General features: G+C 41.1%; 1 protein-coding gene across 1 annotated transcript; it reads right to left on the reverse strand.

Moving 5' to 3' along the window:
* Nucleotides 1-6978: 6978 nt before the first annotated feature.
* Dcdc1 (doublecortin domain containing 1) lies at nt 6979-116608 on the reverse strand. Its single transcript, XM_057781223.1, has 20 exons — nt 116517-116608; nt 70473-70556; nt 63848-64026; nt 61365-61457; nt 57990-58089; nt 54893-55028; nt 53056-53221; nt 48448-48606; nt 47320-47520; nt 41878-41971; nt 39505-39672; nt 36972-37154; nt 31014-31217; nt 29661-29844; nt 26652-26783; nt 25836-25937; nt 19553-19689; nt 18158-18334; nt 9803-9953; nt 6979-7620 (listed from the first exon to the last, which is right to left on the reverse strand). The coding sequence occupies exons 3-20, from the start codon at nt 63976-63978 to the stop codon at nt 7493-7495; spliced, it is 2646 nt and encodes an 881-aa protein (XP_057637206.1). The 5' UTR covers nt 63979-64026; nt 70473-70556; nt 116517-116608; the 3' UTR covers nt 6979-7492.
* Between the last annotated feature and the right edge of the window lie 27571 nt (nt 116609-144179).

Genomic DNA, 144179 nt, shown 5'->3' on the forward strand with positions numbered 1-144179 from the left:
CAGCATTAATAAAAGTTGCAAGTGGAAATCAGCCTCTGTTGTAGCCTCGGTTCCTGAGTCAGACTGAGGACCCGGGATGTGGCTCCCCTCTGAGGCTGTCAGGCACTGCCATTGTGGTTTGCATAAACTTCTCAAACACATAGATTTAGTTACATGCACAGATGTGGATCATACAAACTTTTCATGTGAACCATGCCGTACCTACCAACACTTCTCCGTGGCTGTCCTGCAGCATGAGTAGGGGTTATCCTCAGTGGAAGGCTAGCCTAGAATGCACGAGATCACATGTCAAACAAAACCAAATGAAAGCTATCAGAAGCAACAGAATATTGGGATGGCCGTGGGACACAGTCATGGGCTCTTCTTGAAGAGGCCTCCAAGAAGCTTGAATTCTAGGGCTGCTGTGTATCTTCACTGCCCTGATCACCCTGGCAAACCTCCATCACCAAAAAGAGGTGGAGTATTTTGGGGACTTGTACCCTGAACATCTGCAACAGCTTCCCTATTAGCTGCCCTTATTCGCCACTGGATCTCCCAATTTTATGTTGGTTGTGTAGCGCAGTGACAAAACCTTGTATATACTGTGTGCATTGACCAAGACAGAGGTATTAAACTGTATCTCACACATTCTTTCTACTTCTAAAAACGTGGCCACTAGAAAATTCTGAGTGGCTCGTGGTTCCTTTCTAGTCCTACTAGACAGCCTTACCTTCCATCTTCCTTCACACTTCCATGGCTTGGTAAGTGTTCCCTCAAGGACCACGTGCTAAGGGTCTGGTGCTCAGAGTGGGCATTATTATGTGTCCTTTGAGAGGTGAACACTATGAGAAGGAAATGAGGTCACTGGGGGCCTGGCAGGGGATACTAGAACCTTCACTCTCTTCTGTTTTTGCTTCCTGTGTGCCATGAGGTGAGAAGCTTCGCTTTTCCATGTGTTCGCTCTGTGATGCCCTACTGTGCCATGCGACCAAGGACAACAGGTCCAAATGACCTTAGATTGACACCTCCAAAACTGTGAGCCCAAAATGAATCTTCTATCATCTAACTGACATGGTCTGTAATAATGCAATGCTAACACAGGTCTTCTGAGCATGTCGAGCTCTTTTCTGATATTATCTCTGTTTAGGAGTGCCATTTCCTTACCAAAGGCTTTCTGTCATACATTAAGTAGCTCACCCCTCACCTTATCCCTAATTATTCTCTAACTCATTTTGACACAGGACAATAAACACTCAGTTTATTTATTACACATAATTACTTTATGGGACGTGCAGAACTTCTGAGTGTCTCCTACCCACACACACCATGTGCTCCATGGGGATGGAAATCCCATGTCATATTCACCTTTGCATGCACAATACTTTAACAGCAAGCACACATACACACATACACACACATACATACACACACACACCAATACAAATAGGCATAAACAAATACACAAAGACATAGACACACATGCATGACTAAATACACGACTCATGAATGAAATCTTTAAAATGCTGATTTTCTTTGTGCTTTCTATGCAAAGAATGTGACTTCTAAATAACTGGCTTGGACTTTCACATTAACTGGGCCAGGCAAACACTAGAGAGGATTTACCTTCCCTGCCCAGGTAGCTGCTACCCTGAGGGAGGGCTCTCAACTAGGGAAAGCAGAAATCCTGTTTTCATTTCAGGTCTCTCTTTATCTCTCTTCTTATAAAACTGTATTAGAAAACTGGTTCTTTTTACCAACTTCAAAATTATCCTGGTACTTGTGTCTGTCCCATGACTCTGACATTATTTCTGCGACCTTTGAAATAGCCCTGTTATTGGCACCAAGCCTGCTTAATTAATATGAGAAGCTGTCGTGCCTGTGATTCCGTTTTTCCTCCCAATATCTAGGTCTAGTTCCAGCCTCTTAGGTGGTTGGTTCCGACCCGAACCATTTAAATATGGGCATACTGGCTAAACACTCTCAATTCCAGCACTTTTGAGGCTGAGACAAAAGGACTGCTGTGAAGTCATGGGGTGTCTGAGCTCCACAATGAGCTCTACACTAGCCTGAATTAAGTGAGAGACCCAAGTTAAAAAAAAAAAAAGTGAAAGACTATCTCCCTCATTGTTTTTTTTTATTATTTAATTATTAAAGATTTCTGCCTCTTCCCCGCCACCGCCTCCCATTTCCTTCCCCCTCCCCCAATCAAGTCCCCCTCCCTCATCACCCCGAAGAGCAGTCAGGGTTCCCTGCCCTGTGGAAAGTCCAAGGACTTCCCACCTTCTTCCAGGTCTAGTAAGGTGAGCATCCAAACTGCCTAGGCTCATTGTTTAAGGAAATGGTAATGAGCACACACAAGGGCAGTCAGTTAGGTCCAGTCCTGCACACACAGCGTAGGGTCTGGCAGGGACTGGAGAGTGGTCTTCAGATTGGGACTTCCAGCTTGGGCCACCAGCTGACAGTAAACGGCACACTCCTCAGCAAGCCCTGAACTCCTGAGAAAGCTCCTTCAACTGTGGCGACTGCCCATACTTCCTCCCGGGTGCTGGATAAAATGCCACATGCAGGGGCTGGGATCATGACATCTACCAAGGGGCCTGGGACTCTGCATTTCCACCAGGCTTTCCAGGTGCTTCCGTGTGCACTAAATATGGGGACTATTAGGGAAGCATCCCTTGTTCAGTCACGGGTTCTGGGGAGGATTTTTATCTCTTTATTTGTGTATCTGCTCATGTGTGTATGCATGCTTGTTTGTACATGCACATGCAGGAGGCCAGAGGACAACTCTGGGTGTGGTCACTCAGGGGTTGTCTACCTTATTTCCAGGCAGATTCTCTTCTGGCCTGGAACTCACCAATTAGGTAAGGTCAGCCAGTCAACAAACCCCGTCTCCCCTTCTCCAGTACTGGGATTACAACTGTACACTACCAAACCCAGGTTTAAACATGTTCTTTGTTTTAATTAACATAATCACATCCATTTCTCCTATTCATTTTCCTCATATGTCCTTTTCTCTTATGTCCCTACCCTGCTCCAATTTCATAGACTCTTTTTCTTTGATTTCATATAATGATTACATATATACATACACACAGGTGTGTATTGTACAAATACATAATATAACCTGATGAGTCCCTTTACTGTTGGTTGTACATATATAACTTAAAGGGTGACCATTGGTCCCTTGCTCTCTGCATTTTAACCAGTTGTGGTTCTCTGTAATGATCTGTCTATTGCAAAGAGAAATTTCATTTATCTGGGCACATAAGTATTTAGCAAAGTGGTGGTTGTGGGATCTCTTCTGAGACCCATGACTTCACTAGCCCTGGGTAGTTGCCTGGGTTTCTGGTGCCAGGCACGACTTCCCTCCTGTTGAGCATGCCATAAGTCCAATTAGACTGCCAAGACAGGGCCAACGCTATTGCACCTTTGGGGATATCTTTCCAGGCTGGTCATTGCTGCGGCTTACACCCAGCCTTTTTACATAGGTTCTGGGCATCAAATTTTTAGATCCTCATGCTTTGAGGGCAAAAGCGCTTTTCCAATTAAGTCACCTTCTTGGCTAGATTTACATTTTTTAAAATAAAAAATCAGACTTGAAGTTTCGTAGAGGACAAAAGACCAAAGACAAGGAGGAGTAGAGAAGGGGAGAGGAAAGAGCAATAGAAAGGAAACAGATGGGATTCAAGTTTCACACTCTGGGAGGCACTAACCCAAGAGCTCCAGGACATTCCTATCTTCAAGCTGGTCCCTTGAGTAATGCAGCTATCAGAGGCGGTCCTGAAGGTGGTCCAGCCGGCCAGGTGTCTTGGCTGCACAGCTGTGCTTTGGCATCAAAGTCAGCATTCAATTTGTCACCTCTGCTATACAATTAACTAAGGAGCACCTCGTCGTGACAGCTTGACCAGACCTGCCTATCCCGAAGCTGTCAGTACCTGTCTTAGTTAGATTCCTATTGCTGTGAAGAGACACCATGATCACATCAACTCTTAGAAGGAAAACGTTTAACTGAGGGAGCTCGCTTACTGTTTCAGAGGCTCAGTCCATTGTCATCATGGCAGGGAGCCTGGTACCAGGCAAGCAGACGTGGAGCTGGAGGAATAGCTGCGAGTCCTACATCTTGCAACAGGAAGTCGACTGAGATGCCGTGTGGTATCCTGAGCATAGGAAACCTCACAGCCTGCCTCCACAGTGACACACTTCCTCCAACAAAGTCATACCCATGCCAATAAAGCTGTACCTTCTAACAGTGCCTATGAGATTATGAAGGGCAATTACATTCAAATTACCACAATATCCTTCGGAAACCCTTGAGATTTCAGTGTTTAATGAACCACGAGCAATAGTATATTCAATTCAGAATCACCATCTACTTACCTTATGAGCGTAACTTTGGCCTCCGCTCTTTTGCTCTCCTCCCACTCAGTTGCATGGGGACACCAGCACTTCCTCTTTCCTCCTATATTTCTATTTGTATATGTAGTACAGGGTGACAGCCTGTAATACTTTTGCATTACAGGCTGGGAGAATGAAAAGATTCTGTGGCTCGAGAGTGGGAACCCTCTGGATATCTGCTGCTACTTGGAAGGTCCACTGGCTTTTAGCAGCATCAGTTTGGAGTAGGCTGTGTCGAACCTAATTTGCAGTTCCTTATGACTTTGCAGCCCCACACCAAGCCATGCAGGCGGAATTCTGGTTTATCGTGTTGAGAATAAAACTGCTGCTCTCTGGTTCAGGTTACCTAGCTTTGGGAGGAAAGAAAACCTGCTCAGAGCCAGGAGGAAACTGGAGTCCCTGGTCTAATAGACACAACTGAGTATCACTGTCCAAGGGCCCAGATTCTGTTTAGTTGAGAAGATTTGCATCTGATTTTGTTAGATCTAGAATGACACAGACTTGGATGCCCTGATCGTATCCTCCCAAATGATGCCACCCCCTGAACAGCTCATTGGGAAATCACAAATCTCTCGGTGACATTCAGCACATTAGAGCTGTCCCTAGGTTAGCACCCAGAGGCCATAGTTTCTAAAAGAATTTGTGGCAAAAGAGGACAAATTTACCTTCATTTTTTTCGGTTTTGCTTTCTCTTTATTTTGTTGATTTGTAAAATCATATTTAGTAATTATGAGCAATCAAGAAAAAATAGAAATTCGTAGTAACTACATTGAAATACCTTGGTGATTTGAAGCATTGCAGAGTCCTGTCTCACAAAGCACACAGACGCACTCAGGTAGAAGGTTCAGTTACAGTCATGTAACCTCACACGTGTACTATGTATTATCAGCATTGTTAGAATTCTAGTTCTGAAAGTGATTGCCAGTGCAGGTGTCTGTGCTTGACTCCTGGCTCACCTGGAGAGCCAACAGGGACTATGTTTCCGGGGAAGGCTATGGCCTGGAGGGTTCTGCTTTAGTATCTGGTAATAAGTGGCTCTCAGTTGATTAAAAACAAATACTGAAATCTGACATAGGTATGAAATTGATTCAAATTTGATAAACATGTCTCCAGAGGAACTGACTGCATTTATTAGAAGCGCGGGACAAGTCACCGAGTTAAAATAGCTTTTTCCTGTAGTCCTCGCTGAGGGGTAATAACTGCTCCCCAGTTAGACTCAAGCCAGTAAAGAGAGGCAATCAGAAGGGAAAACTCCAGAGTGGTTTAGCTTTATGGAAGTCAGCACTGACTCGGAATGCTGCAGATATTCTAGGCAAGCTGCATCTGCAGTGTGAGTGTGACTGCCTCGCTAGGAAGATGTGATGTGTTGATGGCTGTTAGGTTACATCTAAAATCCCATTTGCTGGCAATAGAGAAGTTCACTTAAGGCTTTTGCCCGATGTCTCCTGGTGCTTGATAGGACGTTGTGTGATATTATCAATTTTCGCTTCAGGCCCGTTCCCACGCAACAGCGAAGACTTCACAAGAATTTGCACATTTGATCTAGGGCGAATGATACCGTTTTTTACAGCGAGGCAACTTTTCCCTGGCAGTAAATGATAGGCGCTTCTGCACCTAAAGAAATGCATGTGTTTTCATAGCATTTTGAAAAAAAAAAAAAAAAAAACATGTTTATTTCCTTCATGGGGGTTGTGATCAAGTCATTTCTCCGCAAGGAAAGACCCAGTTGGTGGGAGTCTTGATGGGCCACCGCCAGGCCATGGGCAAGTACCTTTCTTGTTTTCTTTCAGGACTGTTAGCAAAACAGAAGGAAGCAAAGCAAAGTAAAAGCATCATGTGGTGTTGCCTCCTCCACGGCACACGCTGCCCTGGGCCATCTTTGCTTCTGTCACATCACACGAGAAATGTCTGCCACAGGGCGAACTGCTGCTCACCTGACACCTGAGATTCGGCCGGCATGGTGTCCCAGACAGCAGGGATTCATTCATGCAGCCTGGCTGATCTGCAGACTGGGACTAAATACCAGGCAGGCCTTTTGCAGGAGTTGCCAAGAGCCCCCTTCAGTAGAAATGACACATTGCCTTTCTGTACCATGTTAAAGTGGGTGACTGAGCGGGGAGCCTGGCTGTGCTGTTGTGTGTGTACACACCTAGCTGTTCTGGCAGAACTGTGGCTGGTACGGAGGAAGACAGGGAGGAGGGGCGGTTCCCTGACATCCCACCAGCAACAGAGCCAAGCTCAGGCCTGGCACTGACTCCCATTTTATTTTTTAAATGGTCTTTCCTCTTCCCAGCAACAAATTAATAGGTAAATTCCTCTTGTCCTGTGGAAATGGCATTAAGACTTCAGAGACACAAATATTCACACCCCTCTTCCTTACATGACCTTTCTTTGAAATACTATGTTTAGATCCTTCCTGCATTTATATTGAGAACATGGTCTATGACTTCTTACTACCAATCAGTCACTATAACCACCCACCTTCATTCTCATGAGTGACACCTAACTGCCCTGAGAGAGGCCTGCGGAACTGCAGAAAATCTGGGGAAAAAGAGACAGAGTTCTGTGGTTTTGGTAGCCACCAGCCATTCCAGTTTTATTGGGTATGTGAGGGATTCGAACAGAAGCCCCCAAATCAGAGTAATGGAGCCAGAAAATGCCACTTGAATTTAGGGTTCAGTGGTTGAGAGTCATTTTATTATCAATGTCCTAGCTAGATACATACATGTATGCACATAGACGTATGTTCCTTGATCCTTCTAAGTTACTTTTCAGCAACTTTTATTTTCTCAAAGAAAGTTCACCTAAGACAGTCATCCTCCTTGCATAATTTGTGTTGTTTTGTCGCTGTTCCAGGAGCAGACTCGAGGCATCCAATGCTACTTCACATACAATGAAGGAGACTGAGGGAGCTGGAGGCATAGCGCAGGACGCTCGACACACCACTCAAGTGTATGTCCAGCAGCTAGGTTTAAATCTCAGCAGATGGTGGGAATAAAAGGGACACTGTGTACAGGTTAAAAGGGACAAAAACGGTCATGTCATAACTAGCCCTTGAGAATCTACACATAGCTATATCCATAAAATAACAGCACAAGTTATGAAACTCTGCTTGAAGTTAGTTGTGTGGCTGCAGGAGAGATACCAGCTTCATGGAGGGTGACACCACAATATCTGTGGCTTCGCGGCCCTGCTGCCTGCGGATTCTGGCATAATTCGCTTTGATTTCCACCAGCTGCTGCTTTTCTGTTAAAAGAAAAGCACATGGATATTCAGAGACAGGTCAACGTGTTTATAGAGTTCAAGTATAGAATTAACGTGCAGGGTGATGAGGGCATCCAGGCTCCCTTGGCAATCCTTGTGTTCTCATTACACACTTCCTGCGCTCACACCGTCAGGTACATGCTGCTGTTCTTTGGATGTCTGTGCAATTGTGGGGGGGGCACTAGAGTGTGGTGATACCTTGTTTGTGCTCTAACAAATAAAGCTTGCCAGGAGATTTGAGTGTGGAGCTAGCCACTAGTTAACCATAGAGGCCAGGCAGTGGTGGCACACACCTTTAATCCCAGCACTTGGATCTCATGTGTTTGTTCCCAGTAATTGGGAGGCACATGCCTTTATTCCCAGCACTAGGAAAGATGGGAGACAGGAAGAGATACTGATGGGCACAGAGAGAAATATAAGGAGGGAGGAGCCAGGAGTTCATCCCCTTCCATGTTGAGGCGTTGACGGGTAAGAAGTGGCTATGGCATGCTCCTTTGTCTCTCTGATCTTTAAGCATTTTCCCAAATTTCTGATTCAAGATTTTTGTTACTAAAACAAATTAGAATTTACAGTACATTAGAGAAGACTTCTTTCCAAACAATACAATGTCTGAATAGGAAGCTCACATTGGAGTGTGGTACAAAGACCAAGTCCACTGAAAAGCTGGAAATCCAGGCATTGTGAACAGCGTTTGGCCTTTACTGCAAAGGACGCAAAGTATTCTTAAGTGTTGAGGATGTGAGAAAAAGACGCCATTGAGAAAGCTTCTGTTTTGTTTTGCCAATGTAATTCATTTTAAAAAATCAATATAGTACATCTGCTTGTTAATTTTTGCATTATTGTGTATGAAATAAATAATTATCATGTTTTGAGACTCTCAGAATGTCTTATTTCTCACACATCCTTTAGCTAGTAGGTCACAGAAAAAAAAAGTCACATGTGGAATGATTAATTAGCTAAATATGTCATAGTGAATAAAATACATTCAAAAGCACTTTTTTTATTTTTCAAGTATTTGGAAAATGTAGATTCCTATTAGATGATACTTTTATTTTACTTCATGGAAACAACAAAATGGCTTTCAAAAAAAATCAGGTTTAAAGGAATACTTAAATTTGCTTCTGTGACCAATCATACTGCCCAGAATAAACATGACTCACTTCTGTGACCAATCATATTGCTTAGACAGTCATGACTTCCTGGAAAGAATTCAGGCAACTGGGGGAAGCCACAAACCCTTCACCAGGAAGGCGACATGGAGCATCTATTTCCACAGGCCAGGAGCCAGGTTTGACGTCACAGAAATGTGTGCTTATAAAACTGAAGATCTGAAAATGAAGGTTTGTCTGCACAGACTTGTAGACATGCTTAGCAAAGAGAAAAATGGTAGGGAGACTACCATTTAAATTTCTAATTTTCTCCCTCCCCCTCCTACTCCCGGGAAGGCAGTCTGGATTTTCCTGTGTGTGTGTGTGTGTGTGTGCACGCGCGCGCGCGGGGGTTGGACACTCTTTGTGATAACTCTCCTGAAGCAGACATAGCTTCATTCATCAGTCAGACCCAGTAAGCACTACGAAGCCAGGAGGGCCATGCTGAGAGCAGAAAAGACTGAGCTGTGAGGAAGAAAGACTGAGCCAACGCCTGCTGTCGCTGCACCCATTTCCTCACTGTCACCGTTTGAAAGGTGCTCACTGTCATGGTTGATATTGAGGGTGACTTCCTGGCTGCAGCTGCAAAGTGACCTGCAATGACCTTTGCTTCAGGGCATTCTCTGCCATGATGGGCAGTACCCCCAGGCATTTGGTGACAGCAATAAGGAAAGTAACTGGTGTGTTTACATTCACAACTAAACTGGAGGCTCTCAGGACAGGAAGTCTTGTGTATAGTTCTGACAGGGTGTACACTTTGAGAATACAGAAAGCTGTCAACTTTTACAAACGACAGCAAACTTTGCCATTTCTTAGAGTAAACCACGTGACGATGGTTTTTCAAGCACACACAGATGTGAACGTCACCTTCATCACGTGGAATAGCACGGCATGAAGACTGTAATTACTAAAATTCATCCAACAGTGTTCAGAGTTCAGCAGGCAAGGGCTCTGCAAAGAAGGCTAAATGCTCTTACTCTTCAAGACCTTGATAAAAGAGGAGGTGTCACCCATACCTTTTGAGGTCATAAAGCCACGTCCTGCAGATGCGCAGACAGTCATATCCTTCTCTATGCTGTCCCATGACTGAATGAGCTCCCCGTTTGAGGTGTACAGGGTTTTGGCAGGGTGGGACATTTTCAGGCGAGCAGTGCACTCATCCAGCAACTGAAACACAAAGGGACAACCATATTTGAATGACAAATATCGCAAAATAGTTATTACAACGCTTTGTTTTGAGACAAGGTTTCATGTAACACAGGCTCTTAGCCTCCAACTCACTATGTGGTTGAAGATGACCTTGAACTTCTGATCCTCCTTCTTCTACCTCTTGAGAACTGGGATTACAGGTGTGCACCACCAGGCTGGGTTTCTGTGTTACCAGTCTCAGGGCTTCATAAATATTGGGCAAACACTCTACCAAAGGAACTATATCTCAATCCTCTAAAGCAGTGGTGCTCAACCTTCCTAATGCTGTGACCCTTTAATACAGTTCCACAATGTTATGGTGAGCCCCAATCATAAAATTATCTCACTGCTATTTTATTGATGGACCAAAAATCTGATTCCATGCACATAAAACTGCCACAAATCTGACTGTGAAAAGGTGTCAGTCACAAAAGTTGTCAATTTTCATGAAGTTGATTAATAGTCTTGTACAGCTGCAGTCAAAATGTCCATATGATGATTTTATAGGGGGGAAAAGGACTTCCATGATTTGTTTACAAGATTCAATAAATAATAATACTGCACTAAAATATGATAGCAAAATGAAATAGTGAGTAACTGTCACTTTCAGGTAGCAAACTATGTTATAAATTGACAATAGTTTTAAAAGCGTTAAGTGCTGCAGCCCACTAAACAGCCCAGTGATCTCTAGAAGAGTGTGGTGCCTTCTAAACCGGCATTGCAGTTCCACGGGGACCAAGGCTAGCCAGTAAACAAAGCTGAGAGAGTCATTTTAAGCCAACAAAGATGAAAATATTTTCAATTAAATTTTCAGCAGAAAAAAAATCCACATAGTTGTTAAAAGAAAAACAAACATAAAAATTTAAAATAAAAATCACTGAATCTTGTTATAACCTTGATATAGTGAAAAATTATCTAAAAATCTTAAAAGCAACAAATAAACATATCATTGATTACTTCTTGTATGTTTTCAAAATAAAAAAAAAAACATAGACAAGTGGAAAGTCGGATGCACGCCACCATGGGTCTGATAGTCACGTGAAACGACAGAAAAAAGCATCTCTTATCAACATGCAAAATGCATTCGATAGCAAACTTCAAAATTTCATAAGAGACCTGGAGAACTCATGATGTTATATTGTTCTTCAGAACAGAATGCTCAGAATTAAAACACAAAACCTGTCAATATTCTCTGTGTAAGTCACTGAGACAAATAAGCTAATATCAGCCTCCACCATCTCTCTTCAGTCATATGTGCATGTGTGTGTGTGTGTGTGTGTGTGTGTAAATGCACATAGGTGCCCATGTGTGGAAACCAGACGCCAACCTTGAACACAATCTGTCACTTCACACCTTTTCTTTAATATAACTTTTTTATTGATTCTTTGGGAATTTCACACTGTATACCCCAATCCCACTCATTTCCCAGTTCTTCCATGTTTACCCTCTGCCCTTGTAGCCTCTCCCCCAAAAAGAAAATTTTAAAAAAAAAGAAAGAAAAAGAAAAACATTTCACTTCTCTATCCCTCCTGCCTTTCCATCATGCATTCGTCATAGTGGCCTTGGGAGCTGTGATGTGTCACAGAGTAGACCCTGTGGTCCGAACAGATTTACTTGCAAATGTTCATTGTAATGAGTTGTTGGTCTGGTTCTAGACCACCAGCTTCTGGTACATCATCAATACTGGACCCTCACCAAAACTTTCCCCAGATAATCTGCTGTTGCCCTAAGTCTTGGAGATCCTGTGGCTATGCCTCACACACTCCAGCAGGTCATAGATGGAGTAGGAGCTGGAGTGTGCCAACTCAAAACCTTGGATGTGGGCCAAGATGGTAGCTGAGTTAGTCAGTATGGGCCTCCACAGGACTGCCCCACTCAGGCGAGGGGCAGGTCCAGCTCTCTCATGCCCACACCATCGGGGCGAGCTCTCCTTGTGGTGGGAGGTGAGACTAGTTCTTCCTTGTGGCAGCCAGCGGGGGTTGGGGGGCAGTTCTCCCAGGGCCATTGAAGGTCAGACCAGCTCTCCTGTGCCCACACCACTGGGGCCAGTTCTGAGGGTTGGGAGCTCTCACACCAAGGGAGCTGGCGAGAGGAAAGACCAGTTCCCCCATGCCCAGGTCACCATGGCCAGCTCTCCCATAGTGTCCAGTGATAATATGGGCCACTGACATCAACACAGACTCCAGCTGCGGTAGGACCACAGACCCAGATATGGCCCTCGACCACAGCTCAGTCCAGACATTCCATGGCACTGGTATTGCCCTGTGGCAGCATGGCCTTCGGACACTAATTGTCATAAATCCCATTTCAACCGTCTTTGAAGATGAAACCTCAAAGAGACACATGAGGTTAAACATGGGTATGAAGGAGGGGCTTAACCTAATAGGGATGGTTTCTTTATAAGAAACAAAGCCCCTTTTTCCATCACACAAAGAAAAGGTTTTGCGAGAACAGAGCTAGAAGGGGGCCCTCAGCAAGCAGTGGGAAGGCATGTTGGCAGAAGCAGGAGGTTGCTAGTCATGCTAGAACCACAGTCAGAAAAGCTGAAAAGGAAGTCAAGCTATCTATAAAGTCTCATCCCCAGAGACCTACTTCCTTCAGGAGATGGGGCCTCCTGAAGGTTCTACAACCTTCTCAGACAGTGCCACCTTCTAAGACCAGGTGTCTGAAGGTTCTACAACCTTCTCAAACAATGCCATCTTCTAAGACCAGGTATCTGAAGGTTCTACAACCTTCTCAGACAATGCCATCTTCTAAGACCAGGTGTCTGAAGGTTCTACAACCTTCTCAGACAGTGCCACCTGCTAGGGACAAGATGTCTGAAAGTTCTACAACCTTCTTAGACAATGCCACCTACTGTCCAAACACCTAAGCCTGAGAGGGGAAAAACCACAACACATCCCAAGAAGACAGTCATCCATCTCCTACTCCTTGATGTAAGTGTCGTCTGCTTGCCACAACACATCAATGCCAACACTCATGCCTGTGCTTGGCACTTCTCCTCATCCACACTTCCTCTTCCTCAGCTGCTGATGCATAACTCCTTTCTCAGATCTGTCAGAGGTGACAAGGGACTCCTTTGCATTATTGTTCCTTATCTGAGGGATAAAGTTTCCTTTTCTTGATGGCTGAACTGAACTTCCACTAACCCGACCTTCATCTCTTTTGTTAGCCCTTCTCCAAGAAGGTGACCAGTTCCCTTATCACAGAAGAACAATCTGACTTTATCATAAAAAACCCAGAACATACAAACACACAAGAAAGAAAAATAAAAGTAACCCATGATCCAGCCCAATCAAAAATGAATACTGAGAGCAGTTAAGTCCTTCCTCGCTGCTTTCAATTTACAGTGTATGTGCATATAGAATCTAATTCCATGTGCCTTACATTATGTTTATTTTACTTAGTGTATCTCAGCCATATTTGTTGTTTTTATTCTCTCTTAAAGTTGATTTTAATTGAGTTATGATATTCCTTCCTACGTGCTATAATTCACTTAACCAATTTCCGATTGATAAACTTAGAATTGTTTCTAGTTTATCTCTATTGAAAACACTTCTGTGATTAATATCTCTAGCAAACAAACTTTGCATAGGTTCATGAAATGATCTTGGGGCAGGTTAAGGTTCAAGTGTGAAATACCACCCCTACAGTCTCATGGGCTTTAATACCATTCCGCAACTGGTGGCTGTAGTTGGTGGAATCTTTAAGAAGCAAGGCCTTGCTGGCTGAAGTAGGGCTCTAGGGGTAGGCCTTTGAAAGTTCTCTGCTTCCTTATCTGCTGAAATGTGAGAAACAACACGTACATGCTTCTGTCACCATGGTCTCCATGATGGACCTCTGCTCTGACGGACTTAACCATGTGCTTAAATCAAGTCTTTCTCTCATAAGTGCGCCTGCCCATTATTTTGTCACGGTGACAAAGAAGCTAATGTAGATGCATTCAGAAGTGCATTTACTTATGAGATGTATAACCAAGTGCGTCTTCTCTAAAACATTCAGTTTCCATCAACATGAGAGTGCCTATTTCTCTGTACCCAGTTAAAGCCTGAATATAGTTTCATTCTCTGTATCAACTTGAGGAGACAGCCTAGAAGGAGACAGATGAGAGGCTACTTCTGTGAGAGCTGGTGAAAGAGAGATTAAGAAGAGTAAAACAAAAAACAAGACTTTATCTAAAGAAAGGAACACATGCAAGTTGATTCTGAAATTCACAAAAGAAGTAGAGGGTCCTGGAAAGAGCGAAGACAGTATAGTATATACAATGGTGTACTCAGTATAGTCTGTACTCAGAGGAGCAAGCTGAACACAGCCGCCATGGCACAGCCTTAGTCCAGAAGAGGACTCAGAAGCTGTCTCCAAAAGGTAACCTGGATGAAACAGTCAGTCCTACACCCAGAGCAAGCCCACAGTCTTCATGGGCTTTAGTCTAGCTGCAGGATGTGTTCCACCGTGGGGAAAAAATCCAATTTGATCACGTCATGTGACTCAGAGGTCAGTGGCCTGGGGCTATTTTGAAACAGGATGTTTGGTTAAAACCAGGCTACCCTGTGGACCTGAGAGTAGGGCACATCCTCAGGATAGGGAGCCTTGATTTGGTCGGACACAGAACCTGTGTGGAAGGAGGCTCAGCGAGGCAGTGGTAGAGTACAGGCCATCAGTGAGCTGAAAGATGAAGGTAGCAGGGGGCTGGCTATGGCTGGGAAGTACACAGAGAAAAATAGGCCCACCGAAAGTGACCCGAGACAGATCTGATCCGAAAATCACCCTGGGGTTTAATAGCTCTGAGCCAGCAGGTAGGTCAAATTCTGGAGCCAACTCTCTGTCATCCTCTGATGTTGCAGGGGTATATACCCACAGGGCCAACATCCCTCCTGTAGGCTGACTGGTAGTCAGGAGACCCTGAAAGTACAAAGGCAGGCCCTCTGTCTGCACCCACCCCAGTACTGAGGTACTAGATTCTTCCATCAAAAAGTGGGCTAATGAATTCAATAGGCCATTATCAAAAGAAGAAATATAAATAAACAGCAAATACCATATAATGTATTTTATATCTTTAGTCATCGGGGAAAGAAGAATAACTACCACCAAGAAAAAAAAAAAAAAAACAGCAAGCATTGGAGAAGATGGGGGTGGGTGGATAGGAGCCTTTATATATGACTGGTAGGAATATAAACTGGTGAAACCACTATGAAGATCAATATGGAGGGTCCTCACAAAACTGAAATTTGAACAAAATGGCCCAGCTATTCCATTGACAGATATACAGCCAAAGGAAACTGAGTCAGCATACCACAGAGGTGCTTACGCCTCCACATTCACGAAAGCCAGCGAATGGAACCAGCCCAGGTGTCCACTCATCACCAGAGGAACGGATAAAGAAACTGTAGCACATGCACACAAAGAGATATTATGCAAACATAAAGAATAATGAAATTACGACATTTGCAGATTAACGGATGCAACCAGGAAATCATATTAAACAAGTTTATGTCAGACCCTGGAAGGCAAATATTGCATGTTTCCTCAGACATGGAACCTAATTTTTAAATTATATACGAGGATGCGTATATGTATGTGTCTAGGTTTGTAGATCATGGAACTAGAAGGGGCTCAGGAGAGGGAAGTAATGGAATTTAAGGGATACAGAAGATAGAGAGAGCAAAGAGTACACGTGAAAGGAAAACGAATCAGGACTACTGGGCTGGACAGGGACCAGGGAAGTGGAGTGGAGATGCCCTGATTAGAGAGAGAGGATAGCAGAGGGGGAAACTGAGAACAAAGTACAACACGTATGTATGAAGACTCCCTGAAGGCTGGCAGGTGGTGGTGAAGGCCTTTAATCCCAGCACTCGGACACAGAGACATGAATCTGTGCGTTCAAGGCCAGCCTGGTCTACAGAGGGAGTTCCAAAATAGCCAGGGATACACAGAGAAACCCTGTCTCAAAAAAAGACAAAAACTAACCAACTGAACTAACAACCAACCAACCAAACAAACAAACAAAAAAAATAAAACCATCACCACCCTCAAAAAAAAGAAAAAGAAAAAGAAAAAAAAAACCCTGAAGAAATCAACTCAATACTGTTTATGCTAACTTAAAAATTAATTTAAAGATAGTAACAAAGACCAGTATATAATTTATATTAAAGAAACCTGTCAAATATAGTCAATATTGCCAAGAATGTCATTAAAGCACATAAACTCATTTTGACATAATGGATTGCTTTGTTCTAGAATATAATAATCTACATTAAACAAGTTGCCTCTGAGTGTAATGAGTCTTTGTCATCCTGACATCATAATTTAATGAGATCCTGTGGCACACGCTCTCTACTACTGATGTTAACCTGTCAATTACACAGTGTTTTCAGAGTTTATAAATATCTGCTCACAGACGTAAATTAAAATGATACTTCCCAGCTTCCAGCACTGTAGCTTCCATATAGAAAGTTCATGAAAGTTATACGATCATGGAACCGTAGGTAGGGAGTGCCTTCCATTCCCGACAGTGTAAGCCACGTGAATCAGAAAGCCAGCTCCTGACTAGATAGACCCATGCGCCATCTCTGAAAATCCCTTGTGAGTTTCGCCACACTGTCTAATAGGCGACTTTGCTATTCTCCACGCTCCTTTCTCTGCTTATTGGCTGTCACTGCCTAGTCTTTCACTACTTGGTTGCCTTTAGTTGCCAAGGCTAAGCGCTCTCTCAGAAGCAGCATCAACATTTGACTCTGGTTTCTTTCTTTTTTACTTTTTTTAATTAAAAAGATTTTTTTTTTCATTTTATATACCAACTCCAGTTCCCCCTCCCCTCCCTCTACCATCTTCCCCTATGTCCCTCCGATCCCACCCCCATCCACACCTCGGAGCTTGAACTGGCCTTGACTACCCTAATTGTCCTCATAGAGTTTACTACACTCAGTAAGGGATGAAGCAGATGCAGACCTCCTCGGCCCAGCACTGGGATGACTGCTTCTGAAGAGAACAGTGAGAAGGGTGCCATTTCAGCCACTCTTCAGAGTCTCTCTAGGAAGTTGGCTTTCGCTTTTTTGAAAATAACCATTTTTCTTGTCCAAGTATACAAAGAATTTTCCCTTTGTTGCTCATCATGAATGTTGTACATTTTCACCTCATTTTTCAAGTTCAGCAAGTTAGCCATCAGCTTCTGAGATGTGGCTGCACTCAGGATTCTTTCCATGAAGAGAGGCTTTGAGCCTGGAGCATCCCTGGAGGCCAGCTCAGCTGAGATGCCTCTGCTATTCCAGAAACTTCATCCACTCAGTGAAGTGCCTAGACATTTCTATTGCATCTTTCTATTGCACCCGACCCCTGCCCCCAGCGTCCTTTCTGTCTCTCATCCCAGGAAAGTCTATGCAAACACTTCACAGAGGAAAACAGGCAAAGAAAGCAGTGTTAGCATTACAGCAGGAAAGACTTTAGGAATGCCTACTATTTAAACCTACTTGCCCCTTGTTTCTTTTCCACTTAAAGACTAAGACCAGAACGCCAAATTTTAGATTTATATTCTTCAAATTGGAAACAATTCAGGGACAGCTGCTTGTCTCCTCAAGCCAGTGTTTATCTCTGGGAAGTAGGAATTCTGTCGGGCCAGGATAGCGGGTCGTGAGGCTATGACAGGCTTTCTGTAAGAACCACGGCCGCTTTTCCATAAAGAACATCTCTGGGGAATAAGTCAGAACAGGGAGTAGAAATGACTCTTTTGTGAGCTAGATTTAAGACGAATGAGAAAAACCATTTTAAGTAAAATAAACTGGGTCCCACGTAGCCCCTGCTGGCCTCAAGTTCACCACTGTAGCTAAAGACGACCTTTAGCTCCTTGCCTCCTGCCTCCACCTCTCAAGTACTGGGATTAGAAGCTTGCGCCACCAAGCTTTCACTCTTAAGTGATTTTAAAGGGCAGTCTTTGTCTGGAGTGTGTGCAATTGGCCATGTGTCCTATTCGAATCCACACACACACACACACACACACACACACGTCAGACAACATTAGACGTGTGCACACAGGTGAGCTCGTTCAGCGACCTGACCAGCCTTGCGAGGGCAGTTTTATTACCATTGGACAAATGAGAAAAGTTCATTAACTTCCCTTATCTGCCAACCTAGAGAAGTCAAAGTCAGGGTCTGATTCCAGGCCTGTTAGACATCCACATTAGACCTACCTCTGAAATAGTGTTGGCCCAGGCATAAGCACCATCGTCAGGTCTGCCTCCATTCTGGTAAGCCCACACTCGTTTCACGCGCGGAACCTGGTACAGGCTGTGCTGCTGGGTTACTTTACGTTGACTTGCAGTCAGGGAGCACCTGGGCTGTAGTTCTTGGCCTTCAGAAAGTTGCGCCTGTTAAGGAAAGCCCAGAGAATATTGCATATGGACAACAATTTGGTGTGCAAAGGGAATCTGGTGGAAGCCAGCAATGCCACGTAATCACAATGTCAACCAATGTATACTTATTCTAGTAAGTGTGGCATGCCCAGACCTCTCCTGCCATAGACTTGGGTGAATTCCCCTTGGTTCCACGAAGCTACTGGGGTAATAACAGAGACAAACTCACTTAGACGAAGCATTTAACTCATTTGCAATGCTGAGAAATGAAGGGTGATATGTTTCTGGACATGCGTGTGGTGTTTCTCCTACAGGAGACGTCTCTGCGATTAACGAGTGAGGTTTTGATGCAGAACCACAGCTCCATTTTCTCTAGCTCAGCGATGCTTAGGGGACTGTGTGTAGCAAGTCCTAGCTCACTGGTTTCTGAAATGCAGCTGCCACCTTCCTGCTTTGCCAAGCCCTCGCCTGGCAGCCCCTCATCCTACCTCAAGCATATCCTAGCCCAATGCTTGTTTGTTCATTCCCTGACTACGGACTGATCCTTCTGAGCTTGGCAAGGAGTCAAGTCTCTAGCAATGTCAGCTTCTTCACTCCAGGCACCTTGATTTAGACATACACTTAAAATTTGCACTGAACACACGTCACGAGTTAGATAAGCCGGGCTAAAATAGTGGCAATGAGTTGGATGAAGAATTTCATGAAGCATGCAGCTTACCCCAGTCTCTATCCCCCATCCTGCCTCAACAGCTGACCTTTCTCTTTTCAAATGTTTTATGTCTGGCAATCTTGACTGATTAACCAATTGGCCGAAACCACTTTTTCCATCTTCTTACTTCTAAATATCTCCATTGTGATCAGCATTGTGCTGCTTGCTCTTTCTACATATTGCGTAGTACCCTCTGGAATGATGAGCGATGAAGCCATAAGGTTCAACTTGACTACACTTAGTGTAATTACCTTTGTACATATCCACTGGGCCTTTCTCTCGTCTTTGCTAAGGTCATAATTTCTGGTCTCCATTCAAATAAAACAGACGTTCATGTGAGCTGGCTGTCTCCGGGATAGCTACTTTCCAAATGCCAACTCATTGCCTGGCATATGGTTATGGTGGTCATAACTGCCTAGCTGCTGAGAGCATATTAATAGCGTGATTTAAAAATCCAACATGATACTTACAAATGCTGCTAACAGGGGCAGAGTCCTTAATGTCTGGGACCCCAAGGAGCATACCTCGGTCTCTCGGATACGTTCCATGAGCTTCATCTCCTCTTGAGTCTGCTTTGTCCAGCCTCCCTCCATCACTACCGGCTGCAGAGGGCTTTGGGTGGGCACCATGGTGGCTGGTTGACGGGCTGCCACTCGCCGCCCTGGAAAGAGGAACCAAAAGATGTCGCTTCTGAAAGGAGGTTTCCAAGTTTTAGGGGAATTGGACTGACTTTCCAGGCATAAATTGTTCCACCCAAGGGCAGTAAATAAGCTATAAAATATTAAAAATATCATAGAAGCCGAGATGACTAAGGTGATACTATTTAGCAATATTCAAGTGTAGGCTTTAAATGGCCGTGGCTGTGCAGATGGAAAAGGAAGATAGCGTGCTGACTTCCACCTGGCCCCCACACAGCATCTGCGAGCTGGTTCGGCAGTAATTTAGTCAAATAGAATTCACGACCTCACTCGGTGCCCATCAATCCTTCCAGTCTCAGAGCATATGTTTTGTTCTTTCCACTAATAACAAGCCTTCCCCCACAATTAGCCTCACAGCCTGGGGATTAAGTATTTCTACAATAATATTAACAGAAGAGATGGGAGCCCCGTTTTTTTTTTCTATCTAATAACACCCCCTGAGCACAATTTGCTTCTGATGCCTCTGCGGAGTCCTTTCCACTGTTGAAAAGCTGGAGGAAGAGAATGTATTTGTTGGAATACTGTGTTCTGAAGAACTGCAGGCATACATTATTAAGTGTGGTGACCAGGGTGTATGCATTCCTTCATGATCACTTTGAATCCTTATATAGGATTTTCAGTCATGCTTATATGATATTGCTTTCTCTCTCTGGGTTGAAGGTGAGTACGGCTCTGAGTCCCCTATTGCTTTCTAAACTTCTGAAATAAAAAGTCATGTTTCATGTTGTGCATTTTGCACTTCTTTCAGTGAGCTCTTGCTTCAAGTTCAGTAGGGAAGGAAAATGGTAAGAAAATGGTTATAGCTACAAGCTAAATGTGGGAACAGTATATAGATAACAGAAACCCAAGCTTCCATGAAGGCTGAGGCAGAAGGATGGCGAGTTTGAGGCCTGTCTGAGCAAAAGCCAGGCTAGCTAGAGCAATTCTAGCATGCCTCAAAATTAAAAAAAAAAAAAAAATTAAATCTAAATTAAAAAGGATTGAAGGCACAGTCCAATGCTGTCATGCTTACTTCACACACTCAAGACTTGGGATTCGATTTCCAACACTTTGTAAACAAACTGAGAAAGGGGACATTGGCAGGAGCTGCTGACTCAAGGTTCTACAAGGGTCTCTAAGGAGGCCAGTCCACTGAGTAAACTAGGGAGCCCGGAAAATGAATGAAAGTCTCAACTTTGCTGCCAAGACCCTGTCAATTTGAAGATTCTCAGATGATGGCTACAAACAAAACTCTAAAAATAATTCAGGACTTTCGGAGGATAAAGACCATGTGTCTCTACAGCTAAAACTGATGAGACAATCTAGCAATAAAAATAAGTGATGGCAATGACTTCTCCAGGAAGCAAGGACACAACATGCCTCATCGCGTTTCATGTGCTGTCTGTGAATGCGGAAAAGCATAATTGGAGCGGTCTGTAAGTCACAGGGACGGCATCGCTAGGTAACGAGCTTTGGACCACAGCAATCTTAACACAAATCCTTAAAAATAGTTTTAGCCAGGCGGTGGTGGCGCACGCCTTTAATCCCAGCACTCGGGGAGGCAGAGGCAGGCGGATCTCTGTGAGTTCGAGGCCAGCTTGGTCTACAAGAGCTAGTTCCAGGAGAGGAACCAAATGCTACGGAGAAACCCTGTCTCGAAAATCCAAAAAAAAAGTCAGTTTTCATCCAATTTTATTCACAGAGTGCAGATAATATTAATTTATGAAACATACATTTTAATGGATTATACCCTAACAAATATCATATTTAGAATGCACCGTGGACATTCAAATTTTGTTCAGATACACAGAGTTCAGCAATTGCTTCTCATTTACACAGCTGAAGGGCAGTAGCTGAAAAATGGAACCCGAGAACTAGATTACATGGCATTCAGTTCTGTCACCTTGCTTCTAGAGGTCCTAAGCAAACAAATACATTAGCACCATAATGCTCATGAAAATACACAAAAGGCTTCAGCCAGTGGAAAGTTTTTCATAATCTATTGTAATTTACATATGTAAAGATAGCATAAACTGAAGCCAAGCAAAGGGGTTCTGTATAAATTATTTCATTTCCTTGTTATGGTTTCTATATATTCTACTTTATTTTCTATGAGACTGGGGATAGCCATGATCGGGCTGTTGGGGACATGAGACTGGGGGATAGCGATGATCGGGCTGTTGGGGACATGAGACTGGGGGATAGCCATGATCGGGCTGTTGGGGACATGAGACTGGGGGATAGCGATGATCGGGCTGTTGGGGACATGAGACTGGGGGATAGCGATGATCGGGCTGTTGGGGACATGCCTCTTTCCTGCTCCTACCGTTCCATCTGAAGGAGGTGGAGCTCTCCTGACAGCAGATGTCTTGTCCCACTGGAAGCTGGGGAAACAAGCAGAGGATTCTTGTTCCGCTCTCGGTTTTCTCTTAGGAGCTAGAGAGTGTGAGTGCTTTGTTGCTGTTTCACATGGCCCTGCTCATCAATTCTCTGCACTCCACCCCTTATTAGGACCCCCATCCTTTTCAATATCTGTGTCTGGGAAGGGATTTTAGCTATCAGATAGATCCACCTGGTTCCTATGCAGCAAAGGCGATACTTGCTCTGATTTGTAATACTGAGATTAATTAATTTAAAAAACCAAGTTAAGAAATATATTTTCTTCTCAGAAACGCAGGTATCAATATTTATTTTCGATTATGTGTTAATCATGCAATAACTGTTTAACAAAAGCTACATGATCACGAAATTGTTACAAAATAATTACTATTATTAATAGTACTGATCATACTTACAAATGAAAACCAATCAGCTTAATGTTTTTTGTACACAGTATTTGCTGCAATGACCAACAAACGTTCATACCTCCTGATGTATCAACCCTCAAGATGTATAAAATTAAGCAGTGGTTGATGTCTACAACACCAGAATTTAGGAGTCTGAGGCCAAGAGATCACGATTTAGAGACTATTCTCCTCCCTCCCCCCTTCTCTCCTTCTTTCCCTCCCTCCTCACTCCGAGTTTTTATGAATTGCGCTTTAGCTAAGACTTGATTACCATCTATTCTGATAATCCTTGTAGCTAGTCTAGGCTTTTCATGAGAGCAATCCATATAATTATGTGTAACAGCAGAATACATGCCAGTTTTTAGGGGGAGACAAGAATTAGCACTGAATCTGAAAAGAAAGTACATCTGTGGATAACTCCATCATGGACTTCCACTAACAAACAAAACATCAACTGTTTAGGTGTTGGTGCTGTGGCTGATACCAAATTACATTTAAATGTCTTTTTGCAAATTATAGTTAAAGTTGAAGGCATAATGTAAAACCAGAATTCAGCAAAGGCAATTTTTTCAGATGCTATTTTCAGTAATGTTGCTTTCTACAAATTTAAGGCAGTAAAGAAATGGAGCTTGGAAGATTCCCTGCAGTGAATGAATTGAAATTCCATTCATTCTTTTTTCTTTCAATCATTCTAAAACTAGTCAGGAACACACTAGAAGAATGGAACTTTTCTCATCTGAGGAGAATAGTCCTGGGAACAAAGAATTACCATAATATCTTGAGGGCCATGGGGGTGGAGTTCAAGATGTGATAAACTGCTTTACCCCAGGATTAGAATGCATTGTGGGGGGACCCCTGGATAAGAAGTAAAAATAACAACAAGGGAGAATCCAAGAGAGTCAGAGGGGGAAAACTTGAAGTAGAGGGAATTAAATTTTCTCAAGAGCCCCAAATTTTGAAAGCATATGATAACTCTAGAAAACTCATGGGTGGAGTGAGCAAGGAAACAGGAGACCTTATAGACAGTGGGATCATGGAGGCCCACATGAAGACGGTCCAGACTTGTTTTTAAGGGTGCTAGGAAGCCTCAGTAGCCTGTATATCTGGGCTGCCTTAACACCTTTGTGTTTTCACACGATCGTTTCAACTCTAGAGTCTCGCCCTTGCTCATGGTGCCTGAGTACTGAGTTGGTGGTCTGACTGCTGAGCCACTGTAATCTTGCTTCTCTTTGAGGTTGGTATGTATAGCCGTAGGCTGCAACATCTTTTTTTTTTTTTTTTTTTTTTTTTATCTTACTGAAATTGATGGCTGCCGGAGTGGTCCCTCTCATCAATCCCTGTCTTTATTATAATCCCATCTGCATGCTAAAAGACAACCTTCTTGTGCCAGTACAGTTGATAGTTGCTATGGTAACAACCTGAAGGAATCATAGGAGGGAAAGGAAATGATGCCTGAGTTCCAGGAAAATCTCTGCTCGTTCCCAGGGAAGACAGGAACATTTCCCACTAGTGGCTTTTCTCCTTCCTCACATCTCCCATCCATTTATCTTACTCTATCAGTCATTTCCCAACTTTAAGACTTTATTTGAGGTTTATCTCCCATTTCTCAGGTCCTTGGTTAAGAAGGAAAGCCTTCTTCAATTATAAGTTGGTATTCAGTATTATTCTTAGTTTCCAACTGTAAGTGTGGGGAAAAAAACCATTTTTTGGGGTCTTTTCACATGAGTGAAGCTGGGAGCCATCTCATCTGATGGATGCTGCTAAGACTTGAAGCCGGAAGACCAGTTAGTTAGAAACTGTTCTACTAACCCAGTCATAGACGTTCTGCTTGAATTTGGATAAAGGCAGAGGAGACACCTCCTGTTAGCTTCTTTGTAGCTATGATACAACACTGACCAGAAGCAACCTGGGGAGTTTATCTGGCTTGCAGTTTATAGTCTTCTAGAGAGAAAACAAGGCAGGAACTCAAGGCAGAAGGCTGAAGCATTAACCATGAAGAAATGCTGCTTGCTGGCTCGCTCCCTGTGGTCTGCTCAGCTTACTTTATTATAAAATTCAGGAACACCTAGCCAGGGGTGGTATAGCCCCAGTGCGCCAGGCCCTCAGACACCAGTCACTAATCAAGAAAGTGCCCCACAGACATCCTTATAGTCCCAGCTGATGGAGCCAGTTCCTCAGTTAGGTTCCTTCTTCCTGGGTGACTACTTTTTGTCAAATCAACAGAAACTAACCAGCACATAGACTTAAGGGGGTTGGAATTCATTAGTGCTCAATGCAACTCAGGGGACAAGATTTTCTAGAGACTCACTTGGGGAAGGAGAGAGGGGAGTGATAACAAGGACAATTTGCAGGTTCCTGGTAGAGAATGCCTGGATGAAGAGGGGCAGAAATTCTGGTAGAGGAGACTAAAGAGGCATTGGCATTTGGGTGACATACCAGCTTGAGTCTGGACTTGTCCCCAAATACTCAGGTCACAATGTCTAGTAGTTGGATAGCAGACACTTGGAGTAGTTACAAAAAGTTTTCTCATAGCCGGAATCCTTCCTCAGGTAAGGAGTGGATATTGGCTATCCCAAAGCCAGAGCTGCCTTTTATGTTGAGAACTATATGCGCTATGGTTGAAGCAAGACTCAAGGGCTGAAGACACAAGCCAATGTTTATAATCAGGAGCTGAAATTCTGTGATTATGAAGATTGAAATGCATTCCTTCCTAGACTCCAGTCCACAGGATACTGATTTTCTCTGAACAATCACCTGCATCTCAAATGCTCGAAACAGTATGAAGTCAGGAACCTGAGATTCTGTGGGGAGAACGAGGGGCGAGGACACACACTGGCCGCTGTTAGCCTTGACTATGAAAAGCATATCTCATGCTGTATTAAGAGAGTCCGTGGCTCCCTGAACATGACCTTGAGGATTTCACAACTGCTCTGCTCTAATTGTTAAAATGAAAAATGTCCCATAAATAAACTTTATCTCCAGTAATAAAATACCAAGGAATAACAGCAAGATTCTGCTTAAATATGTAGGTCTTGTTTTATTTATTCCTAAAGTTTCTATAGTGTCAGTTAAGGGAGCATTTCAAATGCAAGGACAGACAACCCTTACTTTTCTCAGTGCAAATGCAAGTCATGGGGTGTTCCTTTTAATATAAAATTTACAGATATAAAACCAGTACCAAATGGCTAAGCTATTAGATTTTACACGTTGTCCTAATTTACACAGCATAGTGTCTCTGTAGTATGTATTGGCTAACTATTTGGTATCATGCAGTAGAAAATAATTATTGGTAACCGATGTTCCATTTGGAATTAAACACAATGACTAACTTCATCCACACTGACCTTTCAACTGCCGCATCTTGTGCCTCATGGTGTCTAAATCAGCCAAAATTTGGTCCTTCTTTAGCCAGTTTTGTTTCTTTAATTTTTCTGAGTTCTGCGGAGCTACAGTAAAGAAATAATGTTTTGCATAGTGCTCGTTTGTCAAGAGTAACTTATCATAGGTACCAATAACTTACACAGAACTTTCTGCTTTGAGAGACAGATTGAATTAGAAAGATGTAATTAAAAGAGGTAAAAGCTGTTAAAAGAAGCTTCGTTTGAAAGATGAGAAAGCTTAGGGCATTTCTGTATGGAACAGAGGCGGGCCAGGAGGGCGATCAAAACTGCTTTATTGTATAGATTTACCATATGCAATAGCCATATTTCATTTTCTGCTTCCACCAACTGTTTGGTGGTGATGAAAGCCTGGCTTGGGACCATTCATTTTTTTTAAACATCCACCTACTGCCTAAAGGGTACTATTCCTAAAAATGAAAATGTGCAGACAGGTCGTCCTCAGTGTGAATTAAACTCATTTGTTATTTTCTAATGGATATCATTATTCTCCGCCTTATAGACCAAGCATCTCTTTATCAACTAAATTAGACACTTCTCTGTGCAGAATAAGCCATTCCAGTAAGAGAAAAACAAGCAATTTGTGTAAATATGTGCATATAGCTGTCTTTTCACAAGTATTAATTGACTGATTGGCTCTCTGCATAAATACAATATCCTTATGGTGACATTAGACACACTTTATTCATTTTTTCATGACATAAAACTTATTTCCCCTTTTTACATGCTGTCTAAAAGGAAGCAAAAACAGAAAAACCTTACCATTTAGAGACAGAAATGGCTCACCACAAGACACCCAAATTGCAATAGGACTTTTGAGGATCTGAGCAAGCAAAGATTTATCTATGCCTTCCAAACAATCCAATCTGTTTCCCATTTTCATTTTTGAGTTTTCTGGGAAAGAAGCAACATGTTTACTCTTGTCAGTTAATAATGAATGGATATCCTTTATGAATTCATTTGCTCAAAGTATTTTCTTCTTCATTGATGACTTTCATAATTATTATGAAAACTGGAGCCAATATACACATTTAGTCAGAAACGTCACAGACAATCAAAGAATTGAACATCCTTCCAGATAGTTTAAAATGGAATAAATTTTTAAAAAGTAACTGAAACACGTGAAGTTTAGTGACATTGCTGGGTTGCAGCAGAGCTGAGTGATTTTAGCAGATATGTTCCTGTCCTGTAAGCACCGTGCTGAAACACTTCAGCTATTTCTTTAAATTTCTTCTGTGGAAATTAATGGCATAATGCCGAAACTCAACTCCAAACAGAAGCAGACCACAAATGGCACTGCCTTGCCCCAGGATGGGTTTTAGAATATGGGAGAAGAAAGGATGCCTTAAATAGATAACTTCTGGTTGTCCTGAGGAGTGGTATCCTCCTGACAGTCCTGAGCAGTCGCACTACTCTGGTCGTCAAGAAGACTTTTAAAAGGAATTTGAAAGAACTGCGTTTGAGATGATTACCCTTTTAACACTAAGTAGAGGGAGAGCCATGTGCTTTGAAAATCATCCTGGTACAAGTTGTTCAAATCATTGTTTCTTAAAACTCATGGGAAAATCAACATAATATACACAATTACAGTAAATAAAAGTCATGACTGTTTGATAGATACCAGCCAAGCACTGGTATAATATATGCTTATATTCACAAAGACCAAATATAAATTATATGAAAAAATATTAAATATTTATTCAATTTGTGTTTTGAATGTGTCCATTCATAAATTAAAGTAGAGAAAATTAATGGTCAACATGATGTTCTTAGAGAGTTGGATTCTTTCATTGACTTATTTATTCATTTACATGGCATGTGCATATGTTAAGGCATGATTGCCTTTGTAGGTACATGTGTCTGCTTGAGGCTGGTTTGGGAATATCATCCTCTATCATTATACATCTTAATTTTGAAACAGGCTCTCTCACGGACCTTGGTGATTGCTCTTTCAGTGAGGTTGGCTGTATAAGGCCCCAGAATTTACCTGCCCACACCGCCCAAGCCTAGGGTTATGGTTGTGTACTACCATGAGTACTGGGGACCTGAACCCAGGTCTTTATGCCTGCACAGCAAGCATTTGACCCACTGAGCCATTTCCCCCACCTCATTCATTAGAAAAGAATATTCCCAGAACTGCACAAAGTAACACAGTCTAGTCTGTAGGTTATTTACTTCGGCAACCGGGTTCGAGATGACCCGAATTGAGTGAACAAGTACAGGGTTTGAGATGACCCGAATTGAGTGAGCGAGTACATTGGGGATGGAGGTTCACTGAGTTCTTATTCTGACTCAGGTGGTCTTGCCCCATTGGTGGGAGCTAGACCCCACAGCCTGGTTAATTCACTGCTGGTGAAGAAAGGAAGGGTGTGGTCAAGGCACAGAAATGTCTGATATCCAGCAGGGGGCAAACAGGAATATACTATGTTTTCACAAGATGGGGAAATTTATAGACTTTTGGTAGGCCAGTCATCTTTGGTAGAACAAAATGTTTCTCACAATGTAGTGTTTTATTTTAATAGAACAAAAAGGAAAAAAACAAAAATCACAAGCAGATACATTCTGTTGTGAACAAAAGCTCCTGAATAGAGAGACAGACTGACTAATTAGAATGTCAGTACTGTGCAGGGATTGGAGAACTGCAGGTCAAGAGGGTAATTACCTTATCTTAGGCTGGTTCCAGCCCTCCAGAACAGCCATTCCTCACCCACCCATGTCTGAACTAACATTGTGTGTACAGTAGGTAAAAACATTTAAAAGCCTATTAACAGACCAATATTACTAGCTTGCACCAATCCAAAAGCTAAAAATGTCACAAGAAAGCATCTTGGACTTATAGAAAAAGCTTACCACATCTCTGATATACCCATCAATATATTTTAAACTTGCCTTGATTTATGACTTTTTTTGTCCTGTGAAACCATAAAACGGCTTCCATGTTGAAACATAGAATTGGAGGGAACAAAAAACTATGTTTTCTAGCTTTGGTTACTCAAAAGAACTCCAGAATAAACTATCTCTTATTCCCTTTAAGATAAGATTTTCTTCTTTTAATCAGCATTTAATTCCTTTGCTTCTCATGAAAAGTCTGTAAGAAAAGTGATTATTGGTAAATGTAGGTACAGATGTAGAGACGGGGTCAAGACCTTGACCAATGTCATTCAGCTGTATCTGGCAAACCTGGGATTGGAAACCTGCTATTCTGACTCCCAAACTAAAGTTTATAAGCTCTAAACCATGACTCTCCAGACCCGAGTAGAAAATCTCACATTGAGAAGCACACTGTTGTATCACATCTGGCAAGAAAGGAACATCCACCAGAGCTTCTAGTGCTTCATAGAGCAGGGGGAGCAGCAAGGTCAGGGAGGGAAAAGAGGGCAGGAAAAGTAGAAGACAGAGACCTTCCCATCAACAGTGGGAAGAGAGAAGCGCTGGTCTAGCAACAATTTCTTCACTACTCCCAGGTGATTTGGGGTCTGAGTTTTAGAACAAAACAACGTTAGTGCTTTACAAAGTAGTTAAATTACCTACTGTTGTTAATTTTATGGATTAATTTATTGGTTCAGTTCTAAAACAAGAATATGTATTATTTATTTACTTACTTATTAAGAAAGGTAAGGACACTATGAGATCCTCACTTTCTCTGAACCACTTACAAAAATCGCTGGTATAATTTTGAAATCCTTGCTGTGATGATTGGATGAATCATATTTAACTTTTCGATAATGGAGCATAAACATCACCAACTCATGCCCATTGAAGCTCACCAACCTTCTGTATTTTTAACAGCTGTCTCCATGATTCTCTCTTGTGCATCAGGGTATCTCTGGGTGAGGGTATCACCTATGGCAAACAGAACCAAGCCGCGCAAAGTGAGTATGTTGGTTCCATCTCTGGTGTAGATTTTGGTGGCTGCTCTAGTGAGTCCAAGTCGTTCCGTACACTCTGCAAGAAGCTGAAAAGCATGAGTTGTAAGTAATGGATAGGAGGCACCTGAGAGCTGGCTGGGCAGTTACAAGCACCTACTGTTTTTGAGAACCCAGGTTCTCCTCCCAGTACCCGCATGATGGCTTCCACCTACAGATAACTGCAATTCCAAGGCATCCAGTGACCTTGTGTAACCTCTGAGGGTCCCAGACATGCATGAAGTGCACTTGCATGCAGGCAGAATACAGAAAAATAAAAACAATTTTTTACAAACACTCATAGGAAATAATGATGACATTGAAATTATAACAAGCTGTCAGCCACTGTAGAGAACTGTAAAGCCCTTATTTTCAGAAAACAGATGCTGAATAACTGGGATGTTGATTTCTGATTACAGGCAATGTTTACATCTGTTTTCTCTAAGTTAATATGAGCTGCACCTGGCTTTGAACATTCCTTGCTCTAAAGCTGAAGCCCAGCAGCTTATATACGGTGATACATTTTTCCAGGAGACATTCTTGCTTAAAGCATGTAACATCTTCCTTTTTGTTATACTTAAAGTGTGTAGCATCTCCTTCCTTTTTGTTACACTATAAGATATAAAGTTGCAATACTACAAATGGGTGAACAGTTTTAAATAAACAAATAATTATTTTCTAACCAAAACTCTCACATATTATCCCCGCCATTTTGCAGATGGGAAAACAAATCTAAAAGCTGGCCTTGTAGGCCAACAAGATGGCTCAGACTTAGCGTGCCTGCCTCAGACCAGAAGGCCTGAGTCCAATCTCTGGGATCCATGTACTGGGAGGAGGGTATCATCTCAGATGGAAAGAGAAAGAGAGAGAGAGGAGGCCAGTCTTGTAGCCATGGGTAAATCTTGGGATTAACTTTTGTACTTTGCTTTGTTCATTGAGCAATAGTTTCATTTTGGTTCCATTTTCCCACTTCCTTTGCATCTTTGTTCTGGGTCCCTTGAAAACCAAGGTGCTAGTTTCACATTGCTTCTAACTTTATATTCAGAGAAAAACCATCAGAAAGAATGCCTCTGGAAAATGGAAATCTTCAACTCCTCAGCTCAAACTGGTGGATGTAGACAGGGTTACTTGCTGCTCAGCTTTGAGGTACTTCTTGTCCAGAATTGCCACCACCATTACCTTTAAGGACACATACAGCATTTTATTAATAGCTACTTACCTCATGGAATGTTCCAGCCATAATCAACTTCCCATTCCGATATGCATCCCCATTTTTGTATGCGATTATTTTCACTGCCTTTTGGTAGGAAGGTACCACACCACTGTGGGATGTAGTGCATGTGCGTGCCTTCATCCATAAAGATGACAGACGCTCTTCGTAATACCTTAGAGTGTCTTCAGCTTCATAAGAAGATAAATCAGCCTGGTTTGTTAAAAAAAAATAATCATTTACACATATTGAATTGTTTCTGTTTTGTTATCTTGGCATATCTCTACTCCCCCTTTAAAGTCTGCATATGTGTGTATGTGGTGGACCTACGTTTTATAGTGTCTTCTTTATGTACTCTAGATACCTGGTGTGGAGGAGGAAGAGAGCTGGGCCAAAATTCCTCAGTTCTTTTTCTAGCCCTCTCACTGACTTTTGAGAAGTTGGTCTGTCTTTCTGACTTGCTTTTGTTTTCTTTAAATGTTGCTGTATGTTTGTTTGGGTTGCAGATGAAAGGAGACCAGGACCAAAGAGAACCTGGGATGGAAGTAAGGGGATATGAACACTACAGATACTTTCTTAATGAACAACTCTAGAAGGAGGCCATCCATTGGTGGAAGATGAAGGAGGAAGGTAGAACATTTGTTAGAAAGCTTTCCCCAGTGTCCTGACTAGGAGCCTGCCCAGATGCACAGGCCCTGGCTGAACTACTGTAGTGCAGAGTAGTCCTTCCCAGTTACGTCTAAAAAACCAAATACCCTCAGGCTTCCAGATGACTGCTTCCTTTCCCCTTCCTTACTTAACTTAGTAACCCTAAGTTACTACTTAGGGTGAGTTCACTGCAACCTGTCACTGTCCACTTTTAGTATAAATCAGGTTTGGGAGACAGAGAAGTGAGGTCTAGAGACAGGCAGGTGACCTCTGAGGGGCACACCAGGTTGGCAGGCTGCCACATTTTAGGATTACCTCCGTTTTATTCTGCTGTTTAAATCCACCCTTCCCCCACCCCACCCCCAGTTTTTTACATGTGATGTAGGAGTCCCCTCTGTGTGCTGTGATTACCATTAATGAATAAAGAAACTGCTTTGGACCTACAGCAAGGCAGAACTTAGGTAGGCAGGTTTGGTAGCAGCATTTTCTTGGGTGGGCTCTATTTTCTAGAAGCAAGCAAAAGCATGGCTTTTTAAAGAGAAGTCTTACTGATTCAGTGGTAGCAGCCACTTGCACTTTCAAAACAGCAGCTTCCTGGCTGTGGGCAGTGCTGCTAGCATGAACTCTGACACTTTTGGAAAACCAAACATTTGAATTGGAGTTGTGAGCAATATGCTACAGCTTGCTTGGTGACAACATGGACCAGCTGTATGCCTAGAGATGTGGCATTGTGCATGGCTCTCAGAGGCAGCAAGCAGCTCTGCCATGCTGGGCTGGGTTGGGCAAGCAGGTAGTAATGTATATACCCTTGTAATGGTGCAGCTTAAGTTTTAAAAAGCACTTAGCATTTTAAGGTCTGATCACCAAAATATATAAAGAACTCAAGAAACTAAACTTTAAAATGCTAATGAACCCAATAAAAAAATAGGGCACTGATCTGAACAGAGAATTCTCAACAGAAGAAATTCAAATGGCCAAAAGACACTTAAGGTCATGCTCTACCTCCTTAGCGATAAGGGAAATGCAAATTAAAACAACTTTGAGATACCATCTTACACCTGTCAGAATGGCTAAAATCAAAAACACCAATGATAGCCTTTGCTGGCGAGGTTGTGGAGAAAGAGGCACACTCATTCATTGCTGGTGGGAATGCAAACTTGTGCAACCACTCTGGAAATCAGTGTGGCGATTTCTCAGGAAATTTGGGATCAACCTACCCCAAGATCCAGTAATACCACTATTGGGAATATACCCAAGAGATGCCCCATCAAATGATAAAAGTATCTGTTCAACTATGTTCATAGCAGCATTGTTTGTAATAGCCAAAACCTGGAAACAACCTAGATGCCCTTCAATGGAGGAATGGATGAAGAAAGTGTGGAATATATACATATTAGAGTACTACTCAGCAGTAAAAAACAATGACTTCTCGAATTTTGCGTGCAAATGGATGGAAATAGAAAACACTATCCTGAGTGAGGTATCCCAGACCCAAAAAGAGGAACAGGGGATGTACTCACTCATAATCGGTTTCTAGCCATAAATAAAAGACATTAAGCATATAATTTGTGATCCTATAGAAGTTAAATAAGAAAGTGAACCCAAAGAAAATCATATAGTCATCCGCATGGAGAGGGGGAAGTAGACAAGATTGCAGGGCAAAAACTGGGAACTTGCGGGTGAGGTGGCATGGGGCAAAGGGGAAATGGGATGAGAAACATGAGAAGGGGAGGATGGGAGGAGCTCGGGGGATTGGGATGGTTGGGATATAGGAAGGATTGATACGGGAGCAGCGAAGTATATACCCTATCTAAGGGAGCCATCTTAGGGTTGGCAAGAGACTTGACTCTTGAGGGGTTCGCAGGTGTCCAGGAATATGTCCCCAGCTGGTACCTTGGGCAACTAAGGAGAGGGAACCTGAAATGACCCTATCCTATACTGATGAATATCTTGCATATCTCCTTAGAACCTTCATCTGGCGATGGATCGAGGTAGAGACAGAGTCTCAATTTGGAGCAACGGTCTGAGCTCTTAAGGTCCAAATGAGGAGCAGAAGGAGGGAGAACATGAGCAAGGAAATCAGGACCACGAGGGGTGCACCCACCCACTGTGACAGTGGAACTGATTTATTGGGAGCCCACCAAGGCCAGCTGGTCTGGGACTGAATAAGCATGGGTTGAAACTGGACTCTCTGAGCATGGCGGACAATGAAGGCAGATGAGAAGCCAAGGACAATGGCACTAGGTTTCGATCCTAATACATGAACCGGCTTTGTGGGAGCTTAGCCTGTTTAGATGCTCACCTTCCTGGAAGTAGACAGAAGACCTTCGTCTTCCCGCAGGGCAGAGAATTTGGACTGCTCTTCAGTATCAAGAGGGAGGGGGAATGGTGTGGGGGGAGGAGAAGAGGAGTGGGGATAGGGGGAGGGAAGTGGGGGGAGGGGGCAATATTTGGGAGGAGGGGAGGGAAATGGGAAACGGGGAGCAGGTGGAAATTTTAATTAAAAAAGAATAAAAAAAAAAGAAGTTAAAAAAAAAAAAAAAAAGAAGCATTCCTTAAGCATGGGGCTTTGGGAGAGGGTTGAAGGGGAGAGGTAGGAAGGGAAGCTGAGAAAAACGTAGAGCTCAATAAAAATAAAAATAAACATGAAAGAAAGGTAACTCCATGTAACAGACCATAGATTAATAGAAATAGTTTTAATTTAAGCTGTAAGAGCTAAATCAGTAATAACCCTGAGCTATTGACAAGCAGCTAAAATTAAAAAAAGCACTCCTTAACAATAAAGATACACAGATACACAATTACAGATACACAGTAGGACAGATTCAGACATAAAAAACCTCTAAATGGGTGACAATGTTAGATAAATGTGCATAGACTTGGAGGAAAGAAGACAAAGAGTATAGATATTTGGAAAAGAAGTAAATGGTTTTTAACAAAAGTATAAAGTCTTTAAAGAGATAGAGTATAGACAGTCATAGATTAAAGTAGTAAAGATAATAAAATAAATATTAAAAAGTAATAGAGTAAAAACAAGCCATATAAAGATGAAATTCACAGAGAGTCTGGATTATGTATATTATTGTGTTATCTTTGAATTTTTTGACTATGAATAAGTACAGAGAGACATTCCATTAAATGGGCTGCTAAGCTAAACCAGCATGTATATTATAAAGGTATCATGACTTCCAAATTTGGATCTAAATATATGTTGCTTTGGAAAAGAGGTTCTTCTGTTGTTTCCACAGAGGATGAGAACCTATGGAGACTGGTGTGGTTTGATGAAACAAAACCCCACAAAGGTCACTGTGAACACTCCCAAAAATTACTACACCCAACAATCAGTAGGAAGCAGTATGGAGAAAACTACACCCATATTCCTAAATCTTGTCTATAAATGTTTCTTTATATTTAAAAGGTGATATGCTATAGAGATTTGCATTGGTATTGATCTTGGATTACTGATACAAATTTAAGGTTTATTTTGTTATACTATATATATATATATAATTTCTGCTCTTGATTAAGGTATTGTGATTATGCATCTCATTTAAAAATGTAATGTATAATTAAGAAATACAGGTAAATAGAGAATCATTTATAGTAGTCAAGCTTGTAGTCATGCAAGTTAGATTTTCTAGATGTACAGAGAAGTATTTCAGATGGATAGGAATTCTTCAAATCTTTCAAAGACTGCAGAATATGGCATTTAAAGTTTTTTAAGAATTTAGAACTTTTCATAACAGTGAGACACATGTGCTCCTGGAAGCACCAAATTACTTCAAGAGAAAGATTGGCATCGAAGAGCCTTCTTATGGAGTTGGTTAGCCATTTGGGCAAGAAACTGTGCTTGCCTGAACTGCTTAACTGGACATGCAGGACCCACAGACAAATGACTGCTGAACTTGCCTAAAGGTGAGATGATCGTTCGGGGTTCCTGCTTCATGAAAGAGTCTGCTAGACATTCTGCAGGACACAGAAAAAAAAGGTGACTGACAAACTGCCAATATAGGCAGAACTGTCTTTGAAATTTCCTGCTTCATGGAAAAATCTGCTGGATACTGTGGGCCTGTAGGCTGAAGATGGATGCCCTGATAATACAGAAGAACTTTTTTGGGTGACTGTCTAGGTAGCGAGATGTCTCTATCAATTCTAGAGTTTCGGAAGTTGCTTACAATGCACTTCCTGTTCACTTTGGTAATATTATATCCTTCTGGAGTCTTTGATGGAGTTGAAGAATTTATAGTTATAGTTACAGTTTTTCCTTAGCTATGATAAAAAATAAAGTAGCTATAAATATTGTAACTGTAATTCTTGTTTGATACCTGCTTTTCATATGTAATTTACTATGTTAAAGTTAAAACCTTCCTTTTTATTTAAACAGAAAAGGGGAGGTGATGTGGGAGTCACCCCTGTGTGCTGTGATTACCATTAATGAATAAAGAAACTGCTTTGGACCTATAGCAAGTCAGAACTTAGGTAGGTAGGGGAAGCTAGGCTGAATGGTGGGAGAAAAAAGGGCAGAGTCAGAGAGAAGCCATGGAGCCACTGCCAGAGTCAGAAGCTGAGAACTTAGCTGGTAAGCCACAGTCACGTGGTGATACACAGATTAATAAAAATGGGTTAAATTAATATGTAAGAGTTAGCCAATAAGAAGTTAGAGATAATGGGCCAAATAGTGATTTAATTAATTCAGTTTCTGTGTGATTATTTCAGGTCCAAGCTAGCCAGGCGGCTGGAAACCAATAAGCAACCTCCAACAACACTGTTCAAGTTGAAGGGAGGATTTTCTTTTTTAAAATGGTGTCATTTTAAATTAAGGTCACAGAATGTCTCAGAGTTAGTCCCCTACCGTCACCCCTAGGGCTTCTAAATGGTATTAGGTATGGATGCATGAATTCTGCCACCTAGCCTGAACTGCTACTAACAACAATGTGTCAAATCCTCCCTGAAATGCACCATGCTCATAAAGGAGCTTCTCCTATCAACATAGAGCAAATGCTGCTGTGCCAAGCAGACTCAAAGTCACTTCCCGACCTAAAGGCTACACAAAGAGAAGGGAAAGGTGTCAGCAGCCAACAGCAGCAGAAGTGCCCGATTCACTCCAAAGGCTGAACAGAACTATTGGAAGACGATGCAATTTAAATTGCAATTAGGATAAAGGAATCAATGTTGGCAGGATGGGAAGGTGCCTCTGAGGAAGATGAAGTGGACGCGTGGAAGTGAACTTGGATGTGAGGTCAATCTAAATGCACCCAAGTTTCCAAATCATCGTTGCATGGGCAGTAGCAGAGCTCAGCTGGATAAGTGGGGAAGTACCTTGGCAACGCTGATGACCTTGAATGGCTTTCGTGGCAAGGACTTCTGCTCGGAGCCAGAAACACAGAAGAATGGAGAGCCTGGAAGCAGCTGTTTCAACCCCTTCTCTGCCCGCATGGACTGTCCACAAGCCAGGCAGAGCATCATTTTTTTCTTTCCATTGGGTGAGAGGTAACAGTATCCCTAAAACACCAGAAAAGATGCTTCCATGTGGGGCTCCTAAACCATGAGGGCATTTTTGCAGAACTCTTCACAGCACAAGGAAAACACATTTGTCGTCATCAAATGCTAAATTTAAAACCACAACCCAAATGCATTATTATGCTTCTCAATAATTAAGTTTTTACATATATTTATTTATTTGGTGTGTATGCTGCGGGCAGGGCACATATGGGTGGAGGTCAGAGGACACCTTGCAGGAATTGGTTCTCTTTTTCTATCATGTGGGTTGCATGAACTGAATTTGGGTCTTCAGGTTTGCCAGCAAATGCTTTATCTGCTGAGCTAGCTCACCAGCCCCAGTAATTAAAAATTTAAAAGTATTCCTTAACTTTACAATGACTATGCAATACCGAGAACCCTAACTTCTATACAAAATCAAGATTTCTTTGAAGAATGACCAGTACCTCTTCAAAGGCAGAAAAACTACAATATAGCATCTTGTATATAAGGGACATCTTGTTGTGCACAGAAATTAATAGATCCTAAAGTTAAGGAATAAAATCAAAAAAATACAAGAGCAAAAATAAGTGTCCCAACTGACTCAAAGAAGGGCAATTTGAGACTAGAAAGAACAATTTGAAAAGTTTGACTGGATTTGAGTATGTAAGCTCACAGGAGCTCATAACAAGGCTATTAATACAAGTAAAGAATGAAGCGGGGGTGGGACCTCATTTGACATCATGCAAAAATAATTGTGGTTGGTAGGCACTGACTTGAAAACTAACCATGTGGCTGTTAGTGTAGCAAATTATTTCTAAAGGTGGTTACAGTAAAACCATTCCAATGCTGTTTACATGTCCTTTCAACTGGTGACATTACCGTTCCTCTGGTCAGGAGGTACAGTGCTTTTCTCCTTCTCTCCTCTGTGTTTGTGAGCAAGCTATGTCCTTGACACTGGCCCAATGACAGCCGATGTAAGAGGCAAGCAGGTGCATGAAAGCAGCTTGCACTGTAGCGCCTGGCTCTGTAGCTACAGTTGGAGCCCTGAGGTCACACAGAACTCACTGGTTCAAGCTTCATGAGAAGTGGAATGGTTGGAGAGTCAACTTTTGTGGGAGACTCCATCTTGGACTATCCAGTCCTCATACACTAAAAATCCACAAGATGATGAGAGCCACTTTTGCAGCCCTTGTCAAGACCAGCAGAGCTGCCCGGCAGAGCTCAACCCAAATTGCCACCTCACAAGGGCTATACATTTTTTTCAGTTGATTAAGTAGATGTGCAAGAAAGAATCACACATTTCTTCTGCCTTTTCTTTCAAACTGTATTTTTGACTACTGGAATATTATAATGAGGTAATATTCTTATTAAATCTTTAGCTAATTGATGTAGAGATAAAATCGACTGATTTGAAGCAAAATGATGACATTAGACGAATAGACATTGAGAAATTTTCAGGTATTGGGTTGAGGAGAAATTCCTTCAAACCACTAAAGCATCATTAAAAACAGAAGTTAGGCATAGGCTTCAGAGACCTGAGTATCTGAAGCACACATGGCAATCTGTGAAGACTCTGTAGAAAATGGTAAACAAAGGTTTAACAACAACTTTAGTGTGAATCCTATTTACAGAGATCGTGGAGAAAGAGAACCAAGTCAAACGGCACCCCAAGTCAGAGCATGCTGCCTGCCTATGGACCACACTGTGAACATGATCCCCACCTGAGGGCCTTTTCTCAGCCTTGACTCAAACTGCCAACAATAAAAATGAATTTTTAGGACAACCTAGAAAATTTGGTAAAAAAATAGTTTATTATACTGCCCAAATGTCACTGTTTATTTTATTAATTATGACAATGACATGATGATTTATATCAAAAATGATCAAAATTATTAAACTGCATGCTTAATATAGAGGTAAAATAATATCATATCTGGGATTAGCAAAAGTGTCCAAATCTTAATGAATGTGTTGCATCAATCAAGATTCTCTGTACTAGTGTCTACTTTAGAATATGTATAAAACTTTCCACAGTAAAACAAGTAATTCTAGATAGAGAGTGTAATTTATTCTACTTTTCATAATTTCCTTCCATTCTTTCCTATTAAAAATCTTAGAGTCTAAATGATCTCATCAAAAACCAGCATTCATGCCAGACATGGTTGTGCACATCTGTAATCCCACCCTTGGAGGCTGAGAGAGGAGGGCTGCCAGTCAGAAGCCAGCGTGGCCTCTGTAGCAAGACCTTGTCTGAAGCAAGCAAATTAGTGTTCAGCCTTATATGAACTTAAACTTTCCATGGAGGAAAAACCTCCTGCTTTATTAATTGACCCTATTTTTCTTCCATCTTTGGGAAGAAGGAACTACTTACAGGTTGATCAATGTTTTCTTTAGTGACAGATGATGTACAAAGGCCGGAAGAATTGGCTGCTGTGATTTTCCGATCCAGGGCAGTGCTGTGAAAGGCTATAAATGTTCTAGTATTTGCCACGTAGTGCCACTTTTGATTGGCAGCCCCATTGCTGTATGGCTTGTATTTCTAAAAAATGAAAGAGTGACAAAATATGGACTCAGAGAGACAGGCAAGTTTATAAGATGGTGGAGCAGGAGTTCTTTACTGGATAAATTTAGAAATACAATTACTCATAACTTATTGTAAATGATAGTTACTGTCAGTATTTAGGAATTACACACAAAGCTACATAACATTAAACATACTTGATTCTCAAAACCAAAAAACAAACAAATTAAAATTTTGTAATTCCACTATTTTTGACTCCTAACACTATTTTGTGTTTTTTTTCTGACATTTTAAAAGAACATTAATCATTTCTTCTTAGAAAAATTATGCTTAGGAAATTAGGGAAATTCCTAAATAGTTGAACCTGCAGGACATTTTTTCAAACATCCTCTCTAATAAATAAATTGGCAGAATAAATGACCATGTGTGCATGTGTCATATCTGTGTGTGTGATGGGTGTGTGTCTGTGTGTCTCTTTGTGTGTGTGCATGTGTGTAAATCATGAAAATATTTTAGGAAAAGTTTCTAGAATGATTATTGATTAGATCATTTAAAAGATTATGATATTGACCAAAACAGCATTTTTTAGAAACATTATTTGACTTTCTGCTTTCCCAACTGTATTTGAATTTACCTATTGTTTTTATGTTCTTGCCCAACATGCATGCACAATATCTCCCTAAACACCAACTCACTAAATGAAAACACAATTTGTCGACCTCTCAACATGTGTTTGATTGATATTAAAGGAAGTGAATTTTTTAAAACCCAGCTTTAAAAATTCAGCTAACTATGCAATAGAAACAGGATATGTGTTTTAATTCTATTGTTTACATTATTATAGGAAGTAATTTTGTTATTTAATTATAGCATTCTATGGAGTTATCTCAAGTGTAATTAAATAGACATAAGCCGGCAAGTTAGCAACAGGAAAGCATATCATGATGCCTCAAGGAACTTTATAATTTATAATAACTACTGTGCCTGGTAAGATATAAACAACATTGAAGTTCTGAGCACTAATTTAGTGGGTCAGACAACAGAGGTCCCTCCACGATCTGGAAAACCAAAGGCTAAATTCTCAAGCAACGGGAAAGGATCTAGTGGCATTAACCTGAAGGGACTCATTTCCACTTACAGATACATGAATGTTTTCTCAAGAGCTTATTATTTAATACATAAAAATGGAAGCGCTGGTAATAGGAAGATACCTTGGAAGTTTTTCCAAATTGCCTTATGATTAAGTTTATTCTTTATAAAATAAGACACATCGGGGGTGACATTTGTATCTCCAACTGTTATGAAGATGAGTAGGGAACGGAATGTGCAGGCACGTGAGGCTTCACCTAGCTGTGGCCCGTGTTGAAGAGGCACCCGGTAGGAAACACGAAAGGCTATGTGTGCTGCGTCTTCAGCACAAATGTCTAGTTCTTATTTACCAAAAGGACAGAAAACTTAATTAAGCGAATTTCAGAATCTATCCAGATTGCTGTGTCCTGATTTGGGATTCCAAACTGCTAAACAAGTTTCCTCATTAAAAGCACAGAATAAAGCAAATGTTATGTGGAGATGATTATGCTGTTTGGTGGAAACCAGGGTGCAGTTTCCAGAAGGCAGATGCAGAGCTGGGACACTCCTAAGCTGTTCCTTGGCCTATCAGGGAGCATCACACGTCCATTTGTGAGTGTTTGGTTCTAAAGAGGGGCAACAGAAAAGAGCTTCAGGGTCTCTGCCCCAAACTCAAATGAAGCCTGCATTAGACGTACTGCAAGTGAGTTTCTTAGCAGAATTACCACTGTGGGCTCATGACCTCCCAAAAGAAGGACAAGGTCTCTTCCTCCAATATCTACCCAGTGGGGCCTTGTCTGTGCTCTTCATCAATAAATTTAGGTGCACCAAAGAGCCATCACCCCCTGAGGTTGCAGGCTTCTGGAAATCTGTAAGGACAGTTTCTCCTGCTTGCCAGAGTGTGATTGTAATCACTGTCCCCACTTTTGACTACCAGCAAGCCTATATTCACCACTGACCAGAATGAAACAAACTGAGGTATCTCAATATACTCAATTTGAAGTCTAGGCAGGGTATTGCAAAAAGTATTTTAACAGTGACATTCAAAACAACGTTCTATGACAGCTATCCCTTTGCTCTGTAACAAAGGGGCATGGAGTCTCACTGCAGCTTCCTGAAAGGGCATAGCTTCTTGTTGGCCTGTGTGTATCTTACCTGAATGATAACTGGATAGCCGTGGGCTTCATTTTGAGCCTTGGCCATAGACACTGCCAGCACAAGGTCGGGGTTACTCACGAGGTGAAAGGTCCTTAAGAAGACAGAATTAGTCCCACTAAGTAACAGACTGTGGTTAATATAATTTAATATTTAATATAATGGAATTTCTATACATTTCTGCTATGTGGAAACCCAGATTTCTTTCGGTCTCACCAGCTTATCAGAACAAATAAGTTATGATAGTCCAATATAGATATTATCCATATAATAATTTATGTAGAATGTATAAACAATAGTTTGTGTTTATCATGGTTTAATAATTCCTCATAATCTATGTACCCTATGTAAATTATGGTACGCCTTCTGTCTCTAGATTCTACCCACCCTGATATATCTTTATCACCAAGCTTGCTGTTACTGAGAAGCATTGAAGATGATGAAATGGAGTTTATAGTTTTGCTGCATGTGATGGAATCCTGGGTCTATCTCTTAGTACTGTATGGCATCAACAAACTCCATGTTTCACTTTATCCATCTGTGCACTGGAATAACATGCACCCGGTGGGAGTTGAGTGAGTTAATGCATATAAAAGTAAATACCATAAGGGAAACCATTAGTTGTAATTGTGCATTTGCTTGGCTTTTTAAAGTATTTTCCTGGGGCTGGATTGATGGTGCAGCAGTCGAGAGCACATACTTCTCTTCCAGAGGACTCAAGTTCAGTTCCCAGCCCCCACACTGACCCACGACCACCTGTAACTCCAGTCGTGGGAACTTGGGTACCTTCTCTGACCTCCACAGGCACCTGTACTTATATGCTCATTCCCACATACAGAGAGACACATAATGGATAAAATAAATCTTAATATGTATTTTTCTATTAAATTCTCATGTTTCCAAAGGAGATTTTCTAAAACCCAAGATATATGTTGAGCATTTTAAAGATTTTATTGGTGTGTATACTTGTATATGTTCATGTGTGTGTGCAAGCCTCTGGAGTCTAAAAGAGGGAGCTAATCACCATGGAGCTAGGGCTGTAAGCCATCCGATCCTCTGGAAGAGTGGTAGTGTTCTTAACTGCTTAGTTCTCTCTCTAGCCCCTATGTTGAGTTTTTTTTTTTTTAAGATTTACTCATTTGTTTTCACGTGTGTTTTGCCTACATGTTTGTCCATATGCCATTTGCATGCCTGGTGCAGATGGAGGTACTGTATCCTCTGAAAGTGGAGTTATCAATGATTGTAAACCACTGTGTGTGCTGCGGACAGAACCAGCATCCTCTCTAAGAGCAACCAGGGCTCTAAACCATGGGACCATTTTTCTGCCCTTCAGTTGAAATTTGAAAGAGATCTTGGAGCTAGTACAAATCCTGAGAAATTAATTTCAAATGACTGAGTGAAAATCTTCATGTCATTTTTCTTATATCACTTTGAAAAACTAAAGCAAATATTCAAACAAAAAATTATTTCTCTGAATTTCATCTCTATATTTCTGAACATGGTTACATTAGAGAGCAGTGGTGGCATTTCTGTCATTGAAAATATAAGTAACCTACCTTGAATATAAAATGTCATGGTGAAAATAAAAGAACAGAGAGAAAATGGGGATATTATATATATATATATATATATATTCTAAAGACTTAAAAACGGTCAGATAGCTTATTCAGTTTTCTGAGAATAAAAACAACACACCCTTATTGTAAAGAATCACAAAGTTCTGGAAAATAGAAAACTTAAAACCCATCATATGGGTGAAAGATGGTCATCTAATCTTACCATCTATTTTCTCCTCCACAGTTAGTTAATGGGGTACCACTGAATTTCCAAAATGGATATTTAATTTTTTGAAATGTCTCTTGAGCATTTGTCAGGGCTTGGTCCTGCAAGACCTCACCTCTGTGGGCTCAGCTGTCTTCATACATGTGTATTTCTTACATGTGTATTGGCACTCAATAATATTCAAATGAGCAGATGATTGCCGATTTCCTGCAGCGGCCCCCTGAAATGTCACTACCTTAGGGTCCACATTACCCAGAATAGATTCACTTATGACTTAATGCTTGAAATTACATTCGTCTTCAGATCACTGGGGTACATTGTTTCCACCTTGCTCTTTTGTACATAGGGGCTTCCTGTGGAAGTTTCGTAAGCACACGCTTCTTATAGAAAGGAAATACGCCTTTGCTATCGACAAGTACCAATTCATAGTACTGTCAAAACAGGGAAAGACAAAAGCATTATAACAGCCAGTTATCCCCACCAACTACCCCTCATTGTCCCATGGCTTGACCCGGGATAATCTCAAGATGGTCAAGTTGTAGAGTTCCAGAAGACTGAAATAGACTTTAGTGTTGCCCATGGCTACAGTTTTCAGAGCTGTTCATAGCCCATCAGCTAACAGTTTTAGGTATATTTCTCTTTCTGTTTTCAACAGCCTTCTCTGCTCCTTTCTCTCCAGCTCCCAAAAGAATAAATGACCGAGCTAACCAGGACTCAAAGCCACAGGTATCTCCCTCACAAGGGCCACGGAAGCACTTCCAAGCTTGCCCAAGTCAGAGTCACATGGCCACCCCCCCTTATGTTCACCTGCACTCAGTCGTGCCTGCATCCAGATCTAAGAAAATTCTGGATTTTTAAATGGGATTTCTGTGCGTGTGAATGTGTATGTGTCTATGTCTATATTTGTTTCGTATGTTTTTACTTTCGCCCATTTTCTCTTGGTAGTTTGTTTGTTTTATCTTATTCTAGTTTTTTTTTTCTAAAGGGAGAGAGACAGAAAGGTGTGGAAGTGGGTATGTGGGGTGTTGGGGAAGATCTGGAACGAGTTGGGGGAGGGAAAACCATAAGAATATAGCGTATAAAAAAAGTCTATTTTCAATTTTTTAAAAAAAGCAATCACAGGAACTTGACCATGATCCAGAAAAACAAGGCAGAAAGAACCACTAAATACAGTGCATGTATCTTTGTACTCTAGGAGTCTAGCTCCAGAGGAACAAGAATCTTGATCTTTTTAGTTCTTTGCTGAAGTTCCACCCCTGAAACCATGCCTTCAATGACCCATAGCCTTCATCTATGGCGGCCAGGATGCAGGATGGTAGTTCAGTTTTCCTAAATTTGTTTAGAGTTGCTTTGTATTCTGATATGTGGTCAGTTTAAAAGGAGGTTCATGGGTTGCTGAGAAGAAGAAACTGTTTCCTTTAGTGTTTGGTGGAATGCTCTGCAGATGTCTGTTAGGCCCGTTTGATTTATGGTAATCTTAAACTCCAGGGTTTCTTTATTTAGTTTTTGTCTGGTTGGCCTGTCTGCTGGTGAGAGTGAGGAACTGAAGTCACTCACCATCACTGTGTCACGGTCAGTGGGAATTTTGGATGGAATAACATTTCTTTTATGAAACTGGGTGCCTTACATTTGAGTTTGTAAATGTTAAGGGCTGTAACATTGTGGTAGATTTTCCCTCCAATGAACATACAGTGTCAGCTAAATGAGTGAATTGTGGTCCTTAAAACTAGTCGTTTGCGGGAATAAAAGCCTATTCTTCTAGCTCCTCGTCACAGACAGCATAGCCTTGGTGGATGGGGTGAAGAAACAGGCCGACAGCTCTGTCCATCAGATCGCGCTCCAGCTCCTTTAACACACAACCAATGACTAATCCTTGCTGTCTGTTGTACTCACCCTGAAAATGGTGAAGTAGAGCTAACTCCTTTCCTGTCCTGCTAGGATTGTTGATGCTGCCTCCCAAAGCTTATTCCGTCTCCCTCAAAGCACAGAGCCCAAACCATGGGCAATGCAGACATTCAGAGAATACAGTGAAAGTCACAGTTCCTTCCCATTAAGAAATATTTTGCACAATATAAAAAATATATCCTGTACATTATAAAAAAGGCTGAGGAGTTCACTAGAGTTCCACGATATGTCACGGTAGAATTTTAGGTAGAGTAGTCCAACAAAACAGGTAGTTATGTTTTCTTGTTAAATTAATGTTCAAACATACACAAAACAAAGAGAAATGTGTAATAAAACATTAACTGAAACACTGTCAACATTTTATCTTGTTTCATCTATATCTCAGCTTTTGATACTTTTATATTTACTAGAATTTATGACTTATTTGTTATTGGTTCTGTGTTTACACAATAAATACATATCTGCTATATGCATGCACATGTACGTTCAAGTGTCCACGGAGGTCAGAAGATGATGTTGGCTCTCCCAGAATTTGAAATAAAGATAGTTTGGGGCCCACTCTTCTGTGGGTGCTGGGAACTGAGCTCTGGTCAAGAGCAGCAAGTACTCTTAACTGCTGAGTTATCTCTCTAAACCCTTGCTAGAATGCCTAAAATAAAGCTCATTTAACATCTCATATTTTGGCCGGGTGGTGGTGGCACACGCCTTTAATCCCAGCACTTGGGAGGCAGAGGCAGGTGGATCTCTGTGAGTTCGAGGCCAGCCTGGTCTACAAAGGGAGTTCCAGGACAGGCTCCAAAGCTACAGAGAAACCCTGTCTCAAAAAACAAAAGAACAAAAAAACAAAAACAAAAAAAAGAGTCTAACATCTCATATTTTTATCTCTAAATATAATATAAACTTAATTGGCCAAGGCTCTCTTTTTATCTTAACACAGCCATTGACCAATTATGATATGCAACAAGATTAATAATATTTTCTTACTATAATCAAGTAGCCAAATTGTCTGATTTCTTCTGATCTTCTCGAGAAAATGTTTGATCATTTTGAATATAGTGCCAAGGTCAGACACTGAATTAGGCTAATACATTTGATAAAGCAGGAATTAATGCTCTCTGTATGACTAGAAATCACTTGTTCTTTCTATGAATGAAAACTGGGAAGATACCCATGTGAGGAGAGACAAGGAGAGTGATTCAATAAACAAAGGTCCCAAAATACTTAAAAATTAGGAATACTTTAGAATTCATATCTGATTTCTTCCTGTCACAAAGAGAAATGAGATGAGTATCCAGTCTGGAGGCAATGGCTAGGTAAAACTCAGAAATAAATGATGTCTTATCTAATCTAGCAGTTGTTAAGTTGTGTGTAACTTACCTAATTTTTTTGTTTATGTCTCTGTCTCTTTTTTGACAAGAATAAAGAATTTTCACCAAGTAAAACAGATAACCGAGTTCCTCAACTATATTCATGCTCGCGATGTGGAGAGCATGGCAGAACTCTTAGGGTCTCATTTGCAGTTGGATGGATATTATGTGTACTGAGTATTTGCATATGCGCCATGGGCACTCGGGGTCTGTGGAGGCCAGAAGAAGGTATCAGATCCTCTGAGAGTGGAGTTACAGATGGCAGTATACCACCATGTAGGAGCTGGGAACTGAACCCAGGTCCTCTGGAAAAATAGGCAGTGCTCGTAACCACTGAGCCACTGTTCATCCAGTTTGGTGTATAAACCTCACAATCCAGCGGGTTTACCTGCTTTCTTCATTATGTGTCCAGCGTTGGTTCCCATCATCAGATTTCTTCTCTACCAAAACGACCTTTGTGCCCGACCGGGATTTGCATCCCTGTACACCCAAGGCCAGCTGAGGAGCGGCAAGGCTAATGATTCGCCCATTTCTGTATTCAAATTCTTGATGATGCAGCTTCTGCAATTTACTGTGCTTTGGGAAATGGCTAAGGTTAAGAAAAGTCTGTTAGTGCCCCCAAAACGGCCCTGGAAGTGTATGCACTGGAGATGCTAAGTTCTGCTGGTCAGAGCTGCCCGTGGGCTGTGTGTTAACTTGCAGTGATGAATAGAGAAGAGGTGTGCAGAATGAAAACAGAGAAATAATTGTGTTCTGTGTAAACTGAAATATTTTTTCTTCTTGCTGCTGGGTTCTGGGTTCCAAAATTTTAGTGAAGAACTATCATAACAGGATAAGGAAATGCCAGGAAGTTAATTTAAAGAAATCTCTTATTTAAGGACCATAATATTAGGCAGATGTGTGACACACCATCAACACCTAAATACACTGACATATTCATCTAAAAGCTCTATTAAGGCTCCACTGTGTGTGTGCTCTAATGGTAATGGCTAAATCTGTGGAAACTGTTTAACTCACGTGTGCTAGTAGCCACTATAACATCAAGCAAATATCTAAAGATTATGGAAAAATACAATGTATGTTATATTCCTAACATTTCATTGGATGACAACCAGAACAAAATTGTTTAAAAGGAAAAATTGTATTTTCCTAGCTTCTTAAGGTATTAAGAACATTCTGGTTAGGGGTTTAGTAAGTTACCCACACGCTCACCCGATGTATACAAGCGTTCGAATTCTATTCTAAGTTCTCAGGAGTCAAAGGTGGATGGAACTACCGTTTAGTAGAGTCCATCAGACACCCAAACATCATGTCAGCCTGCCCAGGAGGAACTGAGGGGTAAAGAACATGTCCTTCCTACATGTCACAAATGCTGTGATCAGCATCACAATAGAAGAATGTGCATGCTGGCACACACAGCAGCCAACGTAAAGATGTTAAGGAATGTGCTTGTAGCCGCACGAGGAGAGCTAAGACCAGACAGAACCTTCCAACAGGAATCCCATGCAAACTTTACCTGTGTTTCTTTTGGGGCTGCACATTTTCCAGGAGCTCTTTGTCCATTTTCTTTGGAAGGCTGTCGCCATCAGCAAGGTTGTACGAAGGGTCCTGCCAGGCATACTTGGGCATCCTGAGGCAGGCTTCCATGCGGAGATGGGCTCTTGCATGTGAATCTCTGTCAAGATGCAGGGGCAAAGTCAAGTCTAAGAGTGCTGATGTATATGTTCACAGAGTCTCCAGCTGTAGCCTGACCACAGCCTGCCCAATACTGGCACTTCTGTAGATCATGTTTTCATAGGGGTGCCTAGATTGGGAAATCCGTACCTCTATTGGTAGATGCCTACAAACAAAATCCCTCAATGCCATAATCCACAGCATTTATTTTTGTTATTTTAGTTTAGAATGTGGGTCCATGTATTATATTTCAAAGTTCTATTAAAGCTATTAAACAGTAGTTTGAGCAACTCATAGTGGACACGAAATGACACTCCTCACACTGGTGCTTAAGTGGATCCTGATTTTGTACAAAGCAGTATAGCTCAGATGATCAGATTGCAGATATTCATTCTGAAGTTGATGTTAAAGAATCTTGCTCTCAATAGAGGAATTGAAAGTGACTCAAATCATAGCTGCATGCATGTTTTCTAATTGAGAAAAGCACATGAAAACTTTAGAATAGAATAGTGATTTTGAAAACTCAAGACAAAGGGGCAGGAGTAGCAGCCACTGCTCAGGTCCGCGGATTCTGAACTCCAGGTTGTTCTTAGAACACATCTGCTTTGAGTAAGATCAGGACACAGCATTATGAAGACTGTTCAGCTGAGGGAGGTATAAACACCCAGGCAAAACAGCATGAATATTTCAGTCCTAATATGCAGCTGGGTAAACAAAGTTCTTTCTCTGGGATAGGCTGCGATCAGCGAGGTCGTGGTGATAATTTGGTGTAAGCACCAGCATTATCAAACGACCGAAGTCTTCCAGGGCAACTCTGGTGTTAACACATCTGGCTTTGCACGTTTCAATGCCAGGGCCAGTGCTGCATATGGGTATGAGGTTGGAGCGCAACCAAGACCTCTTTCAGAGCCCAGGCAGCTTCCCTGGTCAGCATATCCCCAGTCGTTGAAAAGACGCCAGTGCCATCTTGTGTTTGAAACAGAAAACGCAGCTCCTCCACCCTCACCACACAAATGGTGTCCTATAGTCTACTGGGAATTCAGCAGCCTTTGCTAGTCCTGGCAAGTCAAATGGAGTCAAGTCAGTTCTAGAAACGCGTTTTTAAAATCTATCTTCTCTAAATAATTAATCAACCAAATCCCTTATTCATAAGATGCATACTTTACTAGTTATTTATTCCTTTAACCAACATTTATCTAACTTCTGGTATACGCCAGGTATAGAACTCTTTGTGCTGGGTACAGTAATGAACAAGACAGGCAAGGTCTTGGTTCACTGTGCTCGCATTGTGTTGGGAAAAGGAAAGATAACAGACAGGGAAATGAGTAGCCACAGTGAGCTTCCCTACGGAAGAAAACAGGATACTGCAGCGAGGAGTTGCTGTGCTGCCGTCTTCAGTGCTTTAGAAGTGAAGCCAGACTCCTCCCCGAGCCCAGCTCAAAACTGAGGGCCCAGAACAATCTTGCCGTTGATGAAGAACATTCTAGTCAAAAGCAAATAAATAAAGACAATCGAAAACATCAAGAATGCATTTGATTCATTTGAGGAACAGGAAGATGCTGCTGACATGTCAGAGTGAGTAGTCAGGGAGGTGGTTCCAGACAGAGCTCAGGAGTTAGGAAGGGACAGTCTCTGCAATATTGCGAGGAATGAGAAGGCCGTCCCCACGTTCTGTGCTCTGAACTTGCTTCCCATCAGCCGGGATGTAGACCCAGTGCCCAGGCTCTTTCCCACATTGCTCCTTACAGGCTTTGGCACACATCTCTCCACAGAACCCAGCAATGAAAAAAGCCTGCCTTTCAGCCCTGAAAACATACATACAAGTAACATATGGACTGAGCAGGTTATATTTAGGAACATATATGTATGTACATATATGCATGTGAGAGTAAAAAGAGAGGTCATGAGTTTGAAAGAGAGTAAGGAAGGATAAATGGGAGGATGTGGATGGAGGGAAGAAGAGGAAGCAATGTTGGAATCAAATAACCTCAAAAAGAGAAGAGAAGGTCCCTTTTAGATTTATGTTCCCAGAACTTGCTTGATGGATATCCTTTCTTAAATCACCTCAGTTCTCACAAGCTAGATCCTCCAAAGATGCAGACTGACAGATTCCAGAGAAATCACACAGGGACTTCCTAACGTGGAGTTTTGTCATCAAAGATGTCTTACCGGAAAGAGAGGAAGGAACGCGAGAAAGGGTCATGAAGGATATGTGACATGGAAGCCCAACTGGGGCATTTGGGAAGAAGGTGACTACGGCAGAGCAGGAAGGAAGGTGCAGGAGGGCAGTGGGGGGTAACTCATGGTGGGATGGACTATGAAAACCCATGACTTTTCATGCCAACTCAAAAATAGGTAACTAAAAACAATTAAATAGATACAGAAGACATTGTCATTTGGTCGCAGCTCAAAGAACTCGTGAAAGTTATGTTCAAAGAGGGACAGACAGGTATATTGATAAGCGAGGACTGAAGGCCTGCCAGCTAAAAGTGGAGTTCATCACAGGAAAGCATGAGTTCAAGGGGCAGAGATTTCTGAGAGCTAGTCATCTGTCTTAGTCAGGGTTCTCTTGCTGCAAAGCTACACCATGACCAAAAAGCACATTGAGGAGGAAAGGGTTTACTTTGCTTATACTTCAGCATTCTTGTTCGTCACTGAAGGAAGTCAGGACAGCAACTCAAACAGGGCAGGAACTTGGAGGCAGGAGCTGATGCAGAGGCCATGGAGGATGCTGCTTACTGACTTGTTCTCATGGCTTGCTCAGTCTGCTTTCTTACAGAACCCAGGACCAGCAGCCCAGGGATAGCACCACCCACCATGGACTGGGCCCTCCCCCAATGATCCCTAATTGAGAAAACACCTTACAGCTGGATCTCATTGAGGCATTTCCTCAGCTGAGGCTCCTTCCTCTCTAATGACCCTAGCTTGTGTCAAGTTGACACAAAACCAGTCAGTATATCATCAAAGCAGAATGAGCTGTCTTATGAGCCAGTGGCACCTGGACTCAGGAAATCTTTGAGATCCTGGGTCGCAAAACCTGCCTGGGGTGTTTGGGTGAGAACCAGCAACCCTGTGTGCTGGGAGCTATGAGCTCCCTCACCTTAAGGACTCCAGGCCTTGTCGTGACTGATCCACAAAGCAGACCTTTGCTCTAGAAGGTTACTCCATTTTCCTCGCTCTGTTTTGTCTGAGTGCAGCTTGGTAATTTAGAGGCCGGAGGAAACACTCTTCAGAAGAATGGAAAGCTTGTTAGGAAAGTTTGTGTCCAATTCCCTAACTTTTATAGGAGATGCCATGTGGGAGAAGAAACTCTGAAAGCAAAAAACTGCTTGCCAGTGCCTGTATAGTTTGGAGGCCTGAAATAGATGAATGAATCACTTGTCAGATTAAGAAAAGTGCTTCCGAAAACCAGCTTCTCACAAGTTGGTAGCAAGGTGGGCCAGCAGTGGCTCAGCAGGTACAGGCAGCTTGAGTTTGATACCCATTGGCCACAGTGGGAGAAGAGAAGTAAGTCCTTATCTTCTGACTTCTATACCTGCAGTGTGGTGCGTGCATTGAGTGCACCACACACACACACACTTTCAAAATTAATGAAGGCAAAAAATAAATTTGTAACAAAGTCTGGAAGGAACTCATTATACCCTTATTCTGCCTATGCAGAGCATGTGGGTGGGGTCCTTTGCAACACTGAGGCCCCAGGTTGGGCGAAGAGGCCAGACATAAACATCTCCATGTACAGCACTGTCTAAATTTAGTGAAGTCACCACAGATAGGTGTGTGACAAGAAAGAGAACTTGAGGCAGAAAGAAAGAAGTATCTGCAGTGAGCATTAGGTATCTTCAGGTCATAGTTTGTCACCTATTAGAAGCTGGTATGCTAGACAGCAAGAAGAGATGTGTCAAATGGAAGTGACCATGAGGTAAAAACGGGACCATTGTCAGGCAGGGCTGAGGGCAATAAGAGGGCAGATTATTACTCAGCTTGTCAGCCTTGGCTCTCCCTGAAGCACTGGAGACGAATTAGCAGATAACTGTCCATGGATGGACCTTAGAGAGCCTGAAAGGATGGTGTTATGACCATCTTCCAGAAAGCGCGATTTCAGTGGCTCAGGATGATTCAGTGTTTACTGGGACAAAACATGGTGAGAAAGAAAGAGAGGAAGGAAGGAAGGAAGGAAGGAAGGAAGGAAGGAAGGAAGGAAGGAAGGAAGGAAGGATAAATGAAAGTACCATGCTAAGATAATGTCGTAGCTGCATCGCTGAAAGGAGCGGAAGGTGATGGTTAAAGCCCTAGTTCTATTGGTCTGTCTGAAACCAAGTGAATACGGTATGACAAGTGATGGAGCTTCAGAAACGTCTCTGAGTTCCCTGCATGGGCTCCACACTGCCTAGGGTGAAAGAGCTGCACTTACACAGCACTGGCCCCTTTTCTGGCCACAGTGACGACTTACAGAGCCAGAGCATCTTTGGGAGCATTTCCTGGTATTAAAGCATCGTTTTGCATCTGAGTTCCCTTTGGTCCTTTCTCTTGCTTCTCTTCTTCAACAGCGACTACAGGTTTATGCACAGCGAGCTTGCCCCCAGACACAAGGTCACTTTGGACTTCTAAAACGAGAGCTGAGAAGAAATGAACCAATTGCAAAGACATATTAGTCATGACTGAAGAGGACCAGGAATTCAAAATTACGTACTCAATGAAGTGCAAAACCTTCAGTCTTTGGGCGTTCTTTAAACTAAGAAGTTGGACTTTAACTGGATGCTTGCTAATTCTTTCCTCGTGAGATTTACTTAGACAAAAGTACTAATACTAGGTATTTCCGAGGTTAATTTAATGATTCTCTATGCCAATTATTCAAACAAGCTGTAGTATTTCCATATACGTCTTTAGATAGTTCTCTGAGATTCAGACTCAAGCATGAAATCCAGTAGTGCGAAAGGTGTATAAAACTGTGGGGATAATGGTTTTTCCTTACTTTGGTAAGGGAAAGGGGAAGTCCACAAGGGAGAGAGAGAGATACTACAAGAGAAACTCAAAAGTCCAAAGACAGGAGTAGGGGTAGGGGTGGCAGAAGTCAACCATATGCTGTTATGCCGTTCCTCTGCCGATGTCCATCTTGTCTGTTGAGCCAGGGCTCCCTATGGGGAATTGAGGCTGGCTTATTAGGCTGGTTCAGCTGACTGGTGAGTCTGTCTCTGTCCCCAGTGCTGGGATGGCAGGTTCTTGTAACCACACTTGACTTTTCACAAGCGTGCTGGCAATCAGCCCCAGTGACTAGCGGTTCGCTGACTGAGTTGACTCCCCAGATGCTAAGGACAGTTTTTGACATTCAAATAGCATACTGTCCCGAGATGACAACTATAGAAGCCAAGAAGTACAGCACTGGTGTGTGTGTTTTCCACAAGCCTTTCTCTCCTACTTAGTGTATAAAGAGTTTACTTTCAGTATTGGCCTGCAGGGACAGAGGTAGAAGGTAGAGAATACTAGAAACCAGTGCAAGGAGTTGTATTTCCCCTTATTGGTGTCACTGTGGAAACACTAGGGGAACATCAGGCCTCTGTGACATGACCCCCCCCCCACCCCCCTGCATGGCTACATGCATATGGATTTGGCTTTCTGGAGATGCAGCTGACCTATCAATTGCCAAGAAGCTTTCTGGAAAGTTCCTAAAGTGGTTGACAAACAAGGATAAGGTAGCTCTCTAGCCAGAAGTAAGCCAGCTACCACTGCCTGGTTCCAGAGAGTAAGACAGCAGGAAGGAGGCTGAGCTAGGTAGGAAGCCATGGCCCACTCCCAGTCCTGTCCAGGCCAAACAAACAAGCACAAGTGACCGCAGACATAGACTTCAGCCTGGGAGTCCAGGAACAAGATGATCTATGTCCCAAGTTCTTTCTTCTCAGTCAAGGGAGGGCTCTGCAAACTAGAAAGTTCTAAAACCCTGCCTAAGAGATTGATGACATAAACAGATGGTACAACATTAAAACATGATTGAACATCTAATCCTCTTTCCTTGATGGGAATGCATGGGGCTCACAAATTACATATCTGTAAAACATAAAAGGAATCGTGTTGAGTTTTGTTTTGTTTTGTTTTTAACCGTTGGCTCTTCCGAAATATAGTAGGTAATAAAATATGCAACCATGTTAAATACACTTTAATGAATGAGGCTAAAGAGCCAAACAGCAAGATGCAGAGCTGAGACATGGACTGTTTGAATAAACATGATTTTAATACAAAGCCATGTCATTGGATGTGTTAGGGTATCAAAGTAAGGTACTGCCAAAGCTTACCTTCCTCCTTGCACAAGCTGCAAAAGGTTTTAATCTTGGAAACGTCAGACTCAAGGCTCCTGAGGAGGACTTGCTTCCTTTGTTGAGCGATGGAGAGGTCAGGATTAATCCAGGCTTCTCCACATGAAACATATACCTATCAAAGAGATGCGTCTGGGGGCTGGTGTGGAAGGGATCGAAACAGCTCAGAGTAGAAGCAGTCCCAGCAATCAGGACCGTACGGAGGGTGAACAGCCAAACTGCAGTGTCATGGAGTACCACCCAGTAATGAAAAGGAACAAGCCACCGACAAAGGCACTGGTTCTGTAGAGCACCCGGCAGGCGGCACAGCCTTAACTGCATGCATGCTGTTAGACCCCAGGGTCTCTACCATGGCTGGCCAGTGATGCCAGCCTCTCACGGAGCACAGCATGGAGCAGGGAAAAAACAAAGCAAAACAAACAAACAAACAAACAAAACCATTTCACATCTTTTTTGCAACTCCTATAAGTCTGTAGTCATTTACAAATAAAAAAATTTCAATTTTTTTTTTTAATGGAAAGGAGGGGAAGGGGGAAGGATTGAAATGAAGGGATAATCAGAAGCTGGCCAAGTGCCACCATGGCCCAGATGTGAGCTGCTGGTACGTTTTGTAAATACAGATTTCCTGGGAAAGAGACTTGCTGATTTGTTTACGTGCAGTCAATGGCTGGTGTTTCCGTAGAGACCACATAGTCACCAAAGCCTAAGATCTCCACTACCTGCTCTTTCATGGAAAAAAGATTAAGATCCCTTGCAGAAATGGACTTGTAATATTATATAAACACCAAAATACTAATGTGGGGATATGGCAAGCAGTTTAAGATATGTACCACTCTTGCAAAGACTGGAGTATGTTCCTAGCATCCATGTTGGGTGGCTCATCACCACCTGTAAATTAGCTTCAGGAGATACAACACTCACTTATGGCCTCTGGAGGCACTGCATGTATATGTATAAACATATGCAAGTGTACACATAATTAAAAACCAAGATCTTTTTAAACATACATACACACTACTGGATATGTTTTTGCTGTCTGTATGTACATGGTTTCAAGGCTGGTCACTCTGAATTAGGCAACCAATAAGGGCTCATCTCTAATTCTCCTTCTCTCAGTAGTCATGAGTTACCTGTGGTTCTTGCCTAGGGATGGAACTCTGTGAAACTGTTCTCTTCCATGTTAACATGTCTGCTGATATTGCCATTGTTCTGGTCTTGTTTATGCATATACATACATGCATATATACAGATGTACATACATACATACACACATATGTACATACATATTTGTATAAAACAAAAATAATCAAAGAAAAAAGGCCACCAACTTGAGAGTGGTTGGGAGAAAAAGGAGGAGAGAAAGTGATAGAATTCTATTTTAATTAAAAACTGTAAAGAGTCCTACTTCAATTAAAATGATATAGAATTAACATTTCTCTTTTAAGGTAGCTTTAGCTTATTGAACAATGTTAAAATGTGCATAAAATATTGATGTGTAATTTCTGGATGATAATAGTAGAGGTAGCACTGTCCCTCATTCCATGTATCTGTTTCTTAAATGTCCTTAAATACATTCTCTTCTCTCCTTCCTCCCAACCTTCCAGCCCTCCCCGTCGACAGAGTCCCTCTATATAGCCCAGGCTAGCCTTGAGCTTCAAGATCATCCAGCTCCAGTCCCCTGACTGCTGGGAGCGTGGGACTGTGTCACCACACCTGGCACATATTCCCTTAAAGACAGGAAAAACAAGAACATGCTGAGACCCAGGTGGAGGAGAACCCCAGTGCCACCTCTTGCCATCATCATACACTCATCACTTAGCTCTTTGCATGAGGATGCAGGAAGGATCCTCTTAGGTTGTCCCCATCTTGAACATCAGACTTCCCATTCTCTGACAGACGCTACATCTAACAATTGGCCCCATTACAATTTCCCCCTCACAGCACAGTGAGTTAAACCCTGGTGACAAGAGATGCCCTCCCGATGCCATCATCCCGCCCTCCTCACGCCCATCTTCCCTTTGCCCCGGTGCCTCCTCTATACTCATCTTTAGGCTACATCTATCTTTTGATTTTGTTTATTTTAACTTATTCTGCCCTGAGAAAAAGAAAACAGAAACAAGCAAACCACAGAATAACCCCAGCATCATGTACATACAGAAACATAAGAAACAAAACTCTTAGAAGTGATAGAGTTCGCATTCCACATAAAACCTGCAGAAACAAAAGCGAGGCCTCTTCACCTGCTGCCTCTCACACTGTTCACTGAACGTGGCTTTCAAGAGGTCCTCAGATTCAGAGCACTAACTAATGTGTTTTATTTTGTTTTGGTCGCATATGTGTGCATGCGTGTTGTTTTTCCTTGAGATGGTGTTTTCCTACACAAATCGGACTGGCCCAGAACTTAATATAAACCCAATAGTGACCTTGAACTCACAACAATCCTCCTGTTTCAGCTTCTAGGAATAGTGGGGTTACTGGCATGAGCCACCATGTCCAGCTTGGAGATTTTATTCAAAGAACTTCAGGCATCAGTCAGGGCAAGGAATATTTCCACCTACGCAAATATCTCTAATCCCAGAGAGGAGGCGGTGGGCAAGACTAGGCAGTACAAGGCCTTCCATTTCTCAGCTTTCTCTAGACTCCAATTAGAGGGTATGAAAACGTGTACTTTTTTTTAATTTGAGAAAGCAAGGATATTAGTCATTAATAAGGAAATCATTAAATAACTATAGATAGACTTCAAAAAGAGTTAAGGGTCTCTCTCCTTCAGCAACAGATGTAGAATCAGAAGCAGTGAATAACTGGCCTGCCGTAGGCTCTGTAGTGGATGAAAAGGTATCCTTTTTTAAAAGGCGTGATAAACACATATTTATTTATCATCTTGAGTCACACAAGCCTGACCCGCTGTCTAGGAAGACAGCAATGCTATCGGTTAGTGTTGATTTTTGATGATTGACGCCTTGGGGGGACTAAGAAAGAGTAAGCATGGTGAGCATGGAAGCCTTGCATGGAAGGATGCTCTTTCTCAGCGTGTGCTCATCTACTCACAGTTCCAATCCCACCCTCCCCTGGTTACCAGTTCATCTCTCTGCAGGTCATTCAGGGAAAAAATTTCCTTCCCTTTTTCATCGAAAAGTCTCCGGGCAGCAGAAGGTAAATTTAAAATTTCAGTGCACCTGCAACAAGAGACGTAGAAATTAATTTTGCGTACAAGTGGCTTTCAGGAGTAAGGTAAGAAAACAGAAGAAACCAAAGCCTGGTCATTAATCACGACTCAAGAGCCAGTGTGTCCTTTTGACCCTCAGTTCCTGACTCTGGTCTGTGGACTTAAATTCAGACTTTCTCACATGTGTCTTACCTACGTCTGGCCATTTCTTTGGCTTTAACTCATGTTCGTCCTTCTATCTCAAATACATTTCTTGGCTTTTTCAGCTGAAGCTCCATGTGCTCTCCAAAGTCACCAAAGCCACACCTCCATCAAGCAGTTCCTCATCTTCCTCCCCCAGAAGTGATTGCAGTCAGGATATTCACCTGGTTAAATGTTATCATTGACCAACCCCCCCGCCCCAAGCTTCACACAGTATTTTGTGGGCACTGAGATGAATGCCATACACTCTTGACTCCTGGAGGAGTCGCCTACCCGGCCAAGAGTGAAGACAGGCCATCTACTGACTCTCGGCATGGCGCAGCAGCTACTGTTGTCGGCCATGGTCAGCGTCTTTCAAGAGCAAAGGAAAATAGTGGATCTCTTCCTGCAGGGGCTTTAACTAAGGAAGTGACTTTGGCTTGGACTTGAAAGCATGAATCGTTCTTTAAGACCAGGGTGTGGGTGTTATAAAGGGAGAAAGAAGAAAGGGGGGCAGACAAGACTGTGGCTGGGGAGGGGAAAAGAGAGTACAGAAGGAAAGAAGAAGAAGGATCAACGCTAATGATGTGTGAGAAGCCCATAAGGGGAGCATATTATTTTATAAGCTTACTTAAAAATACAAACATATATGCTTTACTCACATATGCATGTATATAGTTCAGATGTAGTTATACAACATGAGGTGATATTTTCCCCAAGAGTCACAGACTATCTAACAAAAATCCCTATTCCAGGCATTGCAAACCCCTTTTCGAGTTGTTGGCCAGGGTTTTCCAAGAGATGCTAAAAACAACATAGACTGTCGCCCTAGCCCTAGATTTCTTCAGAACTCGAAAGTAAGACCCTGTTACAGAAGACGCCTCATACTTCAGACACGGAACTTGGAGGAATCAAGCTGCAACTGACATGGAAGCCTCCTCTTTGTGGCTAGCTCTCATGACATCAGAAGATAGTTGCAAGGCATTAATAACCCCCATCTAACTATAAAGCCTTGGCTACAACAAATGCTTGGCCAGTAAGATGCCTTCAGTGGGACTATTATGGGGAGGGGGGAATAACTAGCAGCTGTCTAATTGGAATTAAAGCCCATTCAATAGGAGGGAATTTATGATTAGTATTGTAAACCTAGCCAACCTCCTATGGATGGAGAGGTCATGGACCCTAGAGGAGAGCCCACTACTGCCATTTTTCTACACCAATATAATTTCTAACTGTACTCTAAATACTAGACCTCATACCCAAAGATAAGCGCAGCGCCCACCCGCCATCAGAGAAGCTTCTTTTTGAAGTAGACAGAGGCTACTACAAAGATCCACCACCAGGAAAAATGCAGAGGGTAAGTGACAGTGGGGTGTCTAGTCCCATTTGGGAGATGTAAGGCACAAGCTAAGGCTCAGGAAATGCCATGGAATATGGGGGCAGAAAGACTACAAGAGTCAGGGAACATGGAAGCTAAGATGGTGTGTTCTAGATCTGACCATGATGCAGCACTCATGGTATAGCAATAGTATAGTTGCTTAAGCAATACCTGCATAATGACCATGTCAATGAACATGCCAACATGGTTGGGAGAAATTCCAAGAGGTCCCACCCCAGATGAAGAGTTATAAGCCAATCACTCTCTGCTGAGAGAGGGAGAATCCGTTTTCTCCACAGATGAGCCCCCAGACAGATTATCCAATACCAAGTTGTCATTGTTAAACACATGCACATATGAAAAACACTAAAGGGACTCAGTAGGTGTGTGTGTGTGTGTGTGTGTGTGTGTGTGCAAAACAATAACAAGAAGAAGAAGAGGAAAGGTTAAACTTGACAGATGAGGAGGAGGAGTTGGGGGGGGGAGGGAAGAAGGAAGGTAGAAATGAAATTCTCAAGAAATAAAAAATTAAATTAAAAATAAAATAGAAGAGTTGAGGCTGGGCCAGGGTGTATGAATGGGCTGGGGAATCTGATGAGCCTATAAAGAAGACAGGAGCAGCTTGAAGGCATTCTGGATTCTAGAATAGCATACCTGAGTTCTAGTTCATGGAGAGTCACTGAAGGGATTGGAGCACAGGTTTCCTTGCCTTTTGCTATGCCTAAACCCTAGGGAGGGAGAAATAGAGCTAACAGAAGTGCCGGGTCATTCATTTCCTAAAGAATATTGTTGGGATGAAGGTCTTGACATACACTGCTGATGCTACCTGTACCACTGTAGTGAGCCAGAAATGGCTTTGTGCTTCTCAGCAAGACTGAGCACGGAACATTCTAACTCTTATTTCCTGCATAGCATATAGAAATTAAGCAGATATAGAGACCAGTGATGTCCTTGGGGTGGTCTTGAAAGGAAATAAGCCAGGAGAAAGTAGATCGTCTCATGCTCTATTCGATGAAGCGGTGTACACTGAGTGAGATCCCTCACTTGCAGCAGTGGGTGGGCTTGTTCTGCTTCTGTCTGGCTGAGACCACAACAGCTAATGCAATACCTTCTCATTTCCTGCACTGATATCAGTGCATATCAGCATGGTTATGGCAAAGCCCGTGGTAGAGCAGTGTTCATCCCTCACTTGTATTTTCCTAGAGTGAATTCTCACCTGTGGGAACATCTGGCGTTAGGACAGTTGGGTCGCAGGAGAAGGGGTGGATAGCTAATTAATCTGTCTTTACCCTTTGCTCTGTTTTGAAGGCCTAGCTTTGGAGCTGATTTTGGCCCTTCCAGGCAGGCAGCAGAGGGCTGAGACAAGCAGTTTTCTGTGCACTCCTTCCTCTTTCTAGTTTCCGTGCTAGCCAGCATCAAAGTATAGAGCAGAAAACAATTGGCCTCTAATGCCTTATAATGAATATGTCTTCCGGACTCAGATTATCTAGATTCAAATGCCGGACTTCTGTTATTCTGGTTTCTGGAATTTTCCAATCTTGCATTTTTGAGATTTTATAAATTAGCTTTGTCCTCCTATCTCAGTATATACTATATATGATTAAAATGTCTACCATCATTATATTCACAACTTATGTATAGAAATATTTTGTGTGTTCTCTGTTAAGTGTGACCACTCAAGCTTTCTCATGCAAAACACACTTGCATTTCGAATAGTAAACATTTACCTCTCCAAAAGGTGGTGAAATTCAGTCTGGTTTCTTTCTGCTTCTGAATAGTTTGCAGCATGGCTTTTCTCCTTTCTTTCAGCATTAACATTTCTGCAACCAATAATTCAAGGCATGCGCATGTTATGTGACATGGTTGATTAGCGACAGCGTGTCTTAACGTGTGGGAAAGCGGTGAGACTTTAGCTGATAATGAATTGCTGTTAATACTCTGCCTTCCTTTAAAAGATACAATTTCAAATTTTAATTAAATATTAAACTTCACGTTTTATAATTAAATATACATTTTCGTACTGTATACTGAATGATATGGCACGCTAAAGAAGCATGTGTTCTGTGAAGGATTTGTAAAGGAAAATCTATCTGCAATATTTCAAACCTTTTTTCACAGTGCTGAAAACTCAAAAATATAATTAAATAAAACTTAAAGATGACATTCATTTTTCTCTGTAGTGTTTTATTTACTTAATGGTTTTATTATTCTAAACAAATTTTAAATGATAATGATCAGAAAAAGGATATTGATAGAGATAATGGAATGCTTAAAGATCTTCCTTCGAATCTTCAAGTCAGACACTTGTTCTGTATTTTAGGAAATGAAAAATGGATCAAATACGGTTAATCACTCATGAGTGCTGCGGTGGCGCCCCCTGTAGGCCTTTAATGGTTTTATTAAAGTGGCTCTAATCCTTGATGTGACAGCAGGCAGCACACATACAGAGGTAAGCAACAGCACAGCAGGTGATCACGACACAGAGAGGCAAGGCTGTCTTCCTCAGTCTTTATCAGTGGTGGAGTCAACAGCATCAGCAAACCCTCAAAACCATCCTCAGTGGGTTGTTACACAGCTGAAGGACAGCAGGTAGCCAGAGCAGGATGGTGCTAAAATAGATTTCTATTCTAGCATGATACACATGCATACAAACATTCATCCGTACATACATACTCACAATAGCTCAACTTTATAAAAATATATATATCCCATGTGAATGTGAGCAAACATTCCATGTGTCAGTCAAATCTTTTCTTCTGGAAGATACTGAGCTTGGGTCTGTTAAAGAGAGCCCAATAAGATGCCATTACACAGACTCTAATACGTCTCTTCTGGAGATGGGGCCACCTAACCATGTTCTCACGTAAGCTGTGTCTTTCTATCTAAACCTTTTGTCAGCCAGTATTTCCACACAGCTCTGGGACTTGCTATAGATGATCCTGCACAAAACTGTCTCAGTCAGCAAAGGAAGACTGAGCTCTCCTTGGGAGGATAATTTTGTCAAGCGAATGTCAGGTTATTTTAATTATTTGGGCAAAAGTAATTTGGGGTGAACAAAGTGGCGTGCCACTCTCTGCACACTTGATGGCTCAACACGTTGTTCTATGAGCAGAGCTTTCAGACAATGGGCAGTTCACATCCTCTCTGCCAGGATGTCTGTTCAAATTTGCTAATCTCTCAAAATACTGCTGAATTCCTTGACTGAGCTAAGCACCTTAAACACTAAGGTAAAAGATGCTTTCTGTGTATAATTATAATTACAATTAAAGGTACAAAATAAAATTTTAAAAAAGCGTCAATGTAGAAAGGGAAGGAAGTGATGTGCTAGCTTTGGGTGTGAGAGAAAAGTCACACTCTCTGTAAGGGCATTACCCGCACATCTTACATTGAGCAGAATGAGCTAATTATGAGATGTATGCGTCAAAGATTTCAATTTCAGGCTTGACTTTACTTTGAAAATTAATTTTTTACTTTATCATCTTTACAGGCAGTTCAGTGGACAGCCAATCTGAAAGTTACTCATTGTTCAGTGATGTATGAAGTATATTTAATCGATGTGAAGAGAGTAATATTAAACTATTATCAGCAGCCTCAGATATCCTAAATATCTCAGAAGAAAGGTCAAGAGGTAACATTGCTGGTAATTATATAAGAAACAATGTGTTTAACTCATTCTTCCCATCAAAGCTCTTCCACAATCCATAAAATGGAAACATACGGCAGGCGATTCATCTCCAGTGGTAGAGAAACACAGGCTGTCTTGGATGCCTTTATTTGCAGGGTAACTTTCAACTGCAGATCAATGTTTTCCTAGTACCTCAGAGAACTGTGTGTCTTAACCCACAGATAGGAGAATAGTTATTTACAATAATCAGTAAGCAATTTAAAATCCAAATTTAACAAGCATATTGTAAATTTACTTATACCTACATACACTTGTAGAACTCGAACAAAAGCACTCTCTGAAAACGTGGAGAGAGCTGTTTGAATTGCAGCCACTACTCCTGTCTAACACAGTCTTCTGAAAACAGAAGAGAACTCAAGTTCCTGACAAAGAAACTAAAGAAAACCGTGTCTGTTTTTATCTTTGAATAGGACCCTTTTTGTACATAAACATATAATCCTTCGAGAAAACATTCAAGCTGAAGACTGGCGGCTGTAGAAGTTGGAGAATGTCCTGGAAGGTCCGCGGGATGGGTGTTGTTCTTACCGCAATCTCCGTCCCGGTAAGACATCTGGGCCCGTAACAAGGGGTCCGCTCTTTCTCTTGTCTCCGTTCCTCAAGATTTGGAGTCTCACAGGGACACACTGCTCGGGTGTCTTACAAACCGGCCTCTTCATGGCAGGGCTGTTTGGCACCTGTAGACCTTCTATTGGCCAATCAAATGCCTTCAAAAATGAATAAAAGAATATAAGAACAATAAAGAATATGAGTCTTGTGGACCTTCAATCCTTCATCCGTTCAGCAAAAATTGGACATTTGAGCCGTTCCAAAAAACTGTAGGTATTTTTTTTTGCATTAAAAAAATCCAGTGATATTTTTTAAATTTAAAATTGATCACTTTTTAAAAAGTATCCAACTTTTTAAATTTAAAATTGATCATTTTTTTAAAGTATCAAAGGAAAGAAACATTCTAGAAAAGCAGAAGTTAGTTAACTTCAAGTATCTCTGGTTTTGCTTCTGTGTAAAGTATTTTTAGCCAGTGTGAAGGAAATGAAGAATGTGTGAAAAGGAATTTTACAATAGCCTGAAATTATATCATCTTGAACTCAATCAAGGTGGCATGGCAGACTACACGGGTGGGGGGTGTTAAGAAACAGACTAAGATGATGAAGTAATAACAAACACATTTCAGACATTTCCTTTGCGGAGTTTAGTGACTTTATATTATTTGACAAAACTTTTATTCATATCATTAATTCATCACTCTTCAAATAATTACTGATTATTTATTTGGGGAACAGGAGTAAAATTGTAAGTTGGACAGAATAATCTATACTTTGAAGACAGCAGAGGCTTACTTAGACATCAGTTGGAAAATCCTGGTAATGAAGGCAGGAGCTGCTGCAGGGGACCTCACAGGAGGAGACCCTGACTCAGTAAGGCATCACCACAGTGCTGAAGCCTTAGGACATAGTTGTGATACTGTGTCAATCCAACTGGGGTATTTTGTTTTGTTTGTTTGGGTGCTGGGGGGGCACAGCGCTGTTGGTAAGAGTGCTGGCCTCCGTGCAGCAAAGGATTGGTAGTAGCGTGCTTATCAGATATGAAGATTAGTGGAGCCTGTGTGTGGGAAATAAGGAAACTAAGGATGGCTCGGGAGCTCACTGGGTGGCTGGGGATCAAATTGCTATCTACAGAGATTAGATGGAGCAAGCAGTGTAAACAGAAGAGACCGTGGTCAAAGACGACGTCCAGCAAAAGACAAGCTTGCTGCCACCCCTCCCTTCCCTTCCTCCCTGTCATTCTTTCTTCTGTCTACTGGCCTGGTGACATCATGCCCATTCTGAGAACTGTCATGATTCCCCTCTGGTTTGTGAGTGCCATTCTCTTCAGCATGTCAGTGTGTCCGCCATGCACAGTACCCTCCATCTGGCTACACTCTTTCTCTGGTAGATCTCGGTATCCTGTCTTCTTTGCATATTGGCTCTTGTTGACCCTCTGCCATTTCTTGTACATATAAGTCAACTTTTCAAAATTTGTTTGGTATACAGACGTTCTATGTACAGTTAGGAAAGCCCCATTTTGCCTCATTTTTAGGATGTAAGATGGGGTGTGGTGGTAGCTCAGAAACTGTGTAGTCTGGAGGAGAACTTAGCTTCAATCTGAAGCATCCCCATTAAAGTGCTAGGCATATATATGTTGGGGCATACAAAGCTCTTTTAAATGGATTTGTGTTTGTATTACTTGTGTTTCCATCATTTATGTGTCAATTACATTAATTAATTTTCTCATTTTAAGTTGCATAAAGGTCAACTGACATCTATTCAAACCAGCCACGGTGTACTTCAGTGTCTATAGATTGCTGAATTCAGCGAGCCAAGAGTTTCCTTAAGATATTTGCAGATATTTGTAACTGGAATTAGCGTCTAAAGTTCTTTTAGGATCCTCACAAATGGTGGTATCAGTGTTTCCCTACTCCTGTGAAATGAATTGGAAGATATTTCTTTGCTTTCTGTTTTCTGAATTTTGTGTCTGGTATGAGCTTAGTTCAATGAATCAGAAAAATGAGGCCATGGTGGAGTTGTGGGGTTAACTCTTTTCCCATAGCTGATGGATCACTCCTGTTGTCTGTCTCCCTTTAATTAAATTTGTGTCGCTATCAGGAGGGTGCTGTGTGTGCAGTGCTGTGCTAGAGATGAGAGAACAGCTCGTCAGGCAGTGCAGCTCTCTCCCTAGGCCATGTGGGTCCTAGGGATGAGCAAGCACTTGATCCAGGGAACCAGCCCAACAGTCCCTTTGCTCTCTTCTTGACTCCTTCTTAATATTCCTTTTGTTTAAAAATTTGACCATCTTATTAATTACTATAATTATTAGCATATAGTTATTTACAATATTCCTTTACCTTCCCAAGCAGCTATACATGTATATCTTCTTTTATTCTTAAAATTATTTCATTTTCTCCAAATTTTATTAATAAGCATGGCTATACATATATTTTTTATTAATATTTTCAAAGAACAGATTGTCTTTTGTTTGGATGTTTCTGTGTATATGTGCCATCTAGTCTGGTCTGTCAGCTTTGGATTTTATAATTTATTTTATTTCCTTCTTCCTAATTTTTGCATATTTTGCGGTATTGGTGGTCAAACCCAGGGCCTTATGCATGCTAGGAATGTACTCTACCACCGAGTTACATTTCTAGCCCACTACCTAATCCCTAACAGCCCATCCTTCCTATTATTCTCCTAACTCCATAAGCTGAATGCTGATTTTATTAGTTTCTCCTGCTTCTTAATTCTAAGCTAATGAGAAACCCTGTTTATAAAAGGAACAAAAGAAAATTCCTGAGGATAAAAACCCAAGGTTATTCTCTGGTTTACACACACACACAGACACACACACATCACATCACATGTGCAAACACAGATTCATTTCACATTGATATTTGAGTGTAAAATTACTAACATTTCTCCTTTTTTGAATCATGGAAGGGAAAAACAAGAGAAACGATTCTCTCTCACTGTTAGCCTGTCACTTAGTAGTCAGGACCACTCCCCAGGGTACTTAAGTGATCTCCAGAAAGAGGAACACGTGGTCTCCCTTTCTTCCTCCCAGGGTCAAGAGATTTTGCAGCTTCCTGGTTCCCCCTGGGGCCACCCGAGAGCGCAGATCTCCCATTAAACCTGGATATTTCTTAATTTGGCTTGTTTGGATTTGGCTTCATTGGGAATTTTTGCGTCGTCAGGGAGTTAATATTAAGAAATATTCTTAACACTAACATCAATTCTTCCTTTTATGATACTTTAATTCTGGGTGAGATGGCTCATCAGGTAAAAATGCTGGTCACCAAAGCTGATGGCCTGAGTTCGATCCCCAGAACCCACACTATAGAAGGAGAGAACTGCCTCTCTCTGACTTTCATAGGAACAATGTGGCAAACACATGGTACCTTCACGCACACACATATATACACACACAGGAAGAAATGTAAATAAAATATTAAAATATCTTAATTCCTGTCCTTACAGGTTCTTTAATTGGCGTTTGTTTGTTTGTTTGAGATAAAGCATCACTATGTAGTCCTGGCTGACATGGGACCATCTATGTAGCCCAGGGTGATCTTAAACTTATCACAATCTTCCTGTCTCAGCTTCCCAAGTGCTAGAATCATAGGGGTTTGCCATTATGTCTGCTTTCCCATTCAAGACATCTTCTTAGTCCTTCATGCAAACAGAGAAATACGGCCTCGGGATAATGATGGCCAACAAAAACATGCTTAATTAAACTGGCTGCGGCTGTCTCTCCCCGTCCATTTTCTCTGTTGGAATTCTGGTCTTCCCACTCATTTTTTTATTGGTCTTCTCCATGCTCAGGCCTTTCTCCAGCACGGCTGCATTGTCAGGGAACCCCGAGGGACCCTGGTGCTCCTTTAACTGGGTGATTCCCCTTGCTTTCCCTTTAACTCATCTCACACACAGATGAGCGGGTTCAGAAGTGAGCTCTTAACCGATGACTTCACCTTCTCTAAAACACTGGCCCCTCTTCGTTGGTTAGTAATAATCAAATCTTCATCTCTCTTACCTGTTCATTTAAGGCTGTATTCCTCCTCCTTTCCTTTTTTAAATATTGTTTCTGAGTTTGCTTGACATTTCAAAAGACTGTACATCATTGGTAAAAGAATTCCTGATTATGTGTAGACACAGTGCCCTGTCTTACATCTTCAGATACCCATCATGTTTACCTTTTACCATCTTTGGTCACTGAAAAGTCATATCTCAACAGGTTAATAAAACATGTACTTTTAATTTTCTTCTATCATTGGTCTATCTGAATAGATGTATTTTAATTTAGTAGTTTTAAGATCATTATCCTGTTATACGAACTAAAATCTTAACTCTCTTAAAACTTGCTAATTCTAACGATGTCATCCTTGAATAGGAAAATCCCATTATTCCTTGCGATTGGAGATTTAAAACTTAATTTCTCAAGTTATAACTTTTCTTCATGGTTTGAGAAAATAACCCGAGAGCGCATTCCTATAAACTATTTCTAAATAAACTAAACAATTCCTGAATAAAATAAACAGACTAAAAACATTGGTTTGTTTAGAATAAGGCAAAAGAATGTGTTAGTTCTCTGTGTTTTTTTTTTTATCATGTTTAATATGTTATAAAACAATGATGTCCTGTATGCATGAAATTTTGTACTTTACTGACTACATTTTATTAAATGTTACTAATTTTCTTTTAGGATAATTGGTATCCAGAAGTGGTATTTGCATTGGAAGCGTTCTCAGATCAGCTGTCTGGTCAGCAGGTATGCAGCCTGAGGCATAATGAAGACAGCTTCGCATTCCCACGGGACTTATACTTCTCATCTCTTCTGTTCATCATCACTGTGTATTGAATAACTCTTGCCATGAAATTAAAAAAAATAGATAAAAAATATAACTGGATACCCATTCAGTTCAGTGATTGTTAGATGTTTTTCCTAGATTCAATATTGTGACTCAATGTTCAGGCCCCTCCAGGCTATGAAGCCTGGCTCGCTTTTCCTGGACAGGCAGCCTTCACTACTTAAACACAAAGCTTGTTACATAGGTTTTGTCTCTCTCTTCACTCCACTCTTTGTTCAGCATGCCAGCCTCCTTTCTCTGCCTTATTTTCTCTTCTCTTACAGCCTATCCTTAAACTGTACGATTTGGGACTCAGAGACCACATCTATTTTCCTATTCTCCTCCCAACACCAAAACACATAACAAACAATAGATACAACATAAAATTGGAGATCAGATCCAGAATAAAATTAATGAACACATGCCCGAAGTGTTTCGAATTCCACAATAGGAATGTCAAAGTTCCAAATCAATTATGTGAAGAAGGACTTGGAAATATGGGTCTTTCAAATGAAATGGACACAGGCTTGAAGTGAAATGGGTTGTGTTTAATTTGAGTTCCCTGCTTGCTAAGTACTTTTTTCTCCAAACATTTCAAGAAGCAGCAGGACCCCAAAACCCAGTCATTTTGGAAGATGCAGTCCATCCATCTAACTCTAGCTAATTTAATGCCTCAGTTCTTTCTCTTCATTTTACAAGTAAGGGCCAAAGAATTTGGGGGTATAGTCTGACAAGAACAAGAGCGCAGTAGAGGCACTTTTAGACAGGTGAGACTTCGCTGTTAGGCACTAGCTAAATGAAGGCAAGCAGACCAGAAGGAAAGTAACCTTAGGTGGAGGACCTGAGCTGTAAGGTGAAAACTTTAGAATAAGTGGAAATATATATTGACTGCATGCAAAAATTCAATATTTTGTGGAGAATTAAGACACAACTTAAATATATGGCAATAAATAATTCCTCATATTAGAAATCATAAGGTTGAAGCTAACTATTCTAATGGTCCTATTACTTGAGAGAAGATACAACATGTTTATTAATTTTTCATTTTGGTCATTTATTTATGCAAGTTAGGATGCTCAAGATAGTTACATTAAGACTGCCCCCCCAAAAGAATGGCAATAGAAAGAACAATGTGCAAACTAGTAAATGGAGAAAAAAAACCTATCAGGACAAAAAAGCCATGATAGAATAAAAGACCGAGGGGAAGGGAAGATAAGGCATAAAAAGCAGAAAGAAAGTAGGAATTCAGGTCCACCTGTAGTTAGGACAGACAAGGCTAGACGCTTTAGTTTAGAGAGGATGACGGCAGACACACTTCCTAAGTTGATTATTGGGCCCATCCATTTCAAGAATGTACAAAACCAAAATGCAAAATGATGGAAAGAAAACATACAAGACATACAATAACCAAAATTTTGGGATGCTTTCAATGTCGTTGAATACTGGCCTTTTTATTAGAAGTAGACAGTTTCTACATAATGACAAGACTGACCAAAATATTCTATTCTGATCGTATGTGTGCCTAGGACCTGCGTTTCAAAGTTTAGGAATTAAAACGTGAGAGATCACCAGAGAAAACCAGCTCAGTTTGTTTCCACGGTGAAAGATTCACACACCTCTTTTCAGTAATCAACAGAATTAACTAGATTTTTTTTAAAAATATTGAAATCAAAATGGTATGTTCAGAAGCCTGACCAGATACTGGATCTTAAAAACATAAAATAAAGCCATACAACCTCATTAAGCTAGCCACTGGGAAGGACTGGCCACATGTACCTGAGCTTGTTCCACAGAGGATTCTCAGCTTTGGAGTGTTTCCATTGGCTGGGCTTCCTGGTCCCCTTATGCTTTATGGTCCACCTAGAATGAACCAGAAAACAAAAGCGAGATGTAGCAAGGTTAAAGGTCATTCCACAGTCTGAGTCTCACTGAATATCTGCTATGTGCCAGGAAACGACTCAACTAGAATTAAGAGTTCCGTCATTTGCTATTTCTAAGAATATAAATGAACGTTTTAGAAATAAATTAACTAATTGTAAAAAGAAGGAAACAGATTAAACTGAGCCAAAGTTGGCAACGCCATAACAGAAAAAAAATCTGAGGCAAAAGACAAAGTATCAAAGTCATTTACCAAGACAATGGCATACATAATAACACAAAGGTAGAAAAACCAGTGGAAATAGAAAAATTCAGTGAAACTCCTAGGTGGTCAAAGGAAAACTAATGTGTACATACTTATTGTGGGAGTAATTTATTACATTGCCAGCAGACTTCAAACTATTAGGTGAATTTAATTATATGTGCATGTGTTTGTGTGTGCGTGCGTGCGTGCGTGCATGCGTGTGTGTGTTTATAGTAGTGAGCATTAAATCCAGGGCCTCCCACTTGTTAGGGAAATTTGCAGCCTGTAGTCTTTAAGCAATAAGGCACACACCTGCTATCCTAGCACTCAGGAGACTGGGGCAGGAAGATCACAAAGCCACTCAGGGATATGCAGCAAGATCCTGTCTTGAAACCAAAAATTAATTAAGTATTCTATCATAGAAATTAGTAAATGTAATTGTTACTACTTATACATATTATAGTCTGCTTTCAGAGAATGTCCTTCTCAAGAATTCCTATAGTATTAGAAATATTTGCATCATATGAAAAAAGTAAACTTCAATATAATCACATATGGGCAGTACAAACCTGATGACTTAAATTTGGATCCTCAGAACCTACATAAAAGCCTGACACAGTAACCTGTGTCTGTAAGCCCAACACTGCTACAGTAGACCATGGCTGCAAACCCAACACTCCTCCTGGAGTAGCCCATGGCTGTAAACCCAAGACTCCTACAGTAGCCCATGGCTGTAAACCCAAGACTCCACAGTAGCCCATGGCTGTAAACCCAAGATTCCTACAGTAGGATTAAAGGCTTGTGCCACCACCACCCAGTGACCAGTCCCAAGTTTATTACTCAAAGTTCTTATATACCCCAATCAAAAGGGGAGGGCACAAGACTCCAATGACACAATGAACAAGCAAGCGTGATTACCTCCTTACATCTCAAAACACCTGATAACCATGGCCTAAGTAAAACATCCTGTGGACTGGCCTTTGGAGAGTAGCCACACTCTTGGTCAATCATCTGCTCATCCTTGAGGAGCAAAATTAGATCTGACCAGTCTAACCTTTGGTCAAGATGGAACAGATTCAGAACTGTGGACCTCACAGGGAGAAAGAAGGAGAGAATGGTCCATGTCCCGTGGACATGGCAAATCTGAAGAGGTGAAAGCGGTAAAGAGCAGGCAGAAACGGGTGACTTGATTGTCACCCGCGGCCATGGTGATGTCTGTGCCAGCGCTGCTTGTGGGGCCCACATCTGGGTTCATGGCCTTACTACAGCTACTGTCTGTGTTGATGTTCCTGGCTCCTGAACCACCAAAGGCTGAGAGGATAGTGCTGAACAGAATTGGCCCCGTCTTCACTGGCTGCCACTAGGGAGAGCAGGTCCTGCCCCTCACCGGCTGAAGCACTCAGGAGAGAGGATCCTACACCTCACCTGGGCAGCACAATAGAACTGACTGTTTGTGGGCGTGGGCGGGGTGGCTCTGCGGGTGTAAGAATGGGAGAGCGGATCCTGCCACTCTCATCTGCTACTTGGTGACACAGGAGAGAAAACCCGCCCTCCTTCCTTTGCCCCTCCCCACCTACAGTAGGGCAGCGGAGTGGGGGAAGCTGACTCAACCCCTCACCAGCAGCAGCGCTCAAGAAGAACGGGCTCTGTGCCTCACCTGGGCAGCATGGTTGAGCTCACCCTGTAGACAGAAGTTCCGGTGAGCCAACTCTGAGGGCAAGAGAGTTGGCTAGCTGGTACTGCCTCCCTCGACTGTTGTCTGGTGGTAGGGTCAATGGAAAGATGCCATCATCCTCCCTCACCCCTTCTGCCTCCAGGTGGAAAGAGAGCTGACTCTCTTGTTTATCAGCTGCAGCACTCAGGGAAGCAGGCCCTGTACCTCACCAGGGCAGCACAGTAGAGTTGACCCTATTGACAGAGGTACATGTGAACAGTCCCCGAGAATGTGAGCTTGGGAGATCTGCACCATGCCTCATCTGCCATGTGGTGGTATGGGTTGGGGAGAGATGCCCTCCACCCCTGCCATCCCTTACTGTCTGTGGTAGATGGCAGAGTTGGTCCAGAGGTCATAAGCTATCCCTGCCTTTTACCAGCTGCAGTACTTGGGAGAGTGGCCACCGCACCTTGGCTGGGCAACACAGTAGAGCTGGCCCTGCTGTTGTAGATGCTAAAGAGCTGACCCCGAGAGCATGAAAGCAAGAGAACTGGCCCTGCACCTTGCTCCTTGCAGCAAGGGGTGAACTAGAAGAGGCAATGCCAGAGAGCTCACTTTGGTCACAAGGACAGGGAAGAGCCGGAAGACTGGCCAACCCAAGCCCATAACCAGGATTATGAGCTGGTTCACCCCAATATCCACCCCATCTATGATCTGCTGGAGCACGTGAAGGGGCCAGTCCTGCAGACCCAGAGCTGCAGGATCTCCGTGACACAGGGCAACAACAGGCTATCCAAGAGGAGTCCCATTGAGGGTCCAGTATTGATGGTGTAGCAGAAACAAGAGGTCTCAAACCAGCCCAATGACTCTCTGCCACAAAGACTTGCAATGAAAGATACATGGACAAGAAGGTAAACTGTGTGACTCACTGTGTCACACCACAGCTTCCATGGTGAGAATGTTTTCCTTCTTTATTCTTTCTTTTTTCTCTTAAATTTTATTTTATTTTGCGGGGGAGGTTGTAAAGGCAGAGGGTGGATACAGAGGGATGGGGAACTGAGTGGGATCAAGATGTGTGACGTGAAAGACAAAAGAAGTAAAAAGAAAGTTAGGAGGAATTCTGATAATTTGTGAAAATATCCAGACTTGAAATACAGATAAATACAGATAAAGGAAGTAGAACGCATGCATGTTCTCACCCACATAATTTAACAGGTCATGGAAAAGAGCATGTATGAGCTATATAAACATTCGAAACCACGGCATAGGGGAAGCCAATTAATTATTTCTACGACAGGTTGAAAACCTTCATAATAAATTCAGTCACTGGTTATTTAAGAAGAAATACAACAATGTTATTTATAATTAAAGATATAGCACTTCTAAATCAATATTAATAAAATATAATATTATGGCAGGAGACTAATCACTGTATATAAGTCAAACTGATCTCAAGGATAAAATTATGGACAGTTCTTAATTTAATGCATTACTGAGAGTAAATGATACAGAAATAGTTCACCATCCATACTTTTCAAGCAGAGATGGTGATCTGTAGAGACCGGGAAATTTCTAAGGTCATCCAACCCCATCAAAACTATATGTAATATCTGTCTTATGTGGAAGGGCCCGGCTTTTCAGCCATCCTTCAGCAAACATGAAGAGCCAGCAACCAAGAGATGACAGCATTTCCACCCAACCAAGAGGCGTCAAGCTGGGCGCTAGCTCTCAGGAGCCAGGGTGGTGATGGGACACGGCCTCCATCCATCTTACATTCCCCCCCTTTCCTTGGCGGAACCTTGTATGTATTGTCTGAACATTCTCTATTGACTTCATCATACTCACCCCAGACGGTTAGCTACATAAAAGATGGCAGATATCCAGTCACCTGGAAGGAAGTCTAAAGAGAACTAGAGACTGAGCAATACAGTTCAAAGGTTACAGAACAACCCCAGATGGCAAAAAGCTCCTGCTACCCCAAGCTGGGTGGTAAGAACATGTGTATTTAACTCATATCGGTTTTATTTTCTGTTTTGGATACCTAGTCATCTCTAAGAACCTGGTTTCTTTGACACATTTTTATGTGGCATTTTTACCTTTACACATCAAATCACCCTGTGCACAGAGGTAGGAAGCCTGTAGATCTCATTCTTCCTAGCTTTTCTACATTAATCTATTCCATACACATCTCCCCCAAATATCCCAGATATTTAGAAACACCAGCTATCACAAACCATTGCATTTATTACATTCTCATTCTCCCAACCTTCTGAATAACGGAGCAGTTCCTTTAACGCCCATGCAAGACTCACAGTCTGCCAATACAGCCACTCTTGTATTATTCTCTATCTATTGCCCTCATGATATCTGAGCTACCGATACCACACATTTGCGTCCCTCAGTGTTTGTATTCCCGTACTCAAGAGAGTCCTTGCATAGGGGCAAGCACGTGCATGCTAACTCTGCCTAGGGAAGTGATAGCACAATACTTTTGCTTTAAAGCTATTTTTTATTTGACTAGTTTTATCTTAGTAAGCCCTGCAAAACATTAGCTACTGATAGAGACTCAAGCTGACTCATAATGGCTGGCTCGCAAACAGGTTAATATGCCATGTTAGCCCTTCTCAATTTACATGGAAGCTCTGTGCTCCCACTTCCTATAGCTATGAACAACAGTGGCAAACATCACTCAAGAAGGCAGGCACTTTGAAAAAACATGTAGATAAAAGAGTTGTGTAAATATATTCATACATGGGGAGTGATTAGGAATTTTGCTTCGGGTATAAAAGGGCTATAAGAAGTAAATCTTCAGTATTCACTGAGAGCCCCCCGATTCTATCAAATATCTTTTAGCAGCTGTTGCTACTTCCTTAGTCATCAAACAATTCAAAGACAACACAATAACAATATCCAGATACTCTGTATTTTTCATCTTTACATGGCTTTATTTTAAACTCTATTTCTTTTCTTTTTCTTTTTAATTCTTGTTTTGTGAGATAGGGTTTCTCTGTGTATCTTTGGCTGTCCTGGAACTCTCACTCTGTAAACCAGGCTGTCCTTGAACTCACAGAGATCCCCCTGCCTCTGCTCCCACGTGTTGTGATTAAAGGTGTGTGGCACCACACCCAACTGGGATTAAAGGTTGTACCACCACACCCAACTACTACCTCTCTCTCTCTCTCTCTCTCTCTCTCTCTCTCTCTCTCTCTCTCTCTCTCTCTCTCTCTTGTCTTTATCCTTTTTCTTTTCTCTCCCAAACCTACATATATTTTTAAATACACTGTAAACCATTTAGAGGTTTTCTTCATCTTTGAATCTATCTGTACTGTATATCTCTTTTTCTGACCACATGAGTCTTTAATTTGCTAAGCAATATGACTAGAATTAAAGCTGTGGCTTTAATGGCTGGATCCACTCCATTCCTTAGCTTTCTGGGAGTCTAGCTTCATGGTAGAGTTACTTGCAGGTGTCATGTTTATTATCACAACTCTATTGAGTTTCAAGGTACCTGCCATCACCAAGAAGCATGCTGTTGGCTATTCACAAATACCTTTTAAGTGTTTGCTGGTGGGTCCTCTTGAAACAGCTGCAATGTTTTTGCAGCTAAATTAGGTGAGTAGGGAATTTTATCTTAAATGAGACGTACTTGCCTCTAGCAAACAGAGCTCACCTGAGAAAATGCTGCTACCAAGAAGCCATGCTTAACTCTGTTCTTTTGTGTCTAGAATTACTTCCCAAGCTCTCTCAAGTTTTAAGTGGATTTAGTTTTGCATGTTGGCACCATTTGTTAACAGAGATTTCTGTCCCACTCCGTCCTGCAGCCAGTCAGTCCCAAAGGAAAAAAGGGGGTTGCTGTAGGTCTTGTACCCTGTTACTTGTATTGTTTAAATAAAATGCTGATTGTCCAGTAGCCACGCAGGAGGTATAGGTGGGGCAACCAGAATATGAGAATTCTGGGAAGAGGAAAGGCTGAGTCTGCAGTTGTCACCCAGACACAGAGGAAGCAAGATGAGAATGCCTTGCTGATAAAAGGTACCAAGACATGTGGCTAACACAGACAAGAATTATGGGCTAATTTAAGATGTAAAAATTAGTTAATAAGAAACCTGAGCTAATAGGCCAACCAGTTTATGATTAATGTCGACCTCTGTGTGTTTCTTTGGAACTGAACAGCTGCAGGACTGGGTGGGACAGAAACCTTTGTCTACAAAGAGAGAACCCATGGGTGCTGCCAGTGTCTGAGAGCTGATTTTACAAGAATACCAGAACATGGCTAACTACCACAAACCCTAGATACCAGACACAAAACCACAGTACTTGGTGCTTGCCTTACTGAGTTTTTACCTTGTTTTTGGTCTGATCTTTCTAAAGTTTTATTCTTCCTTTCTGAAATGGGGCTGTTTATCCTGTGCCACTGTATATCACAAGTATCTAATTTTTAATTTTTTTTAGAGTTTTCAGAGACTCACAGTTAAGAGAGTGCCTTGAGTTTCAGTAGAAACTTTGAAGTCTTGAATACATCAATGTTGGAATGTTAAGAATATGGGGGGGGGGGGGTGGGCTTATGGACTTTGATTGAATGTACTTAATTGTATATGGTGACCATGACCATATGGAGTCCTACATAGAATATTATGGTTTGGATGTAGAATGTTCCTCACCAATTAATGTATTTGGTCCCTAGCTAGCAGTGCTTCTTTGGGATGTTGTGGAAACTTGTAGACATGGTCCTACCTGGAGGATGTAGTACCATAAGGGCATGTCCCGATGGCTGTCAGCCAGTCCCCATCTGGTCTCTCCACTTCTTGTTGACCACTGTGATACAAGCAGACACATGTTCCTGCCAGCGCTGAGTGACCTGCTGTCCCTGCCAGGGTGGAGAGATAACCTCTGGAATGTGAACCAACAATAAGCCTTCCCTTCCTGAAGTTGTTTATGTCATGTGTTTTTGTCCAAGTGAGAAGCAACATCTAAGTTACTAAGTACTATCTAATCTTCAAGTGTGAAGACTCCACACACATAAGGTGCTTACATCCTATAGATATGCTTGGTTCTAAAAATACCACACCGTAGTCAATTCCTGAAGTTTCTCAAGCAAGGGAAAAGATTTGTCTTTCTGGTTGTAGAGCCTCTGTAGCTTCAGCTCATGAGGGTGTCTTTAAAACGAGCTGGCCAAGTTCAGCATCCACCGCTAAACATTCCCACAGAGCAGAAGCCATTAGACTTCAGAGTTCTAACGCAGCATGAGCTTTTATGTAAAAGCGATAGACCTCTTAATATTCTGCATTATAAATGAAGCACTGACAGACCCTTAGCCGTAATGGCACTAGCAGGCCCAGCTATAATGACAGTGCATGTGCATAACATAAATTAGAACCCAGCATCAGAAAATGCTCAGAGCCGCAGTTTCAGGAGATACCACTAGGTGGAGACAGCGTCTCGTGCAAAGCTTGCAGAAGGCTTCTTGGTTTGGAAAGTTTCCATTTAACATCTTCTTCCCCCCCCCCCCCCCTTAGTATTTCTACTCAAAGAATCATCTAAAACAAACTTCCAAGATGTGGAAGAACCAAACTGAAAACACACATGGGCACAAACTCCATGTGGCAATCAACGGTCTGAGGACTGTTTTTCTATTCATGGCAAAATTCTACTTAATATGCTTTGGTGACTGTCTTCTCCAGGTACAAAAATACAGCTGAAATTATCATATTCTTTCAAATTTATATAACTTCCAAAGTTATAATATTCTTTCAAAAGGAACAAAATATGGGGCTATTTTTTTTAATATTTTGGTTGGATGATATCGCCTCTCAAAAATGAAGTCTAGAATTGACTCTATTTATTCTAATCTAATCAATTTAGGCACAGCTCCAACATAAGGGCCTGTTGAATGCTTTTCATGGAGGAACAGAAAGTCTTAACACTTTGGTTCATGTTCTCAGAGTCCAGCGTCTTTGGCAAAGCTACGATATTGTGACTGACTATAGATGTGTGAGAGAGACTCTCGGGATTTAGGAACAGAATGCAACAGACCTGAATGTGTCTCTCCCGTGATAGCCTCTCAGGACACAGTAACATTTTCAAACAACATAGTGAACTTGGCAATAAAATGATGCATATGTGATTTGGATCGGATTCAGTAAACAGTAGGTGCTCAAACTCCAACCCAAATCGGCAGCATCTTACAATCGAGCATGCCACAGCCACACGTGGATTCATGTGCCGTGGCTCTCACAGAAATCATTTAACTGTTTGCTTGATCTGTAGACCTAGTTATCCTCTTAACTGATCACTCCTCTGTTTCTAAGATTATCTGAGCCACTAGGTTAGATCACCTAGAACTCATCTCTGATCACGGCAGAAGGACACGGTTGGTTCCTCAGAGACAGTGAACAGCATGATTCCGTACAATACAACAACACATTCCACACACGGATTTTGATAGAGTTCATCTTATGAGACCCACATTAAGTGCCCAATTTCTGAAAGAAAAAAAAAGAAAGAAAGAAATGGGTTGTAGAAGAAATAGCAATAATGTCCTACTTTGATGAGATTTGATAACGGCCCAACAAAATCCCATTAATTTGAATTGTAAGAAGCACTGTAAGGTCTGAGTCTTCTACATAAGGAAGAAATCATTCAGAAAAAGACAGACCACGCACAAGCTGACCCTGAACCCACCCAAGGGTTAGAAGATTCGCTGCACTCCTGACAACTCAAATGTGACTCTTAAGTCTTTGACTAGAACAGCACACGAAGTCCTTTAAACTATATCAACTTTGCAATTTACACTGATTATTAAAGATAAACATAATGGCTTATGTTAATAATTATTTTTAGGATATTCATTTTAAGTAATTGATTCCAGGAGAAACATGACCCTGAAGAACGAAGCATTGTTATTCTGTGCTTCAAAAGCTCAGAGAGAAAGTAGCTCATATATTACATACTATTTTATTTTGGGGTTTTTTGCATTTGTGTTATTTAATTATGTTATTTTAATAACAGATATGAACTTTCATCATCTGTTATGCCATACGCACCTTTGCTTTGTCTTTTACATTATTTTGATAATTAGCTTAAGTAGAAGCTGGATTTTAGTATCAATTAATAGGTAGGAATAATAAACACCTGATCGTGATCCACCTGGAGGAATTTGGAATTTATAAGAAGACAGGTTGTTTCGACTATGACACTGGAAAGGATATTTATTTCATTATAATTTTTCTGTCTCTATATTATATTCAATTAAAGATCACTGCAGTTATTTTTCAAAGATTGTGTCATGCAGTGGGAACTCGAGAGGGCTTGTTAATGATAGTGTGAGCATCACACATGCATTGAAAAATAGATACAAAGCTGGTCGTAACATCTCTTGCAAGTTTGGTTTTTGAAAATGTCTTTTACCTGCTCGGTGTTGTTTTTCTAGTTGGGTGAGTTTCCTGGCTATTTAGATTCTGGATCCATAGGAGTAATCTATATTCAGCTCTAAAACCCTATCATTATCTCCTGTGCTCCGGGGTTTCATACTTGGTGTAAAAGCAAGTTCTCTTTGCAGCGATGGTAAAGCCTCTACCAAGTGCAAGATTTGTAAGAAAAATAATAACATAAAATAAAATAAAATAAAATAAAATAAAAGCTCTTCTTCTGAATGCTTGCTTGTGCTGCCACTGTGGGAGATCCTGGCTTGCTGGGTCTGCTTCACTTAGGATAGCTTGGGTCTGTCACATTTTGTGATGAACCCTCTGAAGTTTCCCTATCCATGCTCTGCAAGTAAGGGAGATGATATTGTCAAGTGAGCCTCTGCTCTCCTTCTGTGCCAAGGCTAGATGGATGTCCCAGGAAATGCAAAGAATTTTAGAGTAGCTCAGCCCTCTGGAAAGTTACAGTTATTTTTATAATTTATAATTTTTTATTTTGTATGTGTTTAGATGGAATGTGGTGCGTTGTGTGGCATGTGTGTGTGTGTGTGTGTGTGTGCGGATGAGCAAGTCTCTGTACACATACTCGTGTGCATGTGTGTGTGAAGGTGAGCAAGTCTCTGTACACACGCTCGTGTGTGGTGTGTGTGAAGGTGAGCAAGTCTCTGTACACATGCTCGTGTGTATGTGTGTGCAGGTAAGCAAGTCTCTATACACATGCTGGTGTGAATGTGTGTGCAGGTGAGCAAGTCTCTGTACACACGCTCGTGTGCATGTATGTGTACAGGTGACCAAGTCTCTGTACACATGCTCATGTGTGTGTGTGTAGGTGAGCAAGTCTCTGTACACACACTCGTGTGTGTGTGTATGCAGGTGAGCGAGTCTCTGTGCACACGCTCTTGTGCATGTGTGTGTGCAGGTCTGTATACATACCCACTGAGGGAAAAGGAGGATGTTGCCTGTCTCGCTCTACCGCTCTCTGTCTCTCTTATTTGAGACAGAGGAAGCTGCCTCAGCTTAGCTTATTGGAGCTAGGCTGATGGCCAGCAAGCCCAGCAATCTTCCTGTCTTCCGCCTTCCCCATATTGCTGGGGTTCTAGGCATGTGCAACCATATTGATCTTTTTATAGATGTGCTAGGGATTTGAACTCACGTCTTCAAGCTCCTGCAGCAAGTCTTCTACCACTGAGACATTTCTCCAGCCTCAACATCGTAGCATTTCAAAGATAGTTTACACATGGAAAGATGGTTTTAACACAATGTAAGACAAACTATAGGGGGAAAGAAATGACATATTCGGCAAGAAGTATAGCAGATGGTCTTGAAGGAAGAAACGATATGCTTCTTACATAGAAACTGGAGGAAGAAAAAGGTGGTTTCCTGATGTCTGGGATTGGGGATCATTCCAAGGTGGGTCTGTTTGCACACCCAGAGAAATGTGGAGTAGATTCTAAGCAAGCTACTCAGGCTATGTCTCAGCAACTTGACAGACATGAAGAAAGAGGGGAGTAGCTTTCGGAAAGCACCTTGTCTTGAAAAAATATTTCTCCAAATAGCTTTGGAAGTCTGTAGATAACCCATTGTCCATTTAGTTCTCTGTCAGCCAAAGATACCAGAAAAGAGATGTAACAAGGGTCAATAAGAAACTGAGAAGGAGAGAAGCCCATAGTAATGGATCCATGTCAATCAAAAATTAGCTATCTAAGGAGGAGACAAGATAGAGTCGGAAAGCTCCGACGGCCGGGGAAGAACACATATTAATGGAAAACATAAAGAAGTAACAAGGGTCCTCTGTCTAAACTTGGTTTTGGCAAGCACCATCTACCACGTGTTTGGCATCTGTATTGATAATGCAAAGGATTAGGGAACTGAGGCAGATTCTAGCCTCAGTTTGTCAGAAAGAAAGTCCCAGTTTGTCGGAAAGAATGGACCTACAGATGAAGTTTTGGGGGGCGGGGGAGGAAGGACGGGGGAGCCGGTTCAGTACAAGCATGATGTTTGCACAGATCTGAAGACACCTAGCCAAAGGCTCACTGATTCCCTCTGAGGAACTGAAAAAGTTAATGAAGAGGAAATGGAAGTTAGTCCTCTGGTCTCAGCAGAGAGAACCGCCCCACTTATCGGTACATTGAGTTTGTATCAAATACATGGATGAACTAAGGAACTATATTTAAAATCCAGGCAGAGAGGAATGGGAGAATGGCTCAGGCAGTAAAGTATTTGTCTTGTAAGCATGAGGACCTGAGTTTGAGTCCCAAAAACGTGTTAAAACTGCCCAACACAGGGCCAGGCGGTGGTGGCGCACGCCTTTAATCCCAGCACTCGGGAGGCAGAGATAGGCGGATCTCTGTGAGTTCGAGGCCAGCCTGGTCTACAAGAGCTAGTTCCAGGACAGGAACCAAAAGCTACGGAGAAACCCTGTCTCGAAAAATCAAAAAAAAAAAAAAACAAAAAAAAACAAAAAACAAAAAACTGCCCAACACATGCTTGTGATCTAGTGCCAGGGGAGCAGAGGCAGAGGGATGCCTGGGGCTCTGGTCTAATTCTTGAACTCCACACTAGCGAGACTCTGTCTTAAAGGTGGTGGCCCTCTAGAGAGAATGGGACCCACAGTTTTCTCTGACCTATGCGTATGTGCACGCCTCCATGCATGCACGTGTGTACACGTGAACACACAATACAAGAGTGAGAGATAAACAAGGGGCTAGTTGGGGTGATGGCTTAGTAGATAAAGTATTTGCTGAGCAGGCGTCAATAGCAGGGTTCAAATTCCCATAACCCACGTAGAAACCTGGCAGGCTTGGAGGTCACTTGTAATACCAGGACTCAGGAGGCTGAGATAGGAATACCCTGGGCAAGCTGGTTAGCTAAGGCTAGCTGAATCAGTTGAGTGCTGCCAAGTTTGGTGAGAAACCCTGCTTCAACAAAATAATAATGCAGAGTGATCCAAGGAAGATGCCCTGTTGCCACTCTGGACCTCCACACAAATGCTATACAAATTTACCCACACCCACGCTCCTATTTATAGTCAAACATATACACAGCAATGCATACTAGCCTCATGTATATACACAATAAATAAATAAATTAAGCTGAGAATTGTGAGTTCCCCATTCAATATATATTGATCCTCAAGATCCCTGAATTCTTAAACATAAAACCCAAGATGAGCAAACACAGAATTATACATTACCTAAGTACAGCAAAGGATGCCCTGTGTGAGATGGATCGCAAGGCCTACTCAAGATGTTTTCCAAAACTGAGTCTTAACATCTCATTGAACAATCAATATCATTATTCTCAAATAAAGATTTATTTATTTTTTCAAGGCCGTTGCAGGATGTCATAGCCATTATCACCTGTGGCAGGTGCAATATGGCCTCTGAACAGACACCCTCAGGTAATTCCCAGAATTTGTGAATGTCATATGATGATGCAAAATTCAACTTTTCAAATATGGCTAAGGACTTTAAGGTGGGGAGATTGTCTCGGCTTAACTGGATGGACCTTGAATTAAATATGAATATTTTCATGAGAGAAAAGAAGAGGGACAGAATGTATTAGTACATGGTTGTAATCCAGCATTTGGGAGGTGGAGACAGGAAGATTAGGAGTTCAAGGTCATCCTCAGCTATGTAGAACGTTCTAGACCAATCTGGGATAATGAAACATGTTCTCGAAACAAAATAAACCAACCGAACAAAAGAGGCAAGCAGAAGAAAAATTGGCAGTACCAAAAATGAGAGAATAGTGTAACCACGGAAGCAAACATTGAGGTGATGAAGAAAGAGCCCACATATGAAAAGAACATGTAGCATTTGTCTTTGGGGGCTTGGGTAACCTCACCAAGAATACTTTTTCCAGTTCCACCCATTCGTTTGCAAATTTCATTTTTCAGACAGAATATCACCATTGTTCTTAGTCGTGCTTCAGAAGTAGTTGGTAAGACACTCTCTGTGAAGATAGCATACTTTTCAGTTGTAGGACGTCTAGGAACCCATCTTGAACTGACCAGGAAACACTTTTCCTGCTAGCTAGCATTCACGGTGCCAGAAAATGCTGCACAGACTGTGACAGGGAGAAAAGACACAAGTGACCTGCACTAAACCCTAAAGGCTACAATAATGGATGGCTTACTAGGCAGGATATATCCAACACTGCAATAGAGGCAATACTGTTTGTAGGGTAACCAGCCACTCTCCTGATTGGGGTTGAGGTCTGCTTCACAGGAGGCATTCATTCTTACTATAGTAAACATGGCCAAATTCCATGAGTCAGGCAGTCACAGGCCCCAGGGCAGAACCTAGGAATGTTGCTTGTCTGACACTCATGTTTTCAAACTCTCTAAACATTTATGTTTATATCCATAGTCGTACACTGCTCGCATCCTTGGTCAGAGAAATGCTTATTGCAGTGGGTAACGGTTAATGCAGAGTATTGAACCTCTTCAAAAGAATGAGGATGGGTGTGGGAGCTCAGGCATGAATGGACTCTAGCTCATGGCTTCAACCTTCAGCTCAGGGACTGGGGCAGAAGACAGGGCAGAAAGAAGGACAAGACAGAGAAGAGGAGGAGGTGTGCCGAGAAAGGCTGGTCTCTGGACATGATGTGGCTGTTACACCATGAGTTCAGAGCCACTATGGCTACTCTCACAAGTCTTCTATGAGATCAAGAGAGCTAAAAATTCTCATCCACACCAGGGAGGAGCTCCTGATGTCCCACTCCAAGCTGAGGAGACAATGGCAGTTGATTGCTTCTGAGGGAGGGGCAGTCAGTTTTCTTTAGGAGCAGTGGCTACTCTATGATTTTGTGGATGATCCTCCACATGTGTGGCACTAATTGGGCTTATTGGATCACTTTTTACAAAGGCAAGAATGTGGAAGAGAGATCAAGGATTTGTTGAGGGGGAAGCTGAACAGAGAAGTATGGAATGAATATGAGCAAGACGCATTCTATACATGTATGGAATTTTCAAAAAGCAAACGTTAAGAACACTTAAAAAACATGCTGCACATTTCGTAACTAAATCTTTACATTTAAACATTTAGGGTGCTTCTAAGATTTAAGTTTATATAAATATTAAAGTGAATATATTCACTCATGCACTCTCATTTTCTCAGTATGTATTATAACTTGCTTAGGCCTTGAATATTTAGAAATGCAATTGCTAATGTAAATAATATCAATAGTTAAAATTATATATGTATATTTCCATTTCATTTTGTAAAGGAATGGTACTAGATCTGAAAATTTCAATTAAAGACATTATTGGGCCAATACTTGTTTTTTAACTATATTGTTTAAAAAGTCTCAACTCTGATTTGAGAAACAACTAAAAAAATATGAACTTCTTTCAAAACTCCATGGTATTTAAGTATTTGTGAGTGTCTTAGACATTCTGATGTGGGTCAGGAGACTTTCTAAGACTGTCTCCAACCCATCTGGATTAGGTTCTTCTGTGTTACAGATAATTTTCACCAGTACCACTTACCACTCCGCTGGTAACTGTGAGATCATTTTTATTCTCTTTTCTAAAATGTAAGGTTGGTGAGAACTAATCTTAGCCCTCGTGTTCATGGCTATATCTGCAGAGTCTAGTTTGCCATCTGAAACACAACATGCAGGTGTTGAATTTTCTTTACTCTTTACTCTTTGGGGGGGGGGGGTTCACCACCCAGCTCCCACATGAAGAATTATTTTTTCTTATGAATGTCCAGCATTAGCTTACTTTATTTCTAGCCAGATTTTCCTAAAGTATTCCATTTACCTTTTGCCTCTAAGATTTTACCTTTTCCTGTTTCTGTATATCTTCTCTTTCCTTCTTCTGTGTCTGGTTGTGTAGCTGGGTGTCTGGCCCTGATGTCCTTCTTTCCTACTCACTTCTTGCTCCTCCCTTCTTCTTTTTTTTTTTATTTTTATTGTTTTGGTTTTTCGAGACAGGGTTTCTCTGTGGTTTTGGAGCCTGTCCTGGAACTAGCTCTTGTAGACCAGGCTGGTCTCGAACTCACAGAGATCCGCCTGCCTCTGCCTCCCGAGTGCTGGGATTAAAGGCGTGCACCACCACCGCCCGGCCTCCCTTCTTCTTTTTATTCTCTCTGCTTGGCTGCCCCACCTGTCCTTTTTCCTGCCTAGCTATTGGCCATTCAGCTCTTTACTAGACCAACCAGGCGTTTTAGGCAGGCAAAGTAACACAGCTTCACAGATTTAAACAAATGCAACATAAAAGAATGCAACCCATCTTTGCATCATTAAACAAACATTCCACAGCATGAACAAGTGTAGTACATCTTAAACTAATATTTCACAGCATACAGGAAGTGCTAAAGAAAGTCCTGTACATGGCAGAAGGATGACAGTTAGTAGAACATTCCTGAAACTCAGGATTTTAAAAGCTCTTTCGTTACAGTTTTATCCTTACATTTGAAGGTACTTCTTCCCCCAAAATGTCTTAATACAACCAACCACAAATCATCAAGAGTTTATATACACCACACCTAAAGAATTCTCCTAAGAACAAGAGGGGTCAGGAACACCACAGGAAAGCTCACAGAATCAACTAACCTGGGCTCCTAGATGCTCACAGGACTTAACTGACAACCAGAGAGCCTGCATGGGACTGACCTAGGCTCTCTGCATATAAGTTACAGTTGTAAAGCTTGGTGTTCTTGTGGGACTCCTAACAGCGGGAATAGGAGCTGTCTCCAACTCTTTTATTGGCTTTTGGGATCCTAGTCTTCATACTGAGCCACCTTGCCCAGCCATAAGTACTTACTTAGTCCTCCTGCAACTTGATATGTTGTGTTTTGTTGGTATTCATGGGAGACTTGCTCTTTCCTAAACTGAAATGGAAGGGGATTGGATTGGGGGTTGAGAACAGAGAGGGGTGGGGGAGAGGGCCTGGGAGGAGAGGAGGGAGGGGAAATTGCAGCTGGGATGTAAAATAAATAAATAAATTTAATTTTTTTTTGTTTTTATTTTTTTAATAAATTTAATTTTTTTAAAAAAATAATTCTCCTAAGTATTAGGGGGATCTTAAAGGATTATAAAAGTACAACACTTGCACAAAACAGACACGGAAGTAGGAGGTGAACTTTGAAAGAAGGTATTTGGAGGGAAGGAGAGAGGATAATGGGGGCACTTTATCAAAGAACATACACATAAGCAATATAGACAAATGTATATGAAATTTTAAAAATAAATTTTAAAATGTAAATTTCATTCTTTCGTTGAGAATGTTTGAGCTAAGTGTGAGACCCCCATCTCATTGAACAAAAGAAAGTAATGCTTAGATCTGGTAAGATAGTCAGTAGTAAAGCACTTGACTATTATCCATGAGAACTTGGGGCCAATCATAAACACTTATACACATACAAGACAAAGGAGGAAAAGAGAAGGAAGGAATGGAGGGGAAAAAGGGAAAGAAGGAAGGAAAAGAAAGAGAAAGAGGAAAGAATAAAACAAAGAAAGAAGGAAAGAAAGAAAGGAAGGAAGAAAGAAAGAAAGAAGAAGAAAAAAGAAAAGAGAAGGAAGAAAAGGTAGTCTTGATTTTCGTGTTTGTAGGAAGGTAGATACAGACAGGGGAACAGCTAGTGATCCCATGCAGTTTGTCTAGTAGTCTTCACCAGCTAAACACGGCTATTGAAATGCAAAACTGCATGCATTTGAATTAAACAGTGAAACTCTTCTTCAGTCAACTAACCATGCCACAGCACAGCACAGCACAGCCCAAGAGTCAGCAGCTCTGAGCTAGGAATGCAGACAGCTCACTCTTGGCAGAAGGCAGACGTCACAGCAGACTTTCAACCTGAGCTGACTGTCACACCAATGAAGAGTAGCCAGTATTTCAGTAGAAATGAGTTGAAGAATTTAAGCCACAGTTAGAGTGGAACCTGATTGTCCAATGATGGCCATAATCCCTGACGTGGAATTCTATTTGACTACTGTGTGACTAAAATCTTCAGCAATAGCTCAGTAGATGTCTTCACTCAAGACTTTACCCCCGTAACTTACACTTTCTTGGTGACAACTACTTAGCTGTTTCTCCTCCTAGCAGAACTGTGTTACATGATCACAGCTGACCAGCTCTAGTTGTAAAGGCAACTGATTCCTTTTCTATAGCCTCCCATCCCTCCTTTCATCCTACCCCCTGCAATTAGTGCAAGATTATGGTGTCACCCGTGTGTCCTGAGCCTGAGGCCAGCAGGTACCCTGCCAATCACTGAGAGGGCAGTAATCTCTCAAGGACTTTACTATCAAATTGTTTTCCAAGCTAGATTATGAGAGGACTCTTAAAGTGAGGTAGGTATTTATTTTAGGATTAGCTGCCCCATTAGCCTGTGTTACTGTATCGGATAGTTGGGAGGTTGTGTAATCTTGTACTTCTGAATCACCCCTCAGGCCTGGTTCGATGTGGGACACCTGAATGCCGAGGGAAGGTGTGATCTGTCTTCTTTGTTTCTATTACTAGAAGTGGACAGGGAACATGTTTGCTTACTAATGTCAGGTTCAGATGATTCTGTTGTTGGACTGAAAGGAATTTACTGTTTAGTGTATGTGGTCTAACATGTGAGGCCCAGGGAGACCTGTCCAGCTGGTTACAGGAAGAGTTCATGATAAACTCGACTCTCCCCCTATGGCCCAGCAAATTATACGGTCCTCAAGAGGGCAAGCCTCCCAGTCACACATCAAGAATCTGAGTGCCTGGAAGGTGAGTTACTGTGTGACAGATAGGACTGTTGACAGTAAATGACTGTCAGGTGTGCTTGCAATCAGACTGTGAGACGAGCCCCTCATTCTGGTTGGCAGGGATCAGAGGAGGCTCAGAGTCAGTGTAGCTCTGAGGGTTGTTGACACAGTCATGGCCGTGCCAAAGGCCTCAGACCATGGGAAATTGGCTAAGCCATTTCCCCATGTGAGCGAGGCTCAGATGGGGTCAAAGCCTTCCTCAGGGAATGTGAGCAAATGCCAGGCATGTACAAAACCTAGCAGCCATAGCTTGCTGCACCAGTTGCTTACAGCCTGAGACTGCTTGCCTGCAAAGATCTACCGAAACAGCTAACGTCGCCCTGGTGGTGGATCAACTAAATATTGCTGGGGTTCCAGGTTACAGATGCAGCAGGTCTTCCCTCAAAATGTGCACACTTCCCCTGACCCCAGTTTTGCTGTATGTGTGTCTGTGTATCTGTTCTTCCTCATTTCCTCACCACCTCTTGTCAGGGTTCCAAGGCCAAGCCAAGTACGTGGTGCTGGCTTGCTCTGAGACACAGGGAGCCTCAGCGTCTCTCACTGTCTTGGTGCCTCTCAAGGCATCCTTTGCACTTGCTCCCTGGTGCATTGCTTTACCCCAAAACCAAAGCTCTTCATGAGCATAGCAAATAGCCTTCCTTTCTGCACAGCGGGTTGGTGTGGTTATCACAGGGCTCGGCCTACAGGAAATAACTTTTGTTTCTGTTTTTGCCTGGAAGTTTGTTTCAGCATGTCCCCCATGTCTAGAACAACATCTACCATAGAGCCAACACTCAACATGTATTCCTAAAATGTTGGTCAACACTAGCCACCAGCCTAGGCAGCTGGAGCTGTCCTGGGCCCATACTTTAATCAGTGGGCAATGAATGCAGGGAAGCTAGAGGAAGGCTCTACATGGAGTTTGTGCCTCTTTTACATTCTCAATTATTCTCCAAGGCTTCACCTTGGCTATGGTACACTTGGGGCAAGATTATTTCTGCTTCAGATTTTTAAAAAGACATCCTTAACTGTAAAGGCAAAGCCAGTATCAGGCTCACAGAGAGCTCCCTTGAATGTCTGACTTCCAGAGTTGAATGTGACATTGGCAAATGATAGGAATGATATATGTCTCATGGTATTAGTTATTATTAGAGAACATGTCATCATCCATATCCCCAACAGGTTTGGTCTCTAAGATGCTGGTCCTTTTCAGTTTTAAAGACTACCCACTAAGCTAACTAACAGCAAAACAACTCTGCCAAGAAAATGAGATTTCAAGCTTTGAAAAATGTTTGGACTAGGTTGCCAGAGTTGAGGCAAGTTAGAGGAACAGGAATGAAATAGGAAATGTCTAAGTTGGCAGGTGAAGGCACCCGGTACTCACCTTGACTTCCCTCTCTAATTCAGATGCATTCAGTGTTTCAGTTCTTTGCAGTGGATGCTCCAGTGAGGCACAGCTCTCCATCGCTGCTGTAACACTGTCCGGAAAGTCTATATGAGAACACCGACCAGCGGAAATACAGGAGCCATGGAGAGCTGGCTGGAAGCACAAAACTTAACCTGTGCGAACTGGAGAATCACTGTGGTCATATCAATAAAGGCCATTCGTCATCTTTTATGTAGTGTTACAATGGTCTTGCTTGTACACATTTTAACACATGGTTTAAGGTTTTATAACTTTCCTTACTATTGTGTCTCTAATTCTTGATCTCAAACAGAGAGAAGCCGCATGCCTATTTAGGCATTCATGCAGCTGAGTGGTGTCTGGCCACCCTTCTCCTGGGCGAGTTCTGGGAATAGGTTTTGAACTCCAGTGTTTGTCTCAGTGTGGTTGTTCTACAAGCTTCTGCCAATGAGAAGATGTCACAACTTCTTCCAAGGTGTGTTAAATGTACATGCGCTTTGTATAAAACCCTCACATTTTAACCTCACTGTTTCAAAGGGATCCATGCATATATTATCATACGTGTCAGCAACCCAACAAAGTGAATACCCCGTATCTACCAAACTCCATAAACCTGGCTTCTCTCTCATGGGAGTCTGACTCATTCAAAAGATAAGCATTTGTCTGAAAATTAATAGCAACATTCTTTTGTTTCATATTACACATCTTTAAAAACCAAAGAAGCCTCAGGAATTAATTGTAGGCTTCTAATAAACACAATGATGTAATGACGTATTTAACATTATGGGTTTTTTGTTTGATTCCAAATAAATTGCAGATTTTTTTTTTCTGGTGTGATACTAAAACAATTACCATTTTGCAAAAAGGATAATTAATCTGCAATTTTTTCACATTAGATCATATATCTCTAAAGAGTGCCCACGGGTTTGATAGTGTTCAGCTGCTGTGTATTTAGCTTTCATTTTTTTCCACTGATGCACCGCCCCATCAGGGCTGACATTTAAATGAGTGAGTATTCAACACAAATGTGATCATTTGTACAGCATCCAATGCAGCCCCATGCTGGGATGATTGCTTCTAGGAGCCGTCCTCGGCTTCTCAAATAGGGGGAAAAAGCCAGGCAAAATTTTATCAATTTACATTTTTCTGTGATTAATTTTTATGCAAATAAGGGCCCAACGTGCTCCCATCTCACCTGAATCATCCGGATCATCAAAGACAAATTGAGCAGCACTTATTTTAAAAAATAGGCTTTAAACTACAGCTGCGCTGGAAAACGCCGAGAGCGGGGCGTGGACTTCTCGAATGTAACAGGAATAGATGAAAACAGGCCATTTGTGTGCATCCCATGTACAGTGCCGTACATGGGGAACTTAACACAGTCCGAAACAGTGTGTCTCTGCTTTGAATATTCTCTGGTCCTTGTAAACATTCAGTAGCGATAAGGACGTGGATGAAGCGCTGTTTCCCAGGTTTCGGAAGAGATAACTGTGTCTCCCCCTAGGAAACAAGAGCTATTGACCACCACATTTCCACCAATGTTCCCCTGCTTATAGATGAATGTGTATCACGAGAATGGAGAGCTAGGGCACACTGGATGCCCTAGAGTGCGCAAACCACCCGAGGTTAGAGGGCTTGCGCTGTGGGTTTGCTCTTGTATCGAACTGATCAGCCATTTCGAGTGCATCCATTCTAGTTCTATGTTGTACGGTTCCCACTCATGCAATAGGATTATTTGGCTCACGATCGGGATCCATTCAAATTGTAAAATCCTTTTCAATTTTAAACATTATAATATTCCTCAGTTTCTGAACTAAAAATAAAGGTGTTCTCCATGCTTTCTAAAATGAAGCTAGCAGTGTGATTTATACCTAAATATTGGCCTGGCTTGCAAGTACTAATGGAGTTCAATTTGCCATTTTTAAGGGAAAACTATTTTATTGCATCTTATCTTTTTAAAATGCGCTTAGAGTTTTGTATACATGATTCAGTTATCAAAATTTGTGCCTCTCTTTCTCCCCTTCTCTCTGTGTGTGTCATGAAAATAATCACCGGAGCAGAAGTAAATTGTTGACAATTCTCCGAGAATGGAAACAGACCACAGGGGGTAAAAATCTGGTTATCTGAATGGACGACATAATCGAAGGTTCGGCTAAGCTAAGGGAATCGTAACATAAACAGTGCTCTTATTTCTAGGGACAGATTCTCCCTTCCATACAGTACTGGAGGAAGGCCAGTCCTCTCCTTACTGCTGTGAGAAAAGTGCTGGACAGGAACAAGATTAGAATCTTAAAAGCTGTCCTGGGGAGTAAAATTACTGTGCAGGGTACGAGGAGGTAAAGGGAGCAAAAATAAATGGAGTTTATTCCATGGATTTTAGAGTTTATTTCACAAAGACAGAAATAAAGATGTCTAAATCTGTAGTTGCAGTCACTCCCTGAGAGAGGGCTCTGAGTGTGTGTGTGTGTGTGTGTGTGCGCGCGCGTGCGCGCGCGTGTGTTTACTGAATAGTGTCATTGGGTACTTTGCCTTATCAGTAAATGTGTCATTCAGCTCCACAGGTCATGGAGCCATTACTTCAGTATCCTTGCTTCAGAAATAACCTGAAGAAGGAGACAAGATTTTTTTTTGTTTGTTTGTTTGGTTTTTTTTGCTTACAAAGCAATTAATTTTTGTCCGATGAGCAAACAATAAGCAAGAATAGGCAGTTCCTATAACTCAGATCTATTTAGTCTGATCTTGGGCGAGTTGCCTTAAACCAACCAGCACAGAACCCCATCCCTGATGATTCATGATCCATTTGGGAGAAGAAGCAGCCATCATTCAGAATCACAACAACTCACGTTCACAAACAAGCGTGGGTACGACACGACTCCATCCACAATGACCCACAAGCTCCGCTGGGGACTGGGCAGCAGCTGTTTGGTTAAATGCAGGTCATCTGACTGCCACACAGCTGTTTTCTTAAAGTCCAGGATAATGTGCATTGTGAAAGGCAGTCTGTCCTTCACAGAGGCAAATTGGCACCTCCAAATGATGGGGAAGCTGTTCCCACGTGTGCGACATACGTTTGGGGTCAATGGGAGAAGGAAAAAACAACTACAGAAAGGAGCTCACAAACTCAGGCAAGGAATACCGTCAGTCCTAAAAGAAGGGGCTACCCTGGAGAGCTTCAGGAAGCTTCAAAGCCTATGCACTTGACTTTGGCAGAAATACTCCTCACAGACACTATAGGATCCCTCCTCCAGTTTCGAAGCCATCCCTTCTTTAAAGGTCTTCCCCAGGTCAGGGACATGGATACATCATTTTAAATGAGAAATGCTTTAGAAGCTGCTTCCTACACTTCAAGTCTCAGCATTGGAAACTGGCTGACGTTCTCTGAAGAATCCACATCTCCACAGAGACTACTGAAGACATGCATGCATGCATACACACACATACATACATACAGACAGACAGACAGACATACAGACTGACTGACTGAAACATCACGAGGGTGGAGATGTGGAATGCTGCAGATGTAGGGTCAGAATTATCTTGAGTTGTCTTTAGTAGCTTGATAACCGTTTATTACCAAACTCTCTGTTTGCGAGCGTTAGGAAAATTTTGAAATGTGGACCATTAACTCTCTTCAACTTAAGTTAAGATTATCATAGGCTGGCATCTGCAGCTCCCCAGCTGCCCAGTACCCTGCCTACCAGATGTCTTTAGCAATGTATGTGGCAAATGCATTGCCTTATATTTTTCTTTTGTTCTGTGATTATCAATGTTCATGGAACATCTTCCACAAGCGTAGTGTGAACAAGGCAATCTGAACCCATGTGTCTGGGTCATGGCCTCTCATATTTGATTCAATATAAATTACCTATTGTCCTCTTTAGCACAGGCGACTCTTCAATTAATGTCACAAAGGTATCACGAATTTCAGGTTTGGCATTAAGGTTCACTAATAGAACAATCCAAGAGTAGGAAAGAAAACTTCAGCAAGATATGGTACTTTGTCTGCACTCCTAGTAGAATGCAACCCTCTGTCTCTGAATTTCAGTTTAAAATGCCTGTGAATTTCTCCTCCCCTCTGAATGAGTCTCCCCATCTTCACTAAGGAAATGATGGCATCGTGTTAAAACACTGAAATAAGGGAGTTTCCTTGTTCTCCATTTATGGCACACCTATTTATGATATCTGTTTAATTAAGGCATCATTTACCTAAGAAAAATGCACAAATCTTAGAATTGTAATCCAGTGATTTTCTTTTACAAATTTAGATATGTGTGTGATGTAGGATTCCCCTCTGTATGCTGTAAATTACCATCAACGAATAAAGAAACTGCTTTGGACCTATAGCAAGGCAGAATTTAGCTAGGCAGGGAAAACTAAACTGAATGCTGGGAGAAAGAAGGGTGGAGTCAGAGAGAAGCTATGGAGGAGCCACCAGAGACAAATGTGCTGAAACTTTGCTGGCAGGCCACAACCTTTTCACCATACACATCCCCTAAACCTTACCTTTATAGGATTTTTTTGTTGTTGTTTGGGGTTTTTTTGTTTGTTTGTTTGTTTGGTTGGTTTGGTTTTTTTTGAGACAGAGTTTCTCTGTAGTTTTTTTTTGTTTTGTTTTGTTTTGTTTTTTTGAGTCTATTCTGGAATTAACTCTTGTGGACCAGGCTGGCCTTGAACTCACAGAGGTTCGTCCGCCTCTGCCTTCCCAGTGCTGGGATTAAAGGCGTGTGCCACCACAGCCTGGCCAGGCCACAACCTTATGGTGATACACAGATCACTAAAAATGGGTTAAATTAATATGTAAGAGGTAGCCAATAAGAAGTTAGAGCTAACAGGCCAAGCAGCGATTTAATTAATACAGTTCCTGTGTGATTATTTTGGATCTGAGCTGCTGAGCAGCTGGAAACCAACAAGCAGCCTCCTTATAACATGTGTGGAGAGGTGTGACCTCAAGCAAGAGATAATTTCCAACATTTCTGCAAACTCTCCAAAAGGCATATGCTATTAAAATTATATGAGCTGATATCAAGAAGTAAGATCTGGATACATTAAGAAATTTGTCAAAGGTCAGTAAGTTTTAAAACATATGATTGTTAGTCCTTAGAGCACAAATCCCTTCTCTAAACTATAGTGTCTTATCAAAATAGAGGTCAGGAAAATTCAGCACTTACAGGGATAAGCTGTACCACCAAATTATGTCACATGACTAACAAGAACATTTTATAAAGCAATTTACTAAGACTGACTTTCTGATAGTTTCAACATTCCAGAAAATACCATGTTTTCCTTGGGACTGAGAAATCAGTATGAGTCTCAGCTGCAGAGAACTGAGAAAACTCAAACAATGGAAGATTAAACATGATTGGGTTGCTTTCCTGTTACCCGTACACCTAGAGACTGTCAGCCCAAAATTGGTATGACATTGACTTATTGTGACTGAAAGTGTGTCTTCTTTTCTCTCTACCATCTCCTTATCTTTCCCTTCTTCCTATTGCCTCAGAGCCATTGCTGCAGTCCCAGGCAGCAAGACTGACAAGATGCAAATGACAAAGAATATCCCCTAATCGTTTAGTCAATACCTTTCAAATACTCTTTTCAAAGATGGCACATAATGGGTTCCACTTTTTATGTCATAGGAAATCTATATCTGCAACGGGCACCAAAGCAGCTAGCATTTTTGACGACACTGAATTCAAATCTTAAAGAGGCGAGAAAAAAAAGGTAGAAATTTGGTAGGCAGTTAGTAGTTTCATTTCAGGAAAAGAAAAGGTACACAAATAAACAATTTGAGGGATATAAATATAGGAAGCTGTAACTAGAAAATAAACAGTTCTGTTCATAACCAGGACATAGTGCACTGAACAAACAAACAAACAAAAACACCAGAATGGTCTGTGGGGGCTGGAGAACGGCTCATTAGTTACACATGCTCACTGCTTTGCAGAGGACTCCTGTTTCGTTTCCAACACAGCTCTGGTGGTTCACAGCTGCCTGCGATTCTCTTCCAGAGGACCCAATGCCCTTTTCTTTCTTTTTGCCCTTTTATCGATTCTTTGCGGATTTCACATCAGGCATTCTATTCCACTTACTCCCATCTCCTCAAATCTGCGATCTGCCCTTGTAACTTCCTCCCAAAATCAAAACCAAATGAAAAAAAAAAAAGGTAAACAATACAAAGAAAAACAAAACAGAAATAAAAACAAAAACAGAAAATAAAAGAATCTTGCTATGGAAAGTATAGTGTGACCCATTGAGTCACATAGTTTACCCTTTAGTCCATTTGTCTTTACTTAACCGCAAGAGTCGTTGGTCTGACTTGAGGCCTCTGGTTTCTTCTACACCACCGATAATGGGCTCTCACATGGGCTCCTCTTCTATATCCTGTTGTTTTGTGGCTTGGAGACCCTGCTGTTTTGGGATCTGTAGGTTCATCTCCTTCACATGCTCATAGTTCATAGATTCAGTAGATGGGGGTGGACCAACCCATAGCCCTGGTCCTGGGCCTGAGTGACAGCTGCGTTGATTGGCTCGCTAGCTTTCCCTCATCATCACCACCCAGGCACGCTCTCCAGCATGGCCTCTGCTTGCCCAATGCAGCCTACAGCAAGGAGCAGCAAGGCCAGTTCTCCTGCTCTCAGGCCCCCAGATCTGCATCCCCTTCAGTCGTATTGTCAAGGCCAGCTCTGCTGTTTTACTCAGACAAAGAACAGGGTGCTTTCTCTTGATTGCTATGGGGAGACTATGAGGAGGTGTCAGGATCAGTTCTACTCCCATGCCTTAGGGACTGGCTCACTTGCATCTCAACAACAGTGCCGGTTCTAGTGTGTTATGAAGGTGGGGTGCAGGGTACTGTTGCCTGTGTTGCCTATGTGCTATAGCTGGTGAGGGGTAGGGCTAATTCTCCTGCCCTCAGGCCCTCATGCGAGCTGGCTCACCTGTGTCTCCGACCACAGGGTCAGCTCTAGTGTGTTTCCGAGATGAGGTTCACACCTCTTAAATGGTATTTTTTAGGGACCATAGATATGGCTTAGCAGTAAAGAGCACTTGCTTCTCAGCTATGAAAATTAGACCTTGGTTTCTAGTACCCACCAACATTGGGTTGCTCTTAAACACCTGTGACTACCTCTGAGGGGTCCAATACCCTTTTCTGGACTCTGCAGGATGCTGGATGTTGTGTGTTGTTTCTCTTGGGTTTTATTTGTTGGATTTGTTTGTTTGGTCTGTTTTAAGGGAATGAAAATTCACAAATAAGAAGGTGTGCCTTGATAGATATTTTGTAACGTCTACAGTTTCAGGAATTGTTCTGAGCACTGAGAATACAGGCATGAACAAAATGCACCCTACGCATGTTGGGAGTTGATCATCAAGAAACAAACATCTGAAAATGCTGTTACGCAGAGAATTAAATCAACATAGCAGACAGAAACTGTGTGAGTGCTCTCACACAGTAAAGATCTCTGAGAAAAGAGGAGGAAGGCCGAGTTCCAGCTACATCACAGCTCTAGATGGAGAAAGAAAGAATTCAGTGCTCAAGAGGAAGATGAAAGTCAAAGAGTCCATCAGAAGTAGGACAGTGAGGCCAGATGAGCTGGTGGGAAAGAGTATGGAGCGTCTTGTGAGCCAAGGTAAGGAAATTTTATTCTCAATCTGATGAAAAGTGTCCAGCATGAGGGAAATATGTGGTTTTCATTCCAAAGCAGTAACTGAAATCTGAGTGAAGAAGGGATGTGGGCCAATGGGGTAGTAAAGAAAGCAGAGATCAGTTAATTATTAACTGTTGTAGAACAAACTATCTTGGCTGGGATAAGAAAATAAATGAATGAGGATTTGAACAACAATAACAAGTGATGAACAGATTGTTCTGTTGAACTTGAGAGTGAGTGAAGAAGGAATTTGGTTATGGTTCCTGAAGGAACACATACAGCAAAGAAATTCTCAGCTATTCTGCCTGAGGGAAACATGAATGGAATGAGCAGAGAATATTTAAGGGAAAAAATGCTATTAGCATATTGATGTGTACAACTTGAATCTCTACTGCACTTACCAATACTCATTTGGTATGACATTGCATTCGTGGATGTGAAGATATGGGAACTGGGGCTGTGGGTTTGAGACACAGTGCTATCTGAACGACCTTTCAAACACAGAAGCAGATGAGAGCATCTAGGATACATAGACAGTAGAGTGAAGGAGGTTGGAGAGCCCTGGGGGTTCTGACATTTAGATTTATTACAAACAAGGGGGTGTTGGACCCTGAGTACAATCACTGAGAAGGAGTAACCTCAAGAGACCATCTCTCACACCACAGCTGATGTAAAAGCATGAGGATATTATTAATTCTGTCATGACAGGGTATTTCAGCATTTGGGAGGCTAGAAAGACCCCAAATGGCTGGTACAGGCTATTTTTAAAGGAAAAAGCCACAGAAGGAAGGGAGTGTCTGAGGGTTGTTTTTTAACTATTAGATTGGCTTATTCAAAAGGGTTATTACCAATAATTGGCTGGAGAGTGGTTGCCAGATCAGATGAGGTAAGGGAAAACATCTGAAGGTCACTTTGTCCCTTTCCCAGGGCCTAAGTCAAAACATCAGTAACTGAATCAACACCTAAGGGTTATCTTGCCCCTATTCAATAACTGAGTTCTATTTGGAGAACATTCACAAGGACTTAGGGAGATGCTGGAAAGTTCCCAACATTTCAGTATGTGTGTGGGCAATTGCTATGTCCTTGGTTCCCGGGAGAGCATTACTGCTGAGACTAAGAGGGCTCAGTGTTGTCATAAATGGCTTCAGAATTGTCTTAAAGTTCTACAGGGGCAGCACAGCAAAAGAGATTGGAAAGGACTGTCCTGTGATGTGCACAGGAAAACATTTCATAAGCAGGAGGAAGGTAATGAATCAGGTGTCTTGAAAGATCAAGCAATGTAAGAACAGAAGGGAACCTGCAGAGAGCCCATGTCAGACGAAGATTGAGCAGTTATATTGGGTTTCTATATTTAGATGGATGTGATGGAAGCACCTATCCAGAAGGTGGGTCACTCATAATCCGGAGAAAACAAGGAAGTTAAACTGGCACAGACCTCCCCTCTCCTCCCAAGTCAGTCTGGCTGTCAGCTGCCTTTCCTGGAAGTTTGAATATGGTGGAGAACACTGAGGTTCTGATGCTCTTTTTATTCTCATTCTCTATTGCACAGCAACTCCAAATCACTTCAAACTTTGCTCTCTCAAGGTTCATTCAAATGCTATCTGTTCTCGGAAAATGTGTTCAACAAAACCATAGAAGAAAACTTCCCCAACATAAGGAAAGGTATGCATAAGATACAAGAAGCTTATAGAACACCAAATAGACTAGACCAAAAACAACAACAACAACAAAAAAACTCCCCTTGCCACATAATAATCAAAACACTAAACATATACAATGAAGAAAGAATATTAAGAGCTGCAAAGGAAAAAAAAACAAGTAACATATAAAGGCAAACCTATCAGAATTACACCCAACTTCTCAACAGAAAAAATGAAAGCCAGAAGGTCCTGGTCAAGTGTTATACAAACATTAAGAGACGACAGATGCTATCCCAGACTACTATACCCAGCAAAACTTTCAATCACCATAGATGGACAAAGCAAGATATTCCATGACAGAACCAGATTTAACCAATACCTAGCCAAAAGCCCAGCCCTACACAAAGTACTAGAAGGAAAACTCCAACCTAAGGAAGTTGGCTACATCCACAAAACACAAACAATAGATGATCTCAAAGTAGCAAATCCCAAAGAAGGGAAAACCACGCACAATAACATCATCAACAATGAAAACTAAAATAACAGGAGCTAGCAATCACTGGTCATTAATATCCCTTAATATAAATGGACTCAACTCACCTATAAAAACACCACAGGCTAACAGATTAGATTTGAAAACAGAGTCCATCCTGTTACATACAAGAAACACACCTCAACCTCAAAGACAGACATCACCTCAGAGTAAAGAGTTGGGAAAAATTTTCCAATCAAATGGACCTAAGAAACAAGCTGGTGTAATTATCCTGATATCTAACAAAATAGACTTCAGACTAAAATCAATCAATCAAAAGAGACAAATAAGGACATTTCATACTAGTCACAGGAAAAACACACATCAGGAGGAAATTTCAATACTGACTATCTATGCCCCAAATAAAAGGGCACTCTCATATGTAAAAGAAACATTTTAAAGCTTAAATCACACATTAAACCCTAAACACTAATACTAGGAAACTTCAAACCCCACTCTCACCACTGGACAAGTCTGTCAGACAGAAAATTAACAAAGAAATAGGGGAAATAGCAGATGTTATGACTCAAATGGACTTAACAGACATCTATAGAACATTCCATCCAAACATAAAAGAAAATACTTTCTTTTCAGCATCTCATGGAAACATCTCAAAAATTGACCACATACTATGTAACAAAGCAAACCTCAACAGATACAAAAAATTGGAATAAACCCATGTGGATCTTATCATATCAACATGGCTTAAAATTAGAATTCAAAAACAACACTAATTCCAGAAAGACCACAGACACATGGAAATTAAACAATTCTCATCTGAATCATCAATGGGTTGAGGAGGAAATAAAGGAAGAAATTAAAGACTTCCTAAAAGTTAATGAAAATACAACATACCCAAATTTGTGGGACACAATAAAAGCAGTGTTAAGAAGAAAGTTCATAACATTAAAAGCCTACATAAAGAAGCTGGAAAAATCCCACACTAGTGAGTTAACAAAACACTTGAAAACTAGAACAAAAAAGACAGACTCACCCAAGAGAACTAGATGGCAGGAAATAATCAAATTGAGAGTTGAAATCAACAAAATAGAAACAAAGAAAACAATAGAATCAATGAGAAAAAGAGTTGGTTCTTTGAGAAAATCAACAAAATAAACAAACCTTTATTCAAACTAACCAAAAGACAGAGAGAATAACCAAATTAACAAAATCAGAGATGAAAGGGGGGCATAACAACAGACATGGAGGAAATCTCGAAAATGATTAGGTCATATTTCAAAAACCTGTACTCCACAAAATTGGAAAACTTGAAGGAAATAGACAACTATCTGGATAAATATCATTGACCAAAATTAAATCAAGACCAGATAAGCAAATTAAACAGACCTATAACTGCTAAAGAAATAGAAACAATCATCAAAATTCTCCCAACTGAAAAAAGTCCAGGACCAGATGGTTTTAGCATAGAATTCTATAAGATTTTCAAAGAAGAACTAATACCAATACTCCTCAAATTGTTCCACACAACAGGAGCGAAGGAACATTGCCAAACTCTTTTTATGAGGTCATAATTACACTGATACCCAAACCACACAAAGAAATTACTAAGAAAACAATTACAAATTAATCTCACTCATGAACACTGATGTAAAATTACTCAATAAAATACTGGAAAACCGAATCTAAGAACACATCAGAAAAATCATCCAACATGATCAAATCAGCTTCATCCCAGAAATGTGGAGATGGTTCATCATCCAAAAATCTGTCAATGTAATCCATCATATAAACAAACTGAAAAAAAAAAGCACATGATCATCTCATTAGATGCTGAAAAAGCCTTCGACAAAATACAGCATCCCTTCATAATAAGGTCTTGGAGAGAACAGGCATACAAGGAACAAGCCCAAACATAATAAAGGCAATATACAGCAAGCCAACAGCCAACATCAAACTAAATGGAGAGAAACTCAAAGCGATCCCACTGAAATCAGGAACAAGACAATGTTGTCCACTCTCTTCATAGCTACTCAATATAGTACTTGAGGTTCTAGCTAGAGAAATAAGACACCAAAAGGAGACCAAGGGGATACAAATCTGAAAAGAAGTCAAATTCTCACTATTTGCTGATGATATGATAGTTTACATAAGCGGCTCCAAAAATTCTACCAAGGAACTTCTATAACTCATAAACACTTTCAGTAATATAGCAGGATACAAGACTGACTTGAAAAAAAATCAGTAGCCTCTCTTTACACAGATGATAAATGGGCTGAGAAAGAAATGAGAGAAACATCACTCTTCACCAGAGGCACAAATAACATAAAATATCTTGGAGTAACTCTAACCAAACAAGTGGAAGACCTGTATGACAGGAACTTCAAATCTTTGAAAAAGAAATTGAAGAAGACACCAGAAAATGAAAAAATCTTCCATGCTCTTGGGTAGATAGAATTAACATAGTAAAAATGGCAATCTTACCAAAAGCAATCTACAGATTCAATGCAATGCCCATCAATCCTAGCAAAATCCCTCACAGACCTCAAAAGAACAATACTCAACTTCATATGAAAAAAACAAAAGAACTGAGAAAGCCAAAATAATCCTACACAATAAAGGAACTTCTAAAGGCATCACAATCCCTGACTTCAAACTCTACTAAAGAGCTACAGTACTGAAAACAGCCTGGTATTGGCATAAAAACAGACAGGAGGAACAATGGAACCAAATTGAAGATACAGATATCAATCCACATACCTACAAACACCTAATTTTTGACAAAGAAGCAAAAAAATATCAAATGGAAAAAGGAAAGCATATTCAACAAATGGTGCTGACAAAACTGCATATCAACATGTAGAAGAATGAAAATAGATCCATAACTATCACTATGCACGAAACTCAAGTCCAAGTGGATCAAAGACCTCAACCTAAAACCAACCACACTGAACCTCATAGAAGAGAAAGTGAGAAATACACTTAAATGAATTGGCACAGGAGATCACTTCTTAAATATAACCCCTGTAGCACAGACCTTCTGAGACTGAGAAGCTTCTACAAAGCAAAGAACACGGCCAACAAGACAAAACAATAGTCTACAGAACGGGAAAAGATCTTCACCAACTCCACATCAGACAGAGGACTGATCTCCAAAATATGCAAAGAACTCAAGAAACTTGTCATCAAAAGAACAAATATTCCAATAAAAAAAATGGGGTAAAGACCTAAACAGAGAACTCTCAACAGATGAATCTAAAATGACTGAAAGACACTTAAGGAAATGCTCAACATTTTTAGCCATCAGAGAAATGCAAATCAAAACAATTCTGATATTCCATCTTATACATGTAAGAATGGCCAAGATAAAAAACACTGATGACAACTTATGCTGAGAGGTTATAGGGTGAAGGGAACACTCATGCATTGCTGGTGAGAATGCAAACTGGTACAGCCCCTTTAGATATCAATATGACAATTTCTCAGAATATTAGAAAACAACCTACCTCAAGACCACTTTTGGGTATATACCCAAAAGATGCGCAATCATACTACAAGGACATGTGCTCAACTATGTTCATAGCAGCATTATTTGTCATAGCCAGAACCTAGAAACAACCTAAATGCCCCTTGAGCAAAGCATGGATTAGTAAAAGGTACATTTACACAATGGAATACGACACAGCAGAAAAAAATAATGACATCTTGAAATTTGCGGACAAATGGATGGATCTAGAAAACATCATATTGAGTGAGGTAACCCAGACCCAGAAAGAAAAATATCATATGTACTCACTCATAAGTGACTTTTAGACATAAAGCAAAGAAAAACCAGTCTACAACTCACAATTCCAGAGAACCCAGACAACTAAGAGGACCCTAAAAGAGACATACATGGATCTAATCTACATGGGATATAGAAAAAGACATCCTTAGTAAATTGGGAGCATGGGGACCATGGGAGAGGGTAGAAGGGGAGGAAAGTGGAGAAAAATACATAGCTCAATAAAACAATTAAAATTTAAAAAAAATAAAAATAATAAAAAATCTTTGAAGAGACAGTAAAAAATGCTATGTGTTCTCTTCAGCACTTACACAGCAGGAAGGAATATATTTGTACCTTTCAATTCTATGCCACCAGGTAGCATAAATTATTTCTGCTTAAACATATCCAATAAAATAAATCTTGGAAAAATTATTTGAGTAATACGTAATATTGTACATTCCTATTATTTCCCATTTTATAAAGAATCAATTTACTAAAATTGGTTGCTGTAAAATGAAAAAGAAAACCTAGCTTGCAATTAATCTTATAAGGTGAAGTAGAAAACCCTTAGGCATTTGGGTTTTGATGGACAGGAAGTTGTGATTGGTGGGAAGAGGAGGCACAAAGAAGACCTGGGTCTCTTATCTGAATAGTTGAGCATGGCTGGTGTGCATGCGTGTGCACTTGAGTCTAAGATAATGGAAATAGGAAAAGGGTATCAAGTGTGAGTCCTTCAGCCAGCTCCCAAATCAATTCAGGTGTGAAGGAGGGACTTCCTCAGAAGGCACTGTACAACATAAGATACACACGGTGCTGGATCTCAGTGTTGAAAGGCATTTCAGTGCTGACATGGCAATAACAGGGAACGAACACACACATACACACACACACACACACCATATATACAGCTGAATTTATATGTGAAATATTTTGTTTCCCTAGGAAAAATTAAAAATATTTATATATTCTATTGCTGTAAAATCTCATTAGAATACATATTCCCCAAAGAACATATTTGAGCATCCTGACTATAAACCTAATGAGACACACCATTCCATGTCACTGGAAGCTTTGATAAAACAAGTCACAGAAAGACTCTCTCGGGAGCAGGGGAGCCTTGGCATTGTGGGAGTACCTGTGGCAGAATGGACATCTTCCTTCTGAGTCCTGCTCTCACAGAGGACCAGGCTACCACCAGATGACTGCCCACACATACTAGGAAACATCAGGAACAACCCAGGTGACCTAGGGTACGATCTTATGAAAGACAAAAGGTTTGGGAACTATGCAGGGGAGGCCCTTAGCCAGGAAACAGGAGCATTTGCTGGGTGACCTTATTTTGACTTCAGGCTAAAGAGGACCTAGGACATGAGGGTCACAGTCATACCAAAGCACATGTGTTCATACGTACAGTTCCATGTTTATTTGGTTCTCACTAATGGCATTAAGCTGTTTGCACGATAGAGCTATACTTCAGCAGTTAGTGAGTAGGGACATGCCACGGGTAGACAGTTTCACTAACATTAACTGCGTTAGTGCAGCGAGGCAAACCTACTTTCAAGCAAGTGGCATGGGTGAGAACTTTCCATTCTTGTGACATTTTCCGGGCCAGTGGACTTGAAATTGTGCCATTCGAAAATAACTCTGGGGTGGGAAGCTCTTTAGGATAATACAGGCACACTTAAGTGAGAAGCCGAGGGGAAGCTGATGTGAGCAAGCTGTAATATTACTGGTATAAGAATAGGTGCCGCCAAGGATGAGGCAGATGACAAATGGGCTTGCTGAGGGAAGACTAAGGACATCCCTGAAACCCGGAGGAGGCAGGCCTGAGCAGCAGGTGCTTGGCTGTAATGAAAGCTCAGACCTTCGAGAGCAGACAGAAGAACGCATGAGCAAGCTGCCTTGCTCCTTGAGGAGGAGGGAGGGGCAGTCACGGAAGGGCCAGCATTAGGCCGATGAGTATCAAAACACCATAATTCACATAGTAATGATAACTGGAAAGAAAGACCGAAGGCCCAGAGCACAAAGCAGGAGGGCTGGAAGCGGGAGGTGTGGACCTGAATGTCTGTCTGTCACTCGTTGCAGAGGCCATTAAACTTGCCACAGTAACCCAGTGGTGGAAACCTCCTCACCATTTTCTCCTGATGCCTTTTTTTTTCTGCATAAAAATATTTCCCAAACATACCTGTCTTGGAGCTGTCTCACGGGGCCTTGAGGACTTGCTAGGCACAGTTCCAAGACAGGTTTGTTTGGAAAATAATTCTCCAACAAATATACAAGTAACTTTTCTCTACAGAATATGAATGGAAAAATCAATTTTCTCATATAAACATGATACTAGAAAAGCTTTTTTTAACTTTAGGAGGGGAATAATTTAAACTTACTATAATGAAGAGTTTGGACAAAACAAAAAGAAAACAGCATGCTGGTCTCTGTATTATTCACTCAGCAAGAAATACCTGGACTTCTTCTATACTACCGAATATTATTGCAAAAATATTAAAAATAAAATTTAAAAGATGCACTTTTCATCTTACACAAATGAAATGCATTATAAAATGCCTTCCTTTAGAAGAAAAACATAAATAAAATTATGCTTACTTTTATAATATCTAAGTTGAGGCTCACCACAGTGAAGCATGTCTTTAACCCCAGGACTTAGGAGACAGAGGTAAACGGATTTCTGTGAGCTGAGGCCATGTTGATCCAATAGTGAGTTCCAAATCAGTCAGAGCTACACAGTGAGACCTATCTTCAACAACAAACAAACAACAAAATTCTACCTCAGCTGAATCTATTTTAACTGTGAAATGAAAACGGCAAACATCAGCTCATTTAAAAGAAAATGAGATATTGTCCTTTTAATCCAAATTTACTTGTGTGTTATAGTTATAAATATTACATCCAAAAGATCAAGACCCTGTCAGAGTGACCATCGGAATAATGGTAAATCCATTGTGAAGAAAACCTCATGACCAACAACAAAGTGAGACAGGCTACTTATGGGATAAAATCCTGACCTCCCGGGAACCTTTAAACCCAGGCTAAGTGAGATTACACAGACCAAGACAGGTACCAAACTGACTTCTCAAACTCCGCCTGCTCAAGGTAAGTCTCCAAACTCGCCCAAGCTACAGTGAACTCTGAAGGAGGGCCACCTCCCAGTGACTGCTCAGTCACAACCCAGGCTCTTAGCCCGGCCTTGCTCCACGGTGAACGTATGATTCATGTCCTGGCAGTTCCCAGAAAGTGTGCTTTAAAGACTCGTGGAGCATCCTTAGGCTGAGAGGTACATGGCGGACGAAGACAAATGTGATAATCTCCAAGAAGACTGAAACAGCAAAAGTCCTAAAGCAAGAGGTGGTACGGTCATTAAGACAATGCATGGAGTCAGGGATAATGTTACTGCTTGATTGTCAGTGTTAGTCTTGCTACAAAGAATATAACAGAACCCCCATCACACACAGGAATATTAAGAAGATGGAGGCTGAGTCTGAATTTCATTTCAAGTGTTATACACTGCTCATAGTGAATTGAATTGAATGAGCAAATGTGATCATTTATTTATATCAGGTAAGTTAACGTTGATTTTTTTCAAGAAGGATCCATAAATGTTTTATTTATTAAAAGCTAAAATGGCATTCCACATAAAAATATTATTTAGTTGTCTAAAAATTATCAAGTGCCAAAAATCCGTATTAAATGTTATACCTTCACAACACAGTTTGCATTTTTCTTCTAAAGAATTTACAGATTAAAGAAAAAGTGTCAAAGGAAACTTTAAAATATTTTGAAGTAAAATACTTTAAGCTAATAAAAATTTCTAGATGCGTTGATTAAATAAAAATAAAAACACCAAGTGTGGAAGACACAAATAATAAAGAGAAAATTTGAGAGAAATTAATAGCATTCAATGTTTATATTTCTAAAGAAAAATAAGGTAAATAATTAAGTTTTCCAAATTAAGATACTATAAAAAGAACAAATTAATTCCAAGCAAGCAGATATGGGAAATGATAAAACTTAGGGCACCGACCAATGAAATAACAGAAAAAAAAATGAATGAGGTAAAGGCCTCGTTCTAAAAGCAGTGCATGTCTAGTTAGACTAACAAGAAAAATTAAAACACAAAAATATCACAAGTGGCTGCACAGCTGTTAATCCCACAGACACCGAGAAGGTAAGTACACACTGTGAAGCTCTACAGCCATGAATCTGACAGTTTAGATGGGATGTGCCAGCTACCTGAATAACATAAACCATGGAACTCATTCAAGACGAAATACACAGCATTCATATCTCCACTTGAGGCAGGAGATTAGCAGTGAGCACTCCTGGTAAATGAAAAAACTCAGCTCACAGGACTTCAAAGTCTACCAAATACTGCTCTAATGCTATCATCTTTTCAAGAAATTGAAAGGTGATAAGAAAACTTCCCATCTAGTCTCTGAGGGCCAGCATCATCTCAATCCCAAATCTCAGCAAGGATCTTCAAAGAACAGAAAACATCCCAGCTGCTCAGGAAGTTAAGGGAGAACAATCCCAAGTTCAATGCCTGCCTGGGCTATGGAAGTCAAGACTACCTGTGTAACTTACTGAGACCCTGTCTCAAAATGCAAAAGGAACGAAAAACAAACAAGCAAAACAAAATCTGGGAAAACTACAGACTAACATGGACAGAGATACAAAATGGAAAAATCTTCAACAAAATACTGAGAAAGCAGATCCAGCTATTTAAAAGGGCGGTGGTGATCAAAATTTCTGTAACAGCTTAGATTCATTATAGAAATCCTGATTCAGCACTGAGAGTCAGTGTCTTAGGATTAGTATTGTTTTGAAGAGATACAATGACCACATCAACTCCTATAAAGGAAAACATTTAATGTGGGGGCTTACAGTTTCAGAGGTTTTGTCCATTATCCTCATGGTGGGACATGGTGACATGCAGGCAGACATAGTTTTGGAGCTGAGAGTCCTACATTTTGATTGGCAGCAACAAGACATGTGCTAAACCACTAGGTGTGGCTTGAGCATATATGAGACCCCAGAGCTCGCCTCCACAATAACTTACTCTCTCTAACAGGGCAGACCTACTTCAGCAAAGCCACACCTCCTAATAGTGTCATTCCCCAGGAGCTTATAGAGGTCAATTACATTCAAACTACCACAGTTGGTATAATTTTCTATATTAGGCTAATAAGAGAAACTTGCTACTGTCTCAACTTGAGGGTCTAGTGAAATGATTTAGTGGATAGAGAAACTTGCTGCCAAGCCTGGGATCTGATCTTGATCCCCAAGACCTACACGGTGCATGGAGAGAGCAGACTCCTGTAAGTTGTCTTCTAACCTCCATCTGTGTCCCATAGATGACGGTGCACATACCATACACACAGTAAGTAAATAAAATAAGTAAATACAATAAAATTGTTTTCTAAACCATTAAAATTCTAAATTCATGCTTGATAAAAGTTTTTAACAAAATAGAAATAGGATGAGAATTTTTTATCATATGTTATTTTCATAACAACAAAATCTAGAGCTAACATCATACTCTGGTCCGGAACGCGATGATCTTCCCCTAACATCAAAGCTGAAACAGATTTCATTCCTCATTGTTACTACCCACTACAGCACTGGGGTTGCTTTTCTAAGGCCAGTGGGAGATGGGAATGAGAGGTAAACCTTTTAGAAGACCAGATGATCCCAACCCACAGACAGCAAGGAAGTTCACATGGAAAACTAGAGAATCTGCAACAGAGCTTCTAGAACTAGCGAGAGTTCACAGGGTTGCAAGACGTGATCAAGAATGAAAGCCAACTATATTCCTACAGACCAGCAGTGAAAAACTGTGATTTCAAACTGAATAGTTCACTCGCAATCACACAAAATATTAAGAGAAAATACTTACAAACACATCTTTTAAAATTTGTGCAGTGTTTATACAATGTTACAAATTACAAAACACCAGTAGAAAAAGTGATCTAAGTAAATGAAAAGATACTAGATATTTATGAGTGAGATAAGTTAATATTGCTAAGTGCTGATTTTTTACAATTTGATCTACAGAGTCAATGTGATTTCAATTAGAATAAGAATTTAAAGATTTTTGAGGATCTTGACAAACTGCTTTTAAGTTTATTTAGAACATCAAAGAAACCAGAATAGCCAGAGAAGAGTTCTGTGAAAGAACAATGTGGGTCTGGATTCAAGTCTGACTCAAGAGGCACATAATCGACAGAATTGGACGCAGTTAAAGGACAGGACGGAATGTATTTACCACAAGCACAGCAATCAAAGCATATAGCTAACTTCCTGCTCACGCCTATCATCACTTATCAGTGAGAGACACATGCTAGTGCATTGCTCACCTTGTTAGTGATGACTCTTCCATATACACACTGGATTGCTTAATTCTGCTATGTTAAATTATAAACCTGTTCACCGTTGCATTTTCTATATTAAATGAAGATGAAAAATATGTAAGAAAATTTAGGCTAATTGTCTTCGATACTATTTTTACTCTTTATTACAATGTTTTAGCCTGTTTCTCATAAGCATTTTGTAGTTGCTATGGCTATACAACAGCATCTTATGGGGTGAGCATACTTTCCCTTCTACATCCACCACTATCTGGGAGACCAGCCTCCAGCAGCACAGGATTTTGAGAGGAATCCGTGGGGTCAGTGTAAGCTAGACTTTTCTTTCTAAGTGGCGTTTAGGAAAAGAAACACTCACTCTCTTGGTTTATTCTCCTTCTTTATTCCCCGTTCTCTCTCCATCTCACGTTCTTCTATAGCTTATATATTCCAATACTCTTTCAGACAGCAAAGGAGTGGCAGGCAGGTTTCATTCCATTTCTCAAGTGAATGATTATAGGTAAAAACATGTTTTCCATCCCCCTTACATGATTAAAAACAGGGTCATCCCAATATTACAATACAATATATCTAGATCATGAGCAAGCACGAGGCATTTTTCTCAGTCAGCTCTTGCATTGGCAGTTTGCAAGTTATGGTTACAAAGATAGAATCAGTCGCTTCATGACGAAAGGTTATCTTGCAAGGAATTTTAAGGGAGACACAAACCTCAACTTTTATACATATAAACCAGTCAGTCCGCTGAACTGTTAGTCTCCAGGGTGCGCACCCATTCATCAATAGCAAAAGTTGGGGTCAGGGATTGGTGCAAGAAATTAATCACTACCTTTCATTATTAATCAGACTTAGCAAGGAGAGCTAGCAACAGTCAGATCCTTTTGTATTTTCAACCCTAGCCTAATGAGTCAGACAGCTCAGCTACGTGTCCTTGTGAACTCTAGCTCATTTTCTGGGGTTTTTTATCTTGAAACTATTGCAACGCATCTGGCCCAACCTGAAGTTATTTTGAAGCTTTGTTTTAGCTAATGGCACACGACTGCCTCTTTTCAGCATTAAGGGAATTAGAACCATCCTGGTTCCTGGACTCAAATGTTTTCCTTTCATTCTTTAACCTGAGCAGCTCCTAAAGTAGAATTTACAGGCCTTAGCTGTGAAACATATCCTTGTATTTATTTTTATCCATCAAAACTCTGCATAGGCTACTAGTATTATTATCAAATTAGACAGCACAGCTTAGGGAGAGGTCCTCTTCTTGACAATCCCCAGGTAAAATTGCCCAGTAGAATGGAATGTTTCCAAGAGATAAACACACTACATCTCCCCACATCCTACTCATGCTAGCTAGAGACCAGAGAAACAGAGCTGCAGCCAACACGTAAAGGCACAGCAGAAGCAAAAGACATCCCAGGGTCTGCAGTCCCGCGGCCTTGACTAAACAAGATTGGCCTGTCAGAGAGTTTCCTCCTGGTGGGCTGACACCTGGAACTTCAGTTACCACCCACTGCTCCTCTGGCATGGCCGCTGGCATACGTCTTCAAAGGAAACTTACCAAGAATGACACAGAAACAACCACAAACCCTCTTTCCCTAGAGGTCAGTGTTCTTTTCTATGACGTCAAATGGGACTTTAAACTCACAGACAGACGTTTGCGTTGGACTTGGAAATCCTGGTGGATCTCAGTGAGTAGGAACTGTAAACATGCAAGATGCCCTCCTCGTCATCAAAGCAGGTGCTGATTGGGTGCCTTGCTATAGTAATGAGGTGTTGTTGGCGGCTGGCGAGTCACATTGGTAGGCAGCATGAACATTTCTAATGCCGGGTTAAAAAAAAAGCCATGCCTGTGTAGGGTTTTGATAAAAACAACAGCAACCAAACTGACTTGTGTTTTGATGACTTAGGAAGAAGCTAAAAACAACGTGCGAATTCTGTTTGGGGGGAGGACAGTGTTGATACAGTTTCAAGCATAGAAAACTTACATCAACAAGCTTCCCGAAGTCCTTCACCCAGAATCACTAGTGCACAGATGCATAAAGATTGTGCCGAGATACTGTGAGGCTCTATGTACTAAGGCTCAGTAACATTCATTAGTGAATTCTGCAGCATCTACTGGTAGACATGGCAGAAATGGTGATTTCCTAAGTTCATCCTCCCTCAGAACCTATCAGTTAACACTCAACTATAAAGAGGACTTCTCTTGTCTGTCTTCTATTGATCATTTATCTGTCCATATTGACTCAAATACCCCCATGTTAATCAGCCCTTTTAGCTGTGACACTTTACACAATAACCAGGGCTACATTTGAGGAAGATTCTTTCTGCTCCATATCTTCAAGGCATATTAAGGTTAACATTATCATGAAGGATTCTGAAGATGCTTTTAAGCCACCTTAAGTAGGTTTTCCAAAATTTCCTTTGCTTTTAGGAAGCAAACTGACAGTGCCTTCAGAATATTTTGAGGCAAAAACTATGTTCTTCTGTTTGAACAGAAACGCTAACAAATCTTTTCACTGCTTAGAAAGTCCTGTCTAGACACATTACCCTTTCCCAACACAAAATCTCAGTTTTGTTCTCTATCTGGGGCTACAGTTAATTACATGAAGAGACAGGCGCTGCGCAGCCTTAAGGCTCTCCCTGCCACCGCAGCGAGGCTGAGCTCCGCTCAACGAGCAGGTAGGCAGTGGAGACAAATGCAGCTTGACAAGGCAGTGCATCCGCGCACCTAGGGTTAGCAAACACACGGGCCGCGCTGTGTTCCCAAGCAAAAAACAGAGGTGAATCGAGCAGATTGCTTCTGACAGAAATCATATCACAGCCACACTTCCAGAACAAGTCCGTGTGAATGAAATGATACACTTTCTGTTTCCCATCTTCTCCTTTCACGGGCAGCCAGGATAGCTAAGGTGCATTGAGGGTGACAGCCCGATGCAAGGTGCTTAGCGGGCTCTCCCAAGCTCACTTTCCCTTCGGAGAGATGAAAGAATCAGCCACAGTCCATTGATTTGCACACTGCAGATATTCTTCTGATCCCAGGGCATTTCCAGGCTCCTAAATACTGGCTTCAGGGCCCAGCAAGTGTTGTGTCCATAGAGAAAACTGGAGACGTGGATAGCCTTTGCAGGGTCAGCAGCATGTATAAACTAGACTTCTTTAAAACACTCTAAGCAATGCTTGGCGGGCTAATTAATTTCCTAAGTGTAATCTCGTGTCTGAACATTATTTAACTAAAAGGCCATCTATGACTTATCCTCAAATATTAACAAATACGGAAATTATACAAAAATAAAAGCATTTTCTTCACAACTGGAGTAATTAGAAGGGAAAGGAATATTTTTGACTATGACAGAAATAATTATGAAAATATTCCCTCGTTAGTTGTTGTTATGAATTTGGATAGTTCTTTTCAAAGTAGAACTAAATTGTTTTAATATATTTTAACATTTTATTTCATTTTATTTATAGGAGATCCTTATATGCTATATCACAGACTAAATGAACCAAACAATTATGTTGTTCTAACGTAACTGTTGTTTTCAGGAGTCAAGATGGGAGCAAAGGACACCTACTATGAGCCCAACTATTGGATGAAAGCCCACTAACGATAGTCCCCCAAAGGAGAGGAGGGGAGTACGTCACAGAGAGTTCCATCTTGACCCAATGAACTACATATACATTGAGACCTATGCTTTACAGTCGTTGACTGTGATTGTTGTGTTTGCCTTAAGCAACTTTTGGCTATTTCTTCAATTTTCTTGCACAGTCTCCGTTTTAACCACACTTGAGTGCTACCGTGTGAGAAGGCACAGAAGTGTGCTAGCAAACATGGGAGGCCAAGGCAGGGACCTGTGGGTTCCCAGCAAGCTCAAGCCACAAGGAGACTGGCCCTGAATGAGCAGCTATCTAACTGTAAATTCTCGTCTCCCAGTACTATCTTCGCGTTGCCCTTTGATAGCAGTAGACTCAACGCCTACCTTGCCCCTAGAGATTTTCAGACAAGAGCTTTTCCTCCTTTTGTCTCAGTAACTCATGCTTCTCCTCTGGGTCAGGCTGAGATGTCAATCATGGGATCATCTTCTCCCCTGCTGCTTCCCCGACTCCCTTTTTACGCTGTGCACCCCATGTTCCTCCTAACCCCGTACTAATTACACTGTGTTTCTCTGCACTTCCCACCACTGTTTTAGATTTAGAGCCACGGGAATAAATTATAGAGATAAACATAAACGACAGAACCTTGAGCTTGCATTATTTATTCAAATGCTTCCCGATGTCTCCATCTCTGGTCTGAAAATCTTTGTGGACAAGGCTGGCGTGAGCATCCTCCCAGCAGAGGGGCCGTGAAGAGTGGAAGACAGGGAAAGAGGCACAGCAGGACAGCGGGAAGAAGCCAGCAGCCTGAGTAAGACTGCCCATTGCCATCCGTGGATTTAAATAGGGAAGGGACAGACAAGAGCTGTGCTTTAGGCAAAGTCATATAGTGGGAAATGTGTTAAGCGTGGTGAGGTGGTAAGCAATAGAAGACAAGAAAACAAATCAAGCAAATGGATTTGATTGTTTCACAAAATGACTTTGCTTGAGTGAGGGAGGGTAGGGACGGCGACTAGGTTTACTCTTGGCCAGTTTGTGGATGGTGAGAGTGGGAACATCTGGAGGACTAATAGGTGGGGTTCTTAAATACTGATATTGGATTTCTAGGGAGTATCAAAGTAAATGTCCAGTTGCTTATTGGATAAGCACAACTCCTCCCAAATCCTTTATGAGGTGAATGTATGAGAGCCATTGTTAAAGCTGAAGAAAAAGCATACTTATTTTTATGCTCAAACGGTCATGAAATGTGCTGTATAGAATTTTATTCCCAAATAGTTTACAAACTCTTGTCAGTTGTTGCCACATTTGTGTTCAGCATACAGAACATCAAATTGATCCACACCATAAGAAACTAATTTCGAATGTCTGAGTGGAAAGACAGGACTTCGATCTGTACGCGTTTGTGGGATGCCGTGTCTAGAGGCTACCAGGACATTCTGTTCTAAAAGCTAAGACTGCAGACCATATCAGCTGCCTGAGTTGAGGTCCCCTCTTCACCTTTTAGTACAGGTGTGACTGTTAGCATGTGTCTTTCCTACTCTGTGCCTGATTCCCTATACATGTGAGACACAATAAAACAAATAGCAGTTGGGAAGAATGCTCAGTGGGTAATGTGTCTGTCACAACAAGCATGAGTACTGAATTTCAGTCCCCAACATATATGGAAAAACCAGGCATGACACCGCAGATCTGTAACCCCCTGCTGAGGAAGTAGAGACCGGCAGATCCGGGAATCTCACTGGCCAGTCGGTCTAGTAAATCAGTGAGCTTTCTCATGGGTAGATAGCCTGTCTCAAAGAATAATAAGTAAGAGCAATAAAAGAAACCCTGTGTTGACTTCTGACCTCCACAATTAAACATACACACACATGCACAAGTATACAAAATGATAATACCTCCCTCATTTTGGTATTGTATAAATTAAAATAGATAATATGTGTATAATCTATTAGAAGGGCTCATTAATGCTAACAAGAATTGAATATATGCCTTTCATTTTCCAAACATGTCTAGCATGCCTGGATGAATAATACTTGGTTCTCCCTGAACCTATCACGCTCAGAAATAAATAAAGAATATTAAAGCAAGTTCATGCATGGAAACATGTACCTGTGGGACCATCATTCACAAGGCTATAGCACAGGAACTGTGAGTTCAAGGCCAGCCTGAGCTACAGAGCAAGACCCTCCAAAGTCAGAGAGAAGGAGGGAGAGAAAAGGGGAAGCGGCGAAGGAGAGAAGAGGAGATTGAGATGGAGGAGAGGGAAGAAATACTAAAATATATTTTCTTAGATATCTGATAAAGCTCTTTGTGTAATATGAGACATATTTTCAATATAATTAAAATACAAAACTGACTTTCTATCATTTTTCATACATAAATAGATATATGCAACACATTATATTACATTTATGTTGAATGACATAATTAAAACAACATGTCATTCCTATATAACTTCTTTATTGGACATGTTCTGTTCTTCAAGCAGTTAACTAAGCCTTAGTCACTCATTTTCTCCATGTTGTGTTATTGTTTGTTTTTTTTTTTGCTGGCTGTCTCATTAAAAACTCACCCTTCTAAAGATGCCTTTATTTAAAAGGAAGTACTCAGCTCATGTTGAATGATTGATTTAAGAAACAAACTTGATACACGGAGAAAACGTATCTGACAAAGTATTTAAGACCCTTGTATTTAGCAAGAAGAATGTGCAATGTTGTTCTAACAATTAGTGACTGTGTGGTCTGTCTCAACACAGCCCCACTAGCTGACCAGACCTATGTTCCTCTGTGAATTATTCTCCATTTTTTCTGTTCCTTTCCTCACCCACGTAAAACACAGAACCTTCCAATCTGTCACACTAAAACTACATCTGATCCATCTCCAGCAAGGTTCATGCTATTATCAACAGTCCTTTAATTATCTCAATTCATTTAGATCAACAAAAATAGACTATATTCAGAAAAGCTTGCCAGCAGAAAAAGATCAAAAGGAATACTCACCCGACTTTTATGGTTCAACTCCAAAACATCCCCTGAGACTCATGCTTTGAATGTTTGTTGTCTCCTGCTGGCGGTGCTATGATACCTTTAGGAGGTGGGGCCTGGCTGAGAAAACAGGTCACTAGGGGTGTATATTTGAACATTATTAGCTCTGTTCCAGTTCCTTGTTCCAGCCAATCTCTGGGGCTTGGTTATTGTGTAATAGCTTTATCTGAGACTGAAATATTCCATCCTACAGAAAGTCCATTAAACAAGAAGGTAAACAGCAAAAAGTAGCACCAGGAAGCACACCCCCTTCAACTGACCAGATTCATTAGCCCCTCCCTGGCAAAATGAGCAATAAAAGATGAGAATGACTCTCAGATAAACAAAGCCAAGCTACAGGAAAGACTCTTGAGATCAGGTCAGTTGCCTGGGAGAAAGAGAAACCAGACCAGATACTTGGAAGAGGCTTAGACCAACTGAGTCACTCAGTCACCAACTGAGTCTTTGAGTCTCTTCTCCTCCTGTAAGTAACCCCTCACCCACTTATGAAAAACCCCAATAATACTCTTTGGTTCACTAATTTGGACTTTGGTGGTGTCCATACTTTGGTCTTCTGTCGGTTCCCTATTTGGGGTGAGTAGACATGTGTGCAGCATCTTCCCAGGGAAGGTCTCATCACACAGCACTCACTGGTCCACAGCTGTTTCGGGCTCCCAAGAGGGACAAAGTCACTTCTGGCACCATTCCCCTCTGTTATAATGCAGGGACTTCTGTGTAGTCACAAACCTAGCTAGATTTTCCTTCTTGGAACAAGTTCTAGTGGGTACTTTCTTACTGTGTTAGAAAAGTGACTAAGGAAATAACTCACAGAGAATGTATAACCCCAGAGGGGACAAAACACTGTCCTGTGGTGCTGAAATGCAGGAAGTAGTATCGGGTTTAATATAAGGTTTCTCTTACTTACGGACCTTCCCCTCCATCTTCACCTCAACCAATGACCAAAAAGACTCCCTGAGATCATGGCTACCTAACACAAAGCTCTACAAAACAAATTTTCTTTATCCCTGAACACTTCTGATTACTTCTATCTTTTCTTCTATTCACTTTAAGAGTATACGTTGATCCTTCTAAAGAATCTTCCATGTTCATTGGATTTTTTACTTGGCCAACATGTTAGCACAATTCTTCTGAAAGGGGACTCTTGAACCTACTGAGTACTGTTTTTGTTAGGTCAAATCTCTTCATTGCAAACCACTCAGTGTTTCCATTTCAACTCTCTATGATCTGTTTTTCATGCATACTTCCAGAAACCAATCTATTCAATTACATTTATTCTCTTATTTTTCATATTTCTATTGTTCAAAATACAGGATATCACTTATTTCTTGAAACTGAGTTGATTCCACAGAAGACTAGCTCACTTCACAGTCACCTAGCCCGTACAACTCTGTTTGCTCCCTGATTCCCTCCAGGAGTTACTTAGCACTATTATCCCATAAAGGACACAGATATTGTCAGGGCTCTTCTCTGTGTTGATCATTCTTGAATCTCTGACTGCTAAGTCTATCTACTAATAAAAGTGGAGGCTACAGAATCAGATGACCTAAATATGCCTACATATTCCACCACATATTTTAGTTGTATAATCAAAAATGTTGAACATTTCTGTTACTCTAATTCTTTGTTTCAAATAAAGAAAATTAGAATGCATATATCATAAAGTAGCAGTTAGAATTTAATGAAATAATCTATGTAGTAGACAATATTTTGTCTTAATAATGGTAAACAGTCAATAAATATCAACTTTATCAATAATGATAACAAAGGATAAAATACAGTTTTCAAACTTACATGAATGTAATGAAAGCCAAGTGTGGTAGGCTGAATGAAAACAGCTCCGACAGGCCCATGAGGAGTGGCATTGTTGGAGGAATTATGTCACTGGGGGGGATCTTTGACATTTGCATGGGTGGTAGCTCCCCAAAAATAGACCTAGAGTTTGCTACACTGCAGCTGTCTCAACAGATTGAAGAATGTCCTTTCCAGGTGGTTCAGTTGGTTTCAGCCTTTTCCACGCAGCTAAGCTTTCGTTTCTTCTAGGCAGTTTGGATGAATTCTGTTTCTTATAAGTGGCTGTACTTTTCTGACACCTATTCTCAGCAGTCTTTACTGTTTATATATTGTTGAGGAGGGAGGAGCCTAGTAAATCTGTTCAGCTTCAAGAACTTCCGGAAGCTATTTTAAGTTGTTGACTTCCTGTCTTAATGAGTTTCCCTGCAGTATCTCACTTTCACCTCCTCTTTATATACACCCTGTCTTAAAACATTTCCTTCCGAAATGGAAGGTTTTAGTCTCAAAGAAAGCTGTTACACAACGCTTAGAGTTTTAGAAAGGCTGAACCTACAAGTTATGAACTTAATAATTTAGTAAAGTCTATCTTAAGACAGCAAACTGTTTAGGTTGTGGCAATTATTTCTGGCTGTGCTTAGTCTTTACAGTAAGAATGATAATTTTTAAAAGCAATGAAAAAATATTTGAAAAGACATGTCACTTGGTCAGAAAAGGAGAAAGTTCAGAGTTGTAGGTACGGAGCTTGTGGTTGTTACAGAGACTAGTGTTATTAGAGCGATGTCAGGCATTCTACATCAGGACAATAAGAAATTGCCCATACTTCACCCCAGGGTATAAAATTGTAAACTAATCTTAAAAACTTTCCTTTGAGAAGACAGAGATATCAGGGTACCCTGCTTGTACAATGGTGCCTATGGACGCGTTTTCTTAGAGAAAGTCACCAAGCTCTTGCAACCATATCACATGATGCTGGTTTTGCAAGCATGCAAAATACATGAGTTATGAAGCCAGGGAAGCTTTTACCAAGATCCCAACGCTAAGCCTAGAAGCCTGGGTAATATGGGATTCCCCGTAGGGGTCCCATGGGAAGGCAATGTGTGAAGCTGTGAGGACAAAGTTACCCTTATACCCAAGACTCCAGGATGCTAGTGATGATGGAATGGAGAGGATGTGAGAGGAGTCAGCCAGAGAGTGAGAGCGAGAGAGAGAGCAGGTGGCACATGAGAAGGCTGCAGAAGTGGGACTGTGTAAGACTATTGCGGTTATATCACAAAACTGTGCATACTGTTATAATTCAGTGTTTGCCTTTCTGGGTTTTAGTATTACTGTGGTCTAATTCTTTCTTGTTATTTTCTTGTTCCTACATTTTATTTTTTAAGAAAATTGGAGGGACTTATATATTTTAGTTTTATGTGTAGGGGTGTTTTGCCTGCATGTACATCTGTGTACCAAGTGCATGTGTGTGCCCGGTGCTAAGGGAAGCCAAAAGGGAGCATTGGACCCCCTGGAACCAGAGTGGCTGGTAGTTGCAAACCAACAAGTGGGTGCTGGGAACCTAATCCAGTACCTCGGGAAGGACAGCCAGTGCTCTTAGCAGCTGAGCCAGCCCTCCAGCTGCTGTTCTCATTTAGGAGATGAGTATTTATTTTATCTCTCTGTGCTTTAAAAGCATGCCATTTGCTTTGTTTTACAAAGGCTCACAGCTGAGAGTTTTCCATGAATCTGATAGAAGACTTTGAGCTTACTTTTGAATAATGCTGGAACTGGTAAGATGACAGAAACTCCTGATTTCAACTAAATCCTTTTTTGTAGTCTAAGTAGGACTTGATTCTTTGGAGATCAGGGAGAGGTGTTAGGTTTAAGATGATGTATTTGGGTATGAAACCGACAAAAGTTGTAGCTGTGGTTGTTGATCTTCATTGTTATCTTGGCTGGATTGAGAATAACCTAAGAGATTGGTAATAAACCCCTCCAGATGTATCTGCAACAATGACAAATGTGGGTGGTACCATCACAGGGGCTAGGGGACTGACGTGAATTCAAAGGGGAAAGATAAAGTCAGCTGGTTAACCACATTCCTTTCTCTGCCATGAAGCCACCTGTCCATCACATCCCTTACCAACATGATGTTCTGCTCACAATGGGCCCCAAAACATAGAGTCTGAAACTGTGAATCAAACTGAATCCTTTGAAAATACCAGTTAAAATAATCATTTTGGTTAAGAACATAAAGACACAAACGCAAACTGTTACATATTTAAAAGACACTTAGCATAAAATGAAATAATAGACTAAGTATTTCCAAATAAAAATGTGAATGAAAGATACAAAAATCAATCTTGAAAGAAAATATTTGCAAAGCCTATTAAGTTATTTGTTTATAATCAATGTCAATCCATAAGCAAAATGCAGACAACATATTAGGACAGGTAAGACATGAAAAGAGAACAAGAGAATAGGAGCCTGTTGTGGAATATTAGTTGAAGATTTGTTTATGCTGTAGGATATCTTTTTTATTATTATTTTTATTGTTTTTTAATTAAAATTTCCACCTGTCCCCGTTTCACATTTCCCTCCCCCTCCTCCCAAATATTGCCCCCTCCCCCCACTCCCCTTTCCCTATCCCCACTCCTTTTCTCCTCCCCCCACTCCATTCCCCCTCCCTCTCGATACTGAAGTGCAGTACAAATTCCCTGCCCTGCGGGAAGACCAAGGTCCTCCCACTTCTATCTAGGTCCAAACAGGCTAAGCTCCCACAAAGCCAGTTCATGTATTAGGATCGAAACCTAGTGCCATTGTCCTTGGCTTCTCATCAGCCTTCATTGTCCGCCATGTTCAGAGAGTCCAGTTTCAGCCCATGCTTATTCAGTCCCAGTCCAGCTGGCCTTGGTGGGCTCCCAAAAAATCAGTTCCACTCTTTTAATGATGCAAAGATGTGTTGCATTCTTTTATGTTGCATTTGTTTAACTCTGTGAAGCTGGATTATTTGTCTGCCTTAAATACCTTATTGGACTGATAAAGAGCTGAATGACCAATAGCTACTCATGAAAATGGAAAGGAAGAAGATGTGGGAGGAGAATTCAGGGAGGAGAGATCAAGGAGCAAGAAGGAGCAAGAAAAAGAAGGAGAGGAGGATATCAGGGGCCAGGCATCCAGCCGGTATTAATTAAATCACTGCTTGGTGACACAGTCAGACACAGAATAAGAAGGAAAGAAAAGATATACAGAGATAGAGAAAGGTAAAAGCTGGGAGGCAAAAGGTAGATGGGATAATTTAAGCTAAGAAAAGCTGGCAAAAAAACAAGTCAAGTTATGGCTGGACATTCATAAGAAAGAATAAGCCTCCATGCATTTATTTGGGATCTGGGTGATGGGACCCCAAAGAATAAAGAGGAAAAAATAAACCAACAACAGAAGCCAGCATGCATCATGCTGTGAAAAGATACCCCTCCTCCTGGTTACAGAGAGCATGCAAAGTACACTTTGATATTTATCAGGTCGTCCATAGTAACCCACTCCCCCCCCTACTCTTTTTCCCTTGGGGGAAGCCAGCTGAGATCTCATAGCCATAAGCAGCTCTATGGTAAATGAGGTTGAGTGACCAGAAAAGAACAAAAGAGGTCTTTCGCCAACATAAGTCACATGACTAAATGTCTGACCTCAGAAGTGGGTCCTCCAGCTACACTCTGGTCTTCAGATGATGTATAACCTGAGCTTAAACTACAGCATCATGAAAGATTCTGAGACAGAATCACCTAGCAAGGTCACCCCAAATTTCTGATTCTAAGAAACTGTTAGACATTAACTGATTCTTATCTTAGGCCATTAAGTTTCGGGTACCTTCCCTTATCGCTAATTCCCTATTCCATTCAAAACTATCTTTAAAGCCAACTGCTAAGTTACATATTAATCTGACCCCAAAGGTTTCATTGTGTGGGGCTTAATAGTAAGTATTCCTACTTAGTTCTTCACAACCACCAGTGAATCAACTAAAACATAACCAGTTTTCTCAGTAGTACTTAATGTTCTAGAAGCATGACTTTTAAGAGCAATCAATATTGCAATAATTAATTATCTTCTATTCATTAATACCCCAATATTCTGAAGAAAATTGTTTTAGAAGGCCCTTAATTGTGATTTAAATTGTATTTATTATCCTAAATGCCAGAACCATTTTATGCCTTCTTATTTTGGATCTTATGTAAGTTATATTTAGCATTTAAAATTTTCCTTGTTTTGCTTTGTTGGTCAGGCCTTTTCTTGTTAAACATCTTTTAGCTATATCAAAGATTGCTTCTGAGTAATAGCGGGTTTTCACTGAAAATCTCATCTTTCCTTCCCTCCGGCCCATCAGCTGCTCCCCTGCTCTTCTCTCTCCAGCTGCTCATGTTATTACTTGCTTGATTTTCTTCTTCTTCTTCTTCTTCTTCTTCTTCTTCTTCTTCTTCTTCTTCTTCTTCTTCTTCTTCTTCTTCTTCTTCTTCTTCTTCTTCTTCTTCCTCTTCTCCTTCTTCTTTTTTCTTGTAGATCTTTCCCCCTTTGGTATTTTACTGATTATGAAGAGCCCATCTAATGGTATGTAAAGCCACAGTTTTCCTACCACCCTCATGGAGTTGTGTCCTTCCATCATTACCTGCTGAAATTCTAAAGATGCCACAACTTAAATTCCACTCAAGAGATAACTGTGGAAGGCTAGAGAAAAGGGTGGTTGTTTCAAGTGTTGGATTAAAGCAGTTATGACAGAAAGATGCAGGCATCCTGAACAACACACTCTCAAAAGATATTGCCATTTATAATAGGCTTAATTAAAGTTGCAATTTTAGGGAACAAATGGATTCCAGGTAAGTAGAGCCACTGGTTGACAGCCACTGTGTAGGGGGCCTTGGTGGATATCAGTGGTTGGAATGTTTTTTTTTTTTTTTTAATTTTTTACATCCTGACCACAGTTTCATCTCCCTCCTCTCCCCCTAGTCTCTCCCTCCATCTCCCCACTGCCCTCCCATTCCACACCTCTTCCATTTCTCTTCAGAAAAGGGCAGTTCTCCCATGATTATCAACCAAAAATGGCATATCAAGCTACAGTGAGACAAGGCACTTCCCTTACTAAGACTGACCAAGATGTATGAGGAAAGGGTCCCAAAAGCCAGTGAAAGAGTCAGAGACAGTCCATGCTCCCACTGTTAGGAATCCCATAAGAAGACCAAGACATAGAGTCAGAGGGCCTAGGTCAGTCCTATTCAGGCTCCCTGGTTGCCAGGTCAGTCTCTGTGAACCCCTATGAGCCCAGTTTTGTTGATTTGGGGGGATTTCTTGTGGTGTCCTTTACCCCCTCCTACAATCCTTCTTCCCCTTCTTCTGCAGGGCGAAGCTAATGTTTAGCTGTGGGTCTCTGCATCTGTTTACACCAGTTGCTGGATGAAGACTCTCTGATGACAACTGGGCTAGGCACCAATATATGAATATAGCAGAGTATCATTAATAATCATTTTATTGACTCTTTTCTATCATGTTTGATTCTATCCTGGGTCTCTGGGACACTCAGTTTCAGGTTCCTGGCCATCTAGGCAGTTAGGAGTGGCCTTGGTCCATTCCTATGGTATGGGTCCCAAACTGGACCACTTGGTTGGCCACTTCCATAGTTTCTGTGCCACCTTTACCCCAGTACATCTTCTGGCAGGACAAATTGTAGGTCATACATGTTACACCTGTCAGATTGGCCAAGATCAAAAACACAAGTGACAGCTTATTCTGGAGAGAATGTAGACCAAAGGAAGCACTCCTCCATTGCTGGTGGGAGTGAAAGTTTGTATAGCTACTTTGGCAATCAATATGGCAGTTTTTCAGAAAAATGGGGACCTGATCTACTTCAAGACCCAACTATACCACTCCTGGGCATATAGCTATCAGATACTCCATCAAATCATAAGGACATTTGTTCAACTATGTTCAAAGCAGTTTTATTTTTAATAGCCAGAAACTGAGACAACCTGGTACCTCAACTGAAGAATTGAAAGAAAATGTGGTATATTTACACAATGGAGTACTATTCAGCAGTTAAAAATAATGACATCATAAAGTTTGCAGGCAAATGGATGAACCTTGAAAAAAATCATTCCAAGTGAGGTAACCCAGACTCAGAAAGATGAACATGGTATGTACTCACTTATAAGTGGATATTAGTTGTAAAGGATAAACATACTCTAATCCACAGTCCCAGAAAGGCTAAGTAACAAGAAGGACTCAAGGCAGGATGGAGGAATCTCCCTGGGAAGGGGAAATAGAATAACATCAAGGGTAGAGGGTGGTTGGGGATGGGAACAGGAAGGCTCAGGTGGGGGTAGGATAGAGGAAGAGAGTATTGGGAGTGACAACTGGAATTGGAAGACATCTTAAAGATGAACTAGAAACCTAGTACAATGGAAACTCCCAGGAATTTAAAATGTGACCCTAGCTAAGACTCCCAGAAATGGGGAATATGGAGCCTGAACTGGCCATCCCTTCCAGTGGAAGGACTAGGACTCAGTGGCAGGAACTTAAAAATAAGACCTGAGGACAGTAACTAATGATGGCTACTGAAGTTCTTAGACATTATAGTATACACAAAAGTCAAAATATTATTTTAATAACATCTACAATCTTATGATGTGGGAGTCCCCTCTATGTGCTGCAATTACCCTTAATAGGGCAGAGCTTAGGTAGGCGGGGGAAGATGGAACTGAATTCTGGGAGGAAGAAGGCAGAGTCAGGAAGACACCATGGATCCGGTGCCAGAGATAGATGTGCTGGAACTTTGCTGGTAGGCCATGACCTCATGGTGATGCACAGATTAATGGAGATGAGTTAAATTAAGATGTAAGAGTTAGCCAATAAGAAGTTAGAGCTAATGGGCCAAGCAGTGATTTAATTAATACAGTTTCTGTGTGGTTATTTTGGGGTTAAACCAGCCAGGAGGCTGGGACAAACATTTTTTTACTATCTTAAACATCTTTTACTATGTAAAATGTATCTAAATACTGAGATTTATTTTTTAAGAAAGCAAATTGAAAGTAGCTAGAAAATGAGTGAGTTTTTATACCATGTTTTCTATTTTTTGCCTGAAAAATCTCATCTAGCTTCCATGGACCTTTTCCTTAGACATAACATTTGAATTAAAACAACTCCATTAAAGAGTAGTAACAATAATTAAATGGGATCATTTGTGTGTGTTATAAAGAAAGTACTCAATTAAAGCCAGGTGTAGTGGACATACCTATAATTCCATCTTTCAAGAGACAGAGTCAAGAAGATCATGAGTACAAGGCTAGACTAGACTACATAGCAGAAAGAAAAAGAGAAAGATATGATTAGGGAAACAAAAAACAAGAGAATAAAGTATTGAATTAATGGTAGCTCTTTTAGATTACTCAAGTTAGTAGTGAAAAACAAAACTAACATTAATAAAAACATATTAGAATTCTTTCATATAATACAATTTCATTAGTTCTCAAATCTTAAGGCTGACATTTAAAAAATTGGTAAAGTTTAATGCAATGGCATATGTGAAGTCATGTATATAGAAGAGATTGACATGCTAATGAAAACCTAGATTGCAGGATGAAAATTGTATATATAATATTATGCTTAAAAACAGAAAACATATTAATTAACTATATGACTTGGAATGGGGTGGTAACATCAAAGAACTTTCAAAGATAGATGTTGGCATTTGAGTTGGTTTTTAGGAAGAAGTACATGACTCAGTCAGTGCTGTACAGAGGACATGCATGTAAAGGCCTCCAATCCTGAAACACATTGGCATCTAACAGTGATGCCCACTTTGTTAGAGAGAGCAGCACAAGCTCTCTAACAGAAATGCCTGCATCCATCTACAGATCAAAGCATCCAAGGTGTGGCTTGAGCTTCCAGATTTTAAAGGTCCCAGGGCATTCATCAACCCATGCACATACACGCATGCTCACACACACAAACACAGACAATCACACACACATGTATGCACACACGCACAAAAGGGTGGGGATCACCAGCGTGTTTATCTCCTGTGACTTGAGCTGTCTGGCTGAAGACTGGCAGAAATAATAAGAGATGAACCTAAAACACCATACCACAGAATTTGAATGTTACACTCTTCTCAAAATTTGTTTGTTTTACTACAATTTTGTATGTATAATATTTGTGTATGCATGCACATGCATGCATGGGTTCATGAATATGGTTTGTACCCTGTTAGTACATCTGTGGAGGTAAGAGGACAACCTTGGATGTTGCTGCTCATCTTCTACCACAAGGTCTCTTGTCCAATTATTTGTAAGACACGATGGTTCCTGAAATTCCAGGATATGTCCTATCTCAGTACAGGAATACTGGGATTATAGACATGTGCTGTTACTTCTGAGTTTATGTGGCCTCTGAGGATTTAAACACAGGTCTTAATGCTTGTGCAATATCCACTGCTTCATCCCTCCAGCCTGTAATTTTCTACAGCTTTTACAAAGCAACCTGTTGTTCAGTTTCTCCTTTCTTAATAAGGAAGGCTTTAGAAGATCAGTCTGATTTTGAATAGCTTTGCAAATAGTAACAAGTTTTTATAATTTATATCTTCTATCCTACAAATTAATTAGAAAGCATTAAAATTAGTAAATTTTCTTAAAACACATTGAATAATGTTTTAGTATATCTTCAAATAAGGTGTAAGACCTATTTAATAAGAGTGAAGTTGTCTCTATGCCGTAAATCCTCACAAAAGAAAACTCTATTCTTCTGTTTCCCTTTTCCTAATCAAGAAGTTCTAGAGGTCCCATCTGCTTTTGTAATAGATTTTCAAATTGTATGCCTTTTCAGGAAAGAAAACCAAGGAAGACCATGTGGAAATAGAATGGGTGAGGTGAGAAAAGTTTCAGTGGGGATTCAGCTATGAGGAAGAACACTAGAGATGGGGTGCGAGCTGTTAAGGGAGGCATTTGTGAGAGCAAAGTCAAGCTTTTCTACAGTGGACAAGCAAGAGTGAACTCTGACTTGGCCATCTAGTAACGGACTTTAGACAGTGACATCATCCCTTCATCAGTTTACCTATGAAATGAGGGCTGGAGAGATGGCTCAGAGGTTAAAAGCACTGACTGCTCTTCCAGAGGTCCTGAGTTCAATTTCTACCAACCACATGGTGGCTCACAGCCATCTGTAATGAGATCTGGTGCCCTCTTCTGGCCTACAAGCATACAGGCAAACAGAATACTGTATACATAATAAATAAATAAATCTTTTTTAAAAAAAATTCAGCCTCATTGGCATGTGCAGCTTTAACAGAGTGAGCTTGCTGAATAGAACAGCTCAGATCAATAGAAGGATCTTAGTAAGTGTAGACACTTTAATCATTAAGGTCTGAAAAAGAGAGACATGAAGATCACAGTGAAAGGAGGCAAAGGGTAAATGGCCACCTGTGTAGAGAAAAAGACTCTCTGAGGTGAGAAATGCAAAGAGCTAAGAATATGGACTATATGATATGCTTATAGATTACAATGAGCTCTACAAAACTAATAGGGTGTTGTAATAAAAAGTTCCAGGGTTAATATATGAACAGAGGATGTTTAAAGTTGACAACAATGGTAGTGTAGTAAAAGGTGCGGACTCCTTGTTCCAGCCCGCCCGGCTGGCGTACATCCGAAACAATTACACGAAAATCTGTATTAATTAAATTGCTGCCTGGCTCATTAGCTCTAGCCTCTTATTGGCTAACTCTCACATATTAGTTTAACCCATCTCCATTAACGTGTATCGCCACTTAACTGTGGTTTACCAGCATGAGTCTAATCAGCGTCCGTCTTGGGTAGGAAAAGCATGGAGTCTGCCACAATTCCCTTCTTCCAAGAATTTTGTTCTGTCTACTTGGCCCACCTAAGGGCTACCCTATCAAAAGGTCAAGGCAGTCTCTTTATTCAACCAATGGAAACAACACACAAATACAGAAGGAACTCCTATATCACGTAGCAAAGAAAGAAAAAGCCTACATACAAGAGCTGCTACCCAAGAGATCCCTTATCATATGACAAAAGCATTTGTTCAACTATGTTCATAGCAGCATTATTTGTAATAGGCAGAACCTGGAAGCATCCTAGGTGTCCTTCAATGGAAGAATGGATGAAGAAAGTGTGGAATATATACACATTAGAGTACTACTCTGCGGTAAAAAACAATGACTTCTCGAATTTTGTATGCAAATGGATGGAAATAGAAAATACTATCCTGAGTGAGGTAACCCAGACCCAAAAAAAAGATCATGGGATGTACTCACTCATAATTGGTTTCTAGCCATGGATAGGGGGCCACTGAGTCTATAATTTGTGGTCCTAAAGAAGCTAAACAAGAGGGCAAACCCAAGGAAAAACATATAGTTATCCTCCTGGCTATGGGAAATAGACAAGATTGCCGGGCAAAAAGTTGGAATCTTGGGGGTAGGGTGGGATGGGGGTAAGGGGAGATGGAGAGAGAAAAGTGTGAAGGAGAGGATGAGGGGAACTCGGGGAAACGGGATGATTGGGGATATAGGAAGGTTGGATAGGGGAGCAGGGAAACTCATATCTTAGTTAAGGGAGCCACCTAAGGGTTGGCAAGAGACTTGAACTTGGAGTGGCTACCAGATGCCCAGGGCAATGTCCCCAGTTAGTTCCTTGGGCACCTGAGGATAGGGAACCTGAAATGAACCTATTCTATAGCCATACTGATGAATATCTTGCATATCACCATAGAACCTTCATCTAGCGATGGATGGAGATAGATACAGAGACCCACACTGGAGCACCGGACTGAGCTCCCAAGGTCCTAATGAGGAGCAGAAGGAGGGAGAACATGTACAACAAAGTCAGGACCACGAGGGGTGCACCCACCCACTGAGACAGTGGGGCCGATCTATTGGGAGCTCACCAAGGCCAGCTGGACTGTGACTGAAAAAGCATGGGATAAAACCGGACTCTCAGAACATGGCGGACAATGAGAGCTGACGAGAGGCCAAGGACAATGGCACGGGGTTTTGATCCTACTTCAGGTTCTGGCTTTGTGGGAGCCTAGACAGTTTGGATGTTCACCTTCCTAGATCTGGATGGAGGGGGGAGGACCTTGGACTTTCCACAGGGCAGGGAACCCTGACTGCTCCTGGGACTGGAGAGGGAGGAGAAGAGGAGGAGGGGGAGAGGGGCGGGAGGAGGGGGAGGAAAATGGGAGGCGGGGAGGATGCGGAAAATTTTTTTTTCAATAAAAAAAAAAGAGTTGCTTCAGATGGATTGTTTAGGCAAACTCTCTTTTGCTTTACTTTTCACATGCTGTGTAACCGATGTGATCTTTTAGAATTTAAATTGTGTCACTCCTTATTTAAGCGATTCATGGCCCTCTATTTAAAATTATATTTAAAATTATATCCAAACTATCAGAATCTACAGGCACCATTAGTAAGATCAAGTGATAGGAGATACCAGAACTAGCAAAAACTTGTCTGTCTGTTTCTTTCCCCCTTATTAGGGTATCATTCATACTAAATTAGAGTTTACATTAATGTAGTATGACCTCATCTTAAGTTGATTACACCTGTAAAGATTCTATTTCTAACCAAGTTCACATTCATGGGCATTGAGAGTTTTGGGACATTAGCATGTCTCACGTAAGTCAACCCATAAGACCTTTGCTAGTTGATGCTGCTTTGTTTTTACTGTGTCCCCTAATATTAAATTCCATAGCATATGAAGATCTTGGCTCTGCTAGTAACTCCTGCTTATATAGTTATCAGTTCACATATTATGTCCCTCCTCTCCCTGTTTCTTTCTCTCTCTCTCTTTCTCTCTCTCTCCTCTCTCTCTTTCTCTCTCTCTCTCACACACACACACACACACATTCTTCCTCTCTCTCTCATTTTACTTACCAACTACATATAAGTGTTGCAAGGACAGGAAAGATGTTTTCTCTTTCCTTTGTTTCCTTGTGACACACTTACATGCTTATGACACACTCACATGCTAGGGACTACAGGAAAGCTCAGATGAATGACATTATAAAAGGAAAACATTTGACGTCTAGGTTCTACAAGCATTCATCCACCATAACAACCTTTTGGTTAGCTAAGAGGAGGTTCCCCAAGTCAGTCAAAGTGTGAGCATCCAAAGCCACGTTAGCTTATCGGTACCACACAGCCAAGGCACCTCTTTAAGGAAGGATCAAGAACAAGAAAGAATAGACTTGGCCCTAAGAGTGGTGATAATTGCATGGCAGGGAAGCAATCTAGTCTTCAGCTTCACGTTCAGCTGTCCAAAAGTGTGGCCAACTTTTGCCTTAGTTTATAATTATAGACAAAGAAGTTATCATTAGAATTGTATTGTTTTTACCCAAAGCAAAACACATGCATATATCTCCACACATATATAATATATGAATTGACCTCTAATTAAAATAAAATCTTGGGATTGTCAGGCATTTAAACCAACAGATGACAATAGAATATGACCTGCAGTACAATATAGTGATTGCTGATGCCACCATTCCATCATGGTCAATCAAAGCAGAACAAGGAACAATGAGAAAGAGACTCAGTAAGTGCAAGAAAAGTAAAAGCAGAAGGAAACCCAGGGTGAGAAAGGGAGAGCTGTGGAAAGAGAAAATTCAAAAAGAAAAACAGTAGCTTAAGTACCTAATGTAAGAAAATAAAACTGCATACATTACAAGAATGAAATACATACAGATGATTCACATTTGTGTCGACAATGTATATCAATCATCATGTTTTATTAACAACAGAAACAGTTTCAACAGCAAATAAATCATACTAGAAAAGTAGTGCAGTATAATATATGATTTATTTCATATATTAAAAATAATAAAATTAAAGGACATCTATAAATTAAGAAAATTATTTATATTGAACTTAATATGCAAAATGTTTGTCTCTCACATATAATAGTATATAACAATTTAGATATGCTTTTTTTAAAATTCCAAAGCTTCCAAAGGGGTATAATTCATATTTTTAAAAACACAATTAGAGAAGATATCTGATGAGCTAGAAACCTATTACAAGGGAAACTCCCAGGAATCTATAAGGATAACCCCAGATAACACTCCTAGCAATGGGGGATATGGAGCCAGAACCAGCCATCTCTTATAACCAGGCAAGATTTTCAGTGGAGGGATTGTGACCCCAATCCAGCCACATAACCATTCATCTACAATTGCCTTGCCTATAAGATATCCTGGGCAAGAGGTGGTTCTGGAATTACGGAAATGGCCAACCAACCACTGTTCAGCTAGAGACCCACACCATGAGAGGACACACACCTCTGACACTGCCTGGAGAGTCAGAACCCAGAGGACGGACAGCTCAGAGACCTAGGATAGAACCTAACATGACTGGCAAAAAAAAGCAATGAAATGCTTCTTAGTGGTATTCTGCTATACTCATAGATTGGTGCATAGCTCGATTGCTATCTGTTGCCACCCAGCAACTGATGGAAACAGATGCAAAGACCCACAACCAAACCTCAGCTGGACCTCTGGGAATCCTGGGGAAGAAGGGTAGGAAGCATGGTGGGAGCCAGAGGAGCCAAGGACACCACAAGAAGATCACAGATCATCTAACCTGGGTTCATGGGACTCACAGAGACTGAACTATTAACCAGATTCATAGCATACAGAGGGGAATCCCACGACAATGTTGTAATTAATTAATGTTGTAAAAATTATGTAGTAAATTAATCTATTTATTGATATTTCCTATACTATAAAGACTACAAGTTCATTATAAAATAATAGAGAAATAAATAAAACATATAAGGAATCAGTCTTAAATCTCACAGTCCCAGGAATCATAAGCAACCACCTCACCACCATGATCTGTTTGCTTTCTTCATTTGCATTTACATATGCACATTGTAATTCTTACCAATTAAAATTACAGAATAAGCAAGTTACCAATGCTGTAAATAACTCTGAAAATGATATTTAATGTTTCATAATCTTTCACTGCTCAGGTGTAATTCATTTAGCAATGCCCTTATAAGCCTTGTCTTGTGGTTTTTACTGCTGTGAAGAGACACTATGACAATTCTTATAGAAGAAAACATTTAATTGGGGCTGACTTACAGTCAAGGTGAGAAGCATGGTGGTGTGCAGTCAAGCGTAGTGCTGAAGTAGATGAGAGTCCTACAACTTGCAGGAAGTTGACTGAGACACTGGGTGGTATCCTGAGCATAGGAAACCTCAAAGCCCACCCCCACAGTGACACACTTCCTCCAAGACCACACCCACTCCAACAAAGCCACACCTCCTAATAGTGCCACTCCTTATGAGATTATGGGAGTCAATTACATTCAAACTACCACAGATACATACTTCATTTTCAAATCTTCATTAGCTTTAATAACGCAGCAATAATTTTGCCTTATTCTATTCTTTCCTCAATTGTAAATTCCTCATGTGTCACTTAGGTTTTGATGCTATAACTTAGTGATAAGTTAGAAGCATTTTGTCACGACAAGGTTTCCCGATTCTGAACATGAACTGTGTTATCTGCGGTCACTTGGGCAAAGCATTCAAGAATGAACTCGATCAGAACTTAAAAAGAAGGAAACCAGCTGTTACAGAAGGTGACTCAGGCTTTGTGGCTCAGCACTTAGGATGGCAATCACGAGTTGAATGCCTAGCCTGAAAAACAATAAGACCATCCCCCTCAAAAAAAAAATCAAAAGAAAAACAACACAAAATATTACCTATAGAATGTGTAGAGATATTCCTTAACAGGAACTCCTGACACATACGGCTTTACCCAAAAGACTAAGATGAAGTTCCCAGCTCATCAACAAGAAGAAAAGAAAGGTGAAATAAATTCTGCTGTGGATTAAAAAGCTACAAGAATTCTAAAACAAATTACTGTTGTTGTTGTTGTTGTTGTTTTGTTTCTTTTTTGAGACAGGGTTTCTCTGTAGCTTTGGAGCCTGTCCTAGAACTCACTTTGTAGACCAGGCTGACCTCAGACTCACAGAGATCCACCTGTCTGTGCCTCCCGTGTATTGGGATTAAAGGCATGCGCTACCACTGTCTATTATGCACCAATCATCCCTACCATTATAGAATTCAAGAATTAAATACTAAACATTCAAAATTGCTATGCATTATCAGTGAGATGAAAATAATGGAATAAACATATAAGAAATAAAATCTAAATTTAGATGCAAGACCACAGAGCCCTTGAGCATAGGGAAGTTAGATTGAATGAACTAAGCAACTGTTTCTCGGTAAAGCACAAGTATAACATTGAATGTAGCCTTTTTTAGGTGAAATAAAGGATAAAGAATGCAAATATGTAGTAAGCCATTTGCTAAGATGTTCATGCCTGCCATCTTTTTTACCAGATAATGTATTTTATACTCACTCAAATGAGTCATTTGAAACTGTAATAGATGATTAAAAGTACAGATTTTAAGCTCATAAAAGCTAAAACTTTTACTACTCTTAAGTTCTCATCACAACTTTCTGAGACTGTGCAGTAGATATCTGCATCACAAAAGAAAAAACTGAGGCCTAGTGTGTAAACGGCATAGCCAAATCTGACACATGGTACCATGGGCCACAGCAAGCCAGCAAGAACCTGGACTGTGGAACAGAACGATGAGATACACAGCTTTAGAAAAGGAACCTTTAGAATCAAATATTGTTGTCTAGAAATGAATAGCAGAATCATATTAAATGCACAAAGTGCCTGGTTTTCTTTTCATAATTCTTGACAAATAAAGGAAGGAGAGTATTTGAAACCTGTAATAAACCATCTTAATTCAAATATCATTTAAGCCCATTAATCACTGGGAATTCATATGTATATTTATCTCTAAAGGAACACATAAAAGCTCTGTTATTCTTTTAGACATAAAAGATAAAAGCATAAAACCAAAAGAAAGGCCACAAATGTAGGAATTACAATATTGCTGCCTTAATAACAATTCTTCACTAATAGAATACATGACATCGTACCTTTATAGAATAAAGACTGAATATAGCAGGAAACACACAATGGCTGCTACTTCATAGATCAATTTAGTCTAACATAACAGATGATCACTGATCCCAAGACGTTATGGAATAGTAAACTCAAGATGCTGCGCTGCTTTTCAAGTTTATGTGACTATGATTATTTCATTTTCTTTTGTGCGTGCTCAAGTGTGGCTGTTATGTGACTACACATGAGAGAACCTGAAATTAATTTGTCTGTATGCGATCAGTGACTGCACAAACCCTTATGAGAGCTAACATGCTATGACAATAGTAATTTTGATAAAATTATAGCAAGTGCTGCACTTCCCTGCCATCTGGCTGTCTCCTCCAAGAGACTTTGAGGTGCTTTTCTTTCTTGTTTATTTACTTGAACTACTTTATTCTGTAGTGGTAGAGTGTGTAACTTATCACCAGGGAAAGTTTTAGTGATGCAAGAGAAAGATTGTCTTCAAGTATAAATGCTGAAGTTTTCACGAAATTAGGAGATTTTAGCTCTTTGTTGAAAGGGAAAAATGCTCAAGAAAAAGTACATTTAGAAAGTTTCTTAATTCACTTACTATAATTTTTTTATGTTCAATACTTATAGCACAATAAACCTGTTTAGGAAAAGCCTTCTTGAGTTTTATTGGCAGTAATATGGCACTAAATACTTAACCATTATTTGGACCTGTCTGTATCAAATTATCTTCAATTTGGTTACATACCTCCTAAGTTTCCCATCAGCATGGAGCTATTTTTCATGAATGCTCACTGCATTATTTGTATACTTTATGAGTTGGATTTTGATACATCCTGAACTGTTTTGTTCTGGACTAAAGCAATGAGCTGAAAGTCAACCAAGGATGTTGATGTATACCTCTAATCTAAGAAGGTTGAGACAGGAGTACCAACAAAGAATTCAAGATGGACCTTGTCTCAAAAATAAATAAATAAATTCATACTTGGAAACTCTTCTTCATGTGTTAAAGATCAGTTTTAAATCTAGAATTTTCTATTTTATATTGGTTGAACAATATCTCTTTATAGTCATGTTGCCTAAATATTCTGCCTCCAAATTTGAAAAATACACAGGTCTACACTGGGCTTTAAGGGCACAAAGGTTGAGGTGTGAGCCGAATGCCTATTAAATTCTTTTTCTAATGTAGTTAATGGTTAACTATTGTCACAAGTGAAATGATTTTCATAATTCCCCATGGGTTAGAATCTTCTTCCTTGGCCTGTGAAGAAGAACACTTGTTGAAAGAAAGTGTAGAAGGAGCGGCGGGCTGCATCCCGCCACCTGGCTAGCTTTACACCCAAAATAATTACATGGAAACTGTATTCTTTTAAACACTGCCTTGGCCCATTAGCTCTAGCCTCTTACTGGCTAACTCTCACATCTTGATTAACCCATTTCTATTAATGTGTGTAGCACCATGAGGTGGTGGCTTACGGGAAAAGATCTTAACCTGTGTCCATCTCGGAGAGGAGAGCTATGGCCTCTGCCTCATTGCCTTCTTCCTAGTATTCTGTTCTGTCTACTCTGCCCACCTAATTTTCTGCCCTATTAAAAGGCCAAGGCAGTCTCTTTATTAACCAATGAAAGTAACACATAGACAGATGACCCTCCTACATCAAGAAAGAGAGTGGAGGATTACAAAAAAGTGATCAATATGAACAAAATGGTCATTCGGAGGTGCCATGATCATGTATGTAATCAGAACACTTGATTGTCTAGACTAGCATGTTCCATAGCCTAACACATGCTAAGGAAATGTGAAACCTCTCAACTCTGCTGGCATAAGGCTTTTCTTGTAGATGGTAGAAAACAGCTTAGCTGCAATCGTTTGGAACTAATTCCAGTCTTTGCTGAAGCATGCTGGGTTGGGAATTAATGTCAAATGACAAAATGGCATGACTTCTTAAGAGCGCCCAAACTCAAGTTTTATGTGCCCACAATGCACTTGTATTAAAGTTTCCAGGACTCAGATGGAACCTTAGCTTTGTACTGCCACTGATATTTGTATCCCAGTCTTAAAACTGCAGCCATTATTACCCCTGAGCCATCCTTGTTTATTTCCCTGTAATCCAAAGCAGGGCCTTACCACAATGATCTATGATGCAATATCATATAGTAAAATAAAATATTCCAGGTCTCAGATTTTAGAAATTTTAAACGACATTTAATACAGCTTTTTGCTTTTTAGCAAAGATAACACCCTTAAAGTGACTTGTAGTCATCAAAGCCTTCTCAAAAAACCTTCTTAGTGTGAACATATAACACCACAGATGGTGTTGATAATTCAGACAAAGATGTATGCAACCTGAATGCTTCCTGGTGGCCCAATTTTACCTCATCTGTCTGCTTCTCATGATCTTAAAGTCCTGACCAAAAAGCTAATGTATCATCTTGAAATGTCTGCCATGGTGTTGGGCAGTTTACAATTCTCACCACACCTTCCCTATCAGACACACCGAGGCTGTGTCACAGTTTCATGGCTGAGATACAGTAGCTATTTAGTACCCTTTACACGGCTCCTGTTTTCATTGCTTGTTTAGAGCATGATAAATCCAGGGTGGATTCAGAGAACATAAAAAAGACCTGGGTTTTAGAAAGTTTGGAATGGAGACACTGTAAGGTTGTTGAAGGAGCTGCGGGCTGTGTTCCTGCTGCCCCAGCTCCTGGTTGCCTGGCTAGCTTATGCCCCGAAATAACAACACACAAACTGTATTCTTTTAAACACTGCTTGGCCCATTAGCTCTAGCCCTTACTGGCTAATTCTCATATCCTGATCAACCCATCTCTAATAATCTGTATAGCATCAGTCTTACCGGGAAAGATTCAGCATGTCTGACCTGGCGGCTTGCTTCATTGTGTCTGCCTCTGAGAGAAGCTGCCCTGCATCTGAGCTCACTTCCTCTTCCTCCCAGCATTCTATTCTGTTTACTCCACCCACCTAAAGGCTGGCCAATCAAATGGGCCAAGGCAGTTTCTTTATTAGCCAATGACCTTCCTCCAACATAAGGTCAAGCAGTAATTTATCTATTTGAGATTTTTTTCTTCCTGATGAAATACACATACAAGGTTTTTTTTGTTGTTGTTTTTTTTCCACTATAAAGTTGGAGTACTCATCTCGAGCACGGGCTTTTGACTCAATGGAATTTGTATACAGGGCTCTGGATAGGATTAGTAATCTCCCTCTGAACCTGAGGCTGTAGCAAACTAAAGGGCATGGTTGGAATATTAAAGAATATGTTTTGCTTGTGGCACAATGCTCTCAGTTTACTCTGACTGAGCTAAGTCGAGCTTGCCTCCAACCAAATGCTATCTTGTGCAGGTTAAGGTAGGTGTTACAGATTTCACATCTGACCTTACTAAACTGGAAGAATTACTGCCTCTACACAGCCTTCGGTGAGGGGAGATTTGGAGCCCTTCTGTCTTTCACTTTCTAGCAACCTGCAGGAATAAGACTCAGCAGGTCTCTCCCTCTGCCAACTCAGAGGTCCAAGCAAGTTACCTTCTGAAACTATGACCTCCTAAGACAACAACTCAACACCGTTCTCATGTATTTTATGACCCTGAAAATAAAAGTGCATTTTAAATCATTTTTTAAAATGAGATAGAGGGAATTGAAAATGTATTTCTTAATACAGGTACAAAAACTTAAGTAGAGAAAGGGTTTCTGAGTCTGAAATGTTGTTTTCATGCTTAGTTGTGGTTCACACCGGAGGTAACGCAGCCTCAGAATGTGGTAGATGCCGCAGGTAGCAGTGGCTGTGGCTAGCAGTGTGCAGACGCCTGTGTTTGACATGTCAAAGAAACATGTAATTTGATGAGTGCTTTACTATATATCTTTTAAATTGCCTTAATTTTAGCAAGCCATTTGTGTCGGATGCTCTCAATTATCTCAAGTCTCACACAAACTTTCAGAATTGTATCATTGACTGAGAAAATGTTGCTCTCAACTGAATCCACACGGAATGTAACCCTTACGCGCCACAATTTTACCCAATACTTAGTATAATAATATACATTTTGTTGTTTGCCTTTTTAAAAAATATGGAGCTACCATTTATGCTAACTTTCAGCAAAAAAAAAAAAGAAATGGCTTATGTATTTTAAGGTTTGCCCTTTCAAATCAGATGCTTTATACTTCTCGCTAAAGAAAGACGGCAGGAAAAAAAACCCTGTCTCTTTACACATCTGCAGGAGGAATTTTATTTCCATGGCTTCCATTCAGAGTCACGCTGACAAAGGAAGCCCCCTTCCCCTAAGATAGTAATTTTCATAATGCACACAGTTAAACTGCTAAAAGCAAAATCATCAGAATTCCCCAATTCGACTTCAATTTGAAATAAAATGATGTGAAATAGGGTTATGGTGGCTATGGACTTGAAAACAGAAAAGAAGCATTTTTTTTATATGTACTTGGACCAATGTTATGTATACGAGTCATCTTTTTTTTCTGACAATTTTGAACTGCTTATCTTTCATAGGATTTCTTACGGCTATTTACATTTTCCCTCAGTGAAAATCAATTACCTTCTTGCAATAAGCCTCATTTGCTACCTTTGAGTATAATAGAAACACCATTAGGATGATGACATTACCCAAAAGAAGGGCACCACACAGTTGGTAGACATAAATTAAGGACCCTCTCACACATGCATTAGAAGCACTGCTGTGACTGAAATATGCAGAAAGCCTGGATCTATTAGAGCTATTAGTGTGTGGGGGTGAAGGGGGAGGGAAGCATCGGGAGAATGCGATCTACTACTTGGTCAAAATTATGTATTTCCTTTTTGGCCAGTGTCTGCCACTGATGCAATAAGCCTCGGCCTCCAGCTGAGCTGAGCTAGGAAATGCCACTGAGCATGGTCTGCTCGCTTCACTTCCCTCTGCCTGAGCAAGACACTGTCAGGAAGAAAGTGCATGGGCTCCGCCAAGCCCACTCCCCCTCTGTCACCCTGACCTTGGAGACTCTGCGAATGTCTGCCTGGGTGAAGCCTCCACTCAGGCAGAAAGCGTCTCCTGCGGATCAATTCATAGGATTTAGGGACGTTTAACTTCCATCAAGCCCATATCACCTTATTGGTATCTGAGGACTAACTCATTACTGAACACGAAAGACCGTAGCATGGAGGGGTGTCTGTTTCTAGAGAGAGGGGATGGGGAAAGAGTAACTAATCTGGGTACCCCACATTCTGAGACTAGAAAACAGGGGAAGCCACATTTATACCCAGTTTCTTTTTGTCTGAGTTCTTATCAGTTTAATAAAATAAAATCATAACACCCATTGGCCCTCAGGGTGTGAGTGAATGAAAATTCCATATGTCCTAAGAAGGTGTCAAGGTTACGTGTTGAACGTTTTTATGAACTGTTTTCCCATTCATTTATCCTTAGGTCAGTCTTACAAGCCCAGAAGGCTTGTGGACTGTTCTTCATTAAGAAACAGACTTGGAATCATGAATAAGAATTAGTTTTCAGATCATGATGGGAAAACCTACAGAGACAGCTGACCTGAGCTTCCGTGTGAGTTCATGGACTCTGGTTGGACAGCTAGGGAGCCTGCATCTGGGTGACAGTTGTGTAGCTTGGTCTTTTGTGGGGCCCCTAGCAGTGGGACCAGGACCTGTCCCTGATGCCTGAGCTGGCTCTTAGAAACTTAGTCCCTATGGTGGGATGCTTTACTTAGCCTTGATGCAGAGGGAGAAGCTTGTTCCCGCCTCAACCATGCTTGCTGATTTCCAAGGCAGACCTTACCCCATCTAAATGGAGACCTAGTAGTGGACAGGGATGGGGGCATAGAAGGGAGGTAGGGGAAGGACAGAAGGAGTTGAGGGAGGGGAAACCGTGTATGCAAAATAAAACACAGAAAAAAAAATAAATTAGTTTTAAGCAAGAATTAGTTTTCAGAGGTTTTTTATAGGACTATACGAGCTGAAAAAATACAGTAATTTTGGAAAAATCTTGGAAGAATTTGCAAATAGCATAAACTAATGTTTTCTTTAAAGGAGAGGTACTTAAAACTTTATTGTCATTAATGATTTCTCAAGTTCATAACACTATCCTTTGAAAAATAATTTTTTTAAAGTTCACTAACTTGACATTGGTTAAATGTCCACTATCACAGAGTCATTTATATGCTTAATTAAGAATTAATGGACTAATTTTAGACATCTACTTTTAGGGGAAATGTAATGAATAGAATTTTTAGAGGTTTTATGCTGTCCATACAAGAATTTCAAAGTCAAAATGCTGAAGGTATCCCTGTACCAATCACTTACACTGTTCTGTGGTAAAGGACAAATCAGAGCATAGACCTCTGTGCACATAATCCTGTTCTCAGACATCACAGCGAGATCCAGAGGCCCCATTTGAGCTCACAAGGCAGTGCTGCAGACTGATCTCTGATTCTTCACATTCTGGCTAGAGTTTCATGACATGAAAAGGCAAGTTTCTCTGAAGTAACATTTCATCTCAATCTTGGTTTAACTAATATCCTCGTGCTAGGAAGGCTATGAGATTCACAGTGCGGACTTTTAAACTCCTCAGCTAACATATTCTCCTTTTTAAGGTACAGACAAAATCAACCAGGGGACCTCATTCCTTAGCTGCGTTGAGACATCTTTTCTGTGCTCGCAGCTCTACCAATGCTGCTCTTCCAGGAGGGTAAAGATCTGACCGTGACAATACCACATACAAATTCCGTGCCGGAAAGAGTCGTCATGGAGCCAGGCTCCCTTGGTTCAGCCTCCTTTGTGCCTAGATCCCGGCACATGGAACCAAACCCACACGAAATCCAGCTTGCACTTCCATCGCCTGTCATTTATATGCCACTCCCATAACTGAGAGACTCACAAAGTTCATAGGGGCAGGTCTCTAAACAGACTTCTCCAAAATAATACCAAAGAGTAATGACTCCGAATACATATTCCAAAAGGATATAGTCCACGACAATAAGTTTCTGTCAATATTTCAAGCATGGATATTACATGAGGTGGCATATCTTCATTTTAATTCATTGTCTCATGGGTTATAGGGTTACTAGGTTCCCTGGTAGTTTTATAATCAACCTGTTAGACCTTAGAATGTTTTGGAAGGAAGACATAATTTTACAATCAAGAAACAACAACAAGAAGAAGAAAGAATTCAAGCTGCTACAATGCACGTGCCTCAGAGACTACAATGAGAAGCTGTGTAGAAAAGAATACCGAGAGGTCTCTGAAAAAAGTAAGGCCCGGAGGTCTAACTGAGGTAACAGACAATAGTTATGGAAACAAACAGACTAAATGGGTTTGGTGAAATTCCTTTCCTAGCTGATGAGAACTTACAGGGATGATTTTCTTTTCTTCTTGTAAATTTTAATTAGTTTAATAAAGTGGGATTAAAGAGCTTATATGAGAAGGAAATCAACTCAAATTGCCTCCAAGGTGATTACATTACTATTAGCTAATCAATTCCTGCAATTAGGAGGATCTTCTGTTTTAAAAGGGACCAGCCCCGGCCCCTCCTCTAATCCTCGGAAAAGAAGACACACCTGGCAGAGGTGGGCGGCTGCCACTATTTATCAAAACTGACAGCAGACCCTTTTAGCAATTCCATCCCAGCTGTTTAGGGAGGGGCAGCTTCCTCTGTCTCCAGGGCACACGTGGTAAATGAGCTGATTGCAGCAACAATGCTATGCACAAGATTGTATGTTGTCTGATAATTACAGGAACAAAAATTGCCCATTCTACAAAGCTGGCCCAAAGAGATCTCCTCCAAGTGTAGAGACGTAGAACTTCAACCTCTGTCAAAAGGAAATTCTAGGCAATTGCCTGGTGGAGGTGCTGAGATGCGTAAATATATAAGCATCTATTTAATAGAAACATATTCTCTTTAATACATGCTTATTTTATTCTGTTTTCATGTCATTTAACACCTGCTCCACATATTCTGAGAATTCTATTTTCGGTTGGGAATAGCCATTAATTATCTGGAAGGCTTCAAATATACCCTTATAAAATACATTCTGATGGGTGTGATGGTGCATGCCTGTCTAAAATCATAGCACAAGGGAAGCTGAGGCAGGAGGATTGCCATGAGCCTGAGGCCAGCTTACAATACATTATGACTTCCAGTCCAGCCTAAACCACACCATGAGACATTTGTTTCTAATGAAATACACACATTTTTGTTTCTAATGACTGCTTTGTATAATTAAAATAACTCCCTGCCCCGCTGTCACTTACATATACAGTGTATGTTTTATGTGCATACTGACTGACTGAGCGAATTGCCTGGTGTTGCTCATAAGGAATGGTTTGGATAATATATTTCTGAAAAAACTTTAAGAGCACCTGGTAGTAGTATTTGGATAGATTCAAGTTTCTGTGCTCGGCTGTGTTTCAGCGTTAGATCTACGTGACTTCAGAAATATAAAAACCGGTCTAACTTTAACCCTTTCCTTCCCTGCTCTTCGAGAAGTGTGTAAAGAAGTCTGGAGTTCCTATCCATCCTTTACCCAGTTTTCCTTCTGGGGCAGCTCACAGGAACGTTGTGCCATGCCCAGGACGGTGCCAGGATGACGGCACATCGCAGTGCCTGCAGCTAAACCACTGACTTTGGCTTCCATCAGCTTTTCTTCCATGTGCTTTTTTTTTCTGTCTCCCAAGACCAAAACCAGGCTAACAGTGGCATGGTGACAGTAGCTCCTTGGTCTCCTCCATCCATGACAGGTTTTTAGTTTTCTGTTTTCTTCTCTTACATGACCTCAGTATTTTGGTGGAAACAAATCAGTAGAATTCCTCAGTTTGTTTGTATTCGATGCCTTCATGTAATCTAGGCTGGGCTTGAGCTTGAGGGGAGGACAGCACATAGGCGTGTGTGCGTCCTCTCTGCTCATTTGTAGAGGGCCTGTCGGGGTGACAAGGGGCTTCCTGCTCATGGCAGCTTTACCACTTGTTTAGGATGCTGTCTGCCCTGTGGGTTTCTGTTTGTTTGTTTGTTTTTCCCCACTGTAAGACTACATCTTCTTTGGAGAAATAAGCATATTCTGAAACACTGTTTCCCTCCAGCACAGCTGCACAGGTGGCCCTGGCCTTCACAGCTGCCACCACCCCGTCTTCTGACAGTGACGTCCCCGCTTCAGCAGTCATTCCTTCTACACCTGGAGCCGGAACTCACATTTAGTCATTCATGTATATATTTATGTCAGTGTAATCTGTCGAATAGCTATTCATTTAATTGGCTCTTTGCTCAAATTGTTTCAGCCCTTTCTTGAGGTTGCTTCCTGTGTCCTCTGCTCACTATCTTCTGAGACAGGGTCTTTATTAGCCCGAGCCAGTTGAAGCTGGTCTTTTACTCTTTATCCTCCAGCTTCTACCTTTCAAGTCTGAAGTTTGCTCTTTTTTTTTTTTTTTTTTGAGAAATTCCTTCTTTTCTAGCACAACCAGCTCTCATTTGTGCGGTCTTATAGTGGCTCCCTCTCTCTAGAAACTGAAGATTTCATCTGTCTACCAGCAAAAGCCTTTGAGCCTAAGCTTAGATTGCCTGTGACTCACAGAGGAGCTGGCAAGTGGCCCCTCTGGAATATGCTTCCAATGATTGCTTATTTCTTCTGCACAGGGAGAGGTGAAAACTACTCCCCCATGCTCTCTCTCTGTCCTTACTTCGTGTTTGCTGTTAAATCCTTGCACATCTTCACTTCATAGGGAGAAGCACTGGTTCTTCTGACCATTCCTAAGCAACGGCATCAATGAAGAAGCCATCACCAGGCCTGGACTTGCCTTTGTCTATGTGGCAGAGAGTAGAGAAAACAAATTCTCTCAGAGTGTGTTCCCCACCTG

This window comes from Chionomys nivalis, chromosome 9, assembly GCF_950005125.1.
Source record: "Chionomys nivalis chromosome 9, mChiNiv1.1, whole genome shotgun sequence".
Taxonomy (NCBI): Eukaryota; Metazoa; Chordata; class Mammalia; order Rodentia; family Cricetidae; genus Chionomys; species Chionomys nivalis.

Excerpts from the sequence above, each read along its gene's own strand:
- Dcdc1 (XM_057781223.1), bottom strand. The coding sequence starts at position 63,978 with ATGAAGAGGCCGGTTTGTAAGACACCCGAGCAGTGTGTCCCTGTGAGA. Across the intron at positions 58,090-61,364 it reads TTTCACCACCTTTTGGAGAG|GTGCACTGAAATTTTAAATT; the intron begins GTAAATGTTTAC and ends CTCTTGTTGCAG. Across the intron at positions 37,155-39,504 it reads AAGAAAACATTGATCAACCT|GGATACTGTTACCTCTCACC; the intron begins GTAAGTAGTTCC and ends CTGGTGTTTTAG.